Source organism: Puccinia triticina, chromosome 11A (assembly GCF_026914185.1).
Source record: "Puccinia triticina chromosome 11A, complete sequence".
Taxonomy (NCBI): Eukaryota; Fungi; Basidiomycota; class Pucciniomycetes; order Pucciniales; family Pucciniaceae; genus Puccinia; species Puccinia triticina.
In genome coordinates this window covers 4,804,598-4,945,122 of record NC_070568.1, presented here as the reverse complement: position 1 = coordinate 4,945,122, position 140,525 = coordinate 4,804,598, and the positions used below count along the sequence as shown (strand labels likewise).

At 47.3% G+C, this 140,525-nt stretch overlaps 19 protein-coding genes across 19 annotated transcripts; 9 read left to right on the top strand and 10 right to left on the bottom strand.

Annotated features, from left to right (window-relative positions):
- Positions 1–799: 799 nt before the first annotated feature.
- On the top strand, positions 800–1,409 carry PtA15_11A483 (uncharacterized protein; the record flags this gene model as incomplete). Its single annotated transcript, XM_053161396.1, has 2 exons — positions 800–845; positions 922–1,409. The coding sequence occupies 2 exons, from the start codon at positions 800–802 to the stop codon at positions 1,407–1,409; spliced, it is 534 nt and encodes a 177-aa protein (XP_053025347.1).
- A 9,638-nt stretch (positions 1,410–11,047) lies between these two features.
- On the top strand, positions 11,048–12,394 carry PtA15_11A482 (uncharacterized protein; the record flags this gene model as incomplete). Its single annotated transcript, XM_053161395.1, has 2 exons — positions 11,048–11,346; positions 11,425–12,394. 2 exons carry the CDS (start codon positions 11,048–11,050, stop codon positions 12,392–12,394), a joined length of 1,269 nt encoding a protein of 422 aa, XP_053025346.1.
- Positions 12,395–27,335: 14,941 nt separating this feature from the next.
- On the top strand, positions 27,336–27,771 carry PtA15_11A481 (uncharacterized protein; the record flags this gene model as incomplete). Its single annotated transcript, XM_053161394.1, has 3 exons — positions 27,336–27,458; positions 27,517–27,642; positions 27,709–27,771. 3 exons carry the CDS (start codon positions 27,336–27,338, stop codon positions 27,769–27,771), a joined length of 312 nt encoding a protein of 103 aa, XP_053025345.1.
- A 298-nt stretch (positions 27,772–28,069) lies between these two features.
- On the top strand, positions 28,070–31,585 carry PtA15_11A480 (uncharacterized protein; the record flags this gene model as incomplete). Its single annotated transcript, XM_053161393.1, has 4 exons — positions 28,070–29,270; positions 29,341–29,935; positions 30,004–30,972; positions 31,042–31,585. 4 exons carry the CDS (start codon positions 28,070–28,072, stop codon positions 31,583–31,585), a joined length of 3,309 nt encoding a protein of 1,102 aa, XP_053025344.1.
- A 1,454-nt stretch (positions 31,586–33,039) lies between these two features.
- Positions 33,040–35,081, bottom strand: PtA15_11A479 (uncharacterized protein; the record flags this gene model as incomplete). Its single annotated transcript, XM_053161391.1, has 4 exons — positions 33,040–33,128; positions 33,225–33,576; positions 34,471–34,772; positions 34,880–35,081. The coding sequence occupies 4 exons, from the start codon at positions 35,079–35,081 to the stop codon at positions 33,040–33,042; spliced, it is 945 nt and encodes a 314-aa protein (XP_053025343.1).
- Positions 35,082–48,900: 13,819 nt separating this feature from the next.
- PtA15_11A478 (uncharacterized protein) lies at positions 48,901–52,329 on the top strand (the record flags this gene model as incomplete). Its single annotated transcript, XM_053161390.1, has 4 exons — positions 48,901–48,915; positions 51,776–51,797; positions 51,871–51,991; positions 52,062–52,329. 4 exons carry the CDS (start codon positions 48,901–48,903, stop codon positions 52,327–52,329), a joined length of 426 nt encoding a protein of 141 aa, XP_053025342.1.
- A 36,133-nt stretch (positions 52,330–88,462) lies between these two features.
- On the bottom strand, positions 88,463–90,867 carry PtA15_11A477 (uncharacterized protein; the record flags this gene model as incomplete). Its single annotated transcript, XM_053161389.1, has 7 exons — positions 88,463–88,503; positions 88,592–88,638; positions 88,757–88,924; positions 88,996–89,035; positions 89,107–89,706; positions 89,798–90,719; positions 90,832–90,867. The coding sequence occupies 7 exons, from the start codon at positions 90,865–90,867 to the stop codon at positions 88,463–88,465; spliced, it is 1,854 nt and encodes a 617-aa protein (XP_053025341.1).
- Positions 90,868–94,294: 3,427 nt separating this feature from the next.
- Positions 94,295–95,361, top strand: PtA15_11A476 (uncharacterized protein; the record flags this gene model as incomplete). Its single annotated transcript, XM_053161388.1, has 7 exons — positions 94,295–94,416; positions 94,491–94,522; positions 94,596–94,659; positions 94,763–94,850; positions 94,977–95,066; positions 95,159–95,203; positions 95,353–95,361. 7 exons carry the CDS (start codon positions 94,295–94,297, stop codon positions 95,359–95,361), a joined length of 450 nt encoding a protein of 149 aa, XP_053025340.1.
- A 2,132-nt stretch (positions 95,362–97,493) lies between these two features.
- PtA15_11A475 (uncharacterized protein) lies at positions 97,494–98,567 on the bottom strand (the record flags this gene model as incomplete). The annotated part of the gene is made up of 4 exons (XM_053161387.1): positions 97,494–97,791; positions 97,873–98,233; positions 98,303–98,480; positions 98,559–98,567. The coding sequence occupies 4 exons, from the start codon at positions 98,565–98,567 to the stop codon at positions 97,494–97,496; spliced, it is 846 nt and encodes a 281-aa protein (XP_053025339.1).
- A 4,019-nt stretch (positions 98,568–102,586) lies between these two features.
- PtA15_11A474 (uncharacterized protein) lies at positions 102,587–103,728 on the top strand (the record flags this gene model as incomplete). The annotated part of the gene is made up of 4 exons (XM_053161386.1): positions 102,587–102,672; positions 102,784–102,937; positions 103,026–103,299; positions 103,406–103,728. The coding sequence occupies 4 exons, from the start codon at positions 102,587–102,589 to the stop codon at positions 103,726–103,728; spliced, it is 837 nt and encodes a 278-aa protein (XP_053025338.1).
- Positions 103,729–103,797: 69 nt separating this feature from the next.
- Positions 103,798–108,323, bottom strand: PtA15_11A473 (uncharacterized protein; the record flags this gene model as incomplete). Its single annotated transcript, XM_053161385.1, has 8 exons — positions 103,798–103,826; positions 103,903–103,954; positions 104,339–104,659; positions 104,811–105,112; positions 105,254–105,657; positions 105,919–106,374; positions 106,471–108,252; positions 108,310–108,323. 8 exons carry the CDS (start codon positions 108,321–108,323, stop codon positions 103,798–103,800), a joined length of 3,360 nt encoding a protein of 1,119 aa, XP_053025337.1.
- Positions 108,324–108,500: 177 nt separating this feature from the next.
- PtA15_11A472 (uncharacterized protein) lies at positions 108,501–110,538 on the bottom strand (the record flags this gene model as incomplete). The annotated part of the gene is made up of 6 exons (XM_053161384.1): positions 108,501–108,574; positions 108,652–109,141; positions 109,232–109,681; positions 109,751–110,128; positions 110,226–110,343; positions 110,447–110,538. 6 exons carry the CDS (start codon positions 110,536–110,538, stop codon positions 108,501–108,503), a joined length of 1,602 nt encoding a protein of 533 aa, XP_053025336.1.
- Positions 110,539–111,698: 1,160 nt separating this feature from the next.
- PtA15_11A471 (uncharacterized protein) lies at positions 111,699–112,112 on the bottom strand (the record flags this gene model as incomplete). Its single annotated transcript, XM_053161383.1, has 1 exon — positions 111,699–112,112. The coding sequence occupies one exon, from the start codon at positions 112,110–112,112 to the stop codon at positions 111,699–111,701; it is 414 nt and encodes a 137-aa protein (XP_053025335.1).
- Positions 112,113–113,664: 1,552 nt separating this feature from the next.
- PtA15_11A470 (uncharacterized protein) lies at positions 113,665–115,208 on the bottom strand (the record flags this gene model as incomplete). The annotated part of the gene is made up of 3 exons (XM_053161382.1): positions 113,665–114,780; positions 114,869–114,939; positions 115,064–115,208. The coding sequence occupies 3 exons, from the start codon at positions 115,206–115,208 to the stop codon at positions 113,665–113,667; spliced, it is 1,332 nt and encodes a 443-aa protein (XP_053025334.1).
- Positions 115,209–117,655: 2,447 nt separating this feature from the next.
- On the bottom strand, positions 117,656–120,273 carry PtA15_11A469 (uncharacterized protein; the record flags this gene model as incomplete). Its single annotated transcript, XM_053161380.1, has 7 exons — positions 117,656–117,785; positions 117,866–118,044; positions 118,166–118,394; positions 118,484–119,030; positions 119,103–119,212; positions 119,362–119,981; positions 120,058–120,273. The coding sequence occupies 7 exons, from the start codon at positions 120,271–120,273 to the stop codon at positions 117,656–117,658; spliced, it is 2,031 nt and encodes a 676-aa protein (XP_053025333.1).
- A 222-nt stretch (positions 120,274–120,495) lies between these two features.
- On the top strand, positions 120,496–122,226 carry PtA15_11A468 (uncharacterized protein; the record flags this gene model as incomplete). The annotated part of the gene is made up of 8 exons (XM_053161379.1): positions 120,496–120,594; positions 120,670–120,730; positions 120,851–120,962; positions 121,045–121,309; positions 121,426–121,500; positions 121,577–121,644; positions 121,722–121,802; positions 121,917–122,226. The coding sequence occupies 8 exons, from the start codon at positions 120,496–120,498 to the stop codon at positions 122,224–122,226; spliced, it is 1,071 nt and encodes a 356-aa protein (XP_053025332.1).
- A 1,000-nt stretch (positions 122,227–123,226) lies between these two features.
- PtA15_11A467 (uncharacterized protein) lies at positions 123,227–124,956 on the bottom strand (the record flags this gene model as incomplete). Its single annotated transcript, XM_053161378.1, has 8 exons — positions 123,227–123,425; positions 123,525–123,775; positions 123,884–124,019; positions 124,105–124,200; positions 124,275–124,330; positions 124,396–124,486; positions 124,588–124,666; positions 124,734–124,956. The coding sequence occupies 8 exons, from the start codon at positions 124,954–124,956 to the stop codon at positions 123,227–123,229; spliced, it is 1,131 nt and encodes a 376-aa protein (XP_053025331.1).
- A 909-nt stretch (positions 124,957–125,865) lies between these two features.
- On the top strand, positions 125,866–128,036 carry PtA15_11A466 (uncharacterized protein; the record flags this gene model as incomplete). Its single annotated transcript, XM_053161377.1, has 5 exons — positions 125,866–126,006; positions 126,074–126,501; positions 126,568–126,703; positions 126,769–126,861; positions 126,921–128,036. The coding sequence occupies 5 exons, from the start codon at positions 125,866–125,868 to the stop codon at positions 128,034–128,036; spliced, it is 1,914 nt and encodes a 637-aa protein (XP_053025330.1).
- A 339-nt stretch (positions 128,037–128,375) lies between these two features.
- Positions 128,376–130,046, bottom strand: PtA15_11A465 (uncharacterized protein; the record flags this gene model as incomplete). The annotated part of the gene is made up of 2 exons (XM_053161376.1): positions 128,376–128,482; positions 129,584–130,046. 2 exons carry the CDS (start codon positions 130,044–130,046, stop codon positions 128,376–128,378), a joined length of 570 nt encoding a protein of 189 aa, XP_053025329.1.
- Positions 130,047–140,525: the final 10,479 nt, after the last annotated feature.

Sequence of the window (140,525 nt, the reverse complement as noted above, 5' to 3'; positions counted from 1 at the left end):
CAAAAAAAAATTCAAGGGTTTCCCCTATATACAAGCAATCAAAAAAAAAATACAAGCTAAACTACTAAACAAAAAAACAATGCATATTGTAATCAACTAATATATGTACAAAAAAAGCAAAGGATTTAACGAACTCCCAGCCTGTGACATGCCACAGGTGAAAAGAGACCGGTGTTAACCCGCTCAGCCTGGCGCAAGTGCGTGGGGCAAAAGTCGGGGCTGGAAACCCCTCAGCCAATTGCAAGTGCAATCGGGGAGGGGGAGGATCACCACCAGTGCTCTGCAAATGCACGAACAGGGAGGATCACCTGGGGCATAAAACTTGGTGCAGGAGATGCCCCCTTATATGCTCAATATGTTGTGATTGCAGACCGCTTCATCATCACCTTGGCCCAGGATGGCCCAGAAAGCCACTGTGACCGTTGCCAGGTGATGTACAGCGCTAATTCCAATCGTACAGCCACTGTAACTACCCCTGAAGCCTAACCAGCCAGTGCCCAGGCATTCCGCAATGAGACGCCGGCAGGGAGTCTTGCCAAAATCCTCTTCATCAATGTCTTCTCCTTGCCCATTACGCCCGGCCTTTGAGGACCATCCTCTCCGTCTCGCACAGACTCTTACTGGTAACTCATAGCAAACAAATGTCTTTGACCTTTACTGCTGCCTGCCTCGTCATCAATGCAGATGATGAAGACAACCGCAGACAGAAAAGGCTGTGTCGGTTTGATAGAACCCCAGCAGCTACCTTGGCCGTCTATGGCCTCATGTCACCCAGTTGCTCCAGAACACGCTCGAGATCATGCGACAGGAACTCAATCGCTCGGTGATGTCCCCCCATTTAATAGGTCAGTCACCTCCCACACACATTCTCTCTGCACAGGGCTACTTAGACTGCTCATCCCATTCCTTATATATATCGAGAACAACAAATGGCCACGCTTCAGCTGACCCCGGACCAATACTTGAGCTTTGGCGAGCTGACGAAGCCCTCACAGGCGCTGATCAGCAGGCTGCAAAGGGCCGATCAGCTCGACCGGATCCTACTCACGAGGGCCTCAACCTTCTTCGTGCTGGCGTGTCTGTACATCCTCAAAAAGCGGATCCTGGACCGCAGCGTCTCGCTGCTTCCCACCCTCCTCTCTCCCCTCAGCCGGACGACGGCTCAGATCATCACAAATAACAAGCAGGCCGCCGTCGCCATCGCCTCAACTGGCGCGCAGGATGTCCTGCTGGGCGCTTCAGCAGATGCCGCCGCCGCCGCTGTGACCACCTACACAGTCGCTTTCATCCCAAGCCTCGCATCCCCCGATTTACCCCCAGCCGTCGCCGAACTTCCGCTGACACCCACCCCCGCCAATCCATCTGTCCCCCAAATGCCAGACATTGAACTGCTTCATGAAGAGCTTTAAAGTTGCATACTTCCCTTCAGGACTTGTCCAGCTGACCATGACACTTACCAAGATTTCGTATTCTTTTGTACTCATAGTCTAATACAAATACCCTGTTCAGATTGCTACCCCAAATCTTTGTATTGTATTTCCTGGGCCTGACAAGCAGCTGTCATCCCTCTTGTTTGCTCTCCCTGGCGGTCATTGGCCTGTGGATTTGGGCAATGAACGACGCGGAGGTTGAGAAACGGACGCTTGCCAGGATGCTCCCTGGGGGGCAGCTTGAGGCCCGGAACATTGTCGCCAGCAGTGTTGCGCTTGTTATTGTTTGTGTGCGGATCTTCCTCTGATTTTTTACCAGCGCGACGGCCCCTTCCCAAATAGGGACGGATCCTAAGACGTATTAGCCTGTTTTGCATATCAAATATACATCAGAAGGAAATACTACTGACAATCATCACATCCCTTCTGTAGATTAAAATGGAAGGCACCATTTGAAAACTCAATTGACTTCCGTTTAGAACTCAGTGTTTTCCCTTTTAACAGACGGCCCAGAGGAGGCAGACTTTTATGCAAATACACTATTTGTTCTGATGATGAATTGCGGAGAGAAGGGAAACAGTTTTTTGAAACACTCGAGATGTCCGATGAAGAATGGATGGAGTTGAGTGTGATTCCTGCCAAAAGTTGGGCGCAAATAACACAGCTTTGTGTGATTACTGACACCACCAATGTTTTAACAACCAAATAGACAAAAACAAAGACGTGAGCAGCTTGGTCATCGAGTTGTTGACGTTGTCTGGGACGCGCCTCAGAATACATGGAAACTACTGAGGTTCAGGGATGAAAAGAAAAATGGTAATTATTGGGCCATTGTCTTTTTGATCCTCAACAGTATTTGCCATGGCTGCCTTCGCCCTCCCCTCGGCGGCAGGAACAATCAACTGGACGGCCGCTGCGCCCTTGTGTGTCTTTCAAAGGCTCCATCGCTCAGAAGGCCAAGGGATCCATCCGTAGCCACACACTGGCCTTGAAGCTGCTCATCATCCTTGCCCTTATCACACGCCAAAACCTAGCATCCCCCTCCTCCAGCTGGGCAATGTCCAGCAATATCTGTTTGTGGTTGCCGGTTGAAGGACAAGGACACCCAGCACTATGACAATCACAAGTTTGAATCAAAAAATGTTGTTCCCTATTATTCAAGCCCCACAAGGAAAATTTGTGTTGTCCAGAAACTAATACACCAATTAGTTAAGGGTAAGGTCTTGATTGAGAACACATCAGGGCTCATAATGGACCATGAAACTGTGACTTTCATTGTCCACTTACTAATTGAGATGATGAGAAGTTAAGCTAATAATGTCCAAATTTTATGCTGCAAACTGAGGTCCAAATGTGATTGGGCACAGTTTGAATTGAAGATCTACAAAAGAATGCAACCCAAAGATGTGGGGTTCATAGCTTTGGGGTTGGAAGTTGTATTCCTGGTGGAACAGTGGCAGCGGGAGCTGTAATGTCAACAAGGGCAGGGATTGCCAATGGTCAGGGTTTTGGGCAAGTATTGGGGTGTGGACTATGGGGGGTAAGGGAATGGAGGTGGAGGTTGGAACCCTGAAAGTGCAGTGGCGTAGCCGCCTTGGACTCTAGTGTTTAATTAAAACGGACTTACTTCGTGCACTGCAAAAAAATCTTTGCGCACTGTGCAGTGGGCAAAGTTTGTGCAAACACTTTGCGCACTGCGGTTGAAGGGCACAACTTTTTCAAAAGAAAAAAGTGACCAATCAATAGACAAGCTTATTATTGTACTCTGTGAATTTATTTGGAGTTTTTTGAAGCTTCCTTGTATGCTTCAAAATCCCACCAATAAAAAAAGGGAGTTGAAAAATTGACTCCCAGGAATTAATAAATCGACTCCCAAAAGTCGTTTACGTCGCGCGGACCGTCTCAGGACGTCTCCCCTGGGTCCGCGCGACCTCGCGCGGCCCCAAAATCATTTTGGGAGTCGATTAATTAATTCCCCTCTTGAGGATGGGAGTCGATAAATTAATTTAACAAAAAATGACGGAATATACAAAAAAAATTATATCTTGTCACTGTTGTACCCAAACGCCCTAAAATCTTTACAGCAATATAAATACACTCTTTAGAGAATATTTTGAGCTTCACGGCATTAGTACTCCTCAGGGAGACCCTGTGTAGCCGGGGGCGTATTTGGCGGATTTCCTACTAAGGCAAACCCCCAAAACCTTATCTACAGTGCTCCAAATGGCCCCAAATTTTTTTGGCTATAAGTTTACACTCTTTAAAACATATGGTAAGCTTCAAGGAATTAGTACTCCTCAGGGAGACCCTGTGTAGCCAGGGGAGGATTTGGCGGATTTCCTACTAAGGCAAACCCCCGATGTGGTAGACGGAAAAGTGGAAAAATAAAAAGTTTTTTCTATGACACATAATTACTCATAATAGGCCTCAAGATACCATCAAATGGACCCCAGAAATGGATTCTACAGCCAATTTCACCCCTAGTCCCCACTGGAACGGTCATTACAACCCCGCTGGATAAGAAGTTACACCTCTGTGGACCCCACCAAACACCTATCACACGGCCAGCCCCAGTAACCCAGCTGTCACCTGCCTCAACCCAAGTTTCACAATAGTACACATATACACATCATAGGATACAAACATACATCTCCCTGTCAGGCTACACTCATTACATATTAACTACATACACTCCTTTATATACATAGTATGACATCATCTACACTGTTTCTGCAGCCTCAGAGCTTGTTTATACACTAATTACCCCTGTATGACAGCTCATGCAGTCTACTGTCACCTCATGCATGCGTTAGAATGTTCTGTTGTATATTCTGACACCATTCATGCTCCCCTGAGGGGTTATGACATCATTTGTATCTACTCCCACCAGCTAAAATCCCTCACCCTGTTGTCTAGATTAGCTGAAACCCTAACCCACAAGCCCCTTTGGGGCTCCCCTTTTGTCTATAAAAGGAGCTCTCTCCACCCCCAGTGGCCTGCTCCCCAGTTCCTCACCCAGAACTCACAAGTCACCCAACACTCATCCACACTCAAATCCTAAAACCCTTATAACAATAAATCAACCCTTATAACAACAATTCAACCATTATAACAAAGTAATTAAAGCACTTACACGTTGCCGGTCAAACAGATTTCATCTGGAACAGACCTGACCTATCACTTAATAAAACTTGCCAAGCTGAGCTTGGTGGGTCTTGTTGACTGATAACAGAAGGGCAGAGCTTGCAACTCCATCATACCCTCCACCATTCAGCAAAAGGGTTTCATTACCACTTTTGAGTCTTACACCGAAACCTTATCTACAGTGCTCCAAATGGCCCCAAATTGTTTTGGCTATAAGTTTACACTCTTTAAAACATATGGTAAGCTTCAAGGAATTAGTCCTCCTCAGGGAGACCCTGTGTAGCCGGGGGCGGATTTGGCGGATTTCCTACTAAGGCAAACCCCCAAAACCTTATCTACGGTGCTCCAAATGGCCCCAAATCGTTTTGGCTATAAGTTTACACTCTTTAAAACATATGGTAAGCTTCAAGGCATTAGCACTCCTCAGGGAGACCCTGTGTAGCCGGGGGCGGATTTCCTACTAAGGCAAACCCACGAAACCTTATCTATGGTGCTCCAAATGGCCCCAAAATTTTTTATCTGTAAGATTACACTCTTTAAAACATATGGTAAGCTTCAAGGCATTAGTACTTCTCAGGGAGACCCTTTGTAGCTGGGGGCGGATTTGGCGGATTTCCTACTAAGGCAAACCCCCAAAACCTTATCTACGGTGCTAATATTTTTCTGCCATAAGAATACACTCCGTAGAAAAAATTATAAGCTCCAAGGAGGTATTACACATCAGGCACACCTTCTATCAGCCGTGGGTCAGCTACGCTAACCATAGCTGTCAGTGTAGCGCAGCGCTGTGCAAATGTGCTATTTTTTAGCGTAGTGTTAGTGCAATTGCGGATATTGGCGCTCACGCTACGAGCACAGGGTGCAAAGCTATTCTAGGTTTTAGAGTAGCATTAGCGCAGATACGCGCAATTGCACTAACACCGCGAAAGAGCGCGTGCTACGCTGCGCAAAAGCGCTTTTGGCGGCAAGAAAGACCTTTTTTTTTGCCAAAATAGCCTTAGCGCAAAAAGGAGCAAAGGAATAAACATTGTAAGAATGGAAAGTGATAAAATTTTTAATATTCATGTATGCATATTATGGGCAAAACCAAAATACAACACAAACTAAAAATAATTAACTAAAAAAGATATAAAAATTGGATACAACTAGTCACGTGTAACAGGTTGCAAGAGCTTCTGGCCTACAGTACAATCAAAACAGACAGAAAACCTTTGCTCCCATTGCAGAGCATCTGGAGTAGCTTTGGGAGCCCAATCCTTACGAAGAAGCTGGGGAGCAGGAAAGAGGACAGCGGTTTGCATAACAAGGGGAACAAAATGATTGTTGACAAGAGCAATGAAGATGGGAGGGTTATTGTTTGGGGGGCAGAAATGTGGTAAGAAATTCTGAGACCAGCCAGTGGAGAAGTAAAAAACCGCTGTCTCAAACGTGTTGGCCATCACATCACCCATTGTTGGAAAAGACATCCACTTACTCCTACCCACGGGGCCTTGAGTTGCAGTAAGTCGGTTCACTACGCTGTTGATATTGTGAAAAAATTTGTGGTCGATATACCATTGACGGCGGTTCTTGAGTTCGTCAATCATTTCTTCCCGGATCCGCATATAATCGCCCTGTCCACATCCCAAAGCCCAAGCAACCGCTCGGAATCCACAGTGTCCATCCGCATCAACATTGAAGACCTTCAGGACACTTTTTTGAATTAAAATTGGAAGGGACAAAATGAACGAAGGAATTTCCGGAGGTTCTTGCTCAGCGGGGACTTCAGGAGCCGGTTCGACTGGCGGTGGAGGAGAGGTTACATCTGGCGTTGGAGGAGATGGAGATGGAGGGAGCCGGTGAGCTTTCTTGATTGGGCGGAATTTCCTCTTGGGTACCGGTTGTTCTTCATCTTCAGAGACATCTTCCTGCTTTTTCGGTGGTGCGGGCTTTTGCTGGCGGGTTTTTGGCGGGGGCTGTTTTTCTAGAGGTTTCTTTGTTGGAGGCCGCGGCGATGGGTTGTCTAGAGGTTTTTCTGGCGGGGGTGGGGATGATTCTGGCTCTTTTGGCGGGGCTGATTTGCTTTTGCGCGCGGGAAGTACCTTCTTCTTCAATGGTTCTTCTGCAACTGATTTTTTGATGGGGGGGCGTCCTCTCTTTGGTTTCTGATCTTCAATCATCTTTTCATCTTCTTTTTTCTTCGCGGCGGCCTTCTGTGGTTCAATCTTGGCTTTCTTGTTCTTCTGGACTTGTTTCTCTTCAATTTCACTACCAAGATGGATGAATTTGTGATGTCGTATATTGATCATTTTTTTTTATTCCTCTTGATACCTTTGTCTGTGTTGCATGTCCCCTTAATATTCGTCTATAATCTCTCCTCTTCCCCCTGTGTTAGCTTCAAGCCACAGGATTTTTTTTTTTTTTTTGCCTGATAAAATTCATAAATTTCTACATACACCATTTGATTCCTCATGAAAAAAGACATTGCAAGTTTTAGGATTAATCCAGGGTGGCTGAGGGGTCTCAAAGTTTTTTTCTTTTTTTTTTTTTCTTCAACAATTGATGTTATCAGAAGTCTCCAAAGCTACTTTTTTTCAAAAAAGGAAAAACATTGACCCCTGACCTCTCTCATGATACCATCCTGCAAACATTGTTAATTTGGTTGGTTGAACTTGCGGAAGATATTGCACATCATACTTGAGGTGCTACATGCATAGAAGGCCTTTTTGAAATTAGTTTACCATGGTTTAGCATATTTTTGTTGGGTTCTTTGTTTTATCTACTTTTGTTATCACCCACAGATTAATGAGGAATATTTCGACATAAAATTTCATCCAAAAATTGTTCTGCATATAAAACCCAGAAACATTGTGTTTCGGGACACATGCATTATGCAGCAGCTACAATCTGATCAGTTGCCAAATATCACTACTTTTGTAGTTTCTTGGTGTTTCTGCCACTATATCTCATCCCAGTGTGGGAATCCTTCTGCCACATGGTTAGCAAAATGTTAAGAGGCCCCAAAGATTCATTATGTACCTTTGCTGACCACAAAATCCCCAAATGTAGCAGCTACAGTCTGATCAGTTCCCAAATATCACTACTTTGGTAGTTTCTGGATGTTTCTGCCACTATATCTCATCCCAGCGTGGGAATCCTTCTGCCATATGGTTACCAAAATGTTTACAGGCCCCCAAGGATTCATCATGGACCTTAAGTCACCACAAGACCCCCAAATGTAGCAGCTACAGTCTGATCAGTTCCCAAATATTGCTCCTTTGGTAGTTTCTTGGTGTTTCTGCGACTATATCTCATCCCAGTGTGGGAATCCTTCTGCCACATGGTTAGAAAAATGGTAAGAGGCCCCCAAAGTTTCATTATTTACTTTTACTGACCACAAAAACCCCAACTGTAGCAGCTACAGTCTGATCAGTTCGGAAATATCACTACTTTGGTAGTTTCTGGGTGTTTCTGCCACTATATCTCATCCCAGCGTGGGAATCCTTCTGCCATATGGTTACCAAAATGTTTAAAGGCCCCTAACAATTCATGACGTACCCTTACTGACCACTAAACCCCCAAATGTAGCAGCTACAGTCTGATCTGTTCCCAAATATCACTACTTTGGTAGTTTCTGGGTGTTTCTGCCACTATATCTCATCCCAGCGTGGGAATCCTTCTGCCAGATGGTTACAAAAATGTTTACGGGTCCCCAAGTATTCATTGTGGACCTCAAGTCACCACAAGACCCCCAAATGTAGCAGCTACAGTCTGATGAGTTCCCAAATATCACTACTTTGGTAGTTTCTTGATGTTTCTGCCACTATATTTCATCCCAGCGTGGGAATCCTTCTGACATATGGTTACCAAAATGTTGACGGGCCCCCAAGGATTCATTATGTATCTTTAGTCACCACAAAACCCCCAAATGTAGCAGCTACAGTCTGATCAGTTCCCAAATATCACTACTTTGGTAGCTTCTGGGTGTTTCTGCCACTATATCTCATCCCACCGTGGGAATCCTTCTGCCATATGGTTACCAAAATGTTTAGGGGCCCCCAAGGATTCATTATGGACCTTAAGTCATCACAAGACCCCCAAATGTAGCAGCTACAGTCTGATCAGTTCCCAATTATCACTACTATGGTAGTTTCTTGGTGTTTCTGCCACTATATTTCATCCCAGCGTGGGAATCCTTTTAACATATGGTTACCAAAATGTTCAAAGGCCCCCAAAGTTTCATTATGTACCTTTACTGACCACAAAACCCCCAAATGTAGCAGCTACAGTCTGATCTGTTCCCAAATATCACTACTTTGGTAGTTTCTGGGTGTTTCTGCCACTATATCTCATCCCAGCGTGGGAATCCTTCTGCCAGATGGTTACCAAAATGTTGACGGGCCCCCAAGGATTCATCATGGACCTTAAGTCACCACAAGACCCCCAAATGTAGCAGCTACAGTCTGATCCGTTCCCAAATATCACTCCTTTGGTAGTTTCTTGGTGTTTCTGCAACTAAATCTCATCCCAGTGTGGGAATCCTTCTGCGGAATGGTTAGAAAAATGTTAAGAGACCCCCAAAGTTTCATTATGTACCTTTACTGACCACAAAATCCCCAAATGTAGCAGCTACAGTCTGATCTGTTCCCAAATATCACTACTTTGGTAGTTTCTGGGTGTTTCTGCCACTATATCTCATCCCAGCGTGGGAATCCTTCTGACATATGGTTACCAAAATGTTCAAAGGCCCCCAAAGATTCATTATGTACCTTTAGTCACCACAAAACCCCCAAATGTAGCAGCTACAGTCTGATCTGTTCCCAAATATCACTACTTTAGTAGTTTCTGGGTGTTTCTGCCACTATATCTCATCCCAGCGTGGGAATCCTTCTGCCATATGGTTACCAAAATGTTTACAGGCCCCAAAAGATTCATTATGTACCTTTACTGACCACAAAACCCCCAAATGTAGCAGCTACAGTCTGATCAGTTCCCAAATATCACTACATTGGTAGTTTCTGGATGTTTCTGCCACTATATCTCATCCCAGTGTGGGAATCCTTCTGCCACATGGTTATCAAAATGTTGACGGGCCCCCAAGGATTCATTATGTATCTTTAGTCACCACAAAACCCCCAAATGTAGCAGCTACAGTCTGATCTGTTCCCAAATATCACTACTTGGGTAGTTTCTGGGTGTTTCTGCCACTATATCTCATCCCAGCGTGGGAATCCTTCTGCCATATGGTTAGCAAAATGTTTACGGGCCCCCAAGGATTCATTATGGACCTTAATTCACCACAAGACCCCCAAATGTAGCAGCTACAGTCTGATCAGTTCCCAAATATCACTACTTTGGTAGTTTCTTGGTGTTTTTGCCACTATATTTCATCCCAGCATGGGGATCCTTCTGAAATATCCAACTAACTTAAATCCACAGAATTCTGGACATTGAGATCTAAGTTTTGGTGTCTACAATTGTCAAAAAAGAAAATTAAATCTACTACAATTACACAAAACTACAGACGTTGAAAAATCCCCAAAGACCGGAAGGCCCTATGGATGATCCTCCAGCTGTGCCGGAGCAAAAAGCAAAAGAGGGCCGGTTGTTAAACTAGCCAGGGAGGCCCTAATCAAGTAATTAGGTGGCTCCCAGGGAGGGGGCGGAACAAAACCGAATCCCCTGGGGTTCCTTTGACTCCACACACCCTCCGTATGTACCTTTCAGCCATCAACTCAACACACCTTCATCACAAAGCCGCATTAGCCACTCGTTGCGCATTCCTCAATCCATCACCACGCCAACAGGTTCCGCCCCACCTTTGCCACGCTTGTGCATCCAACGTTCAACTGCAACACTCACCCCAACTCACGGTCCACACCGATCCTGCCTGCACGTTCTCGCCCGCCATCTACCCAGATCGTCGTCCCACTCCCAACCAACCGTCCATTCGCCCCCTGCGCCACATCACATGACCGTGGCGCACGGTCCCAGTTGCAAACACCTCCTTGTCTTCTTCACCAGGGCACAATACACGCCAGTTTTGACCACTTCAACCTTGAAAATTGAGTCGCGCCGTTTCCAGTTTGCTTGCGGGCGTGAACAATTGAAAATGGAAGATTGGATTGCGTGGAGCCTCCCAGAATTGAGCGTATCAGTGAACGAATGCATTCATTTTGTTCGTAAGTCAACCCGTATCACAACAATAACTTCCCGACATGTTTGCTCATGCCGGTTTTCTCCGAAGGCTATGCAATGGTGAAGGGGGGTTACCCAGGACATCACTTTCAAAATATGGTGCTGGAAGCCTTCAATCAACTTGATACTCATCTCAGCGCGGCGCCGGGGAGCATCCAAAGAGACTATATTGTATGTGGAATCAATCGGGGGAGATATTCCGTTTCAGATATGTTATGAGCAGCAACAGTTTCCTCTTCCAGCTGAAATACTAGGCAGCTCAGCCCTCCATCCTCCCTCTCCCCATACCCCTCGCCATGGCCTTCCCCGACCGTCCGCCCCCGCCCCAGTTCGCGGTTGTCTCCCAATCCGGCTCATCCAGCCCCAGACCCTCCCAGACCCGCCTCAACCGCTCCACCCGGCCGGACCCAGGTGTGTTCGGCCACATCCCTGGCGCGCCCCCCGGGCCGCGGTGGGAGAAGAGGATCGACGGCAGCCAGGCCGGCGTCCATGCCCCTGTCCAGAGCGGCATCTCCGGCACCGAAGACAGGGGCGGCGCCAAGAGCGTGACCCTCAACGACGGCTACCACGATGGCGACTGCGGCGACATCATCTGGTAGGCTTGCCCTCTGACCTCTTTCTTTCTCGTTTCTACACTTCAGCGCCTGTCTGACCATCGCTCTGCGCCACGTAGGTACATGGGATCCGGCGGATTCGTCCTCAATTGCCAGAAGAAATCCATCATGCAGAGGGACCAAGACCCCAAAAGCAACACCAATCGTGCCTTGTGGGCATCGCTCGTCACCCGTCGTCCAGTCCGAGTCGTCCGGGGTTCTGATGCCCAACATTCTGCATGGGCGCCCGGGAATGGATACCGTTACGATGGTCTCTACGAAGTCACGTGTTTCGATATTGTCAGAGATCCTTCAGGACTCACGGACTACAGATGTCTGCTCTCCCGCATGGAAAGGCTCAAGCAAGATCGCTACGCCCTCCCCATCAAATGGGACATGCACGGCTGGGCGCACACAAAAGCCAACGAAGGGCGAGACCGGCAACGCGCAGAAGATGCCGGCCTAAATACCCCCAACAACCTCCTCGAGCGGAGCAAAGTCCGCCGCCCTCAAGAGTCCACCGCCTCCCAGTCACGGCCCACGTCTGCCCCACACCCGCCGCCGCCTCCTCCCCGTCAGTCCTTCCTGACTCCTTCCCACCGACGCCCGCCCCTTCAAGACTTGGCCAACCGCAACCGCCCGGCCAACCCGCCCCTTGCCGCTACAGCCGCCCAACTGGGATTCCTACAAAGCTCCATCACGAGAGAAGCTTTGGAGAAAATCAAGTTTACTCGCAAGCCGGCTGCTCCGGCTGCCGGCTCCTCCAAAAGGCCTGCATCCCCTCCTGCCGCCCAGACCCAACTCCCTGCCCCTGCCCGTCCCCCTTCTCCTCGGTTGCCCTCAGCTGCCATCCCCACAGCTCCTGCCTCGCTGAAAACAGGGCCAACAAGCGCCCCAGCTCGTGCGGCCTCTCCTCCAAAGTCTCGGCCAGCTGCCAGCCCCGCAGCTCGTCCGCTGGAGAAAACAGCACCCATCAACCCCCCAGCTCGTGCTGTGCTGCCTCTCCTCAGTTCCACACTTGTCTCAACATTGGAATGGAGGCATACCTGACTGAGAACCTGCTGGGACTGCGTGGATGGGTGAACATCAGTCACCTGTGCGGCTTTCAAAAAAATCTTCTTGCCTGGTTCATTTCTGTGAGCTTGCGACCGGCGGTCATCATGGGGTGCTCAAGCAAGTACAAGTAAGTGGGGAATGTCTCAGTCTCCCTATTCGGGCGTTAATAATAACGCTTTGCAACGTACCGCACCGTTCCTGCTTTAAAGGCTTAGCAACTGATAGGACTTGAATGTGCCAACAGCGAGTCATCGACAATGGTTGTATTGCAAATGTACACTTTGTGCTACGCTGTCCACTATTTAACATGTATTATAGTTGTGTCGCGCCTAAACCCAAAGGTTGGCCCACGATCGACGTTACCCTTCTCTTGCGCAAGATACCTGAGGTGATAGCATCATGGGGGCCAGATGTGCGGAAAATTGCACAACCCTCAACATCCAATTAAATATTATATTGTTGTTTGTTTCTGCGTATTATTGCTGTGTTTGGTTTTTGGTTGAAGCCGTGACGTGCCGTTAGTGGGGTGTTTCCCGACTGTGGATGGTCGAAGCGGGAAGTTGGTGTTGAGTTATACTGGAACTCAAGCCTCTTTGCCGGCCGCCTTCATGGGCGCGTTCAAATAACCATACCTGCGCAGGCAGGTGTGATCCCGCAGGACCCATGCGCGGACCAGGTGAATCCTCTGACAGAGGGTAGGGGGGGGGGGGGGGGGGGAGGCGCGAATACAGTTGGGTGGGGGCACAGCGGGTTGTGCCCCTGCGGCGGCGTAGCCGCCTTAAACTCTAGTGGTTACCAAAATGTTGGCAGGCCCCCAAAGATTCATTATGTACTTTAGTCACCACAAAACTCTGAAATGTAGCAGCTACAGTCTGATCAGTTCCCGAATATCCTCACTTTGGTAGTTTCTTGGTGTTTCTGCCACTATATCTCATCCCAGCGTGGGAATCCTTCTGCCATATGGTTACCAAAATGTTTTCAGGCGCCCGAAGATTCATTATGTCCCTTTACTGACCACAAAACCCCCAAATGTAGCAGCTACAGTCTGATCTGTTCCCAAATATCACTACTTTGGTAGTTTCTGGGTGTTTCTGCCACTAGATCTCATCCCAGCGTGGGAATCCATCTGCCATATGGTTACCAAAATGTTGACGGGCCCCTAAGGATTCATTATGGACCTTAAGTCACCACAAGACCCCCAAATGTAGCAGCTAAAGTCTGATCAGTTCCCAAATATCACTACTTTGGTAGTTTCTGGATGTTTCTGCCACTATATCTCATCCCAGCGTGGGAATCCTTCTGACATATGGTTACCAAAATGGTAAAAGGCCCCCAAGGATTCATTATGGACCTTAAGTCACCACAAGACCCCCAAATGTAGCAGCTACAGTCTGATCAGTTCCCAAATATCACAACTTTGGTAGTTTCTTCGTATTTCTGCCACTATATCTCATCCCAGTGTGGGAATCCTTCTGCCATATGGTTACCAAAATGTTTAAAGGCCCCTAAAGATTCATTATTTACCTTTAGTCACCACAAAACCTCCAAATGTAGCAGCTAAAGTCTGATCAGTTCCCAAATATAACAACTTTGGTAGTTTCTTGGTGTCTCTGCCACTATATCTCATCCCAGCGTGGGAATCCTTTGCCATATGGATAACCAAATGTTTAAAGGCCCACAAAGATTAATTATGTACCTTTAGTCACCACAAAACCCTCAAATGTAGCAGCTACAGTCTGATCAGTTCCCAAATATCACTACTTTGGTAGTTTCTTGGTGTTTCTGCCACTATATCTCATCCCAGCGTGAGAATCCTTCTGCCATATGGTTACCAAAATGTTGACAGGCCCCCAAGGATTTATTATGGACCTTAAGTCACCACAAGACCCCCAAATGTAGCAGCTACAGTCTGATCAGTTCCCAATTATCACTACTATGGTAGTTTCTTGGTGTTTCTGCCACTATATTTCATCCCAGCGTGGGAATCCTTTTAACATATGGTTACCAAAATGTTCAAAGGCCCCCAAAGTTTCATTATGTACCTTTACTGACCACAAAACCCCCAAATGTAGCAGCTACAGTCTGATCAGTTCCCAAAATCACTACTTTGGTGGTTTCTTGGTGTTTCTGCCACTATATCTCATCCCAGCGTGGGAATCCTTCTGCCATATGGTTATCAAAATTTTGACAGGCCTCCAATAACTCATTATGTACCTTTAGGAACCACAAAACCCCCAAATGTAGCAGCTACAGTCTGATCAGTTCCCAAATATCACTACTTTAGTAGTTTCTTGGTGTTTCTGCCACTATATCCCATCCCAGTGTGGGAATCCTTCTGCCATATGGTTATCAAAATGTTGGCAGACCCCCAAAGATTCATTATGTACCTTTAGTCACCACAAAACCCCCAAATGTAGCAGCTACAGTATGATCAGTTCACGAATATGACTACTTTGGTAGTTTCATGGTGTTTCTGCCACTATATCTGATCCCAGCGTGGAAATAATTCTGCCATATGGTTACCAAAATGTTAAAAGGCCGCCAAAGATTCATTATGTACCTTTTTGTAACCATATGGCAGAAGCATTCCCATGCTGGGATGAGATATAGTGGCAGAAACACCAAGAAACTACCAAAGTAGTGATATTTGGGAACTGATCAGATTGTAGCTGCTACCTTTGGAGGTTTTGTGGTCAGTAAAGGTATGTAATGAAAGTTTGGAGGCTTTTCAACATTTTGGTAACCATATGGCAGAAGGATTCCCACGCTGAGATGAGATATAGTTGCAGAAACACCAAGAAACTACCAAAGTAGTGATTTTGGGAACTGATCAGACTGTGGCTGCTACATTTGGGGGTTTTGTGGTCAGTCAAGGTAGATAATGAGCGTTTGGGGGCCTGTAAACATTTTGGTAACCATATGGCAGAAGGATTTCCACGCTGGGATAAGATATAGTGGCAGAAACACCAAGAAACTACCAAAGTAGTGATATTTGGGAACTGATCAGACTGTAGCTGCTACATTTGGGGGTTTTGTGGTGACTAAAGGTACATAATGAATGTTTGGGGGTCTGCCAACATTTTGATGACCATATGGCAGAAGGATTTCCACGCTGGGATGGGATATAGTGGCAGAAACACCAAGAAACTACCAAAGTAGTGATATTTGGGAACTGATCAGATTGTAGCTGCTACATTTGGGGGTTTTGTGGTGACTTACGGTCCATAATGAATCCCTGGGGGCCTGTCAGCATTTTGGTAACCATATGGCAGAAGGATTCCCACGCTGGGATGAGATATAGTGGCAGAAACACCAAGAAACTGCCAAAGTAGTGGTATTTGGGAACTGATCAGACTGTAGCTGCTACATTTGGGGGTTTTGTGGTGACTAAAGGTACATAATGAATCTTTGGGGGCCTGTAAACATTTTTGTAACCATATGGCAGAAGGATTCCCACGCTGGGATGAGATATAGTGGCAGAAACACCAAGAAACTACCAAAGTAGTGATGTTTGGGAACTGATCAGACTGTAGCTGCTACATTTGGGGGTTTTGTGGTGACTAAAGGTACATAATGAGTCCTTGGGGGCCTGTCAACATTTTGGTAACCATATGGCAGAAGCATTCCCACACTGGGATGAGATATAGTGGCAGAAACACAAAGAAACTACCAAAGTAGTGATATTACGGAACTGATCAGACTGTAGCTGCTACATTTGGGGGTTTTGTGGTGACTAAAGGTACATAATGAATCTTCGGGGGTCTGCTAACATTTTGGTAACCATATGGCAGAAGGATCCTCAACCTGGAATGAGATATAGTGGCAGAAACACCCAGAAACTACCAAAGTTGTGATATTTGGGAACTGATCAGACTGTAGCTGCTACATTTGGGGGCCTTGTGCTGACTTAAGGTCCATAATGAATCCTTGGGGGCCTGTCAGCATTTTGGTAACCATATGTCAGAAGTATTTGTTGATTTGTCTGTTAGTCTGCTACCATGATGTATCACCACAGTATGGAGGGCTGTTGGATCGACCCATGAGCACTACCAACCAACCACCCAGCTGGCAGCCACAAGCGTCTGTAGCCTAGTTGGTAAAGGCAGCACTCTAGTATGTGTCTCAGCATAGCTGAGGTCGTGAGTTCGACTCTCACCAGACACATCTTCATTTTACAGTCTCTACAGTATTCCCACGCTGGGATGAGATATAGTGGCAGAAACACCAAGAAACTACCAAAGTTGTTATATTTGGGAACTGATCAGACTTTAGCTGCTACATTTGGAGGTTTTGTGGCCAGTAAAGGTACATAATGAATCTTTGGGGGCCTGTCAAAATTTTGGTAACCATATGGCAGAAGTATTCCTACACTGGGATGAGATATAGTGGCAGAAACACCAAGAAATACCAAAGTAGTGATATTTGGGAACTGATCAGACTGTAGCTGCTACATTTGGGGGTTTTGTGGTCATTAAAGGTACATGATGAATATTTAGGGGCCTCCAACCATTTCGGTAACCATATTGCAGAAGGATTCCCACACTGGGATGAGATATAGTTGCAGAAACACCAAGAAACTACCAACGTAGTGATATTTGCGAACTGATCAGACTGTAGCTGCTGCATAATGGATGTGACCCCAAAGACAATATTTCTGCGTTTTCTATGCAGAAAAATTGTCCGATGAAATTTTATGTGGAAATATTCCTCATTAATCTGTGGTTGACAACAAAAGTTGATAAAAAAAAGAACCTGACCAAAATATGCTAAACCATGGTAAACTAATTTCAAAAAGGCCTTCTATGCATGTAGCACTTCAAGTATGATGTGCAATATCTTTAGGAAGTTCAACCAACCAAAGTAGCAATGTGTGCAGGATCGTATCATGATACTGATAGAGGTCAGGGGTCAATGTTTTCCCTTTTTTGAAAAAAAGTAGATTTTGAGACTTCTGATAACATCAATTGATGAAGTAAAAAAAACAAGAAAAAAAAATTGATCCCCCTCAGCCACTCTGGATTAATCCTAAACCTTGCAGTGTATTTTTTTCATGTAGAATTGAATGGTGTATGTATAAATTCATGAATGTTATCAGACAAAAAAAAAGATTCCTGTGGCTTGAAGCAAATACAGGGGAAGGAGATAGATTATAGAAGAGTATTAAGGAGACATGGAACACAGACAAAGGTATCAAGAGGAATAAAAAAAAATGATCAATATAAATTGATCAATATACGCTATATTGATCAATGTACAACATCGCAAATTCATCCATCTTGGTAGTGTTTGTCGCTTTTTTTCGACATGTTTGAAGGCAGACGGGTCCCGGAGAGTTGTTTTGGGTTTGTTTGGCGCCCCTTTGGGTCTTCCGCGCGTTTTTTGGGCTTCAGTTGGCAGCTTGATGTCAATTACGGTCCCTGTGCCCTCAAGAATGCGGTTGATTGCGGCCAATTGAAGGTCAAGCTGGGCAGGGTTCATCGCAAGGAGTTTCTCTTTGATGGAGTCAATGGTTGAGAGGGCCTCTTCCTTTTTTTGTTTTGGGGTGGGGCGCATGCTCTAGATCAGAGGGAGGGACAGACAGTGAGAGTTAGCTCCAAAATATTCCCGACCCCCATGATTTTTCACCCAACTCCCAGGATTAATTTCCCAACTCCCATAATTAAATTCCCGACTCCCAGAATTAAAAATCCGACTCCCAGAATTAAAATGACGACGCCCAAGGCAAATGCGCGCTTCCGCGCGCCAAGACCGCAAATGACCAAAGAAGGAAAAAAGAGCGCAAGATTAAATAAGAAGTGTGGCTCACCTGAATATGCCATTGGGCATGAAACAACCCAGGGCTAAGCCTCTCGCCCGCGGCCATGATTTCAGCAATTTGGTGCTTGCAAGGGATCCCCATGCGATCCGAATAATCACCATGGCACCGATCCTTTTCTCCAAGGTTTTTGGCTTCCAAGAAATTGTTGAAGGCCTTGCGGAGTGCGTAATTTCTGATAACGCCTCGGCAGTCGTGGAACAACTTGGGAAGGTAGCGCAGCGTTGCGATCTTCTGCTGATGGAATTTTGCGGCTATTTCGTGGAATTGAGACTCCAGAGCGTTACTGATGAGCGTAATGACTGAGGAAAAGCTGTGCTGGGGGCCGAGAAGATGAGACTTGATGAATGCATGGGCCGATTCCATTCAAGATGTTGTTCGGTTGTCAAAATGCGCCAAATTTTGAGTCCAACCGTTTGAATAATGCTCCGCAACAGGGAGCCAGGTTTCTGTGACGTATTTTTGGAAAGCTGGACCGTATTTTGTTGAGAATTGGTTGAAAGACGAGCGGAAATCAGCCTGAGTTCGCAATTTTACCAAATTTGACCAATAACCAAGCATTTCCTTCTCTTGAGCTTGATCCTTGATTAATTTTGAGGCTTTGGCGAGGAGATTCTTCTGGATATGCCACGCGCAGAGCATGAGATCGGCGTTGGGGAAGGTAGCATGGAGGGAGTTCATCAGCGCTTGTTCTTGATCAGTAAGGACGACAGCCGGGAGAGGAATATTGTGGGATTCGAAGACCGCTAGCAAAGCTTTGAGAGCCCAATCGTAGAATATTTTGGTTTCCTCAGCCATGAAACAGAAAGCCACTCTGAAAGTCTTGTTTGCGCCGGTGATTCCTGACACATGCAGCAAGGGCATCCGGTATTTGTTTGTCTTGTACGTGCAATCGAGAAGGATGACGTGGTGGTAGGCCGTGAGCAATTCAACAGATTGTGCGTGACAAAAGAATAGCGCCTTGAGTGTGCCTTCATTGTTGACTTTTTTTTCCGTGGTGAAATCCGTGTTGCGTAAAGTTTGGTTGAGATGAGCCACGGGGCTGAGACCTTGGAGAGATTCTAGTTGAGCCTTCCTGCCGGCCGCGTAGATGGTACTGACAGTTGCTAGAATTTTTTTCGTTGGGGTGAGTCTTCTTGAGTGCTTCTAGAATAGCTGCGGGTCTTAAGCCAGATTCACCAAGTTTCTTCATCTCTTCGTACAGTGACGGAGTCAGCTTTCTATTTGAAGTGTGGGCGGCAGCATACAAGGACGGCGGATGGTTGTGACACGGGTTCTTGATGGATAATTTCCAGACATTGGTCTTCTTCTGGAAGTAGGCCGCGGCGGCAAACAGGCAGTTGATTAATCTTGTTGATTCAGTCTTGGCGTGCGCTTCGCCAGGTCGTCTATTTTGATCTGGATGCCCGCCCCTAAAATTCAAAAAAATAGATGAATAATATCAGCCCACAGCTAAAGCCAATGGGAGTTGAAAAAAAATTGTGGGAGTTGGAAAATTAAACATGGGAGTTGGAAAATAAACTTTGGGAGTCGGGTAACAAAAAATGGGAGTCGGGAAGTAAAAATCCGGAGTCGGGACAAAAATCGTGAAAAATTTGCAAGGTGAAGTTTTTTGCGGCAAAAGAAAGGTGCACACTGGCACAAGAGATCAAAAAATAACAAAAAAACTCACCTGTCACACTTCCAGGTCTTGCTTTTCCCCGCTACACTCCTCCTGGTAGCAATGCCATACCCGTGACGGACAGCGACATCTCTTAGCACAGCGGTTATCTCCTCCAGATTTGCGTAATCACCAGCGGGAGGCACGGGAAATGTGTAACGGGGATCGCCGGTCTCCGGATCAACCTCAAATTTGTCTTCATTGAAATTCACCACGAATTGTGCCGCAGGATCTTTGGCATCTTCTTCTTCTGCGTCCGTATGGTACTCCTCATTGTCGTCTCTCTTCTCAGTTTTCTCAGATATATCCTCAGAATTTTTTTGAGCTTTTTCTTTGTGATTTTTGATCTTTTTTTGGTTGATTTCTTCTTTTTCTTGATTTTTTTTTTGTTTTTCTTCATTTTTCGCGGTTTTTTCATTTCTAGCAGGGGTTTCATCTAATCTACAACTTTCACTAGTTTTTTCAAGGATATCTAAACAAGATTCTAACAATATTTCAGCTTTTAACTCATTATAAATTTGATCTTGAGTTTCTTGTTTCTCTTTGTTTTGATCATCATCTTCAGAGTCTTCTTTTTATTCACTTTCTTTATCTTCATCGTCATTTTTTTGGGCTAGGAGTTCTTGGGTCAGTTTGAGCAGATCCGGGTCCAAGTTCGCGTCCGAGTGCGAGTGAGAGGCCGGGGAGGCTATTTCCGTGAGGGGGTGCGCGTTTTGCGACATTCTGAGCGTCTAGATCGTCTAGATGGGCGTGCGGTGAGCGTACGTTCGGGGGGATCAATCGATTGAGGCTAGTCGTCTCGTCTAGTCGGGTTGGCGGTTTGATCTGGGAGTCAGCGTGCACGGTTGTGGGTGCGCAAGATCCACGTCGACTCCCCCGGGATGGCTTTAGGGGGTTGACTCCCACTTTGAAGCGGGGAATTAGTATTCCGACTCCCCGGTGGGGGGTCCGAAAAAATAATCTTGATTAATTAATGAAATTAATTAATCGACTCCCAGCCTGGCCGTCGGAATTAATATTCCGACTCCCAAAATGCTTTTGGGGCCGCGCGAGGTCGCGCGGACCCAGGGGAGACGTCCCGGGAAGGTCCGCGCGATGTAAACGACTTTTGGGAGTCGATTTATTAATTCCTGGGAGTCGATTTTTCAACTCCCTAAAAAAACAAGTACAGTCATTTGGGGACCTGGAATCCATATTCCCACAGGCCAAAAAATCCAAAAAAATTATTGAATCATTTTAAATATATACTAGAGGACAAGGCAGCTTTGCCTCTGCAGTCACCATATAATCCCTTAGCTCAGAATAATCCTTTGTAGGTCTCCCTCCCGCCAATGGAATTCATTGGTATAACTTCTGTTATCAGAGGAATTTTCCATAGAGTTCAACTCATATCCAAATTAGGTTCCAAAAAAAGTAGCTCCAAACAGGTCTGTGAACTCATATGTAATGACCATCAAGCCAATGTAGATGTTGTTCTCCCAGAAATCCTGAGATATGAGCCACTTTTTGTGACAACCATCACCTTCATTCACATCCCCAATTGATTCCTGCACACATACATGCAACACCAATTTTCACTTTGAAGATAAAATTTGGAGAGTCATCAATTTACTTGAGGTTCAACATCATATTACACTCTTCACATTTGAGCTGCACCCAAGCTCCACTGTTGAATTCTTCATGGTACAATTGCCTGCTCAGTTTATTTCACCATAAATAATTCTCACCCTTTTGTGCTTGTATATTTTAAATATGAGGTTGGGACAGAAGCGGGGCAAAAGTTAGAGTTGGAGTGAGAGAAGAAGCAGTCGGGGATAGCACAATTTCTGAGGACCAGTTGGTAGTCAAGCCCAGCGGAGAAGTTGGGGGAGCGGAGGAAGTAGAAGCTGCCAGGGGCAGAGAGCACACTGGCAGTGAATCCAGCCATCAGGTGCACGTTCCACAAACCCTAAGTAAATGAATCATTAAATATAAAACCTTGCTGTATTTAGTTCACAGTTTTCAAATTGATGTTATTTATTTGCTTAGACAGCTCCTCCAAATTCTTCTTTTGACCTCAAAATACACATTGTATAGCTTAACACCTGCAGCAACTAAAACTTAGTCAGAATTTGAAGAAGCACCTTATGATTCAGGTGAGGCTTAGGGTGAAAAATAGCCATTGCCTCTGCTGGAGTGTACATATGAGCCAGGATAAGAGCTGCAAGGCCTAAGCTAGGGAAGGATAGGTTAGGATAAGACATCAAGGTTATATCCTCAGGAGATCTAATTAATTGGTATCCAAGTGTAAAACCAAAAAGAAGAGTGATGATTGCCAGATGGATGAAGGATTTGCAATACCTCAATTCACATGAAAGGCAAAGAGACTACTCTCAAGTTGAATCAAGTTTAACCTCAGAGTGCGGATGGATTGATAGTGCAAAAATAACACACACCTTTCTCCAGTATGTGTGCCTAATTGTGGCAGAATTAAATTTTCATCATGAAAAGGGATCTGATGAATGAGACATTCTTGATGATATAAGATACAGAAAAGAATGTACAGGGTTGATGAGTCTTTTGAGATGGAGGATGGTATTGGAGATGATATTGGGGGTGGTGCTGAAGACCACGAGCGGTTCAGCGAGGATGAGGATTTTGCAGAGGAGCCAAATTTCGGAGACAGAGTTGAGCTGAGAGGAGGAAGAGGCGGAGGTGGGGGAGTAGGCGGAGGAGGGCAGGAGCCGACAATGTGTAGCTTAGATAGTTGGTTGGGTTAGAGGCCAAGAGATGGTAGTCCAGCGGGTTGGAGGTATACTGCACACTCTTCTGGCCGCTCTGAGGGCCTTTAAGCAGCGGGAACGTTGTTCTCAGTCCAAGGTCTGGGCCTGGTTCAGCAAGGCCATGATGAACTGTTGTTCCTGGCTAAGAAGCAAAGCTACAAGTCTGGGCCCGGCCTGCACCCCACCAACTCATCCCTGCACAAAGCAATCAGCTCTCTTCTTTCTTTCTTTCTTTCTTTCTTTCTTTCTTTCTTTCTTTCTTTCTTTCTTTCTTTCTTTCTTTCTTTCTTTCTTTCTTTCTTTCTTTCTTTCTTTCTTTCTTTCTTTCTTTCTTTCTTTCTTTCTTTCTTTCTTTCTTTCTTTCTTTCTTTCTTTCTTTCTTTCTTTCTTTCTTTCTTTCTTTCTTTCTTTCTTTCTTTCTTTCTTTCTTTCTTTCTTTCTTTCTTTCTTTCTTTCTTTCTTTCTTTCTTTCGAAGACATACGGAGATCACCCACTACTCTCAAGACCATACAGGAAGATGGGGAAGATATTCTAGCCCGTTTGGGGCGAACTCAGGTACTGATGGAAACAGGAGACGTCACCTACATCAAGCCCTCCCAATGTCAGACGTCGCCCTTTCCCGGGACAAGACGTCAGAAAGTGGCCACCATCACGTTCCGGGCGACAAACAAGGCCTAGCCGCGCGCGCCTCAACTGATCATCCTTGATAGGCAAATTGGCATTCAATGCCCCGGAGACGCGCTCAGACGACACCTGGCTGAGGCCGGCTCGACTAGGACCTCCCCTTTGAAAGGGGAATGCTCTTTTTCACCTGACGAGGTGCAAGATGGTGACCCGAATTCAGACCGTCCCCACACAGGGGGGATAACCCTGCGTCCTTGGCCACAGTTTTCGGGTCAAGGGAGACTATCCACGGTACGCGCTGGGAAGGAGCGCACCAGACATATGCACGCTGGGCGCTGGACCTCTCCATGCTATCAACTTTACATATGCCCGTACGACGCGGAGGATATTAAAGGGTTGCAAGCCGTTTCTCAAAACCATGGCGGAGGAAGGGGAGGAGATTGAACGACTGCCATGTTTCTTGTTTTTCGTTTTACAGCCTTTTTTCAGGAGATTGGGGGTTCACACGCGGCTCAGGCTCCTGCAAAAACCCTGGGTTTGTGGGTTTGCGCCTGAACCCCTGCACCTTCCTGGTAGCTGTACGCGAAATGAAACTAGCTCATTTCTCTTCCCTAGTCGAGGCAAGGAAGGGGACCCCCTTCTTGACCTCTCCGTCCCGCACTTGCCGCGGGGCGCTGCGCCACAGTGCTCCGGGGCAAGTACTAGGTGAGAGAACGACAGCCGAGTGGATTGCGGGGGAGCGAGCAGGGCACCGCGAGTTCCCCTCTGTCCATGGAGGCGGCTAAGTGGGAAGCCCTGATGGATCGGAGCTGAGGCCGGGCTGCTTCAGTCATGCAACACAGTGTCATGCGAAGACACACGCGCAAATGCACCCCGGAGATTCATATATGAATCCCCAAGCGATAGAAGTTCCCAAGCCCATCGCTCCGAACTTTCCTTCTCCGTGCCCATCAGAGGCTTGCCCACTTCAGGGTTGTCTCATTTTTTAGACACCTCCCACCCACCCTTCTTTTTGGGGCGCAGGGGTTTGCGCCTGAACCCCTGCACCTTCCTGGTAGCTGTACGCGAAATGAAACTAGCTCATTTCTCTTCCCGATTGGCAAGAGCTTACCAGGAAACTATGTTTGTGAAGGCCGTCTCAAGAATGTTTGCGCCTTGGCTAGCATACAGCGGGCCGAGCCGGGAGACCAGGTTGGAGAACAGCCCAGTGTAATCTTTCAGATGGGTGATCTAAATTCGCCTCAAAGATGGTGGACAATGTGAGTGTGTTTTTTGCGGGAGGGAAGGAGAAACTGAAGAGAATGATGGAGCATTGGTTGTAGCCTCAGAGGACGGCGTGGTTGCATACCTGGACCAAGTAGACGTACCCGCACATGTCGCTAGTGGGGTTTGGTGAGCGTGAAGGGTTCTTGGAGCAGCTGATGGGGGATATTGGGGGAGGGCTGGGTGAGCTTGAGTTTTGGCTTGACGGGGGCAAGGATGCGAGTTTTGGGAGAGGAGGGGAAGCAGGAGGAGCCAAGGATGCGCCAGCACAAGATCAAGCCGCCGCTCTTCTACAGTCCGGGAAAGAGAAGGTGATGGCAAGGAACTGGCTGGAGAAGCATCCGCTGGGCAGTCCGGGCGGGTTGGGTGGGAGGAGCTGGGTTATGGCAGCCCGGCGGGAGAATTCAATTAGGGTGTTGAAAGTTGACTTGCATAAAATCATGAAATTCTAAGCTGAAAGAAATATGTTGCACCCAAGCACTCAAATTAGAGCAACATTTCTAGAATGGTGCATATGAAATCATCACTTGAAAGTTATATGATTTTATGATTTTATGCATTGAAAATTTTATGATTTCAACTTTGAACACCTTACATATTAATGTGGGTCTGGCCGGACCAAAGCACCACTCAAATACACACCTGATCAGTGCATGGTCACTCCCTGGACTTGTCCCTTAACTTTAAATATGTTGCAAAAAATTTCAGCAACTGGAGAACGTTGTGGTAACCCTGTTCCCACTCATATCACCATTCTCATATCATACATATCCTTCACATATCCATCATTATTATTCCAGATTCAGATTCTACACCTCATTTTACCCCTAGTCACTCACTCATACCACCCTGAAATTCCCTTTGGATCAGAAGTTATTAGCATATACAGTTTCATTGATATTTTCCTGCTTCTTACATTTCATCTACATTACATATTCCAGTCATCATCACCATAGCTACATATATTACACATTTCAGAGTGCTCATCATTACATCACTTCATCATTACAATTCATAGTGCTCATCATTACTTCACTTCATCATTACATTTCATAGTGCTCATCATTACATCACTTCATCATTACATTACATAGTGCTCATCATTACTTCACTTCATCATTTCATCATTGCTCATCTTCAGTCCTTGTCACATTGTGCTCATCATGATTTCCCCTTGTTGTATTTCCTCACATATATACTGCCCTCTAGATGTTGTATCCCCACATGCACTTTCTACCCCATACACCCTGTATGACCTTTTCAACACACCATTAGATACACCTTCATCAGTACACATTTCACCACACCATTAGATAACATTGCCATTCATACATCTTATACACTTTCACACATACCAGAAATATATCCCCCTGCATATATCATTCACATTTGCACACCACCTTTCATCTTTTTCCCCACTACTCCTCTTCTCCTGCTCATACCCTACAGGTACAAGTAGTCAGCTCATAGTATTAGTCAGTCTAAGATCATAGTAGAAAAGCCACACCTTTCTTCTTTTTCTTAGTGTTACACTCATCCCCAGTAGTATTAGTCAGGAAGGCAGCTCTTATATCAGCATCCTTGGCATAGCTTACATTAGTACTAGTGTAGGTATACATTTCCCTTCCCAGCTCTATTCTCCCATTTGAGTAGTTCCACAACGTGTCACACAAATTTAAATGTGCATATTTTTGTTCCACACTAACATATATTAAGCTTCTTGCAATTTATGATAAGCACATGATAAATTTGTAATATATCATTCCCGTGGAATATCCCTTTATTTGATATTGCTTTGCAAGGAAGTTTCAAATGTGTTCTAAAATAGTTTCAATCATACATAGAGTCAAGTTGGAGTTGTTTTCAAGTTGACTGCAAACCCATTCCAACATGCCTTTAAGCTCAATTGAGCATCATCTCAACATGAATTCATCATGACTAGAGCATTTTTTGAGGTTCATGTTCCAGGATATATCTAACAGGGTTCTTAAAAAGTATTGTGCAATGGCACTTGCATGCAAGTGCCAAGCAAACTCCCACGGTGTGCAAAGTCAAGCAGAACAAGCTCATACAATCCCAATCTGCTCAAACAGCAGGAAAGAAAAACTGGTGAGTAAAAAAGATCCAAGCTAGTGAACAAAAAGCGGACTGGAGGAAGGGTTGCTGTAGCAACAGACAGTGTAAGCATACTCCTCAGCCGTTTTACTTAAGCATAGACTACCAATTGCAATAATTGACTAGAAGAACACTCACAGTTCTTCTCATTTTCTTTGATTTTTTTTGTATTATCTTTGGGGTAGAAAGAATGCTCCTAGGGAAAACACTTCAACAGTCTTAATTCCTCATGAAAATCTGTAGTTAGAAAAACAATCAATCTAGCAAAGAAAGAAATCTTGGTTCTTTGGATTCTTTCAGATTTGTGACTTGGGGGGTGGGGAAATCAGAGGTCAAACCAGATGAAAAAGTGAAAGTTGTCAATCAGGGGAAGGGGAAACTGTGGCACTGATCACTTGGGATGGAAATTTCCAGAAGGGGTGTGGAAAGAGACTTCTTAAAACAGATGATGAGAAGATGAGGGGGTGTCCCAGAAAGAATCATGAGAAATGGAGAAAACAAGTGTGAGGCAGTCACTCTGTGTTCTGGTGTGTGATTTGATTTTTTGTTACCAATTCACGCGCAGTGACTGCGGATGCAAAGTGTCGCAGCACATGATTTGGAGGGGCTGCTGACATAAGCAGCACTACTACTTATACGATAATAACTCCGAGCCCAATCAGCACTCCAACCAGCCAAGACACCAGCCACTCAGGATGCGGTCGCCGATCAACATCAGGACCCTCCGGGACATGGCCCGCAGGGAGCAGTTCGCAAGCACCGAGCTGCTCCGGAGGGCGTACCTCTACCTGGCCAGGAACGAAGGCCTGCCGATGAAAGTAAGCCAAACCACAGACAGCCAGCAGCAACTAGACAGTGACTGACTTCAACACACAGCTCCGGGCCCAGGCTCAGCTCTCGCTCAACAACCTCCCCTCGGACTCCCACCCAACCAAGATCCACGAACGATGCATCCTCACCGGCAAGGGCAGGGGAGTCATCGCCAAGCTGGGCCTCTGTCGAGTTGAGCACAGCCCACTCACTCACCACTACTCAGCCCACACTAACACACACACACTACCCACACAGCACCAGCTCAAGCTCAAGGCGACCAGGGACAAGTGGATGGGCTTCGAAAAGGCAGTCTGGTGACCATGATCATTGCTCAAGTAATGTATCCCACACAAACGAACCGAGACCCTCATGGTTGGTCAGGACGGCAGATAGGAGGGCAGAAGATCGCTCTGTCTCCCCCTGCCTCAGAGAGACAGCCTGCCCCGAGCCAGCGATCAAGCCTGAGCAAGCAGGTCAGGCCGGCCGAGGCAGATGGGAGCGGTGTGTGGAGAGCCGCCCCGCGTCTGCCCAGAGCTATATACCGGAAGCCGTTAGGGCTCGGCTGGTGAGAGCAGCTGGCTCGCAGCAGGGGGCCTCCCGCCCCTGCGCACAAAAGATGTGCATACATCAGCAAGTTTCCCTTTCCCGGCGAGGCCTGTTGTTTTCTCCCTGCCAAGAATCCTCGGGACGGATGCGGCGGACCACGCTCCACAGACTAGCCAGGAGCCCACCAGCCACCCGGACCTTCGCCACCAGAAGCATGGCGTTCACCCAGATCCCCGCCCAGGCTGGCCGCCCTCCCTACGCCCTCTTCGACCGCCCCATCATCACCTCCGCCGCCGACAGCCGCAAGTACCGCATCATCACCCTCGCCAACCAGCTCCAGGCGATCCTCATCCACGACCCGGCCACCGACAAGGCCGCCGCCGCCATGGACGTCAACGTCGGCCATCTCAGCGACCCCGAACACCTCCAGGGCCTCGCCCACTTCTGCGAACACCTCCTCTTCCTCGGCAACCAGAAATACCCCGCAGAGAACGAGTACTCCGAGTATCTCTCCAAGAACGCCGGCCACTCCAACGCCTACACCGGCATGGACAACACCGTCTACTACTTCGACGTCCACCCCTCCGCCCTCCCCGGCGCCCTCGACCGCTTCGCCCAGTTCTTCATCGCACCCACCTTCACCGAGTCCTGCACCGAGCGCGAGATCCGCGCCGTCGACTCGGAGAACTCCAAGAACCTCCAGAACGACCAGTGGCGGCTCTTCCAGCTCGACAAGGCCACCTCCTCCCCGCACCACGCCTACTGGCGATTCGGCACCGGCAACCTCAAAACCTTAGTCGAGACCCCGAAAGCCCTCGGCCTCGACATCCGCCAGGAGCTGCTCGCGTTCTACGGGAAACACTACTCCTCCAACACCATGCATCTCGCCGTGCTCGCCAAGGAGCCCCTCGACGAGCTCACCGCGCTCGTCGTCGACAAGTTCAGCCTCGTCCCCAACCGCAGCATCCGCCCCGACCGCTTCGACGGCTCGCCCTACACCCCCGCCGAGCTCGCCAAGCTCATCTTCGCCAGGATGGTCAAGGACACCAACCTGCTCGAGATCACCTTCCCCATGCCCGACCAGGCCCCCTACTACGACACCCAGCCCCTCGGCTTCATCAGCTTCCACATCGGCCACGAAGGCCCCGGCTCGATCATGAGCTGTCTCAAAAAACTCGGCTGGGTCAACTCCCTCTCCGCCGGCGCTAGCGGCGGCGTCTCCGGCTTCGACCTCTTCAAGATCACCCTCGACCTCACAGCCGACGGATTAGGTGCGGCGTGCTCTCATCTTCCCACTCATATTTGACCCATCCTCATCTTGACAACATTTTTTGCATTCAGAAAACTACCAACAGGTCGTCCAGATCATCTTTGCCTACCTCGACCTGCTCAAGACCACCCCCCCACAGGAATGGGCGTTCAGACAGGAAGCCCTGCTCTCGGAGATCCGCTTCCGCTTCAAGTCCCCCTCGCCGCCCTCGTCGTACGTGACCAGTCTGGCCACCTGGCTGCGCCGGCCCTGTCCGCGCGAGAAAGTCATCTCGTCCGTCTACCTCACCGACACCTACGATGCCCCGCTGATCCAGGGGCATCTCGACCGGCTGCGGCCCGACAACTGCCGGATCCTGCTCGGCACCCAGACGCCCCTGCCCGGCCTGAGCTACGACAAGAAGGAACAGTGGTATGGCACCGAGTACACCATCCAGCCCCTGCCCGACTCCCTCCGCACTCCCTCCCTCCCCATCCACTCCCTCAAACTCCCCCCGCCCAACTCCTTCATCTCCACCAACTTCCACGTCGAGCGCATCGACAATCCAACCCATCTGCCCACCCGAAGACCTACCTGTCTCTCCGATGATCGCTTCGGGCGCGTGTGGCACAAGAAAGACGACCGGTGGTGGCTGCCGCGAGCTAGTGTCATCTTGATGCTACGAAAGTAAGCTTCCTTTCGAAAATCGCTCTCTTTTTTTTGAGGATCCATATATCTAATTGCCATCTCTGCAGCCCGATCACCAACGCCAGCTGTCTGAACTCGCTCAAGACTTACTTCATCTCCCGGCTCCTGAAGGATGCGCTCAACGAGCAGCTCTACGAAGCCGAGATTGCCGGGCTAGGATACGAGGTCGGAAGTGTGTGGGACGGGCTGGTGTTCAATGTGGACGGCTACAACGAGAAGCTGCATCTGTTGATGGAGACGATCCTGCGCGGGCTGCAGGAGATGAAGGTGGATCGGAAGCGGTTCCAGATCCTGAAGGACGAGGCGGAGCGGGGGTGGAAGAACTTCGTGCTCGAGAGCCCGTACGCCCATGCGAGCTACTGGATGGGCTCGATCGTCTCGGAGGTGCATTACAGCTACGAGGAGAAGCTCTCGCTCCTCGCGGATCTGCAGGCGGAGGACGTCGAGCGCTTCGTGCCCGAGGTGCTGGGACGAGGCTTTGTGGAGAGTCTGGTGCACGGGAACATGACTGCGGACGAGGCGCTGGCGATCGCGGGGCTGCCGCGGGCGATCTTTGGGCTCGCGCCGGTGGCTCCCGCGGAGCTGAAGCCGGTACGGCCGAAGCTGATCCCTGGCGGCACGAACCTGGTCTACCAACGGGCGCTGGCGGACCCGTCGAACGTGAACAGCGCGGTGGACTACATGGTGGCGGTGGGGGACATGGCGGAGACGGAGACGCGGACGAAGCTGATGCTGCTGGCGCAGATCGTCCAGGAGGCCTGCTTCAACCGGCTGCGCACCCAGGAACAGCTCGGCTACATCGTCCGCTCCTTCCCCGCCATGGCCCCCGGCCAGGCCGCCCTCAAGATCGTCGTCCAGTCCGAACGCGCCCCCGCCTTCGTCGAGGCCCGCATCGAGGCCTTCCTCCATTGGTTCCTCACCGAGAAACTCGTGCCTATGCCCGACGAGGAGTTCGAGGAGATGAAGACCAGTCTGGCCAACAAGGCCGGCGAGGACTTCAAGAACATGGCCGACGAGTAAGCCCCCTCCTCCCCCCCCCCTATCATCCCACACCATCTCTGACTTCTTTGTGCCGGATGGAAAAGGACGTCGCATTATTGGATGCACATCAAGGCGGGGTACTACGGCTTCGAGCAGCGGTTCGGGGACGCCGCGGCGATCAAGACGATCTCCAAGCCGGCCATGGAGGCCTTCTTCCGCGCCCGGATCGTCCCGGGCGCGGCGGGCCGGGCGAAGTGCTCGACCCATGTGGTCTCCCTGCACGTCCCTGTGCCGGCGGAGGTCCTGCAAGAGGTCGGCGCGGCCGTCGGCGGAGGGGGAGGGCCGGCCGACGCCGCCTTCCTCCAGACCAAGCCCGACGCCCCCGCCCTCCGCGCCTTCCTTGCCCAACACCCCACCCTCAAGGCCCCCGGCCAAGCCGCAGAGGCCATCCAGACCCTCGACGCCCGCCTCGCTGCCCTCGACGCCCACATCCGCGACGTCCATGCCGCCGTCGGCCTCGCCCATCCCCCCGCTCTCTCTACCGACCGGGTCGCGTTGAAGGCCTCGTTGGCCGTCGGGACCCCCGCGTCGCCCGCGGCCGACTGGAAGGCGGCGCCGGCGCGGGTCCCGCGCGAGCCCAAGCTCTAGCGCCCTCTTTCGTATGTATATGTTTGTGGTGCTTGCTATTTTGCGCTTGTGTACATATGTCTCTGCCCGCGCCCCTGTGTGTCCCATACCTGTATCCAAATCTGTACCCCGCCGTATCCCCGTAGACTTGCCCAGATAGACCCTCCCCTGCCCCGGCCCCCGCGCATCTCCGCCCGCCCCGCCCGGCTGTACCTCTCGCCTTCTTCCTGTCAATACTTGCTTGCTTTTCTGACATGGCTTTCCCATGGTGTATGTAGTTGTATGTAGATCGAACATAGATGCTTGAGTAACTCTTCGTTGTTGTGTGTGGGCTGACTTATCTAAGCCTCCCGGGCCGGGGACGCAGCGCACCCCGATGCGAAGCATCTCCCGTTCCCAACGGGAGGCTCATTGTGAGTTAGTGGCATTCTTCTGTGCGAGAGCTTCCGGAGAATCGACGCGTTTGGCCAGCTCTTTTTCGTCGAATCGCCGGTCCACAGCGCACACTCATGGTGAGAAGCTGAAGCGCAGAGGATGGCTGGCCCTCTCGGCTGCCCTGTCCTCTGGACATGGCGGGAAGTGCACCGAAGGGGAGGAGGGCGTGCCGTCCCCAGAAGCAGCGGTGGTTGGAAGATAGAACTCTGCATCGTGAGTGAATCCGCATGGGATGTCGGGGAATTGGCGTGCACAGGTCTGCCCCAACACCCGCCAATGAGGAACGTTGAGATGGGAATGGGATGGCAGTGTGGGGAGGAACGACGGGGCGATGGGCATCCAAAGGAAGCGACAAGCCTGGCCGTTGATCTCGTGCCTCTGGTGTGAAGTGATTGGAAGACACCGGAAAGGGGGGCGGGAGAAAAACCCGGCCAAAATCGTGTACCTGCAAGTCCCTCCTCCGGAGCTTGCGCTTCGCGCCAACCCAGGGCCCGCGGAGCAAGGGACTTGTGATAAGGCAGGATGGGCGAGCTATTGGGGGGAGGCAGACTTGCTGCGGATCCCGAGAGGACGGCTGATTGTGCGCCATCGCCTGGCACTCTGGTATCCGCGGGCCCGATCACAGCTGAAGCTTTAAAAAAACAAACAAACAAGGATGTATTGGAAGGAGCCAAGGGTCTGGCAGAGTTTCAAGGGCGGCGATTTCTTCATTGCAAAACCTCATGATCGGAATGGATGGTTATTAATTTACGACATGGAATGATGTTTCTAGTATCAATGAACAAGAACAGAGGTCAAAGAGAAATTGGCAAGCTGGGTGCATGGCCATGATCGCCTGATCAAAAGAAAAGAAGCTCATAGGTAAAAAATCGGTGGGGTCACAGGGATGGAGGATAGAGAAAATAAGGGTTACAACATGAGAAGATGTGTGCAAGATTGCGGGCCATGAATGTGTGTCGGCCCGGAAGGAAAGGAGCTAGCTTGAGGTTTTGTCGAGTGTCCTGGATGTGTGTTCTGCGGCGTCGTGTGTGCGCGGTGGGCTACAGATTGTCGAGGTTCAGAGTCATCGACTCGATTTCTTTGGTGGGGTTGCCTGCGCCGAAGTAGTTCCTAGCCGGGCTAAACTTGGCTATTAGAGAAACAAAAGCCCCCCGGCTGATCAGTGTATTTATTCGACGGCAGGCGGCAGCGGGTTCCGGGAGAGGCCGAGGAGAGGAGTGCGTACACCATATGAAGTCCCGCTCGGTGCCGTTGCCTTCGGCGAACACGCCGATCTGCTCCTCGTCGTACTCCTCAGGCGAGCGTCTGGAGCGACGCGCGGCGCTTGTTCCGGCGCCGGCCCCGCTGCCCGTGACTGGATAGGCGACGACGGCCGTGAGTGGGGCGAAGACGGGGATGAAGAGGAGGAGGGTGGACGCGAAATGGAGGGCCTGCAGGGCGTGCATGGTGGCGACGTTGTAGACGAGAACCGCAGGACGGGGGGAGCCTGTTGGGACACTGGGCTTGGCTGGTTGTGTTGGACCTGGATACGACGGGGGTGGGTGGGTGGGGAAGGTGCCCTCTATAGGGGAACGCTGCTTTGAAGAGTGCGAAAGTGGGGTGCAGGCTCCTCTCTCCCAAAGCTTGAATCCAGCCCGCTAGTCAATCCTGTTGAGTTTGCGTGAGAGAGCCAGCCTCAGACGAGCGGATGGGCTCTCGTCCAATTTACACCCGAGCCTCGGCAGCTGGGAACGGCCCATCTTCTGAGCATCGAGCAGCGGGCGCATCCGCCTGGCTGTCTGCTGGGCCCGAGCGATGATCAGGGCTGGGTTAGACTCAAGCCGGCGTCTCTACGCACAGCCACTGATTCAAGCACTCCTATCATGACTGGCTGTACGTATTTACGTAGCTTGTTTCTTGCGATAGGCAAGCATGTGGTTTGTCAATGTTTCGCAAGGTTAAGAACGCTTGATAGGGCGAGACCACGGACTCCAACTTAAACCTGTTTTTTTTTTTTTTTTTCAATTCAAGTGCGCAATTGCAGTAGTACCACGGGTTTGGAAAGAGTACCTTGCCAAGCTGTTGCTCATAGAGACAAATGATGTTTTGGATCAAGGATTTAAATACCACACAGAGGGCGGGCCATCGGGCTTTGTTCAAGATGCAAGACTCATGGGACGGATCGGATGGGGGAAGGCGGCTCAGCAATAAACATATCAATCAACTGGAAAAGTCCTCGGAGATGCAAACATCTTGTGAAATGTGTATTAGTACAGGTGAAACCGGCAGTCCGGGAAAGAAATTGAGGGTTGAGGGTTTAATCAAAAGGGGAGAGGAGGCTCGAGTGTTGAACCGGTATCCTTGGGTTGGCTTGTAGGCTCACAGTCTCCGGATTCAGACCCAGAAAGAATACTGCGAGTGAGAAAGATCAACGAACACCTCGTGAGTTGGGCATGTCTTTCTGGAAAAATAAAGGGAGATGGGAGTCTCACAAGGGCAGAGTAGTGCACTTTTAATGGCTGATCGGTCGGCTTGCACGTCGGTTCGGGAGGGACTCCTCCGACAGTGTGAGTGCGGTACACTCTCTTCGCCATCCCAGGGGTACCTCCCACCACATCCAGCTGGAGCCAAACAACGTTATGTGCATTGGAGTCGGGCGCAAACTGCACTTTCTTGCAGGTGACGGAGCCAACACCCAAAATGTCGAACGTGGGCAGCCCGGGTGGCTTGTACGAATGGTGTCCGACGGTCCGGGACGGCTTCTGTGGCTGGGACCGGTAGAGTAACGTCGCCTCTTGTGTCGGCCAGTTAGATAACCCGGGGTAAGAGGAAGACAGCGTTGAAACGGTTAGAATCTTTTCCCTCGTGGCTCAGAGAGAACGAGTCACGAAATCAGCGTACCTGCTCCATTTGGCGCCCATTTCCCGTCCTTGCACACGTAGTTTTGTGTGCCGTACCCGCGGGTCACATGTTTCAGTTTCAAGTTCTGCTTGCCCGGAGATTCGAGCGGATGAGGCAGGTTGTCGAAAGTGTAGGCACACCAAGCGCCAGTAACAAGGAAAAGTTGGAGGCTAAGCAGCCTAATTTTGAGAGGGACGAGCATTCTGTTGAGTCTTCGATGGGGTGGATGTATCTAGATTCTCGTCGAGGGATTCAAAGATTATCTTGTTGACAAAAATGGGTATGGGGTATCCTGAATTGAATCGGGTTGGGATAGGTCTTCGGGACGAAGAAGGCGCTGAGGAATATTGGCTTTAAGGCGAAAGGTAGGCTGGAGATCTGTGGCTAAACCAATGTCTGGGTGTGCGGTGGTGGTTGGGGGCGGGAGGGTTGACACGCGGGGGAGCTTGCGTTCTTTAAAAAGGCTTGGGAGAAGGCCTCGCGACTATGTAGAGGTTGTGGCGCTGGGTGCGGCCCTTTGTCCCGTATACTGTGTGTGTTCTAGAGCCTTTCATGCGTCACGGCGCCGCTGGATACAAAAATACAACAACAAAGGATCCCAAAACGGGTGGACCCGAATCACATGTCTGCTCTGAGGCGCTTGACGATGGTTGTGTTCTTCGGGCCCGCTAAGCACACGTTGGAGATGTGGCTCCGTCGCTGATCCGGCCATCCAATCAAGTCAGATGAAGCCCCAACGTTCTCACTATGTGTAAAATGTGGCTGTCTTTTCTTCTCCTCTCTGGCTTCTGATCCGCCATGTTGACCTCGACATCAAAAAATCCAGACTTGGTTTTATCCTGTGAGCTTCTGTGACATACGGCGCGCAGCTGCTTGAGCGGTAGGGCATTACCGGCGAGACAGCCACATCTCGGGCTGGCTTTCTTCCGCCACAACGGGCTTGAAGCGACGCCGGGACAACCGTTGCCACGGTGGTTATCTTCCTACACCTTCGAGCACAAGGACGTGGTCACTCAACCGTCTACATAGAAGACCAATCCGTTGGCAAGAGGGGCGTACGACACATACCTTTCAGTGAGAGCCCGCAGAGAGAATAGACCCCCAGGGTCTCTGTCTCCTCCCCGGACCTGCCTCAGAGCCAGATCTTCTGGACTCAGCTTTCATTTGGTGCTGGTCTCATCTCCTCAATCCCAACCATTCTCCCTGTACTAATCTTTCAAAAATAAAAAAATAAAATGAAGAAATGTAAACAAGGAATCAGGATCTACAACCATCATGCCTTGTGGATCTTGGTTTAACAAATGTTATGGTATGTTCTATGGAGAGGAAGATGGAGTCTGGGGTCTGGGGTTCTGGGGGTTCTGGATTCAAGATGGTAGATTGCAGGATGAGGAAGAGGCTTGGATCTCCAGCCTCTTGAACCTTGAGTATGGTCCGTGACATGTACATGTAGTCTATGTACATGTGAGTCTGTGCTGCAGAGTCCGTGCTATGGCTCATAACATTATTCCCCCCTCTAATGCCCAAGCCGCCCCCGTTTCTGGTTGATTAAAATAAAATAAAAAATTCCTCCTCTTTTGGCTCTGCATTCTGTCCCTGAGCAACATTAAGAAACCCGGTGGGAAAAAGCTTTCCCTCTCACTTTCTTCTCCGCGTCCTTTGATGCCTGGCCGCCGCCTCCGGAAATTTTGAGTTGAACTCTGCCAATAGGTCTCCGCTGTTCGTCAGGTTTGCTTCCGGCTCCCACAAATTCTCTGCTGGTCCAAATCCGCACCAGCTGACAAGCTATTGAGTCGTCCGCCCTCTCCGCCGGCTGTCCAGTATGCCGCCAACCTCCCACTCATCTCTGCCGTTGACTGTTACGGGCTCCAGGGTCCGCCGCTGTTGGTGGGCAATTTTGTTGGGTTTGTGTTTGCGGAGTACTGACACGTGGAAAACTGGGCGGACTCCCTGCATGGAGAGCGGAAAGGTCAGTTTGTAAGCGGAGTTTGAAATTTTGCTAGCTATTGGAAATGGTCCAAGCCAGCGGTGTTCCAATTTAGGGCTGGGGCGGGTTGTTGAGATGTTGCCTTGTGAGAATGAAAGCTGGTTAGTCGGTGGAAATGTCCGCTGACCGCCTCCTTCAAGAATATTATTGTCCGGGCTGTGTGATTGTCGGTTACTCGGCTCCGCACTGCTATTTTCCGCTAGCCTTCAGCGCTCCTCTACTGAGCCTGATCTATAGCGTAATAATCCGCAAGTGAATAAAGCTCTGCACTTTGTAAGCACAAAAATCCGCAAGTAACTCTCAAGGTAAAGATAAAGTCCCCAATAATCCTCTAATAACTCTAGTACCTCCGTAGTTGTAAGTACAATGATGAGTCCAATCCGTAAGAGTGATAATAATAGGATGTCTCCCCCCATCCTTCCCTCCACGCACATTGCCGTTCCCACCCAATCCCGCACGTCTGACAATTTCCCACACTAGTCCTCCAGCTCCGCCCGCTTTCCCGCTCATCACTTTCCCAGACTCCGCTCCTCTCCGACGCTTGTCCTCCCACCGTCCTCTGTCTAGCCCCCATCAGTCGTTCTCTTGCCACCGCCTCCACCCCGGTTCCACCCGCTGGTGGAACCCGCTTTGGCTGTTGTGGTTCACCCGCTGACGCGCCGCTGCTACCAGTCCACGTGTGTAGTCCCGCCGCAGTCCAGCCCTGTCTTTTCCGCTCTGATCTGAATACCCAATCCGCAATCTGTGCATTCCAGTCCGCGCGTGACTTTCCGTAAGCTTTCTTAGCGTGCTTTCCTGACCTCATCCTCAGTGCTTATGTCACCAAAATGCTCTCTGCCTGAGCGGCTTTGTGCATTCCCGCCCACGCTATCCCCGCGTGGACATTCTACCGCGCTTGCCTATATAAATCACCACAGCGTCCATCTAGCCAAACCTTGTCTCCACTGTTCCATTCCGGGTTTTTCCGCACTCCGCTGTCAAACTGGCTTTTCATGGTCTCTTGCGCCACCTCCAGGCAGTGCTTCAGCTTGTCCTGTACCTCCGCAAGCTGGCGGAGTCGCTCCGCCACTGCCGATGGAACTCCGCTGTGCAATGGGTTGAAACCGTAATTTGCCTTGAATGGTGACACCCCTGTTGACGTGTGGTCATTGTTGTTGTAAGCAAACTCCGCCGTTGCCAGTAGCGGAGCCCAATTTTCCTGTCAATAGCTCACAAAGTGGCAGAGATATTGCTCCACCACTTTGTTTGTGATTTCTGACTGTCTGTCTGTCCTTGGGTGGTACGCCGTACATGGTTGGAGGCGGATCCCGAGTTGGTTGTCCAATTTGCGGGTGATTTGGGATACAAAAATGCTTACTCTGTCAGAGACAATAGTCTTTGGAGTGCCGTGGAGTTTCCAAATGTGCTCCGCTAACTGCTCTGCATTCATGGACTTCCTGCAGGGGATAAAGTGTGCTGTCTTTGTCAGGCGGTCAACAACGGTCAGTATGCTGTTGTAGGAGCGGGATTCAGGCAGGTCTGTGATGAGATCATAGCTGATGTCTGTCCACGGCCCCGCTGGAATTGGCAGCCGCTCCAGTGTCCCAAATGGCTGTTGCGTCAAGGCTTTAACCAGTTGGCAAGAATCACATCCATCCACGTATTGATTGACAAACTTCTTCTGACTGTTCCACACAAAACTCCGCCGTACCAAGGCAAGGGTGCAGAATTGGCCTGGGTGGCCCGCTGCTTTGCTGTCATGTCGGCTCTTCAATATCTCCATCCGCAGTACTGGGTCCGGCGGTACGGCTGTCCGTCCTTTGCCGTACAAAATGCAGTCTGCCTCCGCATATCTGTTCCGGTTTCCTGCGGAGCTTTTCAAGGTTTCCATCCATCTGGTCAGTTGTGCATCGAGCAGAGTCAATTCCCTGATTTTGGTGATGACCTCCGCATCCAACATGGCCGGTCCGTTATGGAACTCCTACCGTGCTAGGCGGTAGGCAGTTAGTGGGAAGGGAGAATTGCGCGTCAGCGCTGCCTTCACGGATGGTCTAAGGATTGGCCGGTGATGTAGGAAAATTAGCGAGAATGGGGGGGGGGGGATTTATTCTGAGACGACGAGTGATGATACTCGTCGGCGGTGGTGGTGAGGTTTTGTTGAGAATAAGCGCCTGAAGAACTCCTTGAGTGATCACGGCAGCTGTTCTTGATGCGGGGTTTGACGGTTGCGAGCCTCTTGCTCCGAAAACTTCTGATGATCGACAAGGAAGGATAAGATTTCCAGTGACTAAGAATGATCTGAGAAGCTAAAATTATGGTTCAGACGAATTCCGTGCCGTCCCATCGCCTGAGTTTGGACTGAACTCAAACTCCGGGATCCGTGACACTTCTGGAAAGAGTCATCCTGCACCTGCGCCCACCGCGCACACAACCACCACGAGAGATAGAGAAAGAAAACAGACAACACAACAAATCAAACAACCAACCCACCCCTCCAAAACCTTCCAACGCGCGCTTGAGAGAAAAAGAGAAAGAAAGAAAAGAAAAGAAACCAAGCCAACGAGAGCAAAAACAAACCCACAGAAGATCTGTGTTAGGACCAAGAAAAGGGAACAACAACCACAGTAGAGCCTGAGAGAAGGGAAAAGAAAAGGGAGAAAGAACTGAGGAAGAGAAACTGGGGAAAGGAAGGGAAAAATCCGCGCCAAATCAGAACACCACACCGTCCTCCGCCTGCTCCGCCTCCACTCCTAGTACGTCAACCTTGAACCAATGCTCGGCCTATGTCAAGTCAATCAATTTGTCCTCAAACCAGGATTCAAACTCTGATATCTTTTCAAAGGTCCGCTGCGTGATGTTGTTGGGCTTCAGCAGCTGCCCAAAGGTCAGTTTCTCGCCAGGGGCGGGGGCTAGGTCTGGTCTTCTGGAAAGAGCATTGGGTTTGGTGGCTTGGCGGCCCGGGCAGAAGATGATTTCAAAATCAACTCCGCCCACCGTGCCTGTCTTTGAGTGAGCTCCTTGGTGGTCATGAATCTTTCTAGGTTCCGGTGATTGGTGTAAACAATGGCGGTCAGGCGGTGCGGGTTTCCCTCAACGTACTGCCGCCATTCTTTGAAGGCGGCAAAAATGGCCAACGGTTCCTTGTTGAAAATCTCGTAGTTCTTCTCCGCCTGCGCCAATGATTGGGATAAGTAATCAACAGGGTGGAGTTCTTTCTCTTTGTTGCAGACTTGAGACAGAACTGCTCCAAGCGCGAAGTCAGAGCAGTCGCATTCCAAAATAAACGGCTTGTACGGGTTTGCAATCTTGAGCATTGGGGTGGAGGTGAAGGCGGTCTTCAGGCATTCAAACACGGAGTTACATTTGTTGTCCCAAACAAAGGGGTTTTTTGCTTTGGTCAGGTCTTCCCCGAGAAGTGGTCAATGAAACAGCGGTGAAAGTTGGAGAATCCAATGAACCGCTGGATTTCCGTAACGTTCCGCGGTGCGGGCCACTCTGTCACCGCCTTCACTGTTGCGGGGTCCATTCTAATCCAGTTACACACAATTAAGAGTCCAAGATATTCCACCTCTGGTTTCAAAAATTCACATTTCTCCAGTTTCAGCCATAATTGATGCTTGCTGAGGGTCTCTAGGATTCTGTTCACTGCCGCTGTGTGATTGGAACCTTTCTGTGTGTACACCATAATGTCATCCAGGTACACGGCGGTGTCCTTTCCAATTCTTCCAAGGAGAATGTCTTGCATAAAGCATTGAAAGTATCCCAGCGCTCCTGTGGGTCAAATGGCATAGTGAGCGGAGCAAATTGTCCTCATCTCCCTCCGCCACGCAAAGGTTTCCGTTGGCGTTGCAGAGGTCCAGTTTTGTGAAGGTGTCGGTGTTTAGCAAGCTGTCAACCAGGTCCATGGTCAGTGGGAGGGGATAGCGGTTCTTCACTGTCAGTGCATTGAGTTTTTGGTAGTCAAAACAGGGGCGTAGGTTTCCGTCCTTCTTCCCGGTGAATAGAACCGGGGCCGCCCATGGTGATGTGGTTTGCCAGATTGTTCTGCTGGCCTGTCCTTCCGCAATCATTGTGTTTAGTGCCTGGTTCTCTGCCGGTGACAGTGGAATGATCTGACTTGCTTGCGGTGTGGCTCCGGGGACTAGGTCAACACGGAAGTCAATTTTCTTTGTGGCAGTAGGCTCTTGGCGCTGGATTTTTGGAACATGTTGTTGAAACTTGCCTGGCATGTGCTTTCTGTCCGCGCTCTCAGTATGCGCCGCACCGTTACTCATTGACTAAAACCTAATCTTTGAAGTCTATTCTTCTCCCGCTTCTCCTGATCACTAGAGATCATCAACATTGAATCCACTTGTTGGACCAATTCTCATCTGTCCAATATCACACTAGTTGATCCTCTCCAATCTGCGCTCTTTCTTCAAACAAGATCAAGACCTCAAGAATCCTCAAGACATCAATCACTGTCTCTCAACAAGTCTCCAAACGCTTTAACTCAGACCGCCTTTGTAGCTTTCCACTTGGTGAGAAATGCACTCTGCGTTTCCGGATTTGCTCTACAATCTCATCCAATTCTCCGTTGGATAACTCCTTTCCTTTTTCATTAGTTGACCGTCTTCAGATCTTAGCACTCCTCTTTTCATTTCTTATATTGTTGTCCCTAACTTCCTAACTGGGTGTGTCTTTTATTTTGTTCACTGTGAAAAAAACCCAAGAAACTGCTGTCAGTTGACATTCAATATTACAAAGGCGCCTTTGTAATATTGCATGTCAACTGGCAGCAGTTTCTTGAGTTTTTTTCACAGTGGTTGACATTCCCTCCTGTCATTCCACACAACTAATCCTCTTTCTCCATCTCTCAGCTCAACTCAACTACTTGTAAACTTCCTCTTTACTCAGTTGTTCTTCTACAGATAGTCATCTATCTCAGGGTTTGTTCTTTATCTATTGTCTCATTTTCTTTATCTTTCTTGATTATTCCCTGTCTCACTTTGTTGCTCTTTTAGTTTTTGGTCTTATTTACACAGAAATCAAGTCTCATGTTCTTTACATGTTGATGAATCAATGGTAGCACTGCGGGACTAGTTCCTTGGCGGTCTGCGCTGCAATAGCGGCCTTTCCGCCGCCGCTAGCCAGGCGGAGGTCGGCCACAATGTCTTGGCGGCGCTAATCTCTGCGGTGTAATGTTCTAGGAGAGAAAGGGGCTTGCCAGCTGCTTCGGAGAAACTTTATCGGACTCACATTGCGGGGGCGGTAAATACGCACCCCCTTGTCATGAATCCTAGCTTTCCCCATCATGGGCCCTTGGTCCTCTGCTGAGGATTTTTGTGGAGTGGACGATACCGCCGAAGCGGCAGCAAAATTTTCGGCGGGGTCAGCGGGGTTCCATTCAGGTTGCGGAGGGGTAGGATTCCAGTCAGGGTGCAGAGTACTATCTACGGGGGAAACAAGCTTGCCAGCCGTTTCAGGGAGTATGGATGAGGGTAGTCTATTGAACTCACATTGTGGGAGCGGTAAAACACACACCCCCGTGTCACAAATCCTAGCTTTACCCATCATGGGCCCTTGGCCCTCTGTTGAGGATGTTTTCAGAGTGGAAAAAACTGCAGAGGCAGTTGCAATGTTGGAGTGGTTGGGGCGGAGGGTGCGGGTGGTCCAGTCAATTCGGTGTCTGTGTTTGCAGATCCATGGCATCCCAAGGATGCCGTTGTACATGTCTTTCAGTTGGGTAATGATGAATTTGGAAGGGCGGGGTTCTTCATTCAGGGTCAGGTCAATCTCATACGCCGCTCAGGATGTGGATCCATCAAATCCCGAGACAGTCCGCCTTTAGGCAGTGGCTTTGCAGATTAATCCCGCCGCAGCGGCGTAGGATTCACTCAACACATCATGGGTTGCTCCGGAATCAATCAGGAAGGAGGCAGGGGGCAAGGGGGTCTGGGGGGTGGCTCTGGGAGTTGTGATGGTGCAAGAGATAAAACATCAGGGATCAATTTCATCTCTGTTTAAAGTTCGACTAGCACCAATACTACAAGACAGATCAGGAAAGGCACAACCTCCATTTTTTGACAAGTTGGCCTGGCCTTTTCCAACTTTATGCGCTGGTCCGCCTCCACCTATTGCTGCCATCCCTTCCACTAGTTGGCGGATCTGATCCTCCATTGCCGCAATCCTGGCATTTCCACAGCCTTTTTACCTTCTTGGTTGGACAGTTGCGGGATATGTAGCCCTGCACTCCGCATTGGAAACAGATTCCTTCTCCCATCATTTGGGCCTTCTTGGAGTCGGAGAGTTTCCGTTTAACGCCAATAGGTCCATGGTGTCGCGGTTGAGCTTCTGTTTGGTTGGCACTGTTCCGGTCTCCGCTCTGCTCATTGCCGTGTCAAGCTCCAGTGCCAAGCTAGCAACCTCATTAACAGTTGTGAATGCGGTGCGGGAAACAACGAGCACCATCTGTATGTCCTGCTTCAGGCCTTGGCGGTACTGGCTGATCAGGGTGGGAATTTCCCATCCCGCTGCAGAAGCATGCTGGACAAAGGAGTGGGTGTAGTCTGCCACAGACCCAGTCTGCTTCAGCACTCGGAGGTCTTGTTCTGCCTTTGTCTTCTTTTCCGGGTCAAAAAACATGGCCCGGAAGGACGTCGTGAACTCCGCGTAGGTCAGGGTGGGCGGGTCCTCTGCCTGGTTGAGGAACGGGGCGGCCCATACGCCCGCGGTTCCAGTCATGTGCGAGGAAACAAATAGCATTTGTGTTGAGTCGGTTGGGAACAAGGCCTTGTTCAAGGTCATGTTGATGCTGATCTGCCTGGCAAACGTCTCCGCCACTGTTCCGCGTTTGCCATTGAACTTGTCAGGTTGGGCAACCTTTGGGGCCTTGGTTGTGGCTACCTCTGCTCCGGCAGTCGGTAGGGGGGGGGGGTTGTGTTCTGCTTGCAGAGTGTGTCCTCCAACTTGGCCTTGGCCTGGCAACATTTTTTCTCTTCTTTGTCGGCCTTCTTGGTGATGTTGGCCAGTTCTTGTTGGAGTTTGGCGGCTTCAGAGGCGTCCATTGTATTGCTGTGTGATTTTGGAGTGGGATATTCAAGTTTTCTAAGAGCGGATTCGGGTTTCTGAGAGCGGAGTGCAAGATATTGAAGGTTTTGGAGTTGGGATGTTCAAGGTTTTGGAGGCGGAGAAATCTGGTTCTTGTTGGTCTGTTGGGTTCTTAGTCTTTGTCTCCGTGAAGTAGATCCTGCAATATGGTATGGTCTGTTCTATGGAGAGGAAGATGGAGTCTGGGGTCTGGGGTTCTGGGGGTTCTGGATCCAAGACGGTAGATTGCAGGATGAGGAAGAGGCTTGGATCTCCAGCCTCTCAAACCTTGAGTATGGTCTGTGACATGTGCATGTAGTCTGTGCTGTGGAGTTCGCGTTACGGCTCATAACAACAAACCTGCATCTGCAGATCCTAAAACTGTAGCCACTCAATTCTTACATATTGTCTTTTGAAGAAAGGTTGTATTTTTTCCAACTTTTCCGGTCTTGTTGTTATGGATTTATTGTTAATTTCAGATTGAATCTAAACTGGGTCTTTGTTGACTATCCCACAGCTTCAACAGACCCAGTGCTTGGTCAGTCCCTCCCTGCCCTCCATACTGGCAGAGGGCAGCGGCCTACAACCTGCAGTGTTGGCAAGCAGGGTAAAGAACTTGCTGTGGTTCAGAATACAAACTCAGTTTTTCCTTAAACCTGATTCCAGAAAATCTACTGGGGAATGGTGGCTCTAGGGGTGGGACCTTGTCCAAGCTGAGGCAGAACTTCAACTACAATCTGAGGATGAGTGGTGTGTGCCTGACCCTTGTGTCTGATGCACGTCAGCCACCATGACAACAAGGTGCACAGACACAACTCAGGGTGTAAATGGGTTGGGTTTGGGCACGTTTTGGGAGAAAATCACATGACCCAGACCCAACCCTGTGAGATTACTAGCCAAAGTGAACAACATTGTCCTCATAAATTGAGGAAGGTGTTGGGAGCTCAACAAGCTGTGGAAAATGGCAAGCTAAGCGAACCAGATTCCGCAGTCCAAAGCTGTGCCACGGAGAATGAAAATACTGATTGAATCAAAATGATGAATACAGTTTCTTCATCTGCGAGCTGCAAAAACAAACACGTGGAGAATCCCGGTCAGATACCTGTAGCAGAGAGAATCTCAGCCAACACCAAAGGTGAGTAGCAAGTTCAATCACTAGATGGTAGAAATGTTCAGCTGAATGCTTCATCCCTTTCTGCAGTCAAAGACGCACTGGAAAAGACCAAACAAAACATCCAATTTTCTCCAAGAGAAGAAACAGAAAAAGGTGAGTTGATGGGTGTAACACTGCGGTCAAAAAGAAACAAAAGGCTAAAGACTTGAAACAATGTTGATCTCAAACAGACATTGTTGCACAACTCTTAAACCGTTTTGCCAAGGCTGAATAAGCCAGATAATAGCAGTGGAACACTCTATCCAAGTAAGAAAAAGAGGCGATCCTGATCTTTGCACAGCTAGATCTAACAAGGAATGTCTGTCTTTACAGTTTGCTATCAGCAAACCAAGTTAATTTCCTTCTTGATTCTTGATTCCATAAGGGAATTCAACTTTATTTGCTATCAGAAAACCAAGTTGATTTCCTTCTTGATTCTTGATTCCATAAGGGAATTCAACTTTATTTCCATAAAGTAGACAGTGGTCAATTGTCCCGCTTTTAGGTAACTCTTTTGATTATAAATGTTTTGGCACTTGTAATTAGGTTTCATACATTTTAATCTAATTACAAGCTCTTAGTCCTTTGAGTTCTTTCAAACCCAACCCAACAACTTTACTAGTTGGGTTGGGTTCAGGCAGGCTTTTTTTTAATTGGGTTGGCCCGCAAACTCCACTACTACCCAGAGCTGCTAACTTGCACCAATGGCGCTCCCAGATTCCCAGCCACCACCAACTTCCAAATTGCAAATATTGAATGATGAGATTCACAAGGTCCACAAAGCAAGTTTAATTGCCAAATACAGATCCCCTGGCATCTTCAGATTCCCAAAAACTATTAGTGTTGGACTTCATCACTCAAATCAAACTACAATCAACGGCCAGCAGCACTCACAGTCCAACTCCTACTGCTTCACAAAAAAAACCACCATTGCCAATAAAGAACTGGAAACCCCAAGTGGCGAGTTAACCAGCACTCAAGAAGATTCAGCTCCAGAAAAGAAGAAACAAAATTCAACAAGCAATGTTTGCATCCATTTTCATAAGGAAATCCGTGGTCAGTATTCCAGTAAGGCTTGGCTCCATTGTGATGAAAATTGACTAAAATTGTTAAACTGCAAGAAAAACTCTAAAAACTGCTTGCAGTTGAGATGCAAGAGCTCAAGGCAAGCTGTCCCTCATGCAATAATCAAGCACCGGTTGATTCCATGCACATTGTATAATTTATGCAACCTTCTCACATTCCCCTTTGATGCGTACATATTCCTTTCATATGTGGATGTCCCTTTCATGTGTATATACCCTTTTAATGTTATTATGGCTGGGTTCAATGGCACATGGAATGTCTACTAAAAGAAAATAAAAGGGTGCTCAGGGGGATGCTCATTTGCAAGGTTGAACATTTGCCTCAGCCTACTGCATGAGCACTACAGCATGTTCAGCATCAAGATGCTGAAAAAGGTACACACTCAAGGCGCACCAGCACAGAATTTGGGTGCTTGACTCAAGCTTGAGTTGAGGCTTGATTCAAGCTTGCTGCATCCAACTACAAACAGTTTCTAGAGTTTTTCTTGCAGTGTTCAAACCCTTTTCAAGCTCCAAAGTCAATGTGGTGTGCAAGTCCTGCAAGCAGAAAATGAACGGCAAGAGCTCAAATCAAACAAATCACTTCTGGTGCCACCTCAATCAATGTAGCTCTCACATCAGCAAGCAAAAGCAGACCTTACTCAATTTGGTGAAAGCATGTCATCCTCAACCTGGGTTTTCTATCAAGAAACATCCTGCAACATACTGATTAAGATGTGTTTTTATTTTCAATTTGAACTATGTAAAAATTCTTCTAGTTGCAGATTGCATTTTTACAACATTAGCAACCTTGAAAGTTGGGATGACTCATGATCCAACCGCACATATTCTCTTAAAGTATAGGAAAAAAAATCAACAAACATATCCTTGAAGCTGCCACATGCGGGTCAACCCATATTACAATGATTGTTAAGCCAATGCAAGCTAAATACAATAAGTATTGGCCAACAATGATAGAGTATACTTCTGTCAACATTGTTTTTGACCCTTAATTGTGCAAGTTAGAGCTTTTTGAGTTTATTCTCTCAGACAAACTTGAAACAATTCAATTTGAAGCTAAACAAAAGGTTGATGAAATTAAGGATACAATTTATACTTGGTTCAATGAGGTCATTGAATCCAAGAAGAATTCTGACAAGGAGTCCACTGCCTCTTGCAAAGCTGATCCACCAACCAATGACAAAGTAGTTTTTTCCGCTGAAGACAAGGAACAAGAGCACTGAAAGAAGAATCCAGCTGGGAAAAATACAATCAACCCCTCATCCTTGACTGCTGAACTTGACCTTTATCTTCAGGAATTGCCAGTTGGGATTGACTTACTAAAATTTGAAATTCACAATAAATCTCAATTTCCAACTCTTGCAACCCTTGCAAAAACAATTCTGATGATTCCAATGACTTTGATTGCATCCAAATCAGCATTCTCAACTGGGGGCTGTGAACTCCACAATTATCAATCTAAATTGAATCCAAACACCATTGAAGCCCTTGTCTGTGGGCAAGACTGGATCAAAATAAATGAGGGCCTCTATGCCTTCAATGACACTGAAGACAATGAAAAAACATACAAATCATTGATTGAGACTTGTCATTCTGAGCTACTCACAACTTACTTAACTTACTCACTCATAAGCACAAAAATACTTGTAAATAAAGTACAAGTATGATAAATTACATAGTTTTACTCCAATATACTCTTGTGTGACCTCTGCGGTGGGCTGGGGATTATTCTTGCTCCCCAGCTTGTTTTTTCAATTTAATTCTTCAGCTACTAGAACTTCTATCTGGGTCTGGTTGCCTAGGCTGACCCGGGAGCTACGCATATAGCTCCCCAAGCCATCCAAGTGTGGGATAAGGTTGGAGTTTTTTGTCTCCTTTCCTCTCCTTCTTCCTTATGCCTGTTGCTGTAGAAGCTGGAGGCAGGATGGAAGTTTGGAAGATTGTAGGGAAATTTTCATGTTCCCCTTTGGGGTGTGAATCACTCCTTCTCTGTGGAAGTATCAATCCCTGAGGTCTGAGCCGCGAAAGTTTGTCCTGCAAGAGTTGGCGGATTGAGTTCGGCGTCTAGGCTGAGGTTGACGGTTTTGCCAGATGTTTCTGGCTGGTACTGGTTGGCCTCTGCCCAACTAGTTTTTCAGCCTGTCTGCTGCAGACCGGGGATGCGCGGCGCACAAGGGTTCCCAGGTCCTATAACACCTCCTGTTGTCTATGCTCTTGGCGCGCGCCTGCGCGGCACAACACCTACTCTACTACCGCTCCTTGGACTAGGCCCACCTCCCACCTTGCTCCTGATAAGCTACCATGATATATTAACGTCTGGAGTCCTTGCATGAGCCAAAGAGTTCACATTGGCAAAAAGTCTTGGGTCGGCCCGGAACCGACCCGTCTCAACCTGAACCCAACAGCTCCACAGTCGGGTTTGGGTTCAGGCAGTATATTTTGAAATACACCACAACCCAGCCCAAACCAAGGCTAACTTTGGGTCGGGTTGGGTTCAGGCACCATTTTTTGGCCCAAACCCGACCCGTTTACACCCTGAATCTAGCCTTGCTTTGCATCTCAGTTTAGTAAAGCCCCAGGCACATCTGCTTTCAGGTACATAGATCTCAAGAATATATATTGTTATTTCCTATCTTGTATCTTTGAAATTTTACTAAGCATCCAATAAATAAATACACTTTCAATTGCTCAAAATTTTTCAATACCCCCCCCCCCCCCCCCCCCCTCCCCCTGCACCTGGGTACCTCCCATGCGGGTGCCGGTGGTCAGGAATTGGTTAAAAGTCCCTCCAAGGGGGGCCAAAAGGTCCCTCTGCAGGAGGGACTTACACCCAAGCGGTGAAAGCTGGGGTGGCAGGAACAGATAATCTGCCTGTATGTCAGGTCTTATTTTTGCATCATTTTTTAAACCCCCACCTCAAAGGTTTCCTGTATGTTGTGTTACATCAAATGATATGTAAGAAGCATGGAATCATTCCTCACTTTTTCCCATTCCCTCAGTACTACATTCTTACTTGTCCCAAAGGTGGTAGTTACGTTGTAAGACTCAAAAGGTGTCGTGAGACCCTTTTGCTGAATGGCAAAAGGTATGGATGAGGTGCAGGATCTGCGTTTCTGTATATCAGAAAAAAATACCACAAAGGTAAGCTTCAAAATTTATTTTGTGACAGAATATGTTCAAAGATGAGATATGTAAGAGGATTGTTGTTGAGGTCAAAGGTTGATGGAGTTATTGATGTCTGAGATAGGTGATGGTGACTTGGTGTCTTGAGTGAGGCTTGAACCTAGGTTCTTGAGCCGGGGTTATATAAGTTTCAAAAGTGAGGGGTGATGAGGGAGAAAGGGAGCTAAGCTCAACCAGGAGTTGAACCAAGGATGGGTTACTGGTGAGAGGTATGTGAACTGAGTAGTGATATGTATTGCAATAAAGTGTGAAAGTGATGTGAGACTGAGTAGTGATATATGATTTATAACTGTTATGTGGGATAAAGAATAATATGTGATGTGATAAGTGAGTATGGAATCCAGACAGCTGTGAGAATAAGGGCTGGTATGTCAGTAGGAATGTCCGCTGAACGCCCTCTTCAAGAACATATGTGTCCAGGCTGTATGATTATTGGTAACTTGGCTGCGCACTGCCACTATACGCTAGCCTTCAGCGCTCTTCTCTGAGCCTGATCTATAGTGTAATAATCCGCAAGTGAATAAAGCTCCACACTCCGCTGTGGAGTTCTGGCGCGCACTCAAGATAAAAGTACACGGGCAATATCTCAAGGCTCAACTGCGCGGCGGTGTAAAGCTCAAAAGCGTTCCTGAGAACCTTTTGCTGAGTGCGGAAAGGGATGAATGAGGTTACCTCTGCCTTTCCTGGGTCACTAGACACTAAAACAAGCCCCCCAATCTACAATTGGAAGGTTTATGTAGTGATAGTGGAGGTGTATCAAAAGATAGCCTACTTTGAGCAGGTGGCTTAAGGGTTATGGTAATGTAGCTGATGTGTAAGTGTTGTAATGAGGTTGTAATTTGTATGTAAGGGTGTAAAACCACAATATAGAGTGGGGCTAATACTGTAGAGGGAGCAAGTATTGTACTGTTATGGGGTAAGCTGAGTGCAAGTAGTTTGCTGAGAGAAATTACAACTGGGGGGAGGAGAGCCTCCCTAAATAGAAAAGAGTGAGACATTTTAGCTCCAGGGGAACAAGAGAATGAGGGGTTTTAGCTGCCCTGAAAGCTACAATGAGGTATTTTGGCTGGTGGTTGACAGGTCACATGAGGTCATGATGTCATATGAGGGAATTTAGCTAGTGAGAAATAGGAGGTGAGATATTTTAGCTGGCCTGGCCTGTCAAATGATGTCATCTGCAAGCTGCATGAGGGGTTTTTGCTATCTTGACACCTGCATGATGTCATCTGTCAACTGTCAGACTGCATAAGCCTGCATCAAGTGTGCATAACACTGCATGACACTGCATGACATGTGCATAACACAATGAAATGAGTGCAGCTGATGAGGTAAAGTATATGTAAAGGTTTAGACAAGCTGTCAGGGTGGTCCATGTAACGGATTACATGTCCTGGGTAAGTGTGGTTCATGTAACGGATTACGTGACCTGAGTATGGTGTTTTGTGTGTATGTAACTGAATGATGGTGTCTTGAAGGGGTTGTATCTTCTGATCCAGAGGGGTGTAAGGTGTGTTGTCCATGGTGTCCTGTGTAGTATTGGCCATAGAATCCTGTGGTGTTGCCGTATTGGTTGATTTGAGAGTGTACATATGAGAAAAAAAGGATATTTTGAAATGGGCTAGATGGGTAACCATAAAGCATACCACATCCTCCCCCAACTTATTGTCTGTCCCCAGACAATTCTGTTTTGATTATTGCTGTTATCCAAAGTGTAGATTTGTGTCTTGATGTCTTGAAGTTGTCTTGATAATGTTTGTTGTTTGTGTATGAGTTATTAATGCTAGTCTTGAGGTTTTGATGGAAGAAAGAAAGGGGAAAAGAAAGAAGAGAAAAAAAATTGTTGATTATTTATGTTTTCAATTTGTGAATGTATTTTTATTGTCTTCTCTTATTTTTTTATTATTGTTTTGTCTTTTTATTTGTTTGTTTCTTGTTTTTTATGTATGTATTTAATTGGATTTCTCTAAAAAAAAAGAGTTGAGGTTAATATATATATATGCAAAAAAAAAAAAAAAAAAAATGGTAAGAGAGAAAGGGAAATTTAGTGTTTTGTTGATCTGTGTTGATAGGGTTGTGTAAATGTGCATGTGATGTCCTGGTTTGCGGCAGGGTAGCGCCAGAGCGTTGCGCAGTGCGCATGAGGTCGCACGCCAGATGATCGGTGGTCGAGTAATGTTCGGGCTCTGGGTTCGAGTCCAAAGCCGCTTCAGGGGTTTAACTGGGGCTACGCGAGCTGCGGCGCCCGCATTCGTATGTACATGTCTTAGAGGGCCCCGGTAACCCATAGGTTTCCCGGGGTCGGGTTCGAGTATGTAGTGTTGCCCGGGTCCAGGCTTCTGTCGAGTCTCCGGTCGCGGACGCCGGTCTAATGCCGCCAATCATCCGTTGTCTTCCAACTGGCCGCTGATCCGCCCTTGCCGTCCGTGTCCGATAACTTCGAGGCCCGTTCCGATATCCTGGCCAGTAGGGTGTATATCCAGATATCCAGGTTCGTGCTCGTTTCTTTGACTGACAAACCTTTTCATTGCTTGCTCAGGGAGGATACCAGGTCATATCCTCCCCCAACTTGATTCCTTGACTCAGCCGTATAACAAAAAAAGCCTCCTTCCTTCGTCTTCGAATCGGATCGACCGTCAAGATCCTCAACCGACCCTCACGTAAGCCGCCTCTTTTTCCTTTTTTCAATCTTTTTGTAGTAACTGACCGCCGTCTCTGTCTGTGATCCAGACAGAGATGCTCCTTCTTCGACCTCCTGACCCATTCGCGGAAATGGCTCCCCTTGGGAGAAGCTTGGGGACGAAGATTCTCTCGCCGGTCGGCCTCGTCTACTTGGTGGTGGTACCGTGTTCTGGTAGTCGACTCATTGGGCTTAAAGGCCAGGGACTTCCCCCTTTCCTCTCCTCATCTGCTCGTCTCCAACTTCGTAGTCTTCCCCAGTATCCAACTAGTCCAAATAAATTTTGCCAGTCGCGTTCTACCTGTAGCCCTATCATGAGCAGTTTAGATGAAGCTCCCATTCCCTTTTTTTGTCCTGCGCCTTCCTTGATTGATTGTATTGGCCCTCTTCCCGGCGCCCAAGACTATCCCATCTCCATAGCTTCTTCAACCTCCATCGTTAGGCGTGGGGTTGCTGGTTATGGCGAACGAGTTGGTCGAGGTGGCCGAGGTGGTCGAGGTGGTGGAGGAAATCGCGGAGGCCGTCGTGCCAATGGCTTACGCCGTGGTCATGCCACCCGTACGTACCGCCCACCCTTTTGCAGGGGAGAACATGACCTTTATCCCGAGACGGTATGTTCGCTTCCTCCTCCCAACTTGTGAATTATTATAAGTTCCAAGCTGAGGGCTGGTTTTTTATAGTTCATGATGAACAACCGAGCCATCATCAATGCCATGCCTCAACTTCCCCCAGCTCTTGCTAGTAATCCAACCACTACTCCCACTAGTGGGAGCAACATTACTTCCTTATATCCTAGTCGCTCTGCTTCCGTCTACTCTGCGAGTTCCGTCGCCACCGCGGAGGACTTCCTAACTCCACAAACTCGTGTTCCTTCCCCGAATCCCCTGGGCTTCTATGATCCGGCCGACTTCCATCGTTTGACTCGAGACCAAGTCGTCTCCCTTCTAGACCGTCGATCCGCTCCCAAGTTGTTCGACCGCTACATGTTTGTTCCTCAGTACATTGACGATCTTTACCAATCCATCATGTCCGCCTTGGTGCACCACTTCCAACGTTTCCCCGCCGCCAATGCCGAAGAACGCGCTAGCCGAGTCAGCCTCTTCCGCTTCATAACCCGCCGTTATTGCACCATGACTCGCCACACCGTTTGATCTGTACGTTTTTTCGTTATTTGTTTTCCATGGGTGTGTTTTCTAACTTGTTTCCTGTCATTATTCTGCTAGCCTTCCATGCCTCGATACCGATGGACAACCACTTCTCAGGGGTAAAATATCCACCAAAATCCAAAAACATCGTCAAATAATATAAAACCTAAAAAAAATCTTTATAGCTAAAAAACTTAAAAAAATTGTTTTTTTTTTTTTTTTTTTTTTTAGTCTATCCTACTGTTAGTTAAAGTAACCCAAACCCCTCCCCCAACTTTAAAAGGTTGTCCCCAACCTTCACAGTGAGAATGGGAATCTTGAGAGAGGGTGAGAATAAGAGAGAAAAGTGAGCTCAGAGTACCAATCTGAGGATTTTGAGAGAAGTGAGAACACCTCCCCCAACTTAAAAAAAATTGAAACCAGTGAGCTTTTTGTCTGTTTGATTTATGTGTTGATTTTCGAAGTGATTTGCTGGAATTTGAAGTTCTTGAAGTGTTTTAATGCTGATTTTGAATTAATTTTTGAGCGTTTTTAAAGTTTGTGCTTGAGATTTGAAGTATAAAGACTTTAACCAGTTTAATTATTGACAGTTGAGGTTGAACAGTTTAGTCTCATGCCCAGGAGGTAATGCTCAATCAGAAGAATCAGGGTTTTCTTCATCAGAAGAGTGATGACTGTCTTCATCTTGACTGTTGAGTTCAGGGTCCTGTTCATCTCCAATGACTTGATCCAGGGGTCGTCCTCGAGGATAAAACCGCTTAATGTGAGATGCCGCATAGTTTTGGTGAAGTTCTGTCCCCTCCAATTCTTCCAGCACATAAGATCCTTTAGGTAGTTGTTTCTTGATTCTAAAGGGACCATTCCAGCGATTTGAAAATAATTTTCCCCACTGATCCTCCAAGCTTTTATTGTAGATGAGTACTAGTTCGCCAGTGTCCAAAGGTCGCCGTAGTCGAGCTGCCATTTTTCTATCCCAGTATCTGACAGAAGCCTCTCTTGCTTTCATCATCTTAGTGTGAGCTTCTTCCAGAATTTCTTCCCGTCGTTCGAGTTGCATTGCCTGAGCTTCCAAAAGTTGGTCTGTAGTTTTGACTTCTAACCAATCTATTCCCAAATAGGTGTCCATTTCCAAATCTACTGGTAGTACTGGTAGTTGTCCAAATACAAGTTTGTAGGGAGTGAATCCAGTTGTCCGCTTTGTTGAGATCCTGTCCGAAAATAAAACTAGTGGAAGATACTCCCTCCACTTTCCACCAGATTCGCCACACATTTTAACCAGAGCGTCCTTGATGGGTCGATGTCCACGTTCGATCATTCCATTTGCCTCCGGATAGTAAGGTGTTGTAGGTTTTAGAGTTGCTCCAATACTTTTCACAGCTTCAATGAAGTCTTCTTTGAATTCCGCGCCGTTATCCACTGTTACTGTCTTGATTGAACCATATCTGTAGACCCAGTTTTCCAAAAGAAACTTGGCCACATTACTTGCAGTGAGTTTGACCAGAGGGGCAGCCTCAACCCATCCAGATAAGTCGTCCCGTGCCACAATAAGATATTTGTATTGACCAGCTTTGATGTGACATGCGTCCAGAGCAACTCGTCCAAAAATGTAGCTATCCCCAGTTGCATTTCAAATTTCCCTAGGTACTGTTGGATCCCGTTTTTGACAAGCTTCACAGCTTCGAACCCAGTTCTTGACCTTCTTCTTCAGGCTGGGCCACCAAAACCGAGTTACCAATCGCTGATAAGTTTCTTCTATTCCACGATGCCCCAATTCTTCATGAACCTGTTGTAGCAGTTCTTCTTGATAAGTGTCCTTAGAAATTACTATCTGTGGAGAGGGTGAGTGTTTCCGCATAAGTCGTCCATCACTACTGAAGAATTTAGCTGAGTTCCGCCGTAATTTTGCAAATTCCACTTTGTCCATTCCATCAGGAGGTTCCAGGGTTTCCAGGTAATGTCAAAGGTTCCGCCAATATCCTGGAGACTCCCATTCCTTGAGCTCTAGAACTGTTGATTGAGTACAAATCCTAAATGTGTAACAGGGTTTGATCAGGGGTTCCTCCTCGTCAAAGTCATCCTGGTCCTCGTAGAATTCCTCGTCGTCGCTAGAAATAGGGCATCTTGAAAGCCCATCCGGTAATGTGAAAGTTTTCCCCGGTTTATGAACTATGTCGTAGGAAAATAGCTGAATAAATGACACCCATCGAGTCATAGGTGCATTGGGTAATGATGGAGAGTTTATCATCTGAATTAATGACTTGGCGTCCACTTGGAGTTCAAAGTGTTGGCCCCAAAGGTAGATCTGTAACTTTTTCAAAACCCTAGCTACTCCGCACAACTCCAACTTAGGCTGAGAGTACCGTGATTCCACTGGTGAAAATACTATTGATTTGTAAAGTATAGGTCGATCCAATCCAGTTTTGAGTTCCTGTTGCATCAACACCGCACCCGCCGCTATGAAGCTTGAGTCAACCGCCAGTTTAATCAATCCTGCGTCCGCTGAGTAGTCAATGCTTTTGAGAACGATATCTTTGCCAATTATATCCTTGAGTTGCTTGAAAGCTTGATCGCATTTGTCCGTCCAAATCCACTTAACGTCCTTCCTGGTGAGCTGTCGTAAAGGTGCTGCCTTTTCAGACAGATTTTCAATGAATATTCGTACGTAAGTGATTATTCCTAGAAATCCGCAAAGTTCCGTAACATTTGAAGGTGTGGGCCAGGTTAATATCTTGTTTTTCTTTTGTGTAGAAACTTGTCGTCCAATCTGAGAAACCACGTGTCCAATGATGTCCAGAGCAGGGACGCAACAAGAAAACTTTTTCCCTGAAACTGTGAGTCCTGCTTCTTCTACCCTGAATAATATCCGTTCCAATGTTTGTGCGTATTCCCAAATAAATTGTCTAATCCCCGGATTTTCCTTCAAAGTTTGTCCATCATAGGTTGTTCGTGGTCCTTTGATGCCGCCGTCGTTGATGAACACACCCACATGTTCTGGAATCTCATCTTGCAAGATCCACATCATCTGAGCCTGATATACCGCTACTGAATTGGTTGCACCTTGAGGAAGTCGAGTAAGCTGGAATCGTCCTAATGGAGTGTCGAAAGTTGTGAGGGGTCTTGATTCTTCCGCTAATTCCCTTTCATCGTATCCTCCCATAATATCACCGAGTCCATAGCAAGCTCTTCCAGCAAAAGATTCAATAAACTCCTCTGTTGCAGGGGGCAGGCCAGCATCGTTGATTGTAACCTTGTTCATTTCCTGTAGATCGTGTACAATTCTGAGTTTTCCGTTGTGTTTGGCAACACAAAACACTGGACTGGAGTAGCTTGATGTTGATGGTTTGTAAAGGCCGGTCCTAACTCGTTCCCGTACTAGTTCAGTGTATTCTTCTTTAATTGCCGCCAGAATGGGAATTGGTTTCTTCTGCCATGGAGTGTGTTCTACCACTGGTATGACATAAGGTAAGCCATAAGAGTGTTTCAACAATCCACGTTCCGCCGGACAGAATGCGAGAGAGTTTTGTCGAATGGTATTGAGATGTTTAAACAGCTTGAGTTCCTCTGGCCAGAGCCATCCTTCAGGTCCAAAGTTGATGACTTTCAGGCGCTCTTCAGTGATTTTTGCTGTAGGTTGGAATTCTGGTGGATTAGGTGTTAAAGGTGTTTTGTAAGGATCCCGTGATAAAGCTGGTTGTTGAAGAGGTGGGTTGATTGATTGTGGCATGGCTTGATTGATAGGTCGAACTTTCTTTGCCACTGGTTTGTATTTTGTCATACACCACATGTTTTCCTCCTTCCAATTCTTACAGAGATCTTTCTGTGCTGAAGCGCCTAGCCCGGTGGCTAACAAACTATTTATTCGCCAATCTTCGTCCAGGGTTGGTGGTTTTGCCCCAACCTGAGGTACAGGTTTTTCTTTTTCTGATTTCTTCCGCAGACGTAAACACATGTTTTTGACCCAGCCCAACTTCTTTGAAATTTTAGTTCGAATCTTGACCAAGTCCGTGTCGTCCAAAAAGCGTGACTGATTTGAATGTTGTGTCATGTAAGCAGTTGTTTGTGCAGTCTGTGTGGGGCTTGGTCCTAAATGTTTTAACTGATTCCATCCTTGTCCTTGTCCAACTTTAGCTATTGGTACCGTAATCCTTCTTCCAATATCCCCTTGAAAGGATAGAAATTCGCCAGTCCCTGGATAGTCCAAAGTGCAATTGTAGTCGAAAAGGAAAGGCCGTCCGAGTATACATTCCTGAGCTTGTGGTGAAACAAAGAGGTGTACCGGTCCCGAGAATCGTCCAATTCCAATGGTGCAGTTTTCCACTACTCCTTTGATATCACATCTCTCTCCGCCAATGCCTCTCATTGGGATCTCCACCTTCACTACTTCTAGGTCCAGATCAATAGCTGCCTGGCTTGGAATTACATTGACCATCGATCCAGAATCCACCATGAACGGTACTTTGTGTCCGGAGATTTGAGTGTCGATAAATCCTAACGCGCAGCTATAGTAACAGTTGTATTCCGAATCTTCTTCCTCCTTGTTAAGTAACATCGAAGCTGAAACCTTGGGTTCCGATTTGTTGCCATTCACGTATGACATTGTAGAAGTTTTGTATCCAGGGATTCGAGCTTGGAGTTTGTTGATTACTTCTTGAGCGTAAGTTGGAGAGATTGCCGTAAGTTGAGAAAAGGTAGTTGGTATCTTCAAGTTGTCCAGTTCCGTCACTAGAGCTGTTTCTGCTGACTTTTCCTTCTTTGATGGTGTTGATTGCCTGTTGGGTTCCAAGATTTGGCCGGGAGTCTTCCTAGTTGCTGGAACTTCTCGAATAACTTCTTCTGGTCCGACTTCCTGATCCACGTCCATTGCCGAATCATCCGCTTGTGCCGGAGGTTTTCGTCGTCCACGAAGCGCTTCTGCTCTAGTTGTCGCAACATTGGATTCAAATTTTACTTTTTCAAAGTTAGCTGATCCAAGCCTTGGAGGTTCCCATGAGTCGATTTTGTGCATTGAAGAGGTACAGTCGGATTCTTGCTGAGGTCTTTCACTGTTGATTGAAAACACTGCTGGATTATCGGTTCTGAATGCTGCCGTTACTTTTGCTTTAGGTTTTGCGGAGTCCGCAGCCACTACCACACAAATAGGTCTTGAGTTGTCCGCTGGGATCTTCTCTCCACTGGGAAAACAAAAGTCACGTCCGTCACGCTTAACCAAGCCTTCTCTTTCGTCCTTCTGAGCTTCATAACAAGAAAATGCTGAATGTCCTTCTCGATGACAATAGGTACAAGGTCGGGGTTCGTATAGTCGTCCACTTGGCCTTTCATTTCCACGAGAGTATTCCGCCTTTGGTGGGTTCACTAACTTGCCAGTTAAAGCATCGATTGCTTTTGCCAGACTGTCGACTTGCGTCTGCAGCACCTCCGGGGGATTCTCTTCAACCATCTTTTCCCGTTTCTTGCTGTTGCCTTTCTTCTTGTCTAACTTCTTTTGCATCGCTCGATTAGCTTCACTGAAACCGCTTCCTACAAATGTTTTGTCTGCTGCAGCTCGGACTTCATCCTCAGCCACATCCATCAAGTCTTCTAGGTGAGGCGTCTTAGGATAACCATCTTTGCCGTAAGGAATCAGGTCCTGTTTGATTGATTTCTGTAATTCTTTTGAAAAAGCCATAAAAAACAGGTGAGTAACGTCTTGTTGGTCTCTAATGTGCTCATTAGCAACCAAATACTTTGTTATTAATAAAAATTTTGATTTGTAGTTCTTGTATTCTTTGAATCCTTTAGGTCCACCAGCCTTTGCCTGTTCTTCCACGAAGTTTTGCAGGTCCCGGATGGTGAATCAAATTTTTGCATGGGTGTCACCCCATATTTCCTTCATGCTACGCCTAAGCATGTTCCAGTCCCGTTGTTCGTATCCGTCCATCGATTCCAGTTCTTGCTTCAAGTCTTCAGGTCCAACAAAGCTGCAAATCTGCCGAACCATGTCATATCCTTCTGCTCCATAAACTTCCGCGGCCAGTTCAAATCGGTCCAGAAATTCCTTGAAGTTTTCGCCATCGTATAATAAGTTTGCCGCTTTGATAATTATCACTTTTCTTTTAGGTTCCGTCCTGGTTGGGTTGTTTACTTCGAGTTCTTGAGGTAAGCCGTAGGTTCCAGGAGGGTGAGTCTGAGTGTTTTCTTGAGTAGTTCTATTGTTGGCCAGCCGTCCACGATAGGTCCTTGTTCGAGTGTGAGACATGGGTGGTGGAGGTAGCGGATCAACATTCATTCTAGTGTTCTGACTGTTTTGAGTTCCATTGAATAGTCCGAGTGGATTTGGATTGTTTGTTGGTAGGACATTTTCCAAGTCTTCATTCTGTGGAAAAGCCATGTCTGAGTTTTAACTGATTTCTGATTCTTTATGTTAGATGAGTCGTTCGATATTTGCTAGTAGTTGTCCTAAGGGGTTTGATCTCTGGGTTTCTTCCAGGGCGAGTTGGGGGGGTTATACTATACTAAACTAATGATAATACTAAAAAAACCTAAATAGTATGATACGTTGTTCAAATATTCAGATGCGTAGAGGTTTATCACAACTAAAATCTGTCCGCAGTGAGTCTATGCCGGCTACCACCTGGTAGTTAAAATATATATCCTAAACGCTCACAACAAATACGTCAGTTCTAATTGGTCCTCGTCTCCTGACCTTATAAATGATTTTTCAAGTATTTAACTAATTAATCCGGAGTTCTACTAGGAATATGTTAAGGACTGATTGTTATAATGATATCGGAAAGTGTCTTGACAGAGATATGTTTCTTCACTTTAATGTAACAGGTAAGTTTTCCTGCCACCAAACTAATTTAGATTCACTAAGAGTACTTATAAAATTCGCAACAGTGGTTAGAGATATGTTAAGCCACGTGTTCAAAGTAGAAATCCTCTATCACGTTGGGGACTCCCTTGTAAAGCTCAAAAGCGTTCCTGAGAACCTTTTGCTGAGTGCGGAAAGGGATGAATGAGGTTACCTCTGCCTTTCCTGGGTCACTAGACACTAAAACAAGCCCCCCAATCTACAATTGGAAGGTTTATGTAGTGATAGTGGAGGTGTATCAAAAGATAGCCTACTTTGAGCAGGTGGCTTAAGGGTTATGGTAATGTAGCTGATGTGTAAGTGTTGTAATGAGGTTGTAATTTGTATGTAAGGGTGTAAAACCACAATATAGAGTGGGGCTAATACTGTAGAGGGAGCAAGTATTGTACTGTTATGGGGTAAGCTGAGTGCAAGTAGTTTGCTGAGAGAAATTACAACTGGGGGGAGGAGAGCCTCCCTAAATAGAAAAGAGTGAGACATTTTAGCTCCAGGGGAACAAGAGAATGAGGGGTTTTAGCTGCCCTGAAAGCTACAATGAGGTATTTTGGCTGGTGGTTGACAGGTCACATGAGGTCATGATGTCATATGAGGGAATTTAGCTAGTGAGAAATAGGAGGTGAGATATTTTAGCTGGCCTGGCCTGTCAAATGATGTCATCTGCAAGCTGCATGAGGGGTTTTTGCTATCTTGACACCTGCATGATGTCATCTGTCAACTGTCAGACTGCATAAGCCTGCATCAAGTGTGCATAACACTGCATGACACTGCATGACATGTGCATAACACAATGAAATGAGTGCAGCTGATGAGGTAAAGTATATGTAAAGGTTTAGACAAGCTGTCAGGGTGGTCCATGTAACGGATTACATGTCCTGGGTAAGTGTGGTTCATGTAACGGATTACGTGACCTGAGTATGGTGTTTTGTGTGTATGTAACTGAATGATGGTGTCTTGAAGGGGTTGTATCTTCTGATCCAGAGGGGTGTAAGGTGTGTTGTCCATGGTGTCCTGTGTAGTATTGGCCATAGAATCCTGTGGTGTTGCCGTATTGGTTGATTTGAGAGTGTACATATGAGAAAAAAAGGATATTTTGAAATGGGCTAGATGGGTAACCATAAAGCATACCACAGCGGGCGCCGCACCCTCAAGACGTATCAGGCTTCCTTTCTCTTCATTGTCCATCTGTCACCCTTCTCTTTCCTATGAATCCCTAACTCTCTTTCCTGTCTCTTTCTTTTCCTTCTTTCTTTTTCCCTTCTTCTCCTTTTATTTTTCTTTCTTCTCTTTTTCTTTTTTTTTTTTTTTTGTTTCTCTTCTGCGCGCGTTGGAGGAGTTGAGTTAGAGGAGGGTTGGGTTTTTTTTTGTTTGCTTGTTTGATCTTTATTATTTGGTTGTTTGTCTCCTGAGGGTTTGCTATGGAGGGTGGTGTTCTTCTCTCTTTGTTGCTCTTTTCACCCTCTTCATTCTGGTTGTACTGGCGTGGCGGGCACGAGGGCTTGTCGCGCGGCATGTCGCAGGCCTGAATCCAAGTTCAGCCAAACTGTGGAGGAGGGATCCGCATGGTATCCTGGTCTCCCCCACAAGGAAAAAGATATCATCACGTTTTCTGAGTTTATTGATCCCAGAACGCGTCGATCCATCTCCGCATCTTTCTGAGTTTCCATTCTTCTGATCACTTCCCGACATCCCGACAAGCGCGCCGGCATTTTCAGAGTCTCTTTTTTCCTGAGTTCCCTCCCCCATAATTAAAACCGCCGAGGGCATTCCAACCCCCTTGTTCCCTCTCACACAAAAATCCTCCCCCCCGCCCCCCAACGCTATCCTATCTTTGATATTTCCGGTATTTTTTTTGCAGGACCACCCACAAGGGCAGCTCCCCAGCAAATTCCCCTCAACCAACTGCCTCAGCTCAGCCCTGACAGGAGTCCATACCTCAAGCTCAGAATCCGCAAGTAACTCTGTAAGTAATGATAAGGTCACATATAACTCTACTAATAATCTAGCATGTCCGTAAGTGTCAGTACAATAAATGAGTAATCCCTCAGATGATAGGATTATAGGATAAGGGAAAGAAAAGAGAAACCGTGAGCCTTCTCCGGTCCTTCCCTCCACGCATGTCACTGTTGTAAGACTCAAAAGTGGTAATGAAACCCTTTTGCTGAATGGTGAAGGGTATGATGGAGTTGCAACCTACGCCCTTCTGTTATCAGTCAACAAGACCCACCAAGCTCAGCTTGGCAAGTTTCATCAAGTGATAGGTCTGGTCTGTTCCAGATGAAATCTGTTTGACTGGTAATGGGTAAGTGTTTGAATTACTTTGTTATGAGGGTTAAATTCCTTTATTTAAGGTGTTCAAAGTTGAAATCATAAAATTTTCAATGCATAAAATCAGAAAATCATAAAACTTTCAAGTGATGATTTCATATGTATCATTCTAGAAATGTTGCTCTAATTTGAGTGCTTGGGTGCAACATATTTTTTTCAGCTTAGAATTTCATGATTTTATGGTGTTATGATTTTATGCAAGTCAACTTTGAACACCCTAATTATAATGGTTGTTATAAGGGTTTTAGGATTTGAGTGTGGATGAGTGTTGGGTGACTTGTGAGTTCTGTAGAGATGGCACTTGGCACCCGCCGGCGGGCACCCGCCGGCGGGTACCCGCCACACTTCAGCACATAATTCTATGCGCTTGCAGGTACCCATTGCGCGCGTGCAGCTCCCTGCATGTATTTTTACTAAAATGGAACCCCTGGCACGCGCCATGGGCGCCTGAAGGTGCATAGAATTATGTGCTGAAGTGTGACAGGTACCCGGCGGCGGGTGCCAAGTGCCATCTCTAGAGTTCTGGGTGAGGAACTGGGGAGAAGACCACTGGGGGTGGAGAGAGCTCCTTTTATAGACAAAAGGGGAGCCTGGGTTAGGGTTTCAGCTAATCTAGACAACAGGGTGAGTCATTTTAGCTGGTGGGAGTAGATACAAATGATGTCATAACCCCTCAGGGGCGCATGAATGGTGTCAGAATATACAACAGAACATTCTAAACACGCCAGGGGTGCATACATGATGTCATAATATACAAAAGAACATTCTAAAACATGCATAAGGTGTCATTAGACTGCATGAGCTGTCATACAGGGGCAATTAGTGTATACACAAAGTCTGAGGCTGCAGAAACAGTGTAAATGATGTCATACTATGTATATAAAGGAGCATATTGAGCTAATATATAATGAGTGTAGCCTGACAGGAAGATGTATGTTTGTATCCTGTGATATTTATAAGTGTACTACTGTGAAACTTGGGTTGAGGCAGGTGACAACTGGGTTACTGGGGCTGGCCGTGTGATAGGTGTCCATGAGGTGTAACTTCCACACTAGAGGGGGCCCAGGGGTGCTTCCAGTGGTGACTAAGTGATGAATTTTCAGCTGAGGCTGGGGAAACACGAGGGAAAAACAGGCCTGAGGAGGAAAGCTCGAGGCCGGGAACAAAACAAGGAAGCCCAAGAAGGGGCTAAGCTGCTTTAGCTGTGAAGGGGAAAAAGGCCCCTCACTACAAGAGACTCTCAGGTCTCAGGGAACAGGCGCAGGAACTGATGATGTTTCATTGTCAGGATGTGCACACTATATGAATATTACAACTAGGGGCCAGGTTGTGGGCAGAAGGTGGAACTGCATATTCATATGAAGGGAGAGAAGGGAGTGACATATGGGCAAAAGGGAGAGAAAACGGGAGAGAGAGATGTGGGGTTTCAACACTAAGGGGTGAGATTGGCCATAGAATCCATTTCTGGGGTCCATTTGGTGTTATCTTGAGGCCTAGTATGAGTAATTATGTGGCATAGAAGAAACTTTTTATTTTTCCACTTTTCCGTCTACCACACCGTTCCCACCCAATCCCGCAGATCCAACACTTTCCCGCACTAGTCCTTCAGCTCCGCCCACTTTCCTCATGTCGTTGTCCCAGAATCTGCTCCTCTCCAACGCTTGCCCTCCCACCGTCCTCTGTCTAGCCCCCGCCAGTCAGTCTCTCACCACCACCTCCGCCCTGGTTCCACCCGCTTCAGCTGACGTGGCTCACCTGCTGCCACGCCGCTGCTACCAGTCCACATGTGTAGTCCGCCGCAGTCCAGCCCTGTTCTTCTGCTCTGGTCTGAATACCTGATCCAAAATCTGTGATCCGCAATCCGTGCATTCCATCTGCGCGCAACTTTCCGTAAGCTTTCTTAGTGTGCTTTTCTGAAATCATCCTCAGTGCTTATGTCACCGGAATGCACTCTGCCTGAGCCGCTGTAAAGCTCAAAATTGTTCCTGAGAACCTTTTGCTGAGTGCGGAAAGGGATGTATGAGGAAACCTCCGCCTTTCCTGGTTCACTAGACACTAAAACAAGCCCACCAATCTCAGATTGGCAGGTATAATGTAGTGATAGTGGAGTGTTATCAAAAGATAACTGTTCACTGCAAAAAAAACTTGGTCAACTGCTTTCAGTTGACATGCAGGATGCTCAAGCCAAGCTGCCATTGTAACTCCACCTCAATGCACAAGTGTCTTTGTTGGCACAGTCACTGTGCAAGGTGCACAGTGACTGTGCATTAAAGCTTGAGGTGAGTCAAACCTTGAGTAAGGCTGATGTAACACCACAAGCTTCCTCAGAGTTACTGCATGTCAACTGCTCACAGTTGACACAGTTTTTTTTTTTGCAGTGGTTGTTATAAAGTGGGTGCGATGAAGTTGCTAAACTGTGTTATGAGTGAGGAGTCTGGACTTCAACCAGGTGATAGTTGGTTAAAGAGGACCCCTCAGAGGTTTGTGTTATGTAATGTGAGTGTTGTGTAGAGTTGTTATTTCGTGTGTAAGTGTTCTGTAATATGCGTAAAACCAAAATATAGGGTGACTGATATATTGTGGAGTGAGCAATTGTGTACTTTGTTATAGGGGAAACTGAGTTCAGGAAGTCTGCTGGGGGAAAGTTACAACAGGGGAGGAGAGCCTCCTTTTATAGACAACAGTGAGGGATTTTAGCTCCAGAGGAGCTCCACCTGAGAGATTTTAGCTAGGTACATGAGGGTTTTTGGCTAGTACATATGTTGAATGGGTGAATGTGATTGGTCAGGACTGTACAGGTGATTATGGGTTATGACATGCAGGCTGAATCAGGAGGTGTGATTGGTCATACTGTACGTTAGTGTATTCATGCTGTAACCAGGTCACCTGCTGTTGTTATGCAACAAAAATCCACTAGCGCATGCAGCTTAGTGCATGCAGCTATCACATGCACCTAGCATCTGCATGAGTGCCTGCATGTGTACACTGTATGTATGTAAGTGATGATGCAGCTATGTGTAAATATGTATGTAGCTATGTATGTAACCGTGTGTGTAACTAAGTGTTGTAAATGTGGATTGTGTAACTGTTTGAGGTTGTAAGGAGTATTGTGAGTGTGTAAGAGTATGTAACTTCTGAGTGAGTGCCCTTATGAGTGTTCTGTAAGGCAAGACTAGGGGTGAATTTGTCCCTAGAAACTGAATCTTGAGGAATATTAAGTGATTGATAAGAGGAAAAGGGAGATTAAGAGTAAAACTAATAGAAATAAGAAAGAAAAAGCAGAGAATTTTGATTTTTGGTATATGGGATACCATAAAGCATACCACATCCTCCCCCAACTTATTGTCTGTCCCCAGAAAATTTCATTGTGAGGTTGACTTATGTTTGATTTTATTTTGATGTCAAGTTTGGTTGAAATTTGTTGATGTCTGTGTTTGAGTTTGTAGGTTTGATAAGTTGATAGATGAAGAAAAAGATATGAAAGAAAAAATATGTTGATTATTTGTATTCATATTTTTTTTGTTTTTATTTAGTATTTATTTTCGGGTTTACTTCGCGCACGGAGGGAAACTCGTTGCGCACGGGAATTTCCGTTGACTCAACGTCACGTGACGTCGGGCCCCCCTCCGTGCGCGCCACCAGCTCCCATCAAAAAACTATCCGCACACGGGGGTGCCGTGCGGTGACAGGTGGCCGGGTTGAGACACTCCGGCCATCCGGAGGAAACAAAACCCTCGATGACCGGCACAGACCGGTCATCGAGAGACTACATCGCTCTTGATGACCGGAATAGACCGGTCATCGGGAGGCTACAATCCTCTCGATGACCGGTACAGACCGGTCATCGAGAGGCTACATCCCTCTCGATGACCGGAATAGACCGGTCATCGGGAGGCTACATCCCTCTTGATGACCGGAATAGACCGGTCATCGGGAGGCTACATCCCTCTCGATGACCGGCATAGACCGGTCATCGGGAGGCTACATCCCTCTTGATGACCGGAATAGACCGGTCATCAGGAGGTTACATTCCTCCCGATGACCGGAGTAGACCGGTCACCGAGAGGATACATCTCTCTCAATGACCGGCATTCCGGTCATCGAGAGAACACATCTTTCTCAATGACCGGCATTCCGGTCATCGAGAGAACACATCTCTCTCAATGACCGGCATTCCGGTCATCGAGAGAACACATCCCTCTCGATGACTGGCATAGACCGGTCATCAAGAGGGATGTGACCTCTCACTAGACCGGTCATCAAGAGGGATGTGTCCCCTCGATGACCGGTCTACTCCGGTCATCCATCGGGAGGGATGTAACCTCCTGATGACCGGTCTATTCCGGTCATCGAGAGGGATGTAGCCTCTTGATGACCGGTCTATTCCGGTCATCAAGAGGGATGTAGCCTCTCGATGACCGGTCTATTCCGGTCATCAAGAAGGATGTAGCCTCCCAATGACCGGTCTATTCCGGTCATCGAGAGGATTGTAGCCTCCCGATGACCGGTTTGTACCGGTGGATGTGTCCTCTCGATGACCGGAATGCCGGTCATCGAGAGAGATGTGATATACCCTCTCAATGACCGGTCTGTGCCGGTCATCGAGGGCATTGTTTCCTCCGGATGGCCGGAGTGCTTCACCCCGGCCACCTGTCAGTGTCACCGCACAGCACCCCCGTGTGCGGATAGTTTTTTGAGGGGAGCTGGTGGCACGCACGGAGGGGGGCCCAACGTCACGTGACGTCGAGCAACGGTGGGCCGCTACGCTAAACTATCCGTAGCGTGCGCTATCCGCTAGTTTAGCGTTGCGTAGTTCCTGACACATTGCCGTTAGTTGTAGCGCCCGCTACGGGACGCTACGCTACGCTAACGGGCGCTAACAGCGCTATCAGCTTTTTTAGCGGTTGAATAGCACTGCTAGCGCTGATATCGGCGATAGAGGCCCTGTAGTTTCAAGGGGTGCCTGTTAGCGGTAGCGGGCAATCACTGCCCGCTAACGGAAAACCCTGTCATTTGTAGTTTAGATCCGCTACGCTGCGCTGAACTACGGACTAAATGTAGCGTAGCGGCCCACCGTTGCGTCGAGTCAACGGAAATTCCCGTGCGCAACGAGTTTCCCTCCGTGCGCGAAGTAAACCCGTTTATTTTTGACTGTTTTTAATAGATTTATAGGTGGTTTTGATGACATGTATTTAATTATGTAGGATTTTTTTTTTTTTTAGTTTGGTCTTTTTGTAGCCTAGTATCCTCCTTTTATTGATTTTGAAAGGGGTACTGCTATCTTTAGTTTGTTATTTTTGAGTTTGTATTTTATGTGTTTTTCTAGTGAGAGTGTATTCTTTTTGGGTGGTGCGTGGTGATTGGTGCTCCGCTTGGAAAGGTATGTTCGTCGGGGCGCGCGTCAATGCGCTTGGGTGTTGTCCTAGAGTTGCAGGGGGTGTAAGTGTCGCAGCCGCGGCTGCGACTCGTTCAAGTGCTGTCCGAGGGCAGAGCCCCCCCCCCCCCCCCCGGGGACTCGTTGCTTGCCCAAAAAGGTGAGTTTTGGTATGTCCTAAACTGCGGCCGCTTCGCCTGCGCGCCGCGCCTTCTGCGCTTGTCCGTTCTGGTCTTTGTAGTTTCATCCGACCGGCCCGAGTATACATATACATATGCTTGGCCAGTTACATCCTTGCCGCTCAATAATGAATTCGCATCCGACTTCCAATCTTCTGACAGGTTCAATCGGATCGTCCAGTTGGTAGTTGGTTGTTTGAGTAAGTTTTATTCTTTTTGTATCCCATTTTGCTGACCAGCTGACTTCCTTTTCTTCTTCGTGATCTTTTTTAGGCCGATTCATGATGCGTGGGCCTTCAAACTGGTACCGTGAAGGCTTCAGCCCCCCAACCGTGCTCAGTTATTGGTCAGAACTGAAGCCTCTCGACTCCCGCTCTATTCCCTGGTGGTGGCCTTTGAACCATGGCCTGTTATTGGCCAGCAATGAGCCTTCGAGGTGGGTTCCTTGTGTGGAATGTTCTTCTCAGTTCTTGAATACAGGTATAAGTAACCAATCCATCCACGAATTGCCGCTCCTCCCCAGCCGTTTTCATATGTCTTGGCCCCCTTGTCCTCCAACTCCGTATCCATTTGTTTTCCCATCCCGTGTATCCCGTTTTCAAAACTTTTCTGCCCCAATCGTTATACCTCCTGTAGGTCATAGCTTACTTATTTCTTAGTGTAGTGGAGGGTGGTTTAACGAAACTTCCTCCTCCTTTTTTTTTTTTTTTATTTGAGTAGATCATGGAAGACCCAACTGCCATTTCCATCAGCTCTGATTCCTCCGCTCCTATCAACACCAATGCTTCACCCATCGCCCCTCCAAGTTCCGCTCCCGGCATGGACCTTGACAAGGCCATTGCTCAGCCTGTTCCTGCCCCTGTGGGCCGCTCTATCCGTCAGCTTGAGCGTGAGATCTTTGGGAGAAGCCTTTCTCCACTTCTGAAGTTTGAGCGGCCATCCGCGGCGCGGAGGATGCCATATATCGTGCGCCTCCTCTCCGCTCTAGACGAGGTGGTAGTGCCCAAGCTTGTGCCTCTGGGCGCGTTTGTGGTCGTGGTCGTGGTCGTGGAAATGGTCGTGGTCGAGGCCGTGGTCGTGCAACTGGCAGCACTCGCGCCCGTACCGGTCCCGTACGTTCCCTTTTTTTTCTTTTTTTCTTTATGAACCCTTTTGTTAAAGCTTGAAACTAATCATTTTACATAGTTTTTAATCTCCAATCGAGCCATGATCAATCCGACTCTCACTCCTCCTCCAGCTGCTAGAGCCAGCACTCCCCGGGTTGATCCTGATCACCCGTATGTGAACCGGGTTCCCAATGAGCCCGTTGGATCGGGGACTTCCAATGACAACAGTTGGGTGGAGCCTCAAGTTCGTACCCTCCCCAATCCCCTTCGGGTTATATGACGTGGACAACTACCATCGCCTTGCCCCTCATCAAGTTGAGGCTTTACTTGACCGCCGCCCCGACTTCGGCCAATACGATCAGTACCGATTTGCCCCGCAAGCTTACACTGTCTTCTATCAAGAACTCGCCTCTGCCATGGTCAGTCACTTCGCTCAATACCCGGCGGCCAACGCTTTGGAGAGAGACGGCCGTGTCCAACTCTTCTGATTCGCCTCTCATTGTTACCGCGCTGCCATGCGTCGTGTTCCTTTCTAAGTTCGTGTTTCTTTTTCTTCGTTCTTTGGCTTTCATGGTCCTTAAGCTAATGACTTCGTTCGCCTTTTTTGACTTTGTTCCATCTTCAGATGCCGCCTCCTTCGGTGATGGACATCTCATAGGGGTAAGAAAAGTATAAAACAGAAACAAATCGATAGATAACAAAAAAAATCAAAAAATTTGGAGATACGAGTCTAAAACCTCAAAAAATATTTATGTAGCTTCTTTTGTTGGCCATCCTGCTCTAGTGAACGTTTTTAGTCCTAGTAATCTACTCCAAACCCCTCCCCCAACTTAAAATGGTTGTCCCCAACCTATATGCGCGAGTTGAGATCCTTTGAGAGAGAGAAACAGAGAGAGCCAAAGAGAGAACTAGGAGAATAACATAGATGAGAGAAAATAAGGAAAAAAGATTCAAGGATGAGAGAAGTGAGAGCACCTCCCCCAACTTATAAGATTGAAACTACTAAAATTTAAGATTCTGAGTTAGGGTGTTTTATGTTGATTTTTGAAGTGAGTCTTTGATGTTTTTTGATGAGTTTATGATGATTTTTGATTTTTATGATTTTTCCAGATTTAGCAATATTTTGACTTGGTAAAGATTTCTAAGGGAAGAAAGTTAATAGAAAAGAAAGTGAAAAAAAAGGTTGTATTAGCAGTAGTTTTTATTTTTATTTTTTTATTTTTTTTTAAGGTTAGTATTTGAGGTTGAACAGTTTAGTCTCATGCCCAGGAGATCATGCTCAATCAGAAGCATCCAAATCCTCTTCATCAGAAGAATGTAAACTTTCTTCATCTTGACTGTTGAGCTCAGGATCTTGTTCATCATTAATAACTTGATCCAAAGGCCGCCCACAGGGGTAAAATCGTTTGATATGAGATGCCGCATAATTTCGGTGGAGCTCTGTTCCATCTAACTCTTCTAGTAAGTAAGATCCTTTAGGTAGTTGTTTCTTGATCCTAAAGGGACCATTCCAGCGGTTCGAAAATAATTTTCCCCACTGATCTTCCAAACTTTTATTGTAGATGAGAACTAGTTCACCAGAATCCAAGGGTCGTTGTAATTGTGCCGCCATCTTCCTATCCCAATACCGGACAGAAGCCTCTCTGGCTTTCATCATCTTGGTGTGAGCTTCTTCCAGAATTTCTTCCCGTCGTTCGAGTTGCATTGCCCGAGCTTCCAAAAGTTGTTCCGTAGTTTTGATTGCTAACCAATCTATTCCTAAATAGGTGTCCATTTCCAAGTCCACTGGCCAAACCGGCAGTTGTCCAAATACAAGTTCGTAGGGAGTTCATCTGGTGGTCCGTTTTGTTGAGATTCTGTCCAAAAATAAAACTAGTGGAAGGTACTCTCGCCATTTTCCGCCAGATTTGCCACACATTTTGACCAGAGCATCCTTGATGGGTTGATGTCCATGTTTAATCATTCCATTTGCCTCCGGGTAGCTAGGTGTTGTAGGTTTCAGAGTTTCTCCAATACTTTTCGCAGCTTCAATGAAGTCTTCTTTAAATTCTGCGCCGTTATCCACTGTGACTGTCTTGATTGAACCATACCTGTAGACCCAGTTTTCCAAAATAAACTTGGCTACATTGCTGGCAGTGAGTTTCACCAGAGGGGCAGCCTCAACCCATCCAGATAAGTCGTCCCGTGCCACGATAAGATATTTGTATTGACCAGCTTTGATGTGGCATGCATCCAGAGCCACTTGTCCAAAGATGTAGCTATCCCCAGTCGGATTTCGAATTTCTCTAAGAACTGTTGGGTCACGTTTTTGACAAGCTTCACAGCTTTGAACCCAGTTCTTAACCTTCTTCTTCAGGCTGGGCCACCAAAACCAAGTTACCAATCGCTGATAAGTTTCTTCTATTCCACGGTGTCCTAGTTCTTTGTGAACCTGCTGGAGTAATTTTTCTTGATAGGTGTCCTTGGAGATTACTATTTTTGGAGAGGGTGAGTGTTTCCTCATGAGTTGTCCATCGCTACTGAAGAATTCAGCTGATTTCCGTCGTAATTTTGCAAAATCCACTTTGTCCATTCCGTCAGGCGGTTCCAAGGTTTCCAGGTAGTGCCAAAGGTTCCTCCAATATCCTGGAGACTCCCATTCCTTGAGTTCTAGAATTGTTGATTGAGTGCAAATTCTGAAGGCGTAACAAGGTTTGATCAGGGGTTCCTCCTCGTCAAAGTCGTCCTGGTCCTTGTAGAATTCCTCATCATCGCTAGAAATAGGGCGTCTTGAAAGCCCATCCGGTAGTGTGAAAGTTTTCCCAGGTTTATGAACTATGTCGTAAGAAAATAGCTGAATAAAAGACACCCATTGAGTCATAGGTGCGTTGGGCAACGATGGGGAGTTTATCATTTGAATTAATGATTTGGCATCCACTTGGAGTTTGAAGTGTTGACCCCAGAGGTAAATCTGTGACTTCTTTAAAACCCTAGCTACTCCGCACAACTCCAACTTAGGCTGAGAGTATCGTGATTCCACTGGTGAAAATACTATTGATTCGTACAGTATAGGTCAATCCAATCCAGTCTTGAGTTCTTGTTGCATCAACACCGCACCTGCCGCTATGAAGCTCAAGTCAACCGCCAGTTTAATAAACCCTGCGTCCGCTGAGTAATCAATGCTTTTGAGTGCAATGTCTTTGCTGATTATTTCCTTGAGCTGCTTGAAAGCTTGATTGAATTTATCCGTCCAATTCCAATCCGCGTCCTTCCTGGTGAGCTGACGTAAAGGTGCTGCCTTTTCTGACAGGTTTTCAATAAATATTTGTACTTAGGTGATTATTCCAAGAAATCCGCAAAGTTCCGTGCCATTTGAAGGGGTTGGCCAGAATAATATCTTATTTTTCTTTTGTGTAGAAACTTGTTGTCCAATCTGCGAGACCACGTGTCCAACAATATCCAGAGCCAGGACACAACAAGAAAACTTCTTCCCAGAAACTGTGAGTCCTGATTCTTCTACTCTAAACAATATGCGTTTGAGTGTTTGAGCGTATTCCCAGATAAATTTTTGAATCCCAGGATTTTCCTCCAGAGTTTGTCCGCCGTAGGTTGATCTTGGTCCTTTGATGCCGCCGTCGTCAATGAATACCCCCACATGTTCTGGAATCTTGTCTTGCAGAATCCACATCATCTGGGCCTGGTATACCGCCACTGAATTTTTTGCGCCTTGAGGTAATCAAGTGAGTTGAAATCATCCCAATGGAGTGTCAAAAGTTGTGAGAGGCCTTGATTTTTCCGCTAATTCCCGTTCGTCGTATCCTCCCATGATATTGCCAAGTCCATAGCAAGCTCTTCCAGCAAAGGATTCAATGAATTCTTCCGTTGCAGGAGGTAAGCCAGCATCTTTAATTGTCACTTTGTTCATTTCTTGCAGATCAAGTACGATTCTGAGTTTTCCGTCATGTTTGGCTACACAAAATACTGGACTTGAATAGCTTGAGGTTGAGGGTTTGTAAAGTCCAGTCCTAATTTGTTTGCGTACTAATTCCGTGTATTCTTCCTTAATTGCTGCCGGAATAGGTATTGGTTTCTTCTGCCATGGAGTATGTTCTACCACTGGCATGACATAGGGTAAGCCATAGGAGTGTTTCAACAGTCCACGTTCTGCCAGGCAGAATGCTAAAGCATTTTGTTGGATAGTAATGAGATGTTTAAATAATTTTATTTCCTCTGGCCAGAGCCAACCTTCAGGTCCAAAATTGATGACTTTCAGGCGTTCCTTGGTTATTTTTGCTGTAGTTTGAAACTCCGGTGGATTTGATATTAGAGGTGTTTTATAAGGATCTCGTGATAAGGTAGGTTGTTGAAGAGGTGGATTAATTGACTGTGGCATAGCTTGGTTGATAGGTCAAACTTTCTTGGCAACCGGTTTGTATTTAGTCATACACCACAAGTTATCTTCTTTCCAATTTTTACGGAGATCTTGCTGCGCTGAGGCCCCTAGTCCGGTGACTAGTAAACTATTGATTTGTAAATCTTTGTCCAAAGTCGGAGGTTGAATTGTGATCTGAGGTATGTTTTTTTTCCTTTTCTGGTTTCTTCCTGAGACGCAGGCACATGTTCTTAACCCATCCCAGTTTCTTTGATATTTTAGATTGAATTTTGATGGAGTCAGTGTTGTTCAAGAAGCGTGACTGATTCGGGTGCTGAGTCATGTAAGCTGTTGTTTGTGCCGATTGTGTGGGGTTTTGTCCTAAATTTTTTAATTGATTCCATCCTTGTACTTGTCCTACTTTAGCGATTGGTACCGTAATCCTTTGTCCGCTGTCGCCTTGAAAAGATAGAAATTCGCCCGAGCCTGGATAGTCCAACGTGCAGTTGTAGTCGAAAAGGAAAGGTTGTCCAAGGATACACTCTTGAGCTTGAGGTGAAACGAAGAGGTGTACGGGTCCAGAGAATCACCCAATTCCAAGGGTGCAGTTTTCCACTACTCCTTTGATATCACATCTTTCCCCGCCGATGCCTCTCATTGGAATTTCTACTTTGACTACTTCTAGATCTAGATCAATTGCCTCCTGGCTGGGGATTACATTCACCATTGATCCTGAATCCACCATGAATGGTACTTTTTGTCCGGAGATTTTAATGTCAATAAATCCCAAAGCACAACTGTAGTAATAGTTATATTCCAAGTCTTCTTCCTCTTGGTTGAGTAACATTGAAGCTGAAACTTTAGTATCTGATCTTTTTCCGTTCTTGTATGACATTGCAGAAGTTTTGTACCCTGGAATTCGAGTTTGAATTTTGTTGATAACTTCTTGAGCGTAAGTTGGGGAAATTGCCGTAAGTTGAGAAAATGTGGTTGGTATCTTCAAGTTTTCCAATTCCGTGACTAAGGCCGCTTCCGCTGATTTTTCTCCTTTTGTGAGAGCTGATTTCTTATTAGGGTCCAAGATCTGTCCTGGCGTCTTCCTGGTTGCCGGTACTTCTTGAATGACCTCTTCTGGTCCGTCTTCTGGGTCCACGTCCATTGCTGAGTCATCCGTTTGTGCCGGGGGTTTTCGTCGTCCATGGAGCGCTTCTGCTCTAGTTGTCGCTACATTTGCTTCAAGTTTAACTTTTTCAAAGTTTGCTGATCCAAGTCTTGGTGGTTCCCAGTCAATTATGTGCATTGAAGAGGTACAGTTGGATTCTTGCTGAGTTTCTTTGCTGTTGATTGAAAACACAGCCGGGTGATTGGTTCTGAATGCTGCGTTGACTTGGGTTTTAGGTTTTGCGGAGTCCGCAGCTACCACCGTTTGAATGGGCCTGGAGGGATTCCAAGGAATTTTATCCCCATTAGGTAAGCAGAAGTCCTTTCCCTCCCGTTTTACTAAGCCTTCTCTTTCATCTTTCTGTGCTTCATAGCACATGGATGTTGGTTGACCTTCTCAATGACAGTAAGCACAAGGTTGAGCTTCGTAAAGTCGTCCACTTGGTCGTTTGTTTCCACAAGAGTATTCCGCCTTGGGTGGGTTTGTTAACTTGCCAGTTAGAGCATCAATTGCTTTTGCCAGACTGTCAACCTGCTTTTGAAGCACCTCAGGTGGGTTTTCTTCAACCATTTTCTCACGCTTCTTGCTGTCCCCTTTTTTCTCGTCCAACTTCTTCTGCATTGCTCGATTGGCTTCACTGAACCGGCTTCCTACAAACGTCTTGTCTGCTGCAGCTCGGACTTCATCCTCAGCCACATCCATCAAATCTTCTAGGTGGGGTGTCTTGGGATAGCTATCCTTGCCATAGGGAATCAGGTCTTGCTTGACCATTTCGTGTTTGATCGACTTCTGTAATTCTTTAGAAAAAGCCATACAAAAGAGGTGAGTAACGTCTTGTTGGTCTCTAATGTGCTCATTAGCAACCAAATACTTTGTTATTAATAAAAATTTTGATTTGTAGTTTTTGTATTCTTTAAATCCTTTCGGTCCACCAGCCTTTGCTTGTTCATCCACAAAGTTTTGCAGATCCCGGATGGTGAATCGAATTTTTGCATGGGTGTCGCCCCATATTTCCTTCATGCTGCGCCTAAGCATGTCCCAGTCTTGTTGTTCGTAACCGTCCATCAATTCCAGTTCCTGCTTCAGATCTTCCGGTCCCACAAAGCTGCAAATATGTCAAACCATATCGTAGCCTTCTGCTCCGTAAACTTCCGCCACCAGTTCAAATCGGTCCAGAAATTCCTTGAAGTTTTTGCCATTGTATAATAGGTTTGCCGCCTTGATGATTGTCACTTTTCTTTTGGGCTCTTCCCTGGGTTGGTTGTTGCCTTCAGGGTCCGCCGGCAAGCCATAAGTTCCAGGAGGGTGAGTCTGATTATTTTGTTGAGCATTTCCATTGTTGGCCAGCCTTCTGCAATATATTCTTGTTCGAGTATGAGACATTGGTCGTGGAGGTGGTGGATCAACATTCATTCTTGTGTTCTGACTGTTTTGAGTTCCATTAAATAGTCCGAGTGGATTTGGATTGTTTGTTGGTAGGACATTTTCCAAGTCTTCAGTTTGTGGAAAAGCCATGTCCGAGTTTTAATTGATTCCTTGTTAATTCGTCTTCCGCTAGTAGGTTTGATTTTTGCTAACAGTTGTCCTAAAAAATTGGTCTCTGGATTTTTTCCAGGGCAAGTTGGGGGGGTAATTCACTAAAATAATACTAAAAAATTAAATAATATGATACTACTTTATTCTTCAACTATTCTAATAGTCAGAGGTTGTCATAGACTTAATAATGTGCTATATTGAGTTTTGTACGGCCACCACTTTGGTGGTTAAAATCTATATCCTAAGGCTCAATATGCGAGTTTCGCCGGTCCCCTCGTTTTCTATGTTATAGGTGATTTTGTCAAGTATTTAACTATTTAATCCGGATTTGTACTAGGGTTATTTACTAAACTATTGGTATAAACTAATTTGGAAGTGTTAAAACGGAGATACGGTCCTTGCACTTCGCCAAAAACAGGTAAGTTTTCCTGTTGTAAACTAACTAAATTCACTAAAAATATGCTAATAAAATTTTGCTACAGTAGTTCAAGATGTATATTGAGCCACTTGCTAACAACAGGATCCTCTATCACGTTGGGGACTCCCTTGTAAAGCTCAATAGTGTTCCTGAGAACCTTTTGCTGAGTGCAGAAAGGGATGTATGAGGAAACCTCTGCCTTTCCTGGTTCACTAGACACTCAAACAAGCCCACCAATCTCAGATTGGCAGGTTTAATGTAGTGATAGTGGAGTGTTATCAAAAGATAACTGTTGTTATAAAGTGGGTGCGATGAAGTTGCTAAACTGTGTTATGAGTGAGGAGTCTGGACTTCAACCAGGTGATAGTTGGTTAAAGAGGACCCCTCAGAGGTTTGTGTTATGTAATGTGAGTGTTGTGTAGAGTTGTTATTTCGTGTGTAAGTGTTCTGTGATATGTGTAAAACCAAAATATAGGGTGACTGATATATTGTGGAGTGAGCAATTGTGTACTTTGTTATAGGGGAAACTGAGTGCAGGAAGTCTGCTGGGGGAAAGTTACAACAGGGGAGGAGAGCCTCCTTTTATAGACAACAGTGAGGGATTTTAGCTCCAGAGGAGCTCCACCTGAGAGATTTTAGCTAGGTACATGAGGGTTTTTGGCTAGTACATATGTTGAATGGGTGAATGTGATTGGTCAGGACTGTACAGGTGATTATGGGTTATGACATGCAGGCTGAATCAGGAGGTGTGATTGGTCATACTGTACGTTAGTGTAGTCATGCTGTAACCAGGTCACCTGCTGTTGTTATGCAACTAAAATCCACTAGCGCATGCAGCTTAGTGCATGCAGCTATCACATGCACCTAGCATCTGCATGAGTGCCTGCATGTGTACACTGTATGTATGTAAGTGATGATGCAGCTATGTGTAAATATGTATGTAGCTATGTATGTAACCGTGTGTGTAACTAAGTGTTGTAAATGTGGATTGTGTAACTGTTTGAGGTTGTAAGGAGTATTGTGAGTGTGTAAGAGTATGTAACTTCTGAGTGAGTGCCCTTATGAGTGTTCTGTAAGGCAAGACTAGGGGTGAATTTGTCCCTAGAAACTGAATCTTGAGGAATATTAAGTGATTGATAAGAGGAAAAGGGAGATTAAGAGTAAAACTAATAGAAATAAGAAAGAAAAAGCAGGAAATTTTGATTTTTGGTATATGGGATACCATAAAGCATACCACACCGCTCTGTGCATTCCCGCCCACGCTATCTCCAAGTGGAAATTCTACCACGCATGCCTATATAAATCACCACACCGCCAGACCACATTGTCAGAATCTGAATCTTCAGGAGTGCACAAGTGCTCCGCAGCCCAAGAACGCAGCCACCCCTCCCCAGCTGGAGCAAAGGCGGCCAACTGGAACCTTCCTCATCTCAATCCGCACACCCAACAAACAACTCAGACCAGGTCTAACTCAACCTGTCATTGTTGTTGCCTTGAGATCACCAGTATCTTCAGTCCAGAGTGGTGGTAACTCTTTCTCCATTCCATCTTATGTCTTCACTTCTTATTTCCTTTGTTTCACATACTGACCTCTCTCATTCAGTCTCTTCTGTTGTTTGTTTCTGTTCATTTTGTCTTGTTTGCTCCCTCGTCTTGTCTTGTTGCTCAACCAAGTGATACTCTAGGTATTTTCAGTCTCTTTCCTTGTCTGCTTTGTTTACTGGGTCTCTATTTGTCTCAACTGAAATATTATCTCTATTTTTGCCTCTAAGTCTTTTATGCATGAGGATCTGAGGTGAAATTTCCCCTGATGGGATGAGGAGGGAACAACTGTCAGGCAGAGGCCTCCTTAGAGCAACTCCACCGCCGGAGCTTTCTGTGGTGCTAAAAGTTCACCATGTTTAGCTCCCAAGCTGCTGCAAAATAATGTGCATCCACCGCGCGGGTGCTATCCTAAGAGCTAAACTTGGCTTTCACCAAGCCCCAAGTGCGGTATTGGGTGGGGGTTTGGGGGTGTGTGAGTGTGGGGTGGTGAGATGTCAGCAAAAGTTGAGATGTCACAGGAGCTATTTGGGATCTCAGGTGTTGCTATGTTTGGCACAACCTGAGCTCCTGAGTGAGCTCCCAAGACTCCTAAAACCCCAGATAACAACCCGGGTGGCCCTTAAATTTGTCATTCTTGGAGCTATATGTCAGATAGCACCCGGGGGGAGTTGCTCTTATATAGACAATGACGCGGGAATTTAGCTCCAGGGGAGCAGGTTTGAGGGATATTAGCTGGTGGGAAAGTAGGAATGAGGGAATATAGCTAGTCTATATACAATGTGTCCCTTTAATATGCAAACAGGATCATATATATTCATACAAGGATTTACTAAGACCAAAGATATGCAAATGGGAAACAAAAATATATAGGAGGTGAAGACTATTAAAAGGAAGTGAAAAAGTAATTCATGTGTTGTATGCAATATGCCAAGTATGGTAGCCAAGAGTTGAGTCTGTGTGTGAAACCACTTGGACTGGTGCATGAAAGGTGTGATTTGTGTATCTTCTGATCCAATGGAGATATGAGGTAGTTGCAGTGGGCGTCTAAGGGTTATTTGGGTCCTAGATTCCATTTATGATGTCCATTTGGCTGTATCTTGAGGTGTTTTTTTAGCACACATATAAGTTTGAATTTTTTTCCTACAAACACAGGAATAATGACCACAATGTTGCCAATAACAGTAACACAACACTAACATAATAATTTTTCAGCCATTATTTTTACTGTTATTTGTAAAGGCAGTGTGTGACAGTACCGCTCCAAGGTGACAGAAAGATATTGATGTTCATTGCATCAATGGCGCATGCGGAGCGCCAGATAACACCCAATAACAGCCAATTTTGCCCCGTTACCCGCTATCCGCTGGATAATGCGCAGTAACAGCCTCAAAAAAAAGGGCCTTTTGCGTTACACGCGAGGCCTGCAAAGACCCTGTTTCAAATAACGTAACAGGCAGCTGTGGGTAACAAGGGTAGTTACGCTATCCAAATTACGTGAATAATGTAACGTAACATAACTACATACCCATTGTTGCTTGTCCGGGTGCTTCAAAGGCAAAAATGATTGAGGAATGCACTGGAAACCCAAGAGACCATAAACTCACACCCTCACCAACAGTTGAATGAGGTCAACATACAAAGCTGAGATCAGCTTAGAAAACTGAACATGATATGCCACTGAGCTATCTAACCTTGAAGGTAAAAAAAGGACCTCACGGCATTTTATAGATTTAGGGGGTTGAAAAATTGACTCCCAAAAATTAAATTTCCAACTCCCAAATGTTGCTGACGTCCGCGCAGGTTGCCAGGACCCAAAATTGCTCCGGGATTTTTTTGGGAGTTGGAATACAAATTCCGCTATCAAGAGTGGGAGTCAAAAATTTAACTAATTCAGGCCCAGAAAGAAAACTACGAGTGAGAAAGATCAATGAAAAAACTATAAGTTTGTCTTCTTTTTCTAAAAAATGAAAGGATATCTGAATCTCACATCTGCAGAGTATTCCACTTTGATTGGCCGATCAGTCGACTTGCATGTGAATCGGCGAGGGAGTCCTCCGACAGTGTTTGTGCGGTAAACTCTTTTTGCGATGCCCGGAGTACCTCCCACCACATCAAACAGCAACCATTCAACGCCCCGCCCTCGTGGATCGGGTACTGATTTCTTTTTCTCACAGCTGATGGTGCCAATTCCTGAAATCCGGAATGTAGGCTGCTCTTTGCGGTAATACTGTCCGAAATTCCGGGTCGGTATCTGCTTGTCGTTCGCGGGGGAAACTAATGCTGCCTCTTTTTTTGCCCAGTTATATGACCCAAGTAAAAGAAAGTATTGAAACGGTTACAATGTTTTACTGCGTCAGGTAAAGAATTACGAAATTAGCGTACCTTCATCAATTAGGACCCAATAGTCCCCGTGACATACATAATGTTGTGTACCGTACCCGCGGGTCGAATACTTCAGGTTCAGCGTACCCGGAGAAGGAAGTTGAGCAGGTATCTCATATAGCTCGTTGAAATTGAAGGCACGAAAAGCGCTAGTGAAAACTAAAATTTGGAGGCTAAGCGACCTAATATTGAGTGTAAATTTCATCTTGTTGAGTCTTGCTTGTGTCGACGATGGGAGCACGGATATATCTAGAGTATAGCAAGCGGATTTGCAGATTATCCTTCAAGTAGTTTGGACTTTGTCAAGATTTGGAATAGAGTATCCGTGCAGCTAATAATTGAACCAGGCCTTGAAAAATGAAGAGCGCACGCTGACTGCTTGTCTACATACATACCAGGTTGGCACCATACTGCACCACGTTGCAGTCCTTCAACAGTTGTGGCGCTGGGTGCGAGCGGACCTTTGACCCGTATACTGTGTGTGGTCTAAAGCCTTTAAATTATGTATGTATACGTCACGGCGACGCTTGATACAATTTAAAAACACAAACAACAAAGTCAAAACGTGTGGTCCGGGACTCCACATGTCGGCTCCTAGTTGTGTTCTTCGGGCTCGCTAAGCACGCGTCTCATACAGCCCGTCGGAGTGCTCGCACCCCGCGAGTACGGCAGGAACTTGCGGATACAGCAAAGGCAGAAAAGGTTGCGGGCTCCTGTGGCTGAAAATGAATGGTTTTGTACTTTGATTTTCAGCCACAGGCGCCACACAGCTCCGGGGCACATCACCTCCGGGAAATTGATTGTGAGTCAAACGGGCCCACGGGCTGGGGGACAGGGGCAAGGGGCAAGGTCAATAATGTTTTATAGGGCAATTCAGGCTCATCGTTGATTGCGATTGACGTGTGTTTTTAAGTAATGCGCGTAATTGCGGAATTTTAGAAAGAAAACCATGTCAAGCTGTTGCTCAGTTGAGTCCAAGACAGATCATGTTTTGGATCAAGAATTTAATTATCCCACAAGAAGACGGGCCATTTTTGTTCAAGACGCAAGATTCATGGAACGTGATCATATTGGGTTGGCGGCGAAGGGAGAGTGAAGATCAAAACTTTAAATACCACACAGAAGAAGGTCCATTGGGCTTTGTTCAAGACGCAAGATTCATGGAACGTGACCAGATGGGGTTGGCGGCTAAGGGATAAACATATCAATAAATTGGAGTCCTCGGAGGTGCGCATATTTTGTAAAATGTCTATTAGTACGGATGACACCGACAATCTGAGAAAAAATGTGAGGGTTGAAGTTTTAATCTAAAGGAGGGAGTGGAATATTGATCCGGTATCCTTAGTTTGGCTAGGCTCATAGTCCGCATTCAGGCCCAGAAATAATACTATGCGAGTGAGAAAGATCAACGGACAAATTGTGAGTTTGCCTTCTTTTTCTGGACAAAGAAAGGATATTTGAATCTCACAGATGCAGAATATTTCACTTTTATTGGCTCATCAGTCGCCTTGCACGTAAAATCGGTAGGGAGTCCTCCGACAGTGTGAAGGCGGTCAACTCTTTTCGCCATACCCGGAGTACCTCCCACAACATCTTGCTGTACCCATGAAATGCCCTGTCCATGCGGATCGGGGACATGCCGCTTTTCCTCACAGATGATGGTGCCAATGCGTGAAATCTGGAATGTTGGCTGCTGGGGGGGTTTGTGGTGATAATGTCCGACGGTCCGGGCCAACTTCTGTGTCTTGTCTTTCGGTTGGTAAACTAATGTCGCCTCTTTTTCCGGCCAGTTATATAACCCAAGTAAAAGGAAGAAATTACTTATAAAGTTTTCCGCACGGGTCAGGTAAAGAATCACGAAATTAGCGTACCTTCCTCAACTAGGACCCAATAGTCCCCATGACATGTATAATGTTGTGTACCGTACCCGCGGGTCAAATACTTCAGTTTCATCCCACGCGGACGATCCAACTTACCCGGAGTATGGATCAGAACAGGTATGTTTCCCAAAGAGGCACACCAAGCGCTAGTAGCAAGGAAAATTTGGAGACTAAGCAAATTGATCTTGAGAGTAAATAGCATTTTTTGAGACTTTTTTGTGTCTAAGATCAGAGAGCGGTTGTATCTAGAGTATAGCAAACAAATTTACAGACTATCTTCAAAGCAAAACTTGCACTTGTTTGTCAAGAATTACAATGGGTTATGCAGCTAAGTTGAATAAACGGGGCAAGTTCTTCAGTCACTTGGGATGAAACAAGGCACTGGATGTACGCGGTAAAGAATTCTGGTTTCAAGCTGAAAGATAGGTTGGAGATCTGTAGCTAGAATGTGGTCAACTAGGGTGTGCGGTGATGAAGTGGTTTGACAATGAAGGCATGGGACGGGTCACGAGGGGGATCATGTGTTCTTTATAAAAACTAGGGAAAAGGCCACGAGAGGCCGTGGCGCTGGGGGGCGGACCTTTTTCCCGTGCTGGCGCGTGTTCTACCTTGTACATGAAGCCTTTCATACGTCACGGCGGCGCTGCGTTGCGCCGATCCCAAAGCCCGCTTGGCACACCATTAACGTCGGTCCTCCCTCAACCTCCCTCAACCACCACTTGACACATCACAAAATTGATGGGGCTTAGGATAAAGCTGTGCTGGGCCGATGCAAAGCGGGGATGCCACACCACCAAAAAATGCCGGTCATTGAGCAGAGAAATTTCCCTCCTTGATGGTCGGTCTTCAAACCACTCATCGAGGAGGGAAGACTCCCTTCTTGATGACTGATATAAGCATTCTCTGCCAAGAGAGGAGTCTCTGCTTCTTGATCACCAATTTGCAGACTAAAGGGAAAGCTCCCTTGTCAATGTCGGGAAGGGAGGAAGTCTGTTTGACGTGTTGTTCTTATAAGATGCCGTATGGAGTTAGGCAAATGGGAACTGGACAAAACAGCCCCGTCGCTAATTAGCACTCGGCACTAGTCGATCCCGGTCTCCAAATCTCGGTACATTGCTGATAACATGCCGAAACGCTACTCACCTGGACAAAACAGCCTCGTCGCTGATTAGCACTCGGCACTAGTCGATCCCGGTCTCCGAATCTCGGTGAGGAAAAGATTTGGAGCCGGGGCGCGGGAACGTCCAGGCTAAGTAGTGGCCGCAGTCCTAACCCGGGGGAATTCCCCGGGGTAGGATAAACTAAATGCAAGATTATGGTTGTAAGTAGTTTTTGTAATCTTGAAACCCATGATCCTGTTGCCTCTACTCCAACAGTTCTAAGAGCATCCGCATCCGTTGCTAAGTTAGTCTGGACTAACTAGCTTGGATTACGGTCGGACTAAGCTAATCCGAGTGGCCGACCGCATCGGCGTAGATTGGGAGGTCCGAGGCTATCGGAGATTATGTGATTAGGTGCCTGTATGGTATGTGTTTGGCACCTAAACACATAGAGTTCACGCCATTGAGCATGATGCATATTCATTTTATAGGTTAGTCCGAGGACTAGTGGGGGCTAGATTTATACCCCACTAGCTCCAAACCAAGCTCCGGGTCAAGTTGATCCCCGGTTAATCCAACCCGATGCGGTTGCGGGGTCGAACTAAGTGCCCTAATCCGGGCTAACTTAGCGCCCGGTGCGGATGGTCTAATAGTTGATGACAAACCCTGGGCACATATTGTCTTTTCCGAGAAGGTTGGACCTTTTCCAATTTTTTTTTTTTTTGGTGTATGGGTTTATTTTTGATTTTGAGATTAACTTTTGGCTGGAGTATCCCACAGCCCTCTTGTCCTTTGCAGGTTGTGTAACGGTCTGGTGCTTGGTTGGCCCCTCCGTTCGGGCAGAGGGCAGCGGTCTGTCACCATGCGCCATGGTCGGAGGGGTCAACAAGCAGCTCTGGTTCCAAATATGAGCTCAGTTTTTCCTGAGGTCTACTCCAAGACCATCTTCTCAAGGATGATGGCTCTGGGTTTCAATTTAGCCTTGGGCTGTATCTGACACCTGTCAAATGAAAAGTATATATGAAAGATATGCGATTTGCAAAGGATTTTTGAAAACATTTTTTTTAAACTCTGTCCAAGCTTCTTGGAAAAGACAATACATACATAACATACCAAACCCCCAGTGGCACTCGGCCGGGCGGACTGGGTAATATTGCCCAGGCGCGCTTGCAGCAATACAACCACAATGGTCCAATGGATCCCACAAATCTGATGACGCCCAAGGTCTACTTACTCTCACTACAAATATGTATGCAGGTGTCTTTTCCTCTCTAATCACAACAGCTCCTCCAGCTCTATTCTTTGCGTATTCACGCACAGCTGCGTGCTCTACCTTGGGTCACGTTGGGCCTTACCGGCGAGGTAGCAAAATATATGTACATATCTTGTTCTTGAAACGCAGCGGGCTTGAAGCGACAACAGGACAACTGTTGCCACGCTGGTTATATTCCTGCCGCCTTCCAGCAAAAGGACAATCACACACCAATCACACACTTTCCAGACAAGAGGGGAATGTCCAGCTGGATTGTTTCCAAGCCGTGCCACCCTCATTTACTTGGCAGAAATTCCCCTCTGGTCAAGTGTGTGATTTGTCACCCTATTAGGGGGATTCAAAGTTGACCATGCATGCTTGCATGATAATGTACTTTTGCAAGTTGGTGTTAAAGGCTTGTCATGAACACCAAAATTCAAAGAAACATTCAAGCAGGTTTGGGGGGTGTATTACAATGTGACTTGCATGCACTTTTGCAACTCCATGTTCAAGAATGCACTTGAACACTGACTTGCAAAAGTGCATACAAGTTGCATCTGGCCAACTTTGAAACCCCCTATTGTACGCGCGTACAATATGGTGACAAATCACACACCAATCACAAATTTGCAAGCCCAGAGGGGCATTTCTGCTGAGTAAATGTGGGTGACACAGTTTGGAAATGATTCAGCTGGAAATTCCCCTCTTGTCTCAACACTGGGTCGCTACGCTAACCATAGCGGTTAGCGTAGCGTAGCGCAGCGCGAATGCGCTATTTTTTAGCGTAGCGTTAGCGCAATTGCACGCATGTGCGCTAACGCTACGCGCACGCGGTGCGCAGCTATTTTAGCTGATAGCGTAGCGTTAGCGCAGATGCGCGCAATTGCGTTAACGCTACGCATGCAGGGCGCAAAAGAGCGCGCGCTATGCTGCGCTACAGCGCCTTTAGCGGGAAAAAAGGGCTTTTTTTCCGCTAAAAGCGCTGTAGCGTAGCGACTGTAGCGGCGCGCTAACGCTAACAAAGAATTGGCGCGCTGTTAGCGCCGCTGAAAATTAGCGCAGCATAGCGGTGCTAACAGCGCGCTAACGCTATGCAAAATAGATGGGCGCTTTTTGCCGCTACGCTAACGCGTAGCGCTGAAATAGCGTAGTGTAGCGTAGCGACCCAGTGTTGCTTGTCTGGAAAGTGTGTGATTGCACCAGGGGAGATATGTTCCCACTCCCCAGGGAGTGCCAGAGCTGAATTTGATGTGAGTTTTGGTTGGATGTGAGCCTGATGTGCATCAGTAACTCATCCCTAAATGAATTGAAGTGGATGCAGAAGTGAGTCAAAAGTCAGTCAGAATTGATTTGGGAGTCAACACAATGTTGTGTAGAATTCTTTTGTTTTCTAGGTACAACTAGAGGAAAAAAATATGATGAAATGATATTTCACCCAAGTCCAACTCATCAATTGCTTCTGTTTGATGATGCCGAAGGATAGGAAAGCAAAATTGCCATTCTTGAATTTAATTCCTGTAAAAAAAACGGACTTACTTTGCGCACTGCACAGTGCGCGGATTCCCAAACACTTTGCACACTGCGGGTAAACTAAGCAAATTTTTGAAGATTTTTCTTTACAAATCAATAGACAGGCTTCTCATTGGCCTCTCTGAATTTTTTGGAAGTTTTTCAAAGCGTTCTTCTATGTTTAAAAAAATCATTAAAAACCAGAAGAGATGTAGTATTTGGGCACCTAAAAAACAAGTTTCCCATAGCCCAAAAATTCCAAATAGTTTGTTGAGTAATGTAACATGTAAAAACAGCTACTTCAAAACTTTTCAGCCACTTTGTGCAAGCATACAGGTCTGAAAAATAAGCAACTTCACCACATATTAGCACATTGCATCTAAATTATCCTCATTTTTCAGACCTGTATGCTTGCACAAAGTGGCTGAAAAGTTTTGAAGTAGCTGTTCTTACATGTTTCATTACTCAACAAATCATTTGAAATTTTTGGGCTATGGGAACCTTTTCAACTTTGAACATCTTAACTGCATAAGTTACTAGGGCTGGGCCCCGACCCGAGCTCCTTTGGGTATACCCGACTACCCGACCCGGTCGCTCGGAGCGCGGGTGGAATTTTTGAGCTTTTTATCCAATCGGATATCTCGGGTAAAGGACTCGGGAGGAGTCTTGCGAAGGGTTGGAGACCGACCTTTGATTACATTTAAAGTTGAAACAGAATGCTGAGGCGACTTGACGAGTTCAGATTTGTAGAAGATAAACATATAAATAAAAACAGAAAGAAGAGTGATTTGTAGAAGATAAACATATAAATAAAAACAGAAAGAAGAGTTGAGAAAAAAAAACTAGCATCATTGAGTTGGTGTGACTTGAGAATCCTCGAATACGTCGGTTTCATCATAAGGAGCGGGGTCGAGCGTTCCAATTGCGCGGTACCAGTCCTTCAGGCAGAGGTGCTCAACGGAGGTTGGACTGACACTGCTCCGTTGAGGACCAACTATAGATTTGGATCTCGAAAAAACTCGCTCCGAGGGAGCGCTGGTGGCAGGGATGGCAAGATAACATTTTGCCATTGCTGCAAGTGATGGATAGATAGCTTTGTTGCTCCGCCAAAATTCAAGAACCTTGGTGTTTCCCGACTCGGTAGTTGCACGGAAGTAGTTCTGAATTTCAGTGTCCAAGTTGTTTGCTGCTTGTTGCGAACCAAAGATGTCAGACATGATGGAGCTCTGAATCTGTTGGGGCTGTGTTGCACCAAATTTTGCTGGACTGCGATCGGAACGGCGGGCCTCGGTCTTGAAATCCCTGAGAACGATAGCAGGATCAAAATCCGAGGCAATCTCCTCTCGAATAAAATCATTTGGTGCTAGAGCTTTTGTCATGGGCCAGCAAAGCGTTGCACAATCGACCATTTTTCTTCAAAATAGCTGTACAGCGTACTTTATCCTCCTTCGGATCTTCGACAAAATACTTCCACACCCATGACTTGCGGGTTGGCTGGGAAGTTTGAGGCGCTTTCGGAGGGGACGGCGGGTTATCTTCTGGAGCAGAGCGTTTTTTCGACATCGTGTTGCTGGTATCAATCTCAATTCTCTACTGGGAAAATCTTTCTACACGCCCTGGAGCAGTGCAACTGCCGGTCCCCGCGGGTGCTACCCGATATCCGTCGGATAGTGCCCGGGACTAGCGAATTTGATACCCGAGCTCGGGTATACCCGCAGGGGACCAGCGCGGGATGCCCTCTAGGCCTCGGATATCACCCGGGGCCCAGCCCAATGCATAACCACTCTAACCACCCAACAAATCCATGTTACCATGAACTATGCGGCTATAGAGTTTTAACAGTACATAGATGGTTTGTTTCGTCTTTCATGTCGAAAGCTGGAGGGAAAGATGATTTTGAGACATTGATTGATCTCGTTTGTCTGTTTTGCCTTTCATGTCAAAAACCTGCATGATGTTAAGACATCAATCAAGCTGGTTTGGTGTTTTATCTTTCGTCTCGAATGCTGAAGATCACAAATTTTGATCATGAAAACTTAAGCCAGTCAAGTCACTGATGCCACTTTTCGTCTGACAAGTAAACTGATGCTGATGAGCGTACACAATCCGAACAACTCACTGGATAGTGTACACTCTTGGGATACTCCTTTATTGAGGTCTGAGGGAGGCACTGCGCATTAACTAGGAATGAGATTCCAACAACCAGGAAAGAGGAAAAGCATGAACTAAACAAATGAAGAGAGCTTTTTTTTTGTCGTGATCAAAGTTATCATATAGAAGTCATGTGTGGGGGTGTGTCACAGTGAGGGTTTTTGGAGAAGACTGCAGGGGCAGTCATCAAGAAGAAGCCTTGTTTCTAAGGATCGGATGTAAGATTTCTAAACGCCCACCCGAAAATAACAAGATTTAAAATCAATCGGATGTCCCAAGAGGCAAAAGGAAATAAAAGGACATGACATGACTTACGTTCGTGTAAGGCTTTTCCAGCTGGGACCATAGGGAAACAATGCTCCCTAGAAAAAGAAGACCGAACCAAAGAAAATACCAGACGATGTTTCAAGTCAGCATCGGTTTTTTTTTGTTGCTCAAGAACCAAAAAACGCGCGTCTTGGAGGGAGTAGGAGGACGAACTTATCGGTGACTTTGACATGAAGTAAGACCGGTCTCGAGTTATCAAAAGCCATCAACTCGTCAATCTTCGCCTTCAAGTCTTCCTTTTGATCACAGTAAATCGCATGACATCGCATCGCTTTGGCCAATTGAGCGAAATCTGGATTGGTCATTCGAGTCCCCGAGTATCTGTAAAACCGAAGTGTTGGTCAGATGTTGGTATGTGATTTGTTTTTTGGGTGAAAGTGAGGAAAACGGACCTTGATTCGTAGAACAGGTCTTGCCATTGGAGTACCATACCTATGAGAAGAGAGACAACAGTCAAGCGGTGTGGAGAGTGGGTATCAGAGGAGGAAGGGGGGAGTACGAACCTTGGAATTCGTTGTCCAAGACGATGACCTTGACTCCGATATTGAATTCGTGAGCGGTAGCGAGCTCCATAGCGGTCATAGAGAAGGAAGCGTCCCCGTCGATATCGACGACGAACTTATCAGGGCGTGCGACCTTAGCGCCGATGGCGGCGGGGAGCCCGTATCCCATAGTACCGAGTCCTCCGGAGGTGACGATCGAGCGTGGGGCGGTCCAACGATAGTGCTGGGCGGCCCACATCTGGTGTTGGCCGACGCCGGTAGAAATCACCAAATTATCCTTGCGTCCCGGGACGGCCTTGGACCAGTCGTTGAGCGCCTCGATCACCTCCTGCGGCTTGATCGCTTCGCTCTTCCCCGACGACTCGTACACGAACGGATATTTCTCCTTCCACCCCTGGATCGTCGCCCGCCACTCTGTTCGCTCCGGCGGACTCGTCCGCGCTGGCAGGATGTTCAGCAGATGCGTCAAGCTTTGGACCACATCCCCTTCGACTGAACATGTCGCTTGGACCACCTTGTTGATGTTCTTCGGTTGGATCTCGAAGTGAATGATCCCTCCTCGTCCCTGTTGGGCAGCGGCCAAAGCATGAGGCGCAAAAGCTAAAGAAAGTAGGAATCAAAATTGTTCATCATCAGACAAAGAGGGAAAAAAAACTAATTTTTAAAAGAACTCGGAGAGCGGGTGACTAACTATTAACTTTCCCAGTCACACGGTCATCGAACCGAGCTCCGAGAGCAATCAAGACATCGGCGTCCTGCATGGCCAAGTTAGCATAGGCCGAGCCGTGCATGCCGAGCATGTGTAAGCTTTTGGGGTCCTCCTCATCGAAAGCGCCCATTCCCATGAGGGTAGTAGTCACGGGGATATTCCACTGATCGGCGAGTTGTCTGAGGAGTTTTGGGCCCTCATCGGAAGATAAGATGCCTTGACCGGCATAGATAACCGGGCGTTTGGCGTTGATGATCATGTCGGCTGCTTGGCGTAGCTCGCGTGTTTCGAAAGGGGCTGATTTAGAATTCGGAGTGGAATCGGCAGGGGATGACCAAGGTCGAGATCTAAGGGGGTTGGAGGGCAGGACCCGATCGATGAGGTCCGGTTGAGTGTATTTGAGAGGGATGGGAGTACGGAGGATGCCGGCGGTCATGTCTTTGGGGAGGTCGACCAAGACAGGGCCTGGACGGCCAGAGGTGGCGATCTTGAAGGCCTCGTTGATCCGCCGGGGGAGGTCGCTGACATCCTTGACCATCACGTTCCACTTGGTGCAGCTGCGGCTGATCCCGATCACATCGGCTTCCTGGAACGCATCGCTTCCGATCGCGCTCGTTGCCACCTGTCCCGTGAAGACTATCAACGGCGTCCCATCGCTGTAGGCATCCTGCAGCGGCGTGATCGTGTTCGTTGCCCCTGGTCCCGATGTCACTAAGACCACTCCCGGCTTCCCTGATACTCGTGCATATCCTTCCGCCATATGTCCTGCGCCCTGTTCGTGTCGCGGTAGGATGAAGTCGAAATGCTTCGAGTTGTGGATGGCGTCGAATACCGGTAGGATCGCGCCTCCAGGATATCCAAAAACGTGTTTGACATTATGCCGTAGCATCATTTCATGGAAAATCTACATTCGATCGTCAGATTTTTTCCTTTCTTTCTTTCTTTCTTTCTTTTCTTTTTTTTTTTTTTTTTTTTTTTTGAAAAGGCAGGGAGGGGGAATGAATACCATGGCTTACTTGGCCGCCACTCATGCCTATGAAGCTATGATCCATGAGTTCTCCATTGATGATAGAGGTTTGTTGGTTGAGGGGTTGAGGGGTGGGAGTGGGGGTGCTGATCGTTGAGGGTTTCTGCTGGAAGGCTGGAGCAGGGTTTGGGCGAGGAAGATTTGATTTTGATTTTGTGGTTGAGATGGATCTGCTGTAGGATGAAGACGAGGCTACGGGTGCTGATGCTGCTGCTGCTGATGCGAGGCTGAGGATGGAGGGGAGCTTGATGTTCTGGCGGGAGTTGCTGATGAGATTGGATGCGAGTTTGGTGGGCTTGATCATCTCGGCTGGTCGGCTGTTTTTGATGGGGAAAGTCGAAAGGAAAGGCAGAGTAAAGATAAAGAAAGACGACAGAAGGCCGAGGAAGAGAAATGCAAGTCCCGAGAATGGCTTGCTGTTTGGCGGAGAGGGTGTGGGCTGATGACATAATCAACCACAACTCAACCAACCCCAACTTCTGTGTTTCAGCAAAAGCCCTGAAACACTCAACACCAAAATCCACCGGACTGCAGGGGTCTGCACACGTGAAACAAGACAACAAAGAAGCGCAACTCGAAGGTAAGTCCTCCATTGTTACCCAGAGTCGCAAGTTGGATTCAACATAACTCAATCAGATTACTGTGTTTTGCAGAATTCTTGGATTTTTCTCAAATTTTCCGGTTTTGCTATAATAGCACTCTTCACGTAAGCTAAACATCAGCAAGATTGAAATAAAGTTTATCCCATTGTGCCAGCCAATTTGGCTGGGAAAGTATGCTGATGTATATCTCTCACCATGGTCATAGATTTCTTACGTGAACAGTGCTAATGTACTCAAATTTAAACTTCACACCAAACCTTATTGCTTGGATTTTGCTCAAATTTTCCGTTTTTGCTATGTACTTAACTTTAATTTAAACTTTACACCAAACCTTGGGCCAACCTTGCATTCAAGGTTTTTTAATCATATGCAGACAAAAATCCACACCTAGCTTTAAAACCAACCTTCAGATTGACTTCCGCCTGGGATGTCCTTCTGTAACAACCCAGCGCTTGGTCGGCCCCTCCCTGCCCCCTCCATACGGGCAGTGGGCAGTGGCCAATAGCCCTGGGCAGTGGATGGTAGGGTAAAGAAGGCGCTCTGGCTCTAAATATGAACTTGGTTTGTCTCTAGCCCAAATCCAAGACTATCTACTGGAGGATGTTGGCTCCAGGGGTAGTTTTGGCCTTGGGCTTCATCTGACATCTGTCAGGTGCACTGTGCAAAAAATCTCGGAAAAGATACAACAAATATATGATTGCCCCCGGTCAACAAAACCAGAAATGTTGGGAAATGATCCAAAAATTATGCAAAACACAGTATTTGCCCCATAAGACAGATTCACCATTTTTCACTCTGCTCATTTCTGACCACATGGACCCAGAGTTGACAAAAATATGATATCTAATTCTTCCTTGTGGGTACATAACTTGGATGCTTTTGGTTCTTTCTAAAGTGTTGTACAAGGAATCAGATCAACAGAAACACTGCGGACCCCCCAGCCATCAGCTGAATGCATACATAAGCCCCCATTCCGTGTTCAACCTTAACATGCAACAAACTCCTGCAAGAGAGAAAAAAAAGTTTCAACCGCAAGACCACCTTGTGAGAAACCTTTGGCCCCCACTGGATCTGCAATGAGGAAACTCATTCAAGGCATTGAGAGGACCTCTATTTATAGTGTCTCCTCTTATTTTCCATTGAATTGCAATCATTTTGTGTGTTATTGTTTTTTAAACCTCTTTTGTCTTCAACTTTTTGTGCTTTTCCAATGCAACAAAAAAGTACAGCTGCTTTGTACTTGGTTGAATTGGTTTCTCTGATCTGATGTACTGCACCACATATAGTATCTATTTGGATGCAATCAACACTGCAACTGTTCCAATATGCAGATTTTATTGGCAATACCATGGATTGGATTGCTAACCCAATACATGATTTCATCAACTTTGTGTATCATATCTGAGGGGTGATCCAATGAAAAGTATTGGAACAGAGGTCAATACAAGCATTCTCTGGCATTGGCCGTCCAATCTCCATTATTCTCAACTGGGATATTGGAATGGTACTTTAGGCCAATTGAATCCAATCCAAAGATATTGGATCAGATTTTGGGCTGATACCAACATGGTTTGAAACAGTTGCAGTGTTGATGCAATGCAGCCCATGGCATAAGTCCTTTTGACTTTTCATGTGTTGCTTTTTTTGCTGCTCTCTTTATGTTCCACTTTTTTATTCTTGTGAGCCTCAGGTTTGTAGTGCCTTCTCTTTTCCATGTCTTTGACAAGACCTCTTGGCCAATTTTTTTTATCTTGCTGATTCACAAAATTTGCTATGAAGTTGCGGTGTTTGCAAGCAAGCTCAACCTGGATTTGGAATTGGATCTTGACTTGAGAGTCTTTGACCATGTCCAACTCTAATATTTTCTTGATGACTTCTTTGGTAAACTTCTTGGTTCCATAGACTTTAAACCTTTTTGTACTTTTGAACACCACTTTGGCACCAGATTTGATCACAATGCAATTGCTGTCAGATTGAATTGCAGCTCAATTGACAATTCTAGGCTGTGGGTCATTCAGATAGACATCTTCAACTGATTTAGGGAGAAACCAAACATTGGCAATGTAAAACTTGCAGGCCTGAGCCAGCGGATAATTGGAGCAATTGGAAGGGAGAGAGTTCAGACCAAAGTTGAAAACTGAGCAAAAACAGGATGAAAGAGACAAGAAAAACCAATTGCATGAGACTTCTGACAGTGCGTTCAATGTGAACACAATGGTTTCCGTAGACCAAAATCACTCTGACCTGACTGTCAATGGGCATAATGTTGGCTTATCTCATGTACATGATGTAGGGAATTTGTTAGTAGTACACGTGTCAGAGGATCAAAATAGGGGGTATCAAATCCACCATTATGTAATTGATGGGTTTGAGAAAACCCACCATTTTTAAAACATGCTGGTCTACCCTCTACCCCATTTTGGGATCCGCTGGTGACAAATTTCATTTAATATGTACAGTCAAACCTGTCTAAGGGCATACCCTTTTAACTGCATAATCTGCCTAACAGCATAGAAAAAGACTTCCCCGGATTCTTGATTGACCAGCAAAATCACCATCTCTAAGGGCATAACCTGCCTAAAGTCACACCAAAAGTCTTCTCCCAAAGGGTATGCCCTTAGACAGGTTTGACTGTAGTCTCATTGATAAGAGCTGGGCAGTGGGTGAATGCGCCGAGGCGCCGGGGTCGGTCCCCGAGACTCCGATCGAGAGGCTTAGTTAAGCGGGGGTGGAGCCCCCCGTCGATCAAGACCAAGTCTTGGAGCCGCACAACACCCATCCGAACGCGAAACCACCACTCGCCCCCGCTCCGAGAAGAAGCCTGTCCACTACGCGAACACCCGCCAGACGATGCCTGCAAAGACGGACCCGTTCTATGTGCGATATTATAGCGGTCATATGGGTCGATACGGCCACGAGTTCCTCGAATTCGAATTCAGCGAGGGTCGGTTGAGATACGCTAACAACTCAAAGTCGGCCCTATTGACTCTCTCCTTCGTAAAATCCTGCGCTGATGCCTTCTCCTTCCAACAATTCCATCATATAGTTATCGAAACGACAGTTTGATCAGGAAAGAAAGTCAGCTACTCTTCTATCTCTCTCTCTCTTAAGCATGTTATTTTGATCTAATACATGTCTTTTTCCTACACAGTGTGGCTGTCTCCTTTGACGATCTCGGAACTCAAACGGATCGTTGCAGAGAGCGAAATCATCAAGTAAATCAAACATCTCCTCTGACTCCACCCTGAGCATCCATCGTTCATGCAATCCACCCCATAAAAAACCTATGTTGATCGACTGTATTTAAAAAAAATTAAGGGAAGATGATCATAACTGGCCGAAGAAGAATGTGGTCGGAAAACAGGAACTGGAAGTGCGGTTATCAGATACCCATATCTCCTTTGAAGTGTGTAATCCACCCCGTGATCACTCGAGCTCACTTTCCTCGAACGAAGCTAATCATCGACCCCATGGCATTTATTCCCTCCCTCCCCCCCAATTAAAAAACCCCAATCGCTTCTTCCTCATCAAGACGGCCAAAATCGGATCGTTGGTCGACGTACAAGGATCAGATGATCCAGAAGGACTGCGCGTGTTTTACTACCTCATTCAAGATCTCCGGGTATGCCGCACTCATCTTTCTCTCTGTCCCGTCTTGACTGAAAAAGAAATAAACGCTCACCGGTGTTTTGTCCTCTCAACCTACCCATATAGATCTTTGTATTCTCGCTCATCTCTGCTCACTTTAAGATCAAACCCGTCAGTGTCTTTTTTTATTCTTCTCTGTGTCTGCTGCCCCCTTTTCCATCGTTTACTGGACCGGTCCTTCCATCACATCTAACCCTGCCTCGTTCTATAAATGGAGTTCTGTCTACTGAAGCGCGACGATTTCACTTTGATCTATGTAGACCCATTAAACCAATCGAAATTAAGAAATGGGAACCAATATCCAACCAAAAAAGAAAACACAACAACCAATCAAAAAACAGTCAGATCTCATGAGTATATATAGCGGCTCTTGGACGTGGGCAGCAGTCCAAGCAAAAAGAAAACAACCTGTGTATGAGTATGCAGCGGAGATGTGATCGAGGAGAGCCTGTTATTTGAACACTATTTGAGTTGGGGCTGTGCAAGTGTCAATTGATTGGCTTGGGTCCGCCACTAACAACTGCTGCTCCTAGCATAATTTCATTTCATCTAGACAGGAAGCTGGCGAGTTGGTGTATGATCATTATATCTATGAGAACAACCCCAACACATCAATACTCAGAGCAATCTACTCATAGTATGAACATGGAACTGTAATGGTCACTTTTGGTGGTGGATTTTGACTTTTTGGAGCTATGAATACCACAGTAACTTGATCTCTGTGCTCACAGAAAGTAATTCTTTTCTGAACACAAACTGTTGAAGTGTGGCTAACAGTAAAAGAAAAAACATTTCAGAGCATGATGTACACCCCAGTGTTGGCTTCCTTGGAGCAGTCAATGGCTGCATCTCTTGGCAGGCATGGTCTGGAGGCTCAAAATTTTAGTATATCAAATGGGCAATCTGCAGTGCTGGACCCTGTTCCTGTGGTTTCCAGGCAGACCCACGGAGCCTGACCCCAAGAGGCCTGCTCAGGCTCTCAACAGTTTAGTACTGCAGATATGAACATGAAACACCAACAAGAGTCAGACTGTCCATTGAAAAATATTGGAGTGAATGGGTGTCAGGCAAAATTCAGTAACATCTGTTAAAATTCCTGTAGTATTCTGGAAGTACTCCCCTTGAATAAAAATGACCCCTTTGCTATCATCTGGTGGTTCCACTGCTTTGGACTAAGTTTATGTTTTGGCTGGAGTTTTCTTCATCCCACCTGCCACTTAGTCCCTACATTTTTCATGGTGTTCTGTGGAGCAGTCTGTAGTATGTAAAAGTTTGTCAGCCAAGTGCTATTGGTGAGCTACTACAACCTGGCCTGCTTGCTGATCATGAGGTTTTCTTATGCAGCCTATACCACATACATCCCACCTGGATCCTGGGTTTAAATTTTTAGTATCATAATCTTATCAGGATTACATGTCAGGTGTTAAAAAAAATTGATGAATTCTTCAAAGGAGAAAACAAAATAAGTCCCACCTCATCCAAACTTCTGTATGTGTTTTGTACTAAAAATTTCTGGATGTGATGTGTATTAAACAATGACATTTTCCAGATGGTGTTGAGATAGCAAGATTCTGAGTAAAATAACTAAAGTAGACTGGGTGTTTCTCATAAAACCATGAATTTAATATGTACACTGAAATGTTTTTTACATGTGATAAATTCAAATCTTCAGTGAACAAATTAAGCAGTTTCAGTTGAAGCTCACCAAACAACTTGAAGTCCTTCTTGGATGGATCATACCATGGGGGAATGTGTTGATTAGCTTCATAAAATCCTAACAGAGGAAGTCCAAGATCTGGATTGGTAATCTCTTTCATAAGATATTGAATCAAGTCATGTCTCATTTCATTGAATTTTGATCCTGTCATGTTCAATTTTTCCAATATCTTGACATGTAAATGATCCAGGATTTTCAACAAAACCTTCAACCTTGGCATTGTGTCATTGTCTTCATCACACAATCTTCCATCTATTGTTTTGAGAATCCGCAAGACTTGCTGACCATGTGCTGTTTTAAAGAACATTGCTACAGGTAGGTTGGGGTGATAGCTTCTAAGATCTCCTTTACATACTTTCAGTCTGAATAAGATGTTCTTGAGAGTGTTGATGGCTTCATTGAAAAGTGAAAATTGGGGATTGGTTTTTTTGATGACATAATTCCAGTAAAACCAATAGTCTGAGTCTTGAATACAACTTAATAAAAACTCTGTGCTTGCTTTGAAGGCTGGATTCATGGAAAACTGGTCTTCATGATACAAGTTAGTGCTTTGAATTAAGGCTGCACCATTAGCTGCCAATTTTTCAAAAGAAAATGTCAAGAATGAGGATACATTAGTTGGATTTAATCAGTATAGGTGCATTTGTAAAGCTGATCTAGTATTGAATTTAAAACAACATTATTTTACTCACTCGGATTTTGATCTTCATAACTCTTGATCAGATCGGTAGCAATCTGACCTACATAATCATGATTAGCTTCGCAGCTTGGTGTGGAGAAGTAGTTGATCAATTTTTCTTGAATAGCGCCAATTTTCATCTCGGGATCATTCAAACCCAAGTTCAAATATGGCACATGGTCGACTCCCATTACTGCAGAGCCATGGTCAGGTTCAAAGATTTGCTTAAACAACCAGTCTAATAATTTCTTCTGCTGTATCCTGTGGTCGAGTGTTGGCATCTTGACGCGATTTAAAGTTTCTCTGTGGATTTTGTACAAGGATGCTGCCAAACGATTATATAGCCGAACTAGCTCGCGCCTTTTCTGTATACCCTGCCTTGACCTTTGAAGCACCTTCAAGACTGGTATTCCGCTCCCGTCTCTGCTAGTAGCCCGTGCTAATGGCAAGTATTCATGTTTCTCCCCGGGCCTGAAACCCGGAATTTGGGTGACCTCATCTTCGAATCTTTTGCTGTATTCGCTGAGCAGTTCCTCTACTACGTGTTCATTTGATAAAAAATAAACGTAAGGGGTGGGTTTTTCCGGTTTCTTCTGCGCAGTAGGGGGTTCATGATTGTTTTCACTAGTGTTTGGTTGGCTTATTGCTTGTCTGAACGCCAAATTATCCACGAAGGTTGAACGTTTAACCCCCGAATCACTCGGTTCGGATTCGACTTGCGCTTTCAGTCTAAGGTTGAGGGAATCTGCCCAGCAGATCTAGCTGAGTTCGTCTTTTTGCGCCAGAGGTAATAAAGAGTCAAATGGTAGCACACCTGATCCTGAAGGCACGTTTTCCGCGACGCAATGCGGTAGACGAAGACGGCTGTTCGGCGGGCTGAGGCTCAGAAGTTGTACCGGGTCCATTTTTCGTTTTCCTGGGAAGTCTTCAGGAGTCGTACTGAGAATCGGAAATTCTTCCGAGCATTCTGCTGCCGGTTGGTTCAAGTCGAACTCAGGCCATGCCGACAAAACAAATGTGAAGCGAAAAATGATAAGAAATACCAAGGAACGTGCTTCTCGGATACGAACCGAGGCCATTGAAGTTGAGCGCGTGTTATGAGGTCTCAGCGGCGGACTCACAGGTAAGAAAAGTTTATCAACTTCCAACCTCTCTTTTTCTTGGTTTTACAGTGGGCAGACGGCACGAATAGAAGCGTTTAGCAACGAGTACATTGTGCAACTAGGGTCCAATTTGTACGACACTACAATCAAACCGAAGAAACTGGGAGCAGTTGAACTTGACATCCAAGAACTCAATGCATACTCTACCCGGAACTTTTCTTGAACTTTCCAACATTCACTTGGTGTGGTGATACTGATAGCACTATATGTTGGATTCACATTGACCACTGTTTAACTTTCAGTTGAAGGATGGCTCAGCATGTCAAACAAACTTAAAACATGTCTCTCCATTGGGGGTCCTGCAACAACCTTCAAAGGAGGGACTTTTTGTCTAATGTGGACTCAAGCAATACATACGCGTGGCAAGATGTCCCCCACCCCTGTCTCCACCAACATTCCCTTGTGTTCTTGTAATTCTTGTCATTCCTTTTGCACCATTGAAATCACAAGCCTTGAAATTTATCTCCCCTTGCAAGAAAAATCCTTAAATGTTTTTCCATAGTGAGGTCCTGTACCCAATCTGCCTCTGTTAATATTGTTTTAGTTAATAAGTTATTGGTAATCCCTTCCCTAGGAAATAAATCATAAATTTGAAGTGTCACCATTGAGGAAAAGAAAGTTAATTCATACCAGCTTGTTTTTTTGTCAAAAAATTCATACATTTTGGTTACATTATTGGGGGGGTTTCCAGGCTGCCTTGCCCCTTTGAAGTTTCAAAGGTAAGCACTCTCTTTGAACTTTGGTGATTATGAGATTGATACTGCATTAAAGCCAAGAAGCTCCACTATACACTGGCTTTGGCTGTGTTATATCACAATGAGTGTGCAATTTCTAATCTTACTTTGTTTAGAAGGGTTGGTGAAGAGCCACCAATTTTCCAAAGCTCTCATGTGGCTGAATGCTGATAGCTCATACGCCTCTCATTGGTAATGGGAGATGCTCTACTTTGGGATTCTCTACACCCAGATATTCCTTAGAGTTCAAAATGAAAACAAAAAAACTTTCACTTCAAACAAGCTTGAAAATTATATGGGTCTGTGTACTAAACAGCAACATGCTATAGATGGTGTTGAGGTAGCCAGATCTTGATTTAAATAACTGAAGTAAGATGGATTTTTGTGATAAAGCCAAAGATTCAAAATATACACTGAAATATCTTTCATCTGGGAATCAGTCAAATCTTCTGTGAAAAATTCAAGAAGTTTCAGCTGAAGCTCTCCAAACAACTTGAAGTCCTTCATGGATGGATCATACCACGGTGGAATACCTTGATTTGCTTTATACAATCCTAACAGGGGAAGGCCAAGATCTGGATTGGCAATCTCTTTCAAAACATATTGAAACAATTCATCTCTCATTTCATTCAATTTTGATCCCGTAATGTTCAGTTTTTCCAATGCCTTGACATGCAAATGATCCAAAATTTTCAACAAAGTCTTGAACCTAGGTATTGCATCAATTCTTTCATTACATATTTTTCCATCACCTGTTCTGATCATCCGCAAGGCTTGCTGACCATGTTCTTCTTTAATAAAGAACATTGCTACTGGTAGTTCAGGGTGATAACTTTTGAAATCAGTTTTGGATACTTTTAATTTTTCAAAGAGTTTACTGAACATGAAGTTGGCTTTATTAAAAAGTGTAGAATTTGGAGGGGATTTTTTGATTGCATACTTCCTGAAAACCAAATAATCTGAGTCTTCAATGCAGTTTGATAGGAATTCTGTGCTTGCTTTGAAGCTTGGGATCATGGAAAAATTATCCTCATGAGATGCTTTTGCACTGTGACTTAAGGAGGCATAGTCAACTGGTGGTTTTAAACAATTTTCATGTCAAAAATGAGTTTAAATTAGTTGGTTTCAATCAGTACAGGGGCATTTGTAAAACTGATCTAGTTTTGAATTTTTAAAAAAAATGGTTTACTCACTTGGATTTTGATCTTCATAAATCTTTAGTAGATCATTAGAAATCTGACCTACATCATAATCAGCTTGGTAGCTTGGTTTGGAGAAGTAGTTGATCAATTTTTCTTGAATGGCACCAATTTTCATCTTGGGATCATTCAAACTCAAGGACAAATATGGAAAATGGATGACTCCCATTACTGGAGGGCTATGATCAGGGTGAAATATTTGCTTAAAAAGCCAGTCTAATAATTTCTCTTGCTGTATCCTGTGGTTGAATGTTGTTACCCTGAAGTGGTGCAATTTTTCTCTGTGGATCTTGTACAAGGATGCTGTCAAGCAATTATATAACCGAATTAGCTCTTGCCTTGGCTGTATACCATCTCCTGAGATTTTGAGAACCTTAAAGACTTGGATTCCAATTACTTTTCTCTTAGTAGCCCGTGCAAATGGTAAGTATTTGTGTTTCTCCCCAGGCATAAAAGTCTGAATCAGGCTGAGCTCATTGTCAAATTGTGTGCTGTATTTTTTGAGCAATTGCTCCACCACATGTTCCTTTGGCAAAAAATAATTGTAAGGGACGGGTTGCTTTGGGCTCTTCTGCACATTGGGAGGTTCCTTATTGGAATTACAGCCATGTTTTGGTGGGATCATTCCTTCCCTGACTGTCAAATTATCCACAAAGTTTGAATGTTTACCCCCCAAATTGCTTGGATCAAATTTGTCTTGGGCTGTCAGCCTAAGGTTGAAAAAATCTATTGAGAAGATCTAGGTCAGTTCTTGTTTTTGTGACAACAGTAATAAAAAGCCAAATGGTAGCACACCTGATCTTGAAGGCACATCATTTGTGACAGTATGTGATAGACAAATGCGGCTGGTAGCCGGGCTGAAGCTCAAAAATTGCACGGGATGAGTTTTCCGTTTTCCTGGGGAGTCTCCAAGATCCACACTGGGAATCTTGACTTCTTCCCAGCATTCTGCCGCCGGTTGGTTCAAGTCAATCTCAAACCGTGTTGACAGAACAATTGTGAAGCTGAAAATGATAAGAAATACCAAGGAGCGTCTGTGACGGATAGCAAAAGAAGACATTGAAGGTAAATGTGTGGTTTAAGGTCTTGGTGGAAAACTCATGGGCAATGCTGAGTTTATAAATGTCCAACCTATCTTTTTTTTGGTTGTACAGTGGGCAGACAGCAAACCGTTTTGCAACAAGTACATACAATTATACAACTGGGGTACAGTTTTTCTGTCTATTCTTCAGTGTTTCATAATTTGTCAAATTTGAAAACATACAAATTTCAAGCCTCATTGGTGCAAGTTCAGTTATGGTGTTCAAAATTGCATAAGATTTTTTTACATAAAATCATAAACTGCAATTTTGGCTGGGAGATGTCACTTTAAGTTTTATGCACGCTGAAATCTCCCAGCCAAAATTGGCTTTATGATTTTATGTAAACAGTGTCATATGCAATTTTGAACACCATAAGTGTTGAAAAATGATATGAACCAATTTTTAGGGTAGAGGGATTTGAGTAGATCACATTACACAAGATCCCATATCAACTTTTTGACATTTATTCAAAGATTATATGATGCTAGGATTTTATTTCATTCAACTTTGAGAACTGTATATTTATCAACTGCCGACGGCGACAGGGGTGAATCTGCCTTGTCCCCCGCTCTTTCCTTGTTCTGTCGAAGGTCGAGTTGCGCCGAGGATCCTCCACATATTTATGTGAAGCAGTGTAATATTTGCGTATTTTCAACTGTTTCAAACACAACGGTCACGGATAGAAAGCCCAAGGCTGGCATCATGAAGATGAAACAGATCGAGAATTGTGCTTAAATATTTATGTGATAACGATTGGGGGTCCCGGGTTTTGGAGCCCCCGTCTGCGAGGCTGTATGATGGAAGTCTGCGGCGCGCGCGGCATGGTGGTTGGTCGGTGTCCAAAAAATTTCCAAGACCAAGACCTGTTGTAATATTACGCATCCAACCAAAAACTTTCAACCACTATCAGCAAGGACACGATGGGAGATGAAGACATGGAATCGGTTGCAAGCTCCTCATCATGCTCATCAATCGTCACATCCGATGATGGATCGTCTGATTCAAGGTGAGACCAGTTTTTCAAATAAACCTCAAATGAAGATTACAGTAAAAGCCTGTCGAACTTTTGAAGCTCCATATTATTCTGGATGAGACGCTGACACTGGGAGGTAATCAGCACCACTCCGGCCAACAAGACGCGCGGTATTCGAGTCCCTCCAGGGTATCAATCCATTGCCCCTTCCTCCAATCCAACTTCCGCGTCGGTCTCGGCTCTAAATACCCAGGAAATCGATTCAGGTGACTTATGGGTAGTACGGCTACCTAGAGGGGTGAGCTGACATGAATCAAAGCACCACACAAAATTCTTAAACAGAAAGCTGATGTTCAGGTGTGCCATTTTTTTTTATTTTTGCGTAGGTCAAACCCAAACATTTAGCCGGCCTACAACTCGACCTGAGCTCTGCCGACACCCCAGACCTTTCGCGTGGAGGGCCGCAGAGCATTGGCGAGGTCAAGGTGGGCGATGTCGAGTACGATGTGTTTGCTGAATCGATTCCTCTCATCAAGAACAATCGCAAATCAGCTCTTCCAAGCCCGCTCGAGCTGTCACCTGAAACGAACGAAATCTCACGGCTCACACCCTTGCTTCCTAACCAAAGGAAAACCCCGCAAGAAACTCACGTCGTGCTAGGTAAGCAGGAATCACATCCTCGAAAACTCCTCTCACGATTCGTGCGTGACTAGAGCATGAAATGTAAGAGAGGCTGACTGGTGACAAACCACATGGTAAAACACAGCTTCGCAGCGGATATCCAGGTCGATTTTTTTTCGGCGAAGAGTTCCAAATAGTGGGGAATCGACCAAGCAGAGTCTCTCGTCGATCTTGACTGAGAAAGACTGTGTCGTCACATCTACTGCCAAGCGACCACAGCCTCCAGGACTCGAACTTCGCAACATTCCCTATGGCGCGAACCTAGAGACGGGCGAGCAAGACGCCGGATCCGCCGCTCAGGTTCCTGCAGCTGCTACTCCTAGCCATCCAACCTCTTCGAAGCACAAATCATCAGAAACCCAGCCACCGCACTCCGCGAAACGTCCTAAACTTTCCAAACGATCTTGATCCGTCCCTCGAACTACATTCTTCACTCTCTTATGCGTAAATCGTAATGCAGATACTCGAATCAATAGGTTACACTGACGGACCAACAAGGACCAAACCTACAAAAGACTGAAAATTATTTTTCTTGTCCCTCAAGCTTAAATTGTCCCTTTGTTGCATGCAAAGTGCATGTACTTGCTTCATCGGTGATGATGATGATGGCTTTGTTGGTCTGTCGGTTCTGATGCTGCGATTTAACAACAACAATAATAACAGTAATTGGTGAAAGGAGAAGAAATAGAGGAGGAAAAGAAATCTAATCTATCAGACAAAAGTGAAAGACATACATACAAACATATTATGTGTATTTATATATATATATATGTATATTTGTATAAATATATATACAAACCAAATGGAAAGAAAAGGGAGGATGATCAAGAATGAGGAATGATGCATGATGGAGGCAGAACGATGCACGATGACGAAGACGATGAAGAACAGAAGCTAAGAAAGAGGTTAATAACCGAAGAAAGATGAGAGAGGCAAGGAATTAAGGAGGGCCAGGAGAGGAAGGAGGAGGAGGGGTAGGAGAGGGATGGTTGAGAGCGAGAGATTTAGATTGGTCGACCAAGAGATCGAAGTCGTTCCAGCGGTCTTCATCGTCATCGTGAAGGGCTGGGTTCTGAGGGACAGACGTGTTCGGGGAGGGGGTGAGAGTGATCGCGGGGGACGGGCCGGCGAACTCTCCCCACTCTTCCTCTTCCTGCCCAGTCTCCTCCCCTGAGGAAGCCGGAAGGCGGACGGCGGAGCCCTGCGGGTGGTAGGGCGCGGTCCCCGGGCGCGGGGTCCCTCGTTTGGCGCTCGTCGATCCTCCCGCCGGCATCTCCGCTTCCTGGAGCGCCCCGAAGTCGTCATCAAATCCGCCTGGCTGTTGGCCATCACCTTCACTCTACATCGGCACAATAGTAAACAGACGAAACAGAGAATAAACAATCAGTCTTTCTTCGTGCGAGAGATCGGGCGATCTGCTTAGAGAGGGACAAAGGGGGAAGTCTTGGTGGGCTGGGGAGTGGAGAGAGAGAGGAAAAGAGGAGACGAACGAGATCGAAGTCTTCTTGGAACGGCTGAGGAAAGGAACGAACGGAGGCATCGAAGCGGTCATCGAAGCCGAAGGGGGTAGGATTGGAGATAATACTAGGGGCCATCTTGGGGAAGCCGGCGGCATCGGTAGGATCGGAGAGGATAGAGGAGCGGAAGTTGGAGGGGTCAGAGGCGCGACTAGAGTCCCACTGATCGTCATCGTAATCGGCGTGTTTTGGCTGAGGAGAAAGAGAGGGCGGAGGGGCCTTATTTGCAGGAACACGCGCCGACTTCTCGGCTTCATCTGAGCTTTTCCCCCCGTCTTGATCATCATTATCATCATCGTCATCGTCATCGTCATCCGAGGAGGAGGAGGAAGAGGAGGACGAATAGGCGTCGGTCTTGTCAGCTCCCGAGCGGACGACGGAGATCTGTTCGACAAGATAACGAGCAAATCCTTCACCTTTCTTCGTCCGGCCCTGTGCTACTTTCTTGCCCTTCCCGTTCGCCGAGTCTTTGCCGCTCCCATCGACGAGGATAGAGCTGCTGCCCTCGCCAGTACTACCAGGAGGACTGCTTGTCGAGGCGGAGAGGAGACTAGACTCGACCTCGTCCGTCGCCGGTGCTACCGTGCCCTCCAACAACCCTCCGGCCATCACCGGCATCACGCCTCCTAACGGGAGCTTCGCATGCTCCCGCGCCTCGTCGATCGGCCCTCGCACAAACGCTTTCCAGCGCTCATTCGTCTCCAGCTCCCGGCCGATCATCTCAAACTCTTCCGGATTGTTCTCGAGCGCTTTCAGCACCTCGTCGCCGATCAAAATCAGATGGCCCATGTGACCCAATCGTCCATTCTTCGGCTTCATTCTGTGATCAATTAAAGCCCAAAAGTTCACTCCATATCAACTTCTATTCTGTGTCCAGACGTTTGTTTATCAATTCGTGAGGACACCAAGAAAATAAGAAAAAGGGGGGAGGGGGAGGATCTGGCTGATAATCTACCTGTCAAATCACAGACAAGCACACAGTGGCCATAAAGAAGCCATGTAAACCAAAACAAAATGGAGAGAAGAAGAAGAGAGAGAGAGGGGGATGAATGGAGATGAAAGAGAGCGGAGGGGGGCTTACTGATAGAGCTGATTAGCATCGATTCCATCCAACAAACGATCGACGATCCGAGTCTTCGTGAAGAACGATTGGGCGAGCTTAAGACTAGCCGATCCGCTGGGCGTGAGGCAGCTGAACTTGGCATTCAGGGTCTGTTGGACCAGGTCGTAGATCACGTTGTGCAGGAAGTTGTTCCAGGGGAAGTCGAAGAAGAGCTCGAAACAGCTGTCCAACACTTTGTGCTCCAGAAACAGCTCTTTCATTCGCACCCCTGCTGGCACTGCCGGGCCGGCGCCTGCCGCTGGTACGCTTCCTGCTTGTGACGATCCCCCCGGCGAAGGTTTCTCTGGTGAAGATTGCCCTGGAGAGAGCTTCCCTGGTGAGGACTTGCCTGGTGAGGATGATGATGATGGTAGCTTTGCCTCTGATGGTGGTTCTTTTGAGTCAGTGATCGAGATGGGCGCGTCGGCCGAGTCACTGGGAGAATCCAGGCCAGCTTGCGTACGAAGGTCGTTGTTGAGCCCAGTAGAACGGTGTTGGTCGCCGCCGCCGTCGTCGTCGTCGTCTGGGGACTTATCATCGAGGGGGTCATCAGTGGCGTTGGGGCCGAAGAAGGCGAGCAAAGCGTCGAAGCCTCCGACGAGTTCGCCGTCGTTATTGTACATCGGTCTGGGTTCCGAGTCGAGTCTGTTGACGAGGGCCATGTTGGAGCAGTGGAGCAGCTCGGCATAGAGCTCGATCAGCCGGAAGCGTTCTTGGGTCAACGGCACCGACAGGCCGACGACCGTTGGCAGAGGCTTGGTCGCCGAGCGCGGAGCCTTGATCAGTTTCTGTAAGTCGCCCAGCCGGTCCCCGATCGCATTCAACAGGCCGATCAACGGGACTACCCGCGGTGCACTCTCGCTCAGAGGCCGGCCTTGGGCTTCCTCCTCCTCTCCTCTCGGAGCGGGCGGATAGTCGCGCAGATAGACCATCAGCTGGTGCTCAGAGTAGTCCGAGTTGTTCCGGCGGATGAGGTCGATGACGACGGAGAGGGAGTTGATGAGCGAGGAGGCTAGACTGGCGCTAGTGATCACGTCGTCGTCCTCCGAGACGGGCGTGTCGAGGCCGAAGGAGAGCAGTTTGGCGACGACTGCCGAGCTCGACAGTTCGCGCATGAGTCTGGTGGAGATGAATTTGGGGTGGTCGTCGGAGTGCTCGGATGGTGGCTGGGTAGACGGGCCAGGAACGGGGCGGGCGGCGAGGTCGGGCGAGCTGGCTGAGGGGTTGTTGGGCCCGCCCGCCTCGGAGCCGGGCGGGGAGCCGGTGGAGGAGGAGGCCTTCTGGTTGGGCAGGTTGGGCGAGGGCGCGCTGGAGACGACTTGGTTGGTGCAGAAGGCGATGACGTCCTTGAGGAAGTCGGCGACCGATCGGTGCAGGTCCGGGGTGCGGGAGGGGTGGAGGAGACTGATGATGAGCTCGATGAAGTCGGTGGAGTCGATGAGCCAGTCGATGGTCCCGTCGGCGGTTTGTTCGGACTGGATGATCCGCATGAGCACGTCGACGATCGGCGAGGAGTTGAAGTGGGCGAGAAGCTTGGGGATCAGGTTGGGATAGGATCGGATGAAGGACATCATCTCGCTGGGCTTGGCGTTGATGAGGGTGATGTTGGCTTTGGCCCAGTAGCCGATCTGGACGGATTTGGAGGCGGTTGCCGACGGAGGCTGGTCGAGGACGGCGTCCCAGAAGCGGGTGAGGAGGCTGAGGCGGGGGAAGTCGCTGAAGATCTGGCTGGTGACGCTCCAGAGGTCGGAGGCGAGGATCTCGGTGCACAGGTAGGGGTAGCGAATCTTGCGGCGCTCGGCCTTGGCGCGGTCCTCGGGCGTGCGGCCTTCGGAGTCGAGGGCATCCATGAGCAGGGCGCCGATGGTGTCGCTGACGACCCTGGTCCGGAAGGAGTTGAAGAGGGCGCCGCCGTAGCCCATGACGGCCGCGGCGGGCTGTGCAGGATGGGGCTCGGCGGGGGCGGCGGGCTCGGGCAGCTGGGAGGGTGCTGGATGGGCTGAGGAGAGCCGGCTGAGGGTGGAGTCGGAGTTCTCGGCCAGACGGTCCTCGTCCTCGTCGTCGAAGATCACGCCGGAGACGTAGCCGAGGATGCGGCCGACGACCTGGCGGGTGCCGAGGAACTCGACGAGCTTCGGATGCTGGGCCTTGATCTCCTGCAGCAGGTCGTCCTCCTCCAGCAGCTTGTCGAGCAGCAGCGAGGGGTTCGAGAGCGAGGGGGCTGAGCACCCGGCGCCGGGGTGGGCATGGTGCTGGTTGGCGGTGGATGTGGAGAGGATGGAGTCGATGGCCGACTGCGCGTGGAAGCCAAACCTGGAAGAGCGGGTCAGCGGGCGGCCGGCGGCGAGGGAGCTGGGCCAGGAGACTTACTTCCAGAAGGCCATGGGGGTGGGCTGGCGATGGGCTGGCTCCGGCTGGGTGTTGCTGGGCTGGCGGGGGCTGGCGGCCCAGCTCATGTAACACACACATATTTACATATTCAACAGGCTTTGATTTGCTGATTCAATATAAACTATAACAATCTATAGAGCTCTACATAAAACAACAAGCATGGGGGCTCTTCATATAAACTCTTTGGGCTTGTCGCCCTTCCCACAAAAGTCGAACACCATCCCAGCCACCTGGAATGCCAACTCTGAGACATCCCCCCGAGACAAAAAGCTTGAGTACAATGATGTGTGGGTGTCAAGGGAGGGGAGAGACCGGGCTTACCGTCGGTGGCCTGCCTGCTCGCAGCTTCCGCATACACCCGCACACAGTCCTCCGTCCCACTGGGTCTCACGAACGATCGCCCGGCGGGGTAGCCAGCCACGATCTGGTCGATTTGCCGCTGCATCCCATCCGGCCTGACCAACACCCTCTCGGCATCCTCGGTCACAAACGCATGGCGGTCGGAGACGAGCACCTTGACCAGTCTGTTCGGGAGCTCCTCGTACTTGCCATCCCACTCCGCCATCCCCCATCCACGCGCATTCAGGATCGTCTCCACTAGCAACATGTCGCTCATCGAGTCCCCCACCGTCTGGTTGATCAGGCCGGCTAACGAGAGCAGCTTCGACGACCCCGGCAGTCTCTTGAGGATGTCTTCCGAGAACACCACCGTCCCATGCCCGTTGGCTTCGAAATACGTCCCGATGTCAAACGTTTGGGCTGCATGGTGGAGGTGCTTGACTCCCGTCGGCGTGCAAGTGACGGCCAGACCCTATTCCAACCAAATCCACACAGGTCAGAGTACTTTTCTCTTTTTTTTTTTTTTTTGGCGATATAAGAAAATGAGAAGGGGCGTGGGTACCAGCTGATCCTTGATGTATCTCGTGGAGTTCCCATTGGCATAGGCAGTCTGAACGACCCCGATTCGCAAGTGTTCTTTCAGATCGGGTGATTCCAGCTCGACCAACTCCTTGATATAACTCGCCACGAGCGTCGCGATCTTATCGCCATCCATCAGCCTGAAAGTCTTGCTCTCTGTGTAATAGTAATACACGATCCGATCGGCGTCTCCGTCGAAGCTACAAGCCCTTGCAAGGGGCTCCAGCGTCACCCCGCCCGGCGCCGACTGCGTCGTCTTCACATAGTCCGCCCCACAATCCTTGTTCAGCTTCCCACTCGAATCCACGTCTGTCGAGAAGAGCTTCAGCCGGAGTGCTGAGCCCTCCAGGTAGGGTGCCATCAACTCAAGTTTCGGCGCTCCAACCCCATTCGCACAGTCCACCATCAGAGTGTAAGGGGTCGTCGTTTGGGCCTTGAAAAAACAGTTAATCAATATTCACTAGCCAAGCATCCGAGAAAAAGATGAAGAATGTCTACTTACATTTAAAGCAATAAAAGCGTCAGACAGTTTTTTGTAGTATCCTTCTTCAGTAGGAGTGCCATAGAGGCCACCGTCGTTAATACATTTGACCAAGTAATGTAATTGAGGGGTAGTTTTGAGGCCGCTGTCGATGATTTGTGCGGAAGGATCCAAGGCGGCGACGCCGTCCTTGAAGGCTGTGATCAGTCGAGCGCACGACGGACGAGTATCATGGCCGAAGATCAGCTTGGCAGGCTGCTTGAAATCGATCGATTCCGAGCTGACGATCTCCTCCACGCTCGAGGCAAGGTCGGAGGAGTTGGCGAGTGTGGTCGCATGGGTCTCCCAGGACGACACGAGCATCTCTCCTTGAGGGTCAACCAGCTTGATCCCGTTGTCCTACACACAGTCACACAAATGATCAATTTCATGAACCGCTGTTGATTCTTTCGTTTTCGAGGAACAAAAATGCTCGCAGAAGAGAACCTGTGGGTACCTGCACGGGATTGTGGCTGGCAGTGACCATGACGCCGATGGTTTGGCCAGCCAGCGTTTTACTCCGAAGGACGGCCAGCAAGCCGACGGTGAAGAAGACGCGGTCCAAGGTATCGGCACTGCCCGCGACGAGCACGGTCCAAAGAACACACAACAGGATGCTGGTCAGCTCCCCAAGCACCGGCGGGTCGAGCGGAGGATAGGGATGAGAGTCTGCTCAACTTGGCGCGGAAGCCCGCCGTCCCAAAGGTGTGTTTGAGGCCCGGAGGGGATGGATATCGGGCCGCGGCAGTCTCGATTCGCTTGCAGTCCATCGTTCGGCGATCCTGGGTGAGGGCTCTGTCCGCAAATTCCGCTCGAATCGGTGAGGTTGGTGGTGGGAGCGGATGACGTCAGGTCCACGCAGCCCGAACTCGAAAGGTCCCCCGGAGGCACCCGTTGAGCACTGCTTAGAGCATCTCCACCTCTACAACCCTCATCTCAGCCGGTTGGAATCTTGCCTTTGATGCCGGACGGCGGAAACGATGTTGCGCCGGCCCCAGGCTTTTCACTCGTACAAACGGCCGAACACACGCTTAACCCTGTATGGAGACAAAACGTTGTTGTGACTTCCCCACTGGTCCAATGTACCGATTTCTCATGTTTGCTGTTTTGCCACGAACAAGTTGACATGAAGACTTTTATCCATATCGTCAACATTCCAATCTACGTGTGACCTATGCCCCTTGCGGAGATCAGCTCAACTGCTGCATCAATATTCTTGAAGTGTGCATTTCTTCTTTTGCGATTGCCAGTCCAACTTCTAAGATCAAATTCTTATGCTCCATTTGTACAAAACACAAAGCAAGTGTCCTGCTGCTGTGTATTTTCAAGCCCCACGTGCCGAATTGACAGGTATCAAGTAGGATCTGATGGCGATACCCAAGGGGAGCACCGTGCCTTTCTCAAAAACCCGGCCGGTTTTACAAGCGACCCTCTCCTGAGGCCGGGCGGAATCAATCTTTGGAGCTCAGGATGATGGATTTGATTGACGTGTTTTCAAATGAGGGGGTTACATGACAAGGAGAAACACAGATATAACAGAGACAGAAAACAGATGCGAATTGGAGAAAGAAGGGAAACAGAAACAAAAACAGAGGGACAGATGGAATCGGGCAGGACGGAAAAAGAGAAACAAACTGAACCAATACAGAGACAGATAACAGCCAGATAGATGAACAACTGAAGAATCAATTGATGTTGACAGATTGGTGAAAAGAGAAGGATGCCCCATAGTGAATGTGGCGGATGGTAGTCCATATGTGGCCGATGCTAGTGTTTATCCTTCCGGAGCATTGCTTTGAATGTTCCCTGTGAGTGATTTTGGAGCCCCTGGATACACCTGACTCAAGTAATCATGAGCAGAGGAAAATGTCGAGGAGCTCTGCGCGTGAGACGTTGCGGGTCTCGGGATGATACTTTTGAATCATTTGCTTTAACGGTATCGCCACCAGTTCTTGAGCAATTGCATCATGGGCAGACGCGGAGGGTTGTAGAGGTGGGACGGTATTTCATTGGGATCATTGAAAGAGATTGATGTTTCTGACTCCGCGCAGTCGAGCCAGTAGTTTCCGGTAGAGGAAGAGGATTGGTGTCCTGCAGAAGGGAGATTGCCGTCGAGCATTGGGTCCGAGTCAAGCAGAAGGTATAAGTCAAGCTCAACCTTTGCGTGTCGGTAGTGGTTGCGCTGGATGATTGACTTGACTGTGGCGGTGCGCAAAACTGCAGGCTCGAGTGGGGTTGAACTGGAAAGAAGAAGTCTGGTTCGCGGGTTCTGACTGCCTTCTGAATCAGTGATAGAATCACATTCTTTGAGGAGAAGCAGGCTCTTTGGGGTATTGAGCAACATCTTTGGGTATCCAAGAAAAAAAGTCTGTAGAAAAACACAGGTGTGAATCTGTAAAGCAATCAAAGAAGACGAAAAGGTCAGTTATAAAGATCACTGCGAAGGAACATGGGTTCATGAATCTGAACTCACTGTTTTGTTTTTTATTCAAAATCTAAGAAGACTCTGATTATCCTCAAGAAGCTGTTCGCTTTGCTGAGGAAAAGGAAGGATATTGTGATCACGTCGCGTGTAGAGATGATTTTAATTCTTTTTGCTGGACTGAAGATTGTTCTGGAGGTTTTGGATGCTGATGGGATGTGGGGTCTGAAAACGATAGCGGATGGAGGATGGAGAAAGGTGGAGAGCGACGACCGGACTGCTCCTTTTATAGGCGTTGGAAGCCGACAAAGATGGCTGGTCTATCCCAAAGACCATCCGAATTTCCATCGTGGTCCACATCAAAACGCACCAGAGCTTGCCGTGATGGCAAGAGATATTTTGAGTCAGACTGATGGATTACCAGCCCACCTGAATGACGTGGACGCTCTTGAAGCTGCACGGAGCTTCTAAGCGCGCCCACCCATTCATAGTGTGCTAGCCTTCTCTTTGGTTCTCGGACCCCACGCCGACGCAGGCCTTGATTGGCCGGCGGATGCTACTAGCAGACGCGAGGGGAAACGCGATGCGTCTCGCGATGAAGGGACCAGTTCCAAGTCACTCATGATAGAGAACCAGGCTGGCGTGCCGCAGTGACAAGAAAATAGTCGAAGCATAACGCCAGAGGCACAATAGCTGAGTAAAACTAAGCTCTCAACACCCCGCAGGGGAGGTTCATTCTGATGGAGACAAACCTGTGATGTACTATTAGTGCGAATTGCTGTAATGACACTGGACACCGGATGGAAATATGTTCAAAAAAGAATTTTCAAGAAATTCACCACTGCCGGGCACGTACAGTTTAGCTCTTGCACGCCCGGGATCCTCTCTCTTTCCTCACCGAGATTGGATACCCGGGATCAACACGTGGAGAGCTGACCGCCGCCGGACTGTACCGTGCAGTTTCCGTGGCCTTTATACACAGCAAGCCTCCCCATCCAAGTATGCATGCCAGGAGGATCAATCCATAAATCTCAGTTCTTGCAATTGTCACCTTTGGGAGTCTTCTATTATCTAGAGGCACTTCTAAAATCAGAAGTATCACCGCTCAGGTGAGACTTTCTTTGAAGAATTGGCATGAACGAGAATACTGAGATGAATCAAGCTACAAAGACAATCAAATGCAGAGGATGGCTGAAAACAAGGCAATTCAACCAGGGATGAACTTCATCTGGAGCTTGCAGAGTTGGTTATCCCAAAACACGGAACAAACCAAGAATCGACGAGAACAACAGACTGGAACGAGAGGGAAGTCATTAAAAAGAATTTACTGATGCCTAAAAAGTCACAACATTTCTGCAAACATGTATGTGGAAAGAACTGGAGAAGGATGAAAAAACTCAGGCTGACCCGAATTGGGCAGAGCAGGACAAGAGGTGAGGGAAGTCAAAGTTCGAAAGGCGTTTATATAAAATTGTTAGTAAAATGATTCGTCGAGAAGTACTTTCTGAGTCAAGCAATACATGATCAAGTCTAGACTTCCAGAACCACCCCGGATTCGACAATTGAGCTCTCTGAGTAAGGGCCACTGCTGGATCGAGTTGAACAAGGTTTGAGCGCGAATATTCGGGGAGTCGATTTCGACTCTCCTCAGTTTCGGCGAGTCTTGGAAGGATCGGAGAAGGTGTTCACCCATGTTGATTCCGACAAGCTTGAGTGCCCTGAGTTTCTTGAAAGAAATAGTATTTTCCCTTTGCAGGATTTCCCAGAGATAGCCTGGCGCATAATTTGTTTGGATTTGCTCGACTTCTGAGATCCCTATCGTTGACACATCCACCGTCCTCAAGGAAAGATGGAACTTCTTCGACAGTCTTTGGAGTGAAAGGCTCGAGAGATTCGGACATCTTCTTAAGACTATTTCCCTTAATGAAGACTGCCAAGTCATCTCGCTCCATAGATGATCAACACATATGGAGTCATACATCCGGAGGCTCTTCAAGCACTTGAGATTTGAAAGGAACTCCACAAGTTTTGTCGTCGTTGGCTGCTTAGTCTGGTCATCGGTTACTCTTTCTTGCGAATTCCCGGTTTTTATTCCCAGATTTTCTGGGTGGCTCGTTGCCTCCTCGTATCCGATATTTTCAGCCGAGAAAGATGTGAGGATTTTCATGTTGATGATCGTTTGAACCAGCAAATTTTCTGGAAGAGAGAAAGAGATTGGCGAGACGATACGGAAGTGTTTCACATTTTTCAAGTGAGCAAAACTTGTGAGCAGACGTGCGGTGAGGGGGTGCGAACACGTGGGTAGGAATCCGTCGAGCAATCTTCCGTTCAAAACCAGTTCCAAGTCGAAGGTATCGATCATCGCTGCTGGATCAATTTCCTTTAGGATTCTCTCGATGTGGAAGAAGCGGTCGAACTCGGGCGGCTGCTTGCAGTCATCCATCACGATGAGTTCTCGGAAGGGTTGCTGAAAGACCACAACTTCGGTCTTGATATCGCGGGTGAAGGTTCGGAGGTATTTCTTCGTGAGTGTTTCGGAGCCATGGAAGCCGCCCAATGCCGTCGTTGGAATCTTCCGGAGGTCGAAAACCTGTGATTGAATACCATCGATGGGTTAAGTCAGTCTCATCAGGTCCAATCGGATGTTAGGATCAAGAGCTTCGTGCACACATGCTTACCTTCCATAGAACTGGCCTACAAAGTGCAAAGAATACCCGGTCCAACTGACTGATTGTTCTTATACAACTGTCTGGATTTCAAGAGATCATCACCCGAGTGAATTTTAGTTAGCTATCTCTAATCCTGCGGGCTGCATGTATTTGTATTCCGAGAAATTTCTTGGGGGAGAAACTGTTCAATAAGTTGGGACGTACCTCTCGGAGCAACCCCATTGGAAAATATGTCGAATCTAATAATTCCATCCCCAGACACTCTTGAGTAGTAAGAGCAGTCTATTTGGGTCGCCCAATGCACTATCATCCCCTTCAATTCGAGTGGGAGTTCAGATAGCCCTACCATGCTATACTATCTATTTTCGTTTAGCTTTCAAGACACGAGTGGCGAAGTGTTGAGTAGAATGATGGTCAGTCGTAACTAGGAAAACTAGATACCGAACAAGCCCATAACATGCAGGCCAGACCAGAAAGTTGTGGACAAGAAAGTAATGGGGGAAATAGGGAAGATCCCGGATAGTCAATTCTCTAGGCGGTCGTGATTTTTTGCCCAATAGACAAGGTTAATTGAGGCCTGCTGAGCTGGTACGATGTCACAACAAATACAAGTTTTGTGTTCGCTTAGTTTGGCTCGGCTGATGAGCAGAAACGTGTTGTTGAATGTGTTGTTGCTGAGTGCTGACTGGCTTGGCGTGGCTGCTGCTGCTGCTAGCTGAATGAAACAGCTGATGAGGTAGAGTTTGATCTACAAAGGTCCCTTCTTTCCGAGCCAGTTGCTGCATCCACATTAACTTTTTTAGCTTTTCTCTAAGACTAGTCTCGACGACTCTAGCTGGGGCTCTCGAAGAAACATTGCCTTAACCTCGGAAGTCAGGGGCCTAATCGCGTCCGGAGGGAATCCCTCAGCGTCGATGCCTCCACTTTCTTGCTGGGTACATAGGCTGACCGGAATGTTTGATAATGGGCACTCCATCTTTCGGCCGAACGAAAGATCGTCGTCCACACGGAGCCTTCATGGTGTGCCTAATGTACATACCAATCCTGGTGATGATTTCGTCGATGGCCAAGGTCATTGAGCCCAGCGCAAATAATTTAATCAGACTAAAATTCTTACCCCTCTTGCCTATCAACCGTGCCATGTTGTCTGTAGTTCAGGTCTCACATTAGCCTGCTTGGAATATATTTATAATAGCCTTACATGCACCTGCATGGGGGTTCTTCCATCTCTCGCCAATGAAACAATTGAGGGGGTCGGTGTTATGAACACGCCCCTGTCTCATAAACATCGAAGTTCCCAATTCTTCTACCTCATGGCTTGCCCGCCCTCCCCATGCATCACTTGAGATCACTTTCAATAGTCACATCGGCATGGCAAATGCCGATATGATAAACCTGGGCGGAAAGCTTCCCGGTTTCAACTTGCCTATGAAATGTTGCCTCCTGCTTCCCTCTGCCACCGATCCAACCAGATTCTCAACGTCTCAACGGCGAGATTCGGGTCGAGCTAACCGATAAACACCTCGTAGATTGCCTGTGATCGTTGGGACTTGTTTAAGTTTGGGTTGGCTTTGCTGAGTTATAATTATTCGGCCTTTTTTATGTTCACAGTTTCCTTAGATATAATTTGAAACTCTACGGTACAAGGCTATGTCATTCAAACCTCTTGATCCTTCTTAGCCTCTTTAGGTAAATACGTATTATTCTTAAGCTTGAAGTGACAAATTGAAGTCCAGCTTTCCTAACTCAGCGATAAATCTCAAACTGGGAGTTTCTCGTTGAGGTAGCCTGTTCTGTCGATTCTCAGTTTGAAAGTCCTATGAAAGCCAAAACTCCATGACATTTGTGCGTCTGTCGACACTTGATAGGAGAATCCTGAAGAATCAACAACCTTTCTTCTCGGTAAACACCCCAGCAATCCATGATTCCATAGTGCAAAATCATTGTGAAAAGGGTCCATCTGATCATGGTGATGTCAATACTTTTTGACGTTGCCAAAGGCTAACTTGAAAAAGAAATGATATAGATGCACTCTTATGATTCTTTTCATAATGAACCGCTTATTCACAACTTTCTTTGGAAAGAAAAGTAAATAGAAAATTAAAAACGTAACAATAACAAGCTTCCATGAGGAAAAAAGTGGGAGAGAGGCGGAAAGAGAAGAGAAATAATAACAAATTGAAGGTCTATCTGAGTTGCAAGTGAGGAAATATTGGATGCGGTTTCTGTTTTCTGACGATTTTGCAATGCTAAGCATCATACCTCCAAAGCCCATGGTTCTTTGGTGTCGTCTGCCATAATCTGATGGTATCTAAGAAAACAAATCACATGAGAATGTAAGAAAAGAAAGGTCAAAGCACAGAAGAGAGGACATGAAATGAGGTTTGATTATAATTTTGGCATAAATTAAAAAAGCTGTTTTGATCATGCAAATAACCAACTAACTTGTCAATTGTTTGCTTGGATTCTGGCTGGGGGAAATCTACACAATAGTTCTTCTTGTGCAATCCCAAAAGCTGATAAATGACGCAGATTCAAACATCAAATTACAGGACATTTAACAATGACAAGTAACCTCTTCTTCTCAAAATTCAGTTTTTTTTACTTTTATTTATCTGGTTATGACTATTTTTTGTTGAATAGAACAATTCTCATGGTTTTGCACTGCTACATATATAGTCCTGAAAATTGATACAGTAGTCTACCATAACTCCAAGACCCTGGAGGCGGCGAAGCCCCCTGTGAACTCTAGTTTCCAGTGATAAGGTAAAAAATTAAAGATGGCGAATTGTTGGTTCAAGTGACGACAATTGAGCGCTCTTGTCCTCTGATTGTCACACCTTTCCTCATAGGACACAGATCCGAGACCCGATTGTTACCATAAACGGATAAGCTTTTGAGGTTCTTCATGTGGTCTAGGAAAGCCCTTTTACATTTAAGATAGAGAAAAAAACGAGTCAATACAGACAGCACATGATTTGAGAAAGAAAGAATAAGTAACTCAACTTGATAATAAAATCATCCACATCTCTAACAAAACTGACATCCAAGTTTTCGAGATTGGTCGCTTCTCGAGCCAACCTCTCGAGGGCCTCGGCACGAAGTTCGTCAACACTGTTCAAATTTAGAATCCGCAAATTTCTGGCCGAGTGATCTAGAATCGAATAGACCGCTTCATTCCCAACCTGGTTTTTGTGTGGACAATGGTGGAATCAATCTGAATTCTCCGACCTTTTTTAGAAGAAATCGATGGCTCAAAGGACAGAGAGAGAGAGGATAATAGAGTAGACGAGGTATCAAGCTTACTTTGATACAACGAGATAGGTTGAGATGTTTGAGACCGGGTGCTTCAGTTTCTTTGAATTTGTTGAACAGTTCTTGGATTCCCTTCGTCGAAAGTTCTTTCAAGCCGTTGAGGTCAAGATAAGTTAATCGAGGGCAGAAGTTTTGAATGCCTTCCAAGACGGCATCGGTCAATTTCTTATTTTGACTGATATCTAACTGTTCGACCGTTCCTCCCACCGATTTTAAAAGACTAAACACACAAAGAGAAGAAGGATAGGAAATGGTCAGCACGTTTGGAGGTAGCAGTAATGTAAAAAAGGAACGAAATAAAACACTAACCTTGTCACCCCAACATCGGTTAAAGCTTCACCTGTTGCACCATTGTGGATACCTGCATTCGCGATCGACAAGTCTGTGAGTTTTTTTAAGCCAGCTTGCGCAATGATTTCTAGGGTGTTATCGTTCATGAGGCCGATATCGATTAACCGTAAGGAGGTCAAGTTACTGCAAGAGCTGACGAGAGCCTTGACGCAATCGATATCGAATCGCGGAGATTGTTTCAAACGAAAACCTTGGATTTGCGGCGCTTGGATTAACTCCACTTGTTTACCATTTTCGTCATCATCCACAGCCATTTCATCTGGGTCTACGTCTTGGAGCTGTCGTTCACTAACAAGCCTGGGTTTACTCCAAGTCTCGAACGCTTTAAGCCATTCTGGCTTTCGAATAAGGTAGGGTCCGAAAAGATCGAGCTCTCGGAGTCTAGGTAGTCGTTCAACATAGGTCTGTAGGACGTCTCCAGTCATATGACCACATAGATTTAAAGTCAATCTTTCAAGCCGAGGGCAAAAAAACGCAATACTTGTCAAGTGTGACTCGCGTAAATCTAATTTGGAAAGGTTTGTGTCAGTGAGCTTGTGGGCGTTCCTTTATGTTGGAGAACTTAAGATAAGCTTACTGATACAGTCATACAGTTTCAAATCAGAATAAGCAGCGTCTACAAACAAGGCGAGATTCGATGGGGTTAATTCACGATGCTTGCAGACAATCTGGCAAATTTTTTCGAGGCTGGTTTTCAGTTCAAAATTATGTGTCAGCAGGCAATCATGAGAAACAGGTTGCGTCGGCGCGCAAACAAAACAGTCACAATGCACTTAGGCAAGCGAGAGACTAGGAGAACAGATAAAGAAGGAGACATAATTTCAAAAAAGACTGACTTGACACTGCCTATATTGCCAAGTTCTTCAACGCATTGGATGTTACGGGCGATGATGTTAATACATGCCATTTGTAAGGTTTGGATCGAGCTCTCAGACCAAGGTTGTCTGAGGACTTGATTTTTCGTTGTCTTGCGTTTCTTAGGGGCTGGGGTCGGAAGATTGTTATCCTTCCCAGGGGTTTTGGGATTCTTCGCGACTTCTTGGGCACAGCCATCACAAAGTTGACCCGGTTGACCAGGTGCACTAATCGTATACCGAGTAACTGTAAAGCGCTTCCCACATTCGGCGCAGGTCGTGATGAGGCCTGGTTTCCGATCTGCGTATTTCCCTGGCTTGGGTTTAGATGGTTCAGGATCTTCAGGTTTGTCGTTTTTCTTTTTGGATGAGGAGGCTACTGCTTTCGAGGCGGAAAATAGTTCATTTGTTTTTGTGGGCTTCTTAATTTTCTGCTTCTTCTCAGGTTTCTCGTCCAAGTTATCTGAATCTGGCTCTGAGTCACTTGAAGCATTCGAAGCCTCTTCAGGCACCTCTGGGATAGCCGCGTTCGCCGTGGAAGTTGATGCGTTTTGGCGGATAGGCGTGAAACGATTCACATTCCTAGCTCGGATCCCTTGTTCCTAATTGACAGCCAGAATCGATCAGTCAGCAAATGTTAGGAAAAATATAAACACATAATTATATCGGAAAACTTACTTTTAAGAAAGATGTCAAGGCAGAAGTCGGCCCGGTGACCGCTGAGGTTGATGCCTGTGGCTGAGACGGACCAGGAGTCGGATTTGCCGGTTCTGGTAGGTTATCATCCGGATTTGTATTTTCTCGGGAGGTAGAAGCTGATGGATTTGATGACGGCCTTGGAGCTGGTGCTTCGTCAGCATTACTGGGTTGGTTGAATCGAGAAGGGCGAGCCATGGGGGCCAGCAGCTGTCCAAGTCCTGAGGCTATCGATGGGTTGGTGTAGGTAGGTTGGTGTGCCAAGTCGATTCTTCAAGAAACGCTCGCGAATCGCGATGGTTGTTCGGATAATTTCCCCCGGGGGTTATGTGGAAATCTGGTCGGGGGAGACCGGGGCAAGGGACAGGAAACAAGTCTTGCAGAAAATTGTACAACCTCCAACCAATCGAGCAAGCAGCCATGCCGGAGACCCTCAATATTGTATCATCGCCTCCGTCGCATGAAACAATCGAATTCGACATCGTGAAGTATTATCATCGAATATTGGAAAAAGATGAAGTGAGTGCTCAAGCGGTGTAATCACCTCGGTCCTCACCCGCTGATTTGGCTTCTTTTATGGCATGCGCGGCATAGAACCTAGCCGTACCCATTGCAGCCGTCCAATGTTTATCGGAATGCGTGGCCAAATCAACTGGTAAGCCTCTCTTCTCTTGATTTCCATTTGTCTTGAAACCTGGCAAGGGAATACTTAAATTATTCTGATCTGGTGTTGTTGAAATTCTCGTCACATTGTCCGTTTGATTTGTGTGGGTAGCATCGACCATGCAAGAGCTGATTGGCACATTGTACGTGGCCATCGACCTTCTCAAGCAGGCCACCTCAAACCTTATTTCACTGACAGCCGGCTGTGATCTATTTCTTCGTTTGTCGGTCTCTCCCTCTCCAGAAACCCAACGATTAATTTTTTAGACTGATTAATGACATGCCTGATCTATACACATGCATCAGTCTGATGACTCACCAATCGCTGGATATGCTCTCGTTCGCCGATCACAAACATTCCCTCGTAAATCAAGCCCACAAGTATGTCGCCGAATCGCGCTCAAATTGTGTTGAGAAAGTCGCCAGCTCGGCCGCCCGATTTATTGAGGACGGCAGTACTATCATGGTCCATGGATACTCCCGCGTTGTCCTTCATACACTCCTCCAAGCATATTCACCCTCCGAGAAACCTAGGAAGCGCTTCCAGGTCTTCGTCACTGAATCTCGACCAGTAAGTATTGTCACTTGTCCCCCTACCTTTTCGTTCTGCAGTAAAAAAGCAAGTCCAGCATATGCACCTCGCTCATTCTCCTGCCGACCAACGCTTGTTTCTACCTTCTTGATCAGTCCGGATTGGGATTAAAAACGCATGCAATACTTGAACAACACGGAATTCCATGTGTGGTTGTATTAGATTCGGCGGTAAGCCTCCTCTCATGCTGCAAAAACGCTGTCAGTTCCTGTGACTTGATCACTGATCTCCGCAGAGAGATTTTAGGTGGCATATACAATGGCCAAAGTTGATCTAGTTTTGGTTGGTGCCGAAGCTGTCTTGGAGGACGGCGGGTAAGCTTGCAAGATTTTTATGTAAAAAAAAACACTTACTCTCCTTGATCTAACACTACAATTTTGATTGGCTACAGATTGATTAACTACATAGGATGCTACCAAATGGCAATTGCTGCCAAAGCTCATCACAAGCCGTTCTACGCTCTCACCGAAAGGTAATGTCACTCCCCTTCCAGTGTCACTGTCGTATTCAGGCGATCCCGCTTGTTACAATGAATTAATTGAACACTGTCCGATCTGCTTGGATATCAATGGCGATCAAAAAACAGCTACAAATTTCTGCGACTGTTCCCGCTCTCACAATACGACGTACCGACGAAACAGCCCACGCTCCAATTCCCGAGTAGCAAGCTCTCCAAACCTAGTGGAGCATATGAAACGATACCCAATCTGCCCGGCTCGATGATCCAGGGCCATTCATCGATCTCGGCCAAACTCACATTAGAACAAATTGCTGCAAATAATCCTTCACTTGATTATACTACTCCTGATCTGATCACTCTTGTTATTAGTGATTCTGGTATCCTTACCCCTCCTGGAGTTGCCGAAGTCTTACTGTCAATCTTTGGTGGCGAATAGGCTGCTATATTTCAACAAATTCAATACAAACTTTCTTTATGCATGGTCCATTTTTGTTCTTCAGGTATTGATCTTCCGGATTAAAGATGTTCTGAAATTCTCTGGTTTATTTTGTTGTCCTTTTTTGTATGCCTACGTATAATTGATGGATTCCCTTGCTTGCATGAAAGGCATTGCTCTGGTCCCTCCAATATAGCTACGACATCTACATGGACCGACAGGCAGGGACTACAAATAATGTGATGCATTTCTCGAACTTGGCTAAGTCCCTCGATTGGAGGCGCGCGGGATAAACTCACAATTCCCTCCTCGGAGGGCCTGGTACAGCTTGAGCCTTGCGCCCCTCCTTGGGAAGGTCCCCCCGGGACGGCATGCCTCCACAAAGAGGGGACTGAGTTCTTTGAGCAAAGCAACCCTCCTAAGGAGAGACTTGCGACCAACCTCGCAAAACAGTAGGCAGAAGAAAGCAAGTTTGGCAGGGGATAATTTTCAGTTTCTTTATATCTCAGTCCAGGTACAAGCTATAAAAAAGCTGAGTAGCGGCGACCTCAGCTCTTCTGCCTGCCACTTTCTACAGGCCAAGTCCTCTCAGAACCTCTCTTGAAGCCCAAAACAAACAAAATGGAATTCAGGGCCTAGTTCAAACAGATCCTTGGTTTGAGCAATACTTTGGACATCTGCCAAGATTTATTAGCTGTTCTTCAATTTTTTAAAAATGTGGTTTGGGTGTAAAAAAATTAAAAAAGATATGCGGAGAGCCATGCTTCTTGTGGATCTTGTGGGGTAGCTCAATTCCTTTGGAGGGTGGCTTCGCGACAGCGCTCGCCCGCCTCCAATCAAGGGTCTTGACTGAGTTCGTGCATTTCTAGGTTAAAATACGTGATAAATTTCTATCTGTTTTGCGTGACAGGGGGGAGGGGTTAGAATGTATCTATTTATTGAGTCAATTTGCAGTGTTTGAGAGGAAGACAAGTGATACAAAAGGGCAACAGGAAGATGCTCAAGAGGGCAAGGCGGAGAGGGGAGCCTGGTTGGCAAGATCAAGGAGGATGTTTGATTTAGGAGATTGGGGCTGATCGGGACTAGAAGGCCGAGTGGGCTTGGCGGACTTGGCTTCATCGGTACTCGATTGGGTGGTATAGTCGATGGCCGCAGAACCGGACCAGGGGATACTATCGAAGAGGTAGGAGATGGATTCGCTATATATCCGATACGGATCAGCATTGCATTTTTGTTTTGTTTTGTTCAGGAGGGACGGGGAGGTTAGTTTGTAGAGGAAAGGAGAGGGGATGACATACCCGTAATGACTACGTCTAATCGTCTCGGCAAGCACCTGGGCGATATCCACACAGACCAGCCTGGAGCAGCCTTCGAGATGTTCGTGTTGAGGGATCGTGTTCGTCGTCACGAGTTTGGACATACTCGAGTTGTTGATGTTTGCGATCGCCGGGCCGGAGAGGATGCCGTGGGTAACGAGGGCAATGACGTTGACGGCGCCGGCGGACTGGAGCTTCTCGGTGGCCAGACAGAGTGTGCCGCAAGTATCTGCCTGCAAACGATTCCAATCGGCCCGGTCAAATACACACACACACACACACACACACACAAACAAACTGTGGAGATGGAGAGGGCTGAGGGAGGGAGGATGAGGACAGACCATATCATCGACAAGAATCGCCGTCTTGCCCTTGACGCTGCCCACAAGGATCATCCGCGAGACCTCGTTAGCTTTCTTGCGCTCTTTGTGGAACAGGGCAAAGTCGAGATCGAGTCGGGCGGCAATCGAGGAGGCACTGGGGAAGAGGGCCTTGCGCATTCAGTCGTCTCTCCATGCATCTTCCCCAGCAGCTGCTTGGCTTTTCCCCACACTTTACTCACCGCTTCGCCCCTCCTGCATCGGGCGAGACGATCACTGCATTCTTCACGTCCACGTTTTCCCGGATGTATTGGACTAGTGTTGGCTCGGCGTACAAGCTGCAGAGTTTTTTTGTCATCATCCCGTCAGTTTCCCGATTTTTTTGGAATCTTGCCGGTTAGGAAACACTCACTTGTCCACCGGACAATCAAAAAATCCTTGGATTTGAGATGCGTGTAAATCCATCGTCTGTCGATTAACCCAAACTATCAAAAGAAGTTTCTCAAGACCTGAGATAAAGAAGAGTGACTGACGATGACATGATGTGCGCCTGCTTCACGGATCATATTCGCAACCAACTTGGCTGTGATCGGAGCCCTCGACTTGTCCTTCTTATCCTGGCGGCTAAGATGGATCGCGACACACAAAGATACAAAAAAAAAAAAAAAAAATAAGACATTTGAACAGATATGTAGAACCAAGACTGGGTAGTAGCAGTGACTGACGCATATGGGAAGTGCGGAATCACAGCGGTTATTCGTCCAGCGGATGCGATCGAACAGGAGTGGATCATGATCAAGAGTTCTGGTGGCAAGTACAAAATAAATAAATCAACCGAGTGGCAATGAAGAGGAGGGGGAGGAGAACATACCCATGAGCGCCGAATTGGTGGTGCAAGTGATCGAGCTAGCGGTTCCGATGATGTAGACATCAGCCTGTCTGACGCTCTCCTTGATGGAGACCGAGATTTCTCCGGAGGGCCGTCTATCGATGGAAGCGGGAGAGATGGGGATGCCCAGTCGACGGGAGACATGGTGGGCCAAGGCGGGATGGGATGTGCCGGTGAAGAGCTTGAGGGAGGAGAAGCCGGGCATTCTGGATGGAGTCTCGGTCGTGGCCGTGGGCTGGCTGCGATGGTTGTCGGCAGAGCAGGCCTGGCTGTCCTCGGCGGGATTTGTCGAAAAAAAAACCGTGGCCGGAATCAACCAAGCTCGGCACCAACTGGACTCAGATCACCCTCTGCATCCGATGCTTGGGTTATCTCCTTTCCAGGACGATACAGGCACGCTGCGTATGCTCTCTAGGAGGGAACTTAAGGGAGATGCAGAGAGGATGCTGATTACGCTCGGGTGCTTATTTTGTTTTTCATCGATCGAAAGTGCAGAACAAAACCACTTTTTGGGACAAATGATGAAGAACGAAGAGCTTGGCTGTGTCAGGCCCAGCAGGGACCCCGGACGGGCCATGAGTTACGTTAAGTTAACTTGGCCAGCAAAGTGCAATTCCATCGCGGCCGCATGTTTTGCTGACCCACAAGTTAGCCGCCCGAGAACTTTCATGTATCAGCACCGTACTGCCCATCAGGTTGGCCCGCGGATCCCCGTCCACGGCACACAACCACATGAGTGTAAGACCAACCCATCCCATTGTTGTACTGTAATTACGAAAAAGCTTGTCCCTGCCCGGGACAGAGCTCCAAATATTTGGAACAAAATATGTATTCAGACTTCCGCCCAGCACGGCGGAAGTTTTGGAAGATACACAAGTGCACAGCACTTGACATGCTGGCCTCTTCCAGATCAGTACGCCTGTACCTCTGCGCCTCCCTCCGTCGTCGCTCCGGTCCGGCCAGCCGCCCAGTATGACCAGTCCATATCACCCCCCCCCTCACCCACCGAAACCTGTTCTGGCACACCCAATCAATCAATATTCTGTTTGCCGAATACCAATCCGTCACAAAAAAACCCCCTCAGGAACACCCAATCAGTTTTTTTAACTCAACCATGTCTGCCCCCAACCGAATCCTTGTTGCTGAAACGCAGTTTGTATCCGAAACGCAGTTTGAACAGCTCGAACGGGACCAAGCTGATCCGTGGGATATTCCCACTCAATTCCGGGTGGCCAGCTCGATGACGCCATGCCAGGTGACCCTGCCCCCCTCCGGCCCTCGGAAGCGCTCCAAGCCCAGCCAGCCATCCTGCGCCGCCGCAGGCCGACGTTGGAGCTCGAACCGTAGCCGGCCGCCAACCCGTGGCACAGGCCCACGACGGACCGCTGCAGCCTGCCGAGGTCCGTGCTCTGGTCCCAGCCACCAACCCGGCCTCGAACCCTGCTCAGTCCACACCAGCCCCGGCCAACAATGGGAGCCGACGGGTCCGCCCCACCCCAACAAAAGGGGTGCCTGTCCAGATTCCCATCAAGTACCTGCTTTGGCTCAGGTCCACCGTCCCAACCGTGGTGAAGAGGTCTGCGGGCTCCGGCAGCGGGCGCCCTCCGAGCGAATACGCCAGGGCCACCTCAAGGGTTCCCTTCCCCATCTGGAAGTGTGTCCCAACTAACTGGGACTGGGGCATGGCCAAGGCAGAGATCATTGAGCTTCTCGGCCCGGAGCGACGGTACCTTGCGGAAGAATTAACCGTGTCAGATTGAGCCGGATTAATCACTTGGCAGGGAATCATAACTGGCGATTGGGTCTACGGGTGCAGCAAAAAATACTTAATCACGGACGACAACACCTGGGCACCTTTTGCATTGGCCACGGAGCAAGCTTACCCTGCAAAGGCGGTGTGCATTGACCTCTCCCAAGTGGACCCCCGCGTAGTGGCCCGGGAAGAGTCTCAGGTGAGCTCTTGATTAAGATTCTTGTGTCTCTCATATGTGGGCTGACCTCCAAATGTACCTTCCAGAACGCTGAGGTTAATGCGCGCCTGATCATGCAACACGGCACGGATGCAGAGAGGGCTCCGCTCAAACATCAACGAGCTTGGCTTGCGGCAAATGTGAGCTGTTTTTGTCCTTTTGGTCTTGTCACCACGGCTGACATTCATATCACTTGCAGCCCAATGCTCAGATTGCCGAACCTGGCACTGAGAAGGTGCAGCTGCTCCGGAACCATCATTTGGTGATGCGCAATGAGCGCTGGGCTCCGCCAAAAGAGGGCGAGGTGGCGATGCACCCCTCCGGGGATGGCCGATATATCAAGCTCAGCCACAAGGTCCTTTGGGGGTGGGCCCGTAAGCTTGATGGCCCCAACCCTTCAGTCACGCTCGACAACCCCCCGGATACCCCCCTGTTTGCCTGGATCTCCGCAAGTACCCCAAAGAGGAAAGCTGCGCCAACTCTGAGCACCGGATCCCCGGCTTCCCGCACTTTCCGAGGAGGTGGATCCACCTCGGGCCCGCCCGACTTGTCGCCTTCCCAGGATGTGATCTGTGCGCCGGTCACCAATCCCCCCGAGGCGAGTCCCTCATCTGAGGCTTCAGTTCCCCTCAGACGACCCCGGGCTCGTACTTCATCGCCATTTACCCGGATGTTTTGTTTGATGAGTCAGGCCCGACAAGACGCAGAGGCACCCAACCATGCGGACGTAGGAGAACTTGAAACCGGTTCCTCCACTGCCTCATCTATCGCCGCTTCGATCAAGCACATCCATGGAGGGAACCATCCCGCTCAAGCCCCGTCATCCCCTGAAATTGTAGTCATGGGGAATGCACATTGCACGCTCGCCGGACCCCGGAGAACTATCACGCCTATCAACTTGGCCCGCTTGGGTCGCCTGAACCTTGGCGCAGACTCCACCCCAGGTACCCCTGATTCAACGAATTCTTGGATAAGCAATTCAGTCCCCCCCCGCGAGGCCGCAGCGAACGCTATGGCTTTCTTCTTACGGCACTGTCAGATCCCAGCCGAGGATTTCCACACCCGGTGGTTAATCCAGGACCAAAACATCACTTTGTGGTCCTACTTTTTACGCAGTTCGGAGGCCGACTTGACCCAACTTGGTTTCAAAGCCGGCCCCGCCCAACTCATCTGCGATGGTGCCCGGCTCCTTCAGCAAGTTAGTGAGGAAGAAGATTGGGCTGATCCAGATTGCAGTGGTGCCGCAAGCAACCCACCCGCGGACAACTCTGACAAGGCACCGGGGTTCAACATGGTTGATGGTGATGCCCCATAGGTAACCCCCAGCATGCCTCAATCCCACCTCTGTTGCCCATGTCTGTTGGGCATCCAATTTATGCCCTCCCTTGTTTCTCTCTCAAAGTAACTCGAGTACCATGTTAGCAAGTTGATCATCATTTCCTTGCTTTGTGATTGGGACGTCCGTGACGTCCCAATCACAAAGGGTCCCATTATAATTTGTTATTGTTTGCCGAGTGGCTGCGAGAACTGGGGGTGCTTCATCAGATCCACGCTCCCCCAAGAGATGCTATGAGGCCTCGGGGACATGACGGGCTCATTCCCAGTGGTCAGGAAGCCCGGGTCTTTGCGAGTTCTCACACAGGAGAGGATGGCATCAATTGGGCATAGACATTCTATTGGCTGAGAGGACCTGAAGTCCTTTCGGACAATAGAACTGCTTGCGCGCTGAGAGGCCAAGCGAGGACTTGGCGAGATGAAGACCTCACCAAGTCCAAGTCCAGAGAGGAACCCTGGGGCCAGAAGGGAAGTCATGACGACTTATGAAGTCCTTTCGGACAATAGGACCGCTCGCGCGCTGAAAGGCCAAGCGAGGACTTGGCGAGATGAAGACCTCACCAAGTCCAGAGAGGAAACCTGGAACCGTGGACTTGGAGTCATGAAGAGCTCACGACCTGAGGGGGCCAGAAGCAAAGACATGACAACTTATAGGTCTTGGCCCTTCAGACAGAGGGGACTTTGGAACTTGGAGCCTTAAAGGGCTCAGGGATATGGATGACCCGCGGCGGTCCTCCAAATCAGGAATATTGAACAGTATTTAATAAAGTGAGTCTCAAAGGACCCAGTGGGGGAACACCAGTCATTTATTGCTAAGACATATGAAACATGTTACGATCAGACACTCAGATAAGAGAAATTCGAGGGGTGAGGGGATTACATGTACCCGCAGTCGCGGAAGAGGGATTGCATAGACTCCGGTGTGACCAAGTCGGAGACAAAATCCTTGATGATCGTGGTGTCGTCATTCGTTCCAGTGAGCACCTGGGCTTGCTTGAGGTGGTTCTTCACGACCGCAAAAGTTTTCTCAATGGGGTTGAAATCAGGGCTGTAAGGGGGCAGATATAGGTGGAGCATGTTGCAACGTTCGAACAAGTGAGCAACTTGGCCGCGGTGATGGACCTGGCAGTTGTCCATTACGACGACGCTCCTGGGGCCTGGGAAGGGATTCATGAAAGGCAACTGAACCGCCACTCTGTCAGTATGAGTCCTCAGTTTTACCATTTGAGTGTGGAACACTTACTAAGACTTCATCAAGGAAGTATTCAAAGTCATTTCTTTGAATACCTCCTTGCTGGCACATAACACCTATGAGTCCTTTGGTTGACACCCCAGGGAGAAGCGTGAACCAAGGGCCTTGAAACTCCCAAAAAACTCGTTTTGTAGGCCTACCTCAAACCCCCCGTCTGAATCGCTGGTGCTGGGTGGCAATACAAATGGAGGACTCATCTGATAGATAGATAAACAGGGTCAGTGAACACAATTGTTTGCAGGGCACTATGCGGATATAACAAACATCAAACTTACCGACAAAGACAAGATACTCAGGTGGCATGTTGGCGATCCTGATGGTCCATCTTGCTCGCTTCACCGAGTCCTGAGATGGGCTAACGTGTTGCGCAACCTTGAGCGTCAGGCCAAGTCGACGTCGGAGGTCATCATGGATGGTTGATATGGCATACAGCTCCCCCGAGGACTCGAGCACCGCCTTCTGTATCTCGTCAAGATACAACGTCGGGTCCACACCGATAATATCCAAGATGAAGTCCTGCTCTTCGACGGAGATTGCAAGCGGGCGGCCACAAGGTTCGTATAGCGAGGCGTCTCGGACCACCAAGTGTGTTTGAATGAACATGTTCTTCCAGCGGCTCAGGGATTTGGAGGATATATTCTCATCAACTATAGCGTTGATGTCGTCGCGGGATTTCCCTTGGAGAAGGAGTTTCACCACAATCGTCTTGACCTTGGCGACATACTTCACGTACCCCATGTCCTAATGCATGACATGGAAAAAAAGGTCAGTTTTCTTTGTTGGTATCACTGATGGAATGCGAGACAGTGTGGACTTACTGGGTGCCCGGAAGATGATTGATACCTGAGAGGTCGAGTGTGGACTGGATTCAAAGGTGGTTGAGGGGCCCGGAAAAACAAGGTGGGAAACCGAGGTGGGGGGTGGGGGGAATCAGGATGTGGGGGGGGGAGGAATCCTGTCGGGCGGCCGGACCGGAGTGACGACGGAGGGAGGCGCAGAGGTACAGGCGTACTGATCTGGAAGAGGCCAGCACGTCAAGTGCTGTGCACTTGTGTATCTTCCAAAACTTCCGCCGTACTGGGCAGAAGTCTGAATATTTTGTTCCAAATATTTGGAGCTCTGTCCCGGGCAGGGACAAGCTTTTTCGTAATTACAGTACATAGGAACGTCAAAGTGAGCGGCTTTTCTATGATGACTTTTTATTCCTCTTTCCCCTTATCAACCTTGGTGAGAAACTTGAAAAGAGAACCAAGATATGTACAGCTGATGTGTAAAAGCTTAGGCCCTGTTTGGCAGCGTCATATTACACAGCGTAATAATAGGAAACATGCTACATTACATATGGTAAAACATATTTTCTTAGGCTAATCTTTTGAAAGTAAACCCTCATAAGGCTTGGCAGTCTACTTCCAAAAGATCAGGCGGAAAAGTAATGTCTTACGCAATGTAGGGGGACATGGCAAGATTATTCATTGCGTAATAACCACGCTGCCAACAGGGCCTTACTGTTTTCCGCGCTTGTTTATTTTTTTTTCCGACCCAATTTTTTTTTCACCCCCGAATATTATTTCCCCCAGCAGGGAAGCCCTGGTCACCCCCCGGCCTCCTCAGCTCACCAACAACACCGGCCGGCCGCAAACCATCAATCCTGCCAAATCTCAACCACCAACAATCAATCCCGCTAAACCTCAGCTGCATACTGTTGGAACCATCCAGTGACAAAAAATTAAATCAACTGGTGAGTGTATCTTTCAACTTAATTCATCATTCAGAAGAGCTTGCTAAATGATGGTTTATCACAAGTAGTTGGCTGAGTTCAAATACTCAGTTATCAGAGCTGCAATCAATGGGAAGACTGCAATATATGCTTCTGCCAGCACGGGCGTGCATTTTGAAGCTAAATTGGATCCCTAAAAATTATTGCAGACCCGGATACTTGAAATCGGCAGATTTGACCAAGCTACCGATCACCCAATTGTGGAAACCAACCATTAATCACAATTGGATTGTGGAATTCTGGAACTTAAAAGCTTGATGGGTCTTTGTAGCCTTGCCATTTGGATTTCTGTTGACCTTGCTATTTGTAAGCTCAACATTTCCCCGCCACTTGTGGAGGTTGCGTAGAATGATAAACACAAATTTCTCTCATCTAGTATTTTGACCACAATGTCTCTTCATTGATGGCACAAGCACTTCATTTTCCAGTCAAAAAGCGAGCTGGATTTCATTGGGATTTTTTTCTGCTTGGGGTTACCACATTCATTTCTGGTATGCTAGGGCTACCCGCACCAAATGGACTAGCTCCCCAAGCGCCCGTTCATACCAAAAGTCTTTCAGTGCTGCAGCATGTCAGCTCTGACATTTTGGATCATGATGGAGTTGTGCACCCTGACATAGTAAAACAAGATCAAGAACGACAGAGAAGACTCAGGGGCGGTAGGAAGCTGGTGGCTTGGTGGATAACCAACTGCTGTCTTGCAAAATCTTCCAAACCAAAGTCGCCAAGCAACAACTTAGTCATTTGGGTATTGGGCTTCTCACTCTTGGTACTATGACTCAACCTTTATTGGTTACGCTGTAAGTATTGATTTATTGATTTGCCTTTTTTCCTTGCCGTAAGGCTCATCCTTACCTTACAATCCGGCTTAACGGCAATCCATGTCTTCTTTTTTCAGGGGGACGATGCCCCGTGCTTTATTTATGGGAATATTCATTGGATCAGGGTGGAGCTTGATAGAAGATAACGGAATCATTGGAAAGACACTATACTTGATTTGGGATACTGAAATGACGCCGCCAAACCACCCATTAAATTTGCTGTGAAAGGTAACAATCTTACTGGGGAAGGCCTGTAGGTAGCTCTTGATACAGGCTTCTTGGGCTCCCTTGGTTTCAATGACAAGCTAAATCCAGTTGTTTAGGGTGACAGTGACCTGGATAGAAGGAAGATTGAATAATTGCGTTGTTCTTTCCATCATCTGTTGTAGTCGTTCAACTCTTTCTTGGCTTTTTTCCATTACTTACTGTTAAACTTGTTTTCAAATACCACTGCAAGACAAGGTTCTCTTTTTGTATTCTGTTCAATAATACTTTTGTGATAGATCAATTCATCCTTCCATGTGTGTTTGGACGTGTTTGAGCAATACAGATACATAGATCTAGGTTTCTTGGCCAGGATGGCTGGGATGGCAGTCAGGGGCCGGCATCCCCTGCTCCACTTAGAGATTAGAGTCACATGTTGTTGTGCATACAGCCAAAAGACCGAATCAACAGAATAACTGGAAAAAATACATAGTGCACCTTTTTAGTGGAGATCAAGAGAGATAGAGAGAAGAAAGGAAATCAAGCAGGAATAAAGTACAAGGAAAAACTGGATAGATAGAAAAATTACAATGTCACTTCAATGGAGTTGTTCTCGGCGCCTTTGGATTGCATCATGAGTAGTCATCATGTGGATGGCAAAACGCTTGAAAGCCATGAGATTGCTGTTGGATACCTTCCAAGAAAACCAAATTTTCTTCTGAGGAACAAATTTTGTGTATTTCTCCTTGGGATCATTGGCCAGGACCTTCCGTTTTTTTGCCGCTCAACCAGACATTACGACTTTTGGTTTGGGAACATACAGTCAATAATCAAACAAGATCTTGACCTTTTTGTCACTTTCAGCTTGATCCTTTGAGGTTGTTTCCAGTGACTGTTCCAATACCAAGCCAACAACTGTTACTGAAGGGCTTTTTGTTGTGCTTGAGGGATCAGCGGCTGGGGACGGAGTTTTTGGACTTTTGGGGCCAAATAACCACTCATCAATTTTGTCTAGCGACCCGCTTTGCTTGATGAGACTGGAATAGTCTGAAGAAAAAAAAAACAATGATTATTAAATGGAACAGATCAAAGATAAGAAGAAAAAAGAATAAAAATACATACCTTGTTCCATGGTGGTAGGCGACCCGGAATTGTTGTTTGACAGTATCAACGGTTTGCGGCGGTTTGCGGCCGGTGCTTTTGGTGAGCTGAGGAGGCCGGGGGGTGACCAGGGCTTCCCCGCTAGGGGAAAAAATATTTGGGGGTGAAAAAAAAAATTGGGTTGGAAAAAAAAATAGGGTCAGCCTAAATGCACCCCAAAAATTTACTTCATGTACATCAAAAAGGGGTACTGCTGAAATGTACCCCAAACCACTTGGGGTATACTTTTGCGCACCCCAGTGAAGATGGGGTACAGCACCTCATACCCCATGTAATTTGGGGTGAGCCACAGGGTACCCCAAAACCGGTGAAATCTATGGTGTACACAGCCACAACACCCCATCATACTGGGGTGCAAACCCCCAGTACTCCAATATGTTACCCTGTGAAAGGGGTGAGCCACTCAACACCCCAGACGTATCTGGGGTGCCGTACCTGCCCGACTACATACATATCAGTCATTGAGCGGAGTGGCACCCCTTGATGACCATCACAGACCGGTCATCAAGGGTGCTGCTCCCCTTGATGACCGGCATGATGACCAACACAGACCGGTCATCAAGGGGGGTGCTACTTCCCTCAATAACCGGCACAATCATTCATCAAGGGGAGTAGCACCTCCCCTTGAAGGCCGGCACAGATTGGTCATTGAGGGGAGTTGCGACTCCCCTCAATGACTGTTCTGTGCTGGTCATTGATGTAAGGTGCTATTCCTCTTGATGACCGGCACATTTGGTCATTGAGGGTGCTACTCCCCTTGATGACCAATGTGTGCAGGTCTGACTAGTCGGGTGGGTGGGTGGGGGAGTAACTCCCCTCGATGGGGTGCACTACTTATGTACACCATTTCATTTGGTGTACATCAAATTTCACCCCAAAAATTGAAGCAGTCTAGGGGTTTTAACACCTGCACCCCAATGTTTTTGGGGTAAGTAGGTCTGCACACCAATAAATTGGGGTACTACAGAAGTGCACCCCATTTATATTGGGTTGCACATGTGGGTACACCAAAATGTTGGTGTACATGAAGTAAAGTTTTGGGGTGCATTTAGGCTGACCCAAAAAATAAACAAGTGCGGAAAACAGCAAGCTTTTACACATCAGCTGTATCTTCTATGTATTTCATACTTGCCAGTATGTATATCCTTTTTTTTATATACATGTCAAAAAGATATGGTTTTCTTTTTGTTCTGTTTCAGTTGTCAGCAATTAGGGAATTGGTATCAAGGATTCAGTGCTATGATTCCTTGCCCTCAGAAAAGCCTCACCCCTTTCAATTATTTTAACTGAAATAACCAACACAGAGATCATATTCTGATTAAAAGGTTCTATAGGCCTATTAGGCCCAGCAAAGCAGTTTGATTTTAAACAGATTTTAAATTTTTCCAATTCTAGCTGGCATTGGTTTCAACCTTTTTATATATCTGTATCTGTATCTGGAAATGATCAAATCCATTCAAAATTCCAACAATTACATTTTTTTGTGTTTGAATTTCACTCATTGACTTTGATACCTATCTGAATGTATTTTTAGCAGGTGTAGAGTTGAATGTTTCTTGCATATTTTAACACACAGCTGTAAAAAAACTTTTTTTGAATTGAAATTTACATGTGTATATAAACAGATCATGATTCAATAAATTCCCAAATTTACCCTGCAAAGAGGTTCCAAATTAATTTGATTGTTGGCTAAAAGTAAATTTTTAGAAACAGATCATGGTGTGCAGTGGATTCCTAGTCTGAGAGTCAAAAAAGGAACAGGAATTATGATAATTCTTGTTCTAGTGTTTTTGGGAAGTGGTTTCTTATGGGGATGCTCCAAAAAAGGCAAGCCATCCACCCAACCCAGCTTAAAACCTGTCTCTTTCCCATCTCTCTCTTCTAATTACTCACTCTCAGAGCATTCAAATTTGTAAACAAGTTGAACATTTCTAGCAACTTAACCCAACCAGCAATTACATTGGCCTGGGCTAACTAGAGATGGGCGCTTCGCATCCGGGTACCTGCGCGTGTTTGGATACCCGCTGTGGTGACCATACTTGTGCGCCGCTGGCGCGCAGGGATATCCGGCAGGATTTCAAGATCAGCAACACCTCAAGATCTCATCAAGGCGTATCAGGATCAAGAACTTCCTCCCTCCCACAAGGCGTCAAGATCCTCAAGACTCAGGCACTTCATCCCGGCTCATTCCTCCAACTCTTCCTTTCTCAAAATTACTTGCTTTCCCCCCCCTCTTCTTCTCTTTCTTGGTCCTAACACAGCGCCTGCTGTGGGTTTTGTTTCCTTGTTTGGTTTCTGATTTCTGTTTCTTTCTTGTTTATCATGGTCTGCCCTAAGTGTTTTCTGCCTTTTCCTTCTTCTCTCTTTCTGTTTTGTTTCATTTTTTTGTTCTTTTCTTTTCCCTATCACTGTGTTTTCTTTCTTTCTGTTTTTGTTTTCTTTTCTTTCTGTTTTGCCTGGTTGTTGTTGCGCGTTTGTGCGCGCGGGTGTATGATGACTTGTCCGCAGCATGTTGCAGTCCCCGGAGTCTGAGTTCAGTTCGAACTCAGATGATGGGGCGGCATGGACTTTGTCTGAAGCATAAGAATTTTATCTCAGATCATCCATCGACCTCAGAATCCCGAATCCAAATTTTATTGATCCGATTGTTTGCCGATATACTCGCGGAGCTTCTGAGTTCATCCTCTCAGCCCCGCGCCGATCCTCTTCTAGATCCCTTTATTTTTTTTAGATCACTTTCCTCCGGCTGAACTCGCCAGCTTTCTTTGTCTCAGATCCTTAACATCAAAACCACCGCCGACGGAAATCAACCTTCCGTCGTCTCTCGTAAAAATCCCCATCCCAAAACGCTATTCCCTCAAATCCCAGAATCCTCAATCTACCCGGACCACCGCGAAGGCAGTGTCAAGGCGCACTCATCCCTTCCAGTAACTGCCGACGGCCCAGCACCGGTCGGAGTTCCACATTTGGTCCCCCGAGCCGGGATCAAACCAGCGACCTCAAGATTTACAGTCTTGTCTTCTAGGGATTTCGAGACGATCGGCGGTTTTGAGGCGCTCTCTCTTTCGAACTCCCTATCTCTATCAGTTACTTGCCGGTTCCTCTCACGGGATTCTTTTTCTTTGTTTTCTTAATTCTCCAATCATTAGTTCTTCCGATCTCAGACGCTCCGTTGTGGAAAAAGGAACCTATTGTTTTATTCGCGGAGGCTACAGGAGGCAAAAGTAAGTTCCTCCCATAGTGGCACCTCCGAGGGTTTCTACTGTCGTCGTCAAAGCATTACGTCCGCCACATACGTGAGCCGCAAAAATACCTCCGTTCTTAGGCCCTGGACGCGCTTCTCTTTTTGTTCGACATGGCCGACCCAATCCCTGGACCAGCCAATCGGATGATGATTAAGATCAAGCCACAGAACAAAAATCTGTGTTTCGATGGGACCGATGTCGAGGAGTTTCTCGATTTCTATGAGCTGGCGGCGCAGTTGGACGGCGCATCCGAGTACGACATGGCTCGGCAGTTGGGCTGCTTCGTGCAGGCTGGCGAAATATTCTCAATCGTCAAGACGTTGGAAGGTTTTAAGCCGCCCAAATGGCCCAAGTTGAAGGAGGCGATGATCGCATATTGGGGCGAGGTGGATACGGCTCTTTTCACGGAGAGGGATCTGGATACGCTTGTGGAAACGTGGGTGGCCAAGGGCGGTGTGTCTTCCGTCTCGGAGTATCAGGCCTTTCGGAAGTCTTGGGAGCCGATTCAATCATACCTTGTGTCGAAGAAGCACATCGACTCTGAGGAGGAGCTTCGCAAAAAGTACTATCAGGCGTTTTCGGCCGGTTTTCAGGAGCGCATTTGTGCTCAGCTCATCAAGGATAAGTCTATGGTCGTGACTCTTGACAAGCGCTATCGACTGCCTTCGTTTCAGGCTCTCAAGGCTGCCGTCACTGAGGTGATCGTTACTCAGACGGCCTTAACATTTGAAGATTCGCGCTCCTCGGTTCCGGTCCCAAGCCCTTTCAAGGCGGCTAATGAGACCATGCTCAAGATGGAGGCCGATAGGCGGCCTAAGGAAGCGCCGCTACAACCAACGGCGCCAGCTACAGTGGATGATCTATCGAGGATGCTCCAGTCTTTCGAGCAGCGGTTAAAACAGGAGCTTTCGACGGGCGCTCCGAGGCCCACAAACCCTTCGGGATTGCGTGGCCCTTTAGTTTGCTATTATTGTCATCGCGAGGGCCACGGCACAGCTCGTTGTTTTGAGCTAAAGAAGGATAAGGACGAGAAGTTGGTCGAGCAAAAGGGCACGAACTTCTTCCTTCCCAACGGAGCCTTGATTCCGTTCAACTCTTCCCGTCCGATTCGCCACGTGGTCGCATCTTATCAGCCAAAGACAAACGTAGTGGAGACCGAGTTCCGGACGACTTGTGGCGCCTTGGACCCTTGGTACCCGCCAGCGGTCTCTTCTCAGTCCTTCTCAGGAACCTATCAGTCGGATCCAGCGCGCAAGAAACACGAAGGGCCTAATCCCTATAAGGCACCAGCCGTCCCTCCTTCGGCCGCGAAGAGGCCCGTTCGGAAGCCTCGTTCCCAGAGCCCCGGATCAGAGCCGGATGAGATGAATGAGGAGTCTGAGCTTTTTGAGCGAAATCCGGCCTCTCTCCCACAAGACCCAGTCGTGGCAGACTCCGCACCCTCGGCACCAGCAGCCAAAGCAGAGGCTGGCAACCCCAGAGTCCGCTTTGAGCGCGGAATCACCAAGGATCACCCGAACGCTGTCGATGGAGTGCTTAAGAAGATTGGAGACCTTCCTGTTCCCACACTGACGGTGGCAGAGCTGTTCGCCATCTCTCCGGCTGTCGCTGACGGGATGAAGAAGTGGGTCTCCCAAAGGCGCGTGGAGGTAGGGGCAGGGGAGCTCAAGGTGTCGTCTGGAACGCTGATGGAGGAGTCGCCGCCCCAGGAAGAGGAGAATCGACTCTACTCGTGCCCGTTGGGCTATCTTGCCTGCCTTCTCGGCGAAAATGAGGGCAACGTGGCTCCTCTGGTGGACTCCGGCTCCCAACTGAACTTGATCTCGGATGCGCAGGCGACAAAGCTCCATCTTAGCCCCCGAGTCAACTTCAGTTCCGCAGTCTACGGTATTGGCAACCAGGCTTGCAAGCTCGTTGGCGTTGCGGAGGACGTCCCTATCCGGATCGGCAAGTCCATCGCGGGAACGTGTCATTTTTGGATCACTCGGATGGACGGGCCCATCATTTTGGGCCGGCCGTTCCTTATGGACTTTGACGTCACGCTTGATTTCTCCGGACAGACGGGCGAGAAGATTCTTATTCCGGACGCGGCAGGACGGAGAATCGAGCTTTCGCTCTGCTCAGTGGATTCCGGGCGCTGGGAGCGCAACTTCCCGGGCAATGGGCGCAAGGCGGTCCTTACCCGCACGGGTAAGGCTCGTGAGGATCCCATAGAGGGTCGTCATTTTTTGTAGGACAAGTTGGTCTGGAAAGCGGTGGGCTTAATCTAGAGTCTCGCAGCCTGGCCGCAGGATCAACTTCATTTTCAGAGTCTCACGGTTGCGGTTTTTCATCTCCTTTTCAATTTCCTTTTTTCTCGATACTCGACACAATCATTAAACCTAAAAAACACCGAGAAAATCTTATAAAACCTAAAAACATTTCCATCAAATCAACTATCAACTCTCAAGGCGTTTCAATTTCCTCAAGAGATAGTGTACCAGCAGTCCCTCAAGTTTCTTCATTTCACTCTCAGTGGGTTCAGTCTCAAGTCGAAGATCGGGATTATCGGCGAATGAGGCCCCTGAGTGTGGAGGCCAGGGTGTTTGTGGAGGAAAAAGGTACCCCGCGGAGGTATGGAGACGTAGAAGTAAGTTCTCTCCATAGTTGCACCTCCGGGCGTGATGCCGCCGTTATTTCCGAAAACCCTACGTCAGCCACTCTCGTGAGCCACTCGCAACTTTCCGGTTCTCCTTTCAGGCTTTCGTCAAACTTGTCAACCGCCCAACCGAGTCTCTGTAACAAGAATAAACTAGATAAGCGTTCCTATCTCCGAGATGAGAATAAACTAGATACGTCTCTTGACGTCCTCCGCAATGAGGGTAATCTAGTTCGACTCCGCGATGAGCCTAAACTCCCGAGCCTCCGCAACAAGGGAAAACTAAAGATCCTCCGCGATGAGGTGAAACTAGATACTTATCGAGTGGCGGCGGAAGGGGGAGTTGTGTATTTTGGTACAGCGCGGGGGTCAGGAGGACCAAAAGTAAGTTCCTCCCATAGTTGCACCTCCGAGGGTTCCTCTGCACGTCTCGAAAACCCTACTCTAGCCACATACGTGAGCCGCAATCCTTTGTTTGGTTTTTCTTTCCCAGAGAAAGCGGCATTTGAGGACAAATCGGAGCATCGGACGTGGAGCCTGCTTGAGCATGGGCTTAGTCTTGGCGCTCAGATGGCGTTGGCCGATTCTTGGCGAGAGGGCTCGTTTCTTTCGTTTGCGACAAAGTACAAACCGGTTGCGCGGAAGATCAAGCCGGTTAATCAACCTATGCCTCAGAGCCTCAACCCGCCCTTGCAGTGCCCCCCGTTGTCGCGCGATCCTTATTGTGGCCTCTCACGATCCCTGGTAGGGCCCTTCATTCCACGCGGGAGAGTAACAGAGGAGAGCCTACAGGTTGTCAATTTCGGGCCGCCAGGATGGCTATATCCTGCGGAATTGAATCTAATCAAGAACGTCCTCGCGGAGCGCAGCCAGTCAATAGCATTCAACGAGTCTCAGCGCGGGTTGCTCAAGGAAACCTACGGGCTCCCCTACATAATTCCCGTGGTAGAGCACGAGCCTTGGCAGAAGCGCAAGATCCCTATCCCCGCGGCTAAAATGGAAGAATATGTGAAGATCATTCGCAAGCGCGTACGCAACGGACTCTACAAGCAGTCGACGTCAAGCTACACGAGCCCGGTGTTTTGCGTGCTCAAAAGCAACGGCAAACTGCGGATTGTCCACGATCTGCAACCCCTGAATAAGGTCACTATCCGAGACGCCGGCGTGCCCCCAGCCACGGAGGAATTTGTAGAGTCTTTCTCTGGCCGCGCTTGCTACGGCCTCGGCAACATCATGGGTGGCTATGATGAGCGCGCCCTTCATCCTATTTCTTGGCCTCTCACTACGTTCGACACTCCTCTGGGTCGCTTCCAACTCACCCGACTTCCTCAAGGCGCGACCAACTCGGTCGCGGTGTACCAAGCTCAAATG